This window comes from Paramacrobiotus metropolitanus, unplaced genomic scaffold (genome assembly GCF_019649055.1).
Source record: "Paramacrobiotus metropolitanus isolate TYO unplaced genomic scaffold, Prichtersi_v1.0 Parri_scaffold0000167, whole genome shotgun sequence".
In the NCBI taxonomy this organism is placed as follows: domain Eukaryota; kingdom Metazoa; phylum Tardigrada; class Eutardigrada; order Parachela; family Macrobiotidae; genus Paramacrobiotus; species Paramacrobiotus metropolitanus.
Genome location: NW_026570387.1, coordinates 55,881 through 193,940, shown reverse-complemented (window position 1 = coordinate 193,940; position 138,060 = coordinate 55,881). Strand labels below are relative to the sequence as shown.

The window sequence follows — 138,060 nt, the reverse complement described above, 5'->3', positions numbered from 1 at the left end:
CACATTTTTTCTGAATATACCGTTAGAACCGCCGTAAAATTCTGAACAAAATGGTTGAGGCCGATTTTCAAAATTCGTTAGCCCCCAAGATTCGACATTCACGGGCGGTCGCTAGTGCGACATCTTCCTTTTGGGCAGTTTTCCCTTACAAAATTCAAAAATCTACTCCATCCACAGTTTTCATGCTAGATTTTTTCTGAATACACCAATAAACTCACCGCAAAATTCTGAACAAAATGGTTGTAACCGATTTTCGAAATTCGTTTCTCCCCAGAATCAAGTTACAGGGCGGTCGACCGTACGACAGTCTAATTTTTGTGGTTTTCCCCTAATCTGGGGTGGTCAAGGGGGAAACCCCAAATTGTACGGTGTCGCATTGGCGACCGCCCTATGATGTCGACTTTGAGAAAAAGCGAATTTCGAAAATCGGCCTCAACCATTTTGTTCAGAATTTCACGGCGGTTCTAACGGTACGGTATATTCAGAAAAAATGTGCGATGAAAACCCCGGGAGGAGAAGCTTTTTGAAAAACTAACGGGGGTCTCGCGACGGGCCCGAGCGAGATGACTATCAACGATTTGCCATTTCAACAAATCGTCGGGTCATCGTTTTGTCGGTCAGCAAAAAGTCGCCAGCAAGTTTTCGGTCAGCAGGACAGTGTGCCCTGGAAATAATGATGGCAAGGCAAAACACACCGCACGCCATACCGATTTATGCTGCCAAATATACATCTCTTAAGCACTCTTTTCAGTTTCGGGATAGCGGGCATATAAATACTGCATAATAATTGAGGTTTGCGACTCCTAACTTGCCAGTTCACATCAATGCTTTGACTGATCGTAGAACCAGCTGAACCTCTTCCACGTTTGTCCGCATTGGTAAGTACGTTTAAAGACATGGCGAAAAAAGTTCTGGAACCTGAGACTGGGCCAACAAATGTGTTTGTAAGGGAGTGGGTGTACTGAGTTGTGGTGCTTAAATACGCTACTGTATTCTTGTTTAAAGCTGATCTGAAATACTGTGTATTCTGGAGAGTTGTTGTTGTTGTGAGTGTCTGCTGCCTCGAATTGGGTTCTTGCCCTGAATGTGTGCGGACGTTAAACCATGAAACTTCGTTACACTCCGTATCATCCAGTACTCACTCGTTCAACGTGCGACTGTCCATGTTGCGCAGCCGGAATACTGGCTGCGATGACTCCTTCCACTCCTGTGTGAAGACGGCCCGAAAATACGCGCTGTGCACGCTGAGGACATTGCGATGGCAGGAATGCCCACGGAAGATTCTTCGCCACCCTGCAGCATAACATCGCACAGGGCTCCCGTCGACTGCAGATCGCGCATCCCACGAAGAAACTCATCCACAGCGAGACAGTCATGGCGAGGAGAAGTATTGCTGGACTTTGACATTTTTCCCGATGGGACAGCGGGCACTCAGGGGAAGAAAGGACAGTACAATCGTACAGTTTTTGAGGGACGCTGACCTAAATACGTATCACAGTAAAATTCTCTCAGTCAAAACTAAATATGAACTGCAAAAGTGTAAACCAGTACAGCAAAAATATTCGAAGTGCCAGCATTTGCAGCTTGATGTGGCAAAAACTTTAACAAAAAACCGTAGCTGCCGGGCTAAGAGGGTCGCCGCCACGGAACAGGCAGCGGGCAGTCGCATAGCGTTCAGGGTACTGTACTGAAACATGCTAAAGCCGGTGCGTTTATGAAGCACTCAATTTTAGATAAATTGCTGTATTTAGGTACTTGTACATAGCTCCTAAATGTATTGTGCGAAACGCTGAGCTTGATTCAATGGTGAATGTCACGACCGACATTGCAAACTAGAATGAAAACTGAGCATGAAAATATAAATCTGAGTGATATAAACAAAACAGGAAGTTTGTAAGAGACTTATGAGGAAAGGAAAATAAGTTTATTATGAAGCTGAAGCATGTGTGGCCGTTGGCTATAAAGAGTAAATGTGACCAGTTGACCACAGTGCGAGACATCGCTGATTTCCACGATTTAGTATTCTTTTCCTTGCAGTTTAGCCTCCTGGCTACAAGGACATTGCGCGGCTGGCATGTTTCCAGTTGCAGGACACTGAAGACAGCTTAGCTGTCGTGAGCAACTAAGTTGAACTAACTCACTAACTAACTCGTCGCATAAAATCTCGTCGTGGTACATTTGGTCGGCCATGCTTCACACAACACAGTGAGCTTTCTCAGCTGACCAAACACCGACAGCTAGGGTTGTCATCCCACCCTGATTTTTGAAGTGGGATGTGATGGGAATGGGAACGTGAAGTGATGGGATTGGTGGGATCGGTGGGACGAAAACAAAATGAATTTTAATGAATCTTTTTTAAAGAACATGCTTTTACAAAACTATTTTTAATGTTTTCATAAAATATAAGTGTTATGAAAACAGTTATCACAAGTGAAAAATGCATTATCAACCAACCGATTGTACTGTGGTGGGAGCGGCGAAGCGTACCGTAATGGCCAAAAGTCGAGTTGCTGTCAGTGACAGCAACTCTGTTGCTGCCCTACGCCACAATAACTTCATGGAGCAATTTTAAAAACGTTTGAACGAAATAGTCTTGTTTTCTCTACTGCATCGTACTGCCAAGTGTGTGTTTGCAACATAATATGACAGCTGGGATTTGGATCTTCTAGGGTTAACTCTTTTTAAAACGCTTGCTTCGAATTTTCTTTGGTATGTTAAATACCACATTGTAGAGAAATAAATTTCCTACATTTTGCTATGAAGGTATATACGGAAATTTCTCAATTTGTAAGTACTTAATGTATTCAAACGCATAACCAACGAATGCTCTGCGACGGGGATGTATAAGCCGGTCCGGATATTCGACACGTAAAGGTACAACTAGCCTACTAGGGCATAGCGCATTCTAGAGATGGGCGCAAGCCCGCGCTGTTTACAGGACTTTGAAACGGGTCTCTATGAGCATGATCTTCGAGAGCCGGTGCCGGCGAGAGATGAGTAGGAGGATGGGCTGATGAGCACGTGGACCGGAATGGGGCAGCAAGAGCAAAACATACGAGTATTTTTAGAAGCCTACTTGGTACATGTAACGGCGTAGCAAACTGTATTATCTCGCGTTAACGTTGGACCACGATTTCACATTAAACTGAATATGCGGTTAATTAATCAGTTACATAAGTGTGCAAGTGAAAAATAACAACCGCATTCCTGTGGTTTACTAGCATCACCTGCTAGTCGCTGCTGCGTGTGTCATGCACCTCCGTATTGCAGAGTTCTATATTTTATTCGATAGCCCTAAGTTGGTAGGTTTTTACAAAATTTAGCAATACAGATTGAAAGGAATACCTGTCTATACCAGCATAACACAATATGAACAGAACAAAAACAATAATGCAGTTTTAAGAGGTTATAACAAGAATATTTCCTCTAGTTTCTCGTGATCCGGTATTGTCCCCATCACGCACATGGCATTTCCTCTTTGAATCTGTATAGAGATCCGCTGCCGGAAAAATTCTTTCGCGCGTGGTTGTCCGGTAGCGGCCACTAAGAGGTGTCCGATTTTATCGACCAGCTTCATCGCTCCGCCGCCCAAAGGTCCATATACTTCGAAGGCTGCTGGGGTGAAGTTATACCTTGGTTGCAGCCACGCATGTTTTGCGAGTTTCTTTGTTTCGGCCATTTCTGCTGCGGCACCGACGTTGACGGATGTGCGGTCAATATATGAAGTTGTCAGAGTGTCCACACACGTCACGTCTATTGCTAGTGGCTTACCACGCTCCCATGGGATAAGCGTAACAACGTCTGGTCTTTTACTGCCTACTATGGCCAGTCCCTTCGGTTCCATTCTGGCAGGGAAACCGCTCGTCGTTAGCGCGCGAGCGAACTCTCTGCTGATGCCATCGTGTCTAGGTAGACGTCCAGCAGATCGTTTGCACCTCAATCCATGTCTCCCGAATTCGTCCACCCACTCGCCGCATTTACATTCATGAGGAGTGACGATTGGAGCGCCTAATCGTAGGGCAACGCTGGTCTGGAATTGCAGAGTGTTTAAAGAAGTGGAATCCATGATTTTCGTAGATACGGTTGTGTGAGTTAACCGGCTTAGGCGTTCAATAAAGACTTACCATGGCCGTAAACATGTTTGCATCCCCGCTGTACTTTCGCCAGTTCCACACGGGCGTCCGGGAGGTAAACTTCGGTAACACGGTACTAGTGCGGCGCGACAACGGCCAGTGTTGGCTGGGCTACGTACAGGATGTTGACGGCGATCACTTCTTCGTTGACTTCGACGCCAGCACCATTAACGCCCAATGGATCCACACGCAACATCTCTGGCCACACCAAGTCCTCCGTATCTCGGGGACGCAGAATCGCGGCCGGTCGGTGCAGGTGGCGCTGCGGGACGCCCCCGGTGGGCCGATGATGTTCCGACCGGGAAAATCACCCACGAAGTGACCGGTGTGTTTTATGGCGTCCGCCTCAAGACCCTGACAACGGTTGGGGACTGTTGTGTCGTGGATATATGCCAGTTTATCCGAAAACTCCCGCCGTCCAACAGCCGGCGCAGCTTCTTCATGACAAATACCAAATTTGTCTACCGGAAACACGTCATCGCCTTCGAGTCGGCGAATCTATTGCGGGATGTGGCGTTGTTGCCAAAATTTTTGAGCGGACATGTTAGATGACGTTGGGTCCGGGTGACATGGTGTGTGACGCCAGCTGCCAGTTGGCCCGAGGGTTTCCTCTAGGCCAGGAGACACTGACGTTTTACTGTACCAGATTGCGCAGGCCCTTCAAGCCTACAGATGCCCGGGCGTTCTATACTTTGGATGTGGGATGTCGGGTGTTTGAGAGGGTGGGCATGGGAACGGTGACGTTCGTCTAGCTGCGCCGAAGTGCCCGGTGATGCATTTGGACGTAGTATGTTTTGGACTGGCGATGACCTGAAGATAGCCTGCCAGCTATGCCTCACTGAGCAGCAACCAAGTACTGCGTCTGGTATCATCAGGAAGGACTGCGGTATGGGTATGGAAGCCCTCCAGCCCGGTGAGTTGAGCGCAAAATTTTAGGACATACCAAGCCAACAATTTGATGACAAGGAAACTGGTTTTCGGTTGGAAGGAAATACAGTTAGCCAAATCTCGTAAGATTACTGTACCAGTGCACTTTCTGTGACCGTATAAGAACTTTATTAAGGCTTTGAAAGGCTTTACCGCCCTACGAACGTTAAGCCCAGAAAACAGTTGGATTGAAATTTTGCAGATGTTGAAGAAATGCATATCAAGGAGGTTCCGTATCAAGGAGCATATCAAGGAGGTTCAAATGCATATCAAGGAGGTTCTGGCATATATTCTCCTGAACTGCGATATGATTACTCAGCTGCGTCTAGGCGCGTAAGTCGGCGTTTCCGTAAAATTAAGTGAACTCGTAACGTCTTTACAGTACATTCCGATCTGTCATCTAAAACTGCGGTGATGGTGCGCTCCTAAAAGCATTTTCAAGTCCGTTCTCAGTATCTTTTAGCCAGATAATTCGTTCAGGTCGGTATAATGCCGAAAATGTGAGCAGCATCCGGTTGGAGAGAAATGCGAGCCTACTGCAACATGTTGCAACGCAAGCCTTTGCTTCAGTAGTTTTGAAGATACACGCATGGTTAAAACAAAACATGCCAACCATCGATGCGGGGTTTAAAAGTTGACCTTGCTTTATTAGAGTGTGCGCGCTATGGAAGCTTCTTCTGGAAAATTATGCCACCGACAGCAAACGGCACTTGGTTCTCGACGTCCCGTTGTTGCTAGCCGAAAAGCCGGAAGTCGAGGAATTCGACATTGAGTGCCACTATCATACGTACCAGCTTGTGACGCTGCTGGAACGCACCATATCTCTGCACGCTGTAGCAATGGTGGATGCAGCGGGATATGCGGATTTTCTTCAAAGAATGAAGACGCGAGACAGAATGAAAGTTGTGCGGCACACACTCCGAGCTAAGGCCTGCCCCTCATCGTTACCCAAGACAGCGGTGACCTTCCGGAAGTGGTGACGGAAAGACGAGTACAGTAAAATAGTACCGTAATATCAATCCTACCGACCTGACTCAACGACAGAGAATGAGCTGATAATTTCAATGAGGCATATCTAAATAATATGCGCAAGCTACGAACTACGCGAAGCGAGAATACGAATGCATTGTTTTAATAGAAAAACTCCGACGCTGCCAAACTCAGAATGAGAACGAACTGATGCCAAAAATACTGCAACTCTCGGACTTATTTAGGCGCGAAGCGCATGCGGTTAGAAAAACCAAAAGTATAAACCAAAACAAAAGAGAAAACGCGTGAAAGTACAAAATATAGCCGTAAAGTACGAGTTCAGATATCATAGAAGTCAACTATAACTATACCGCCTATATTGTCAACTATACCGGCTCAATTCTGTCCGCTCGGCATTCGTTACTGAAGCGGCTGTTCTGCTATAACCAGAATCTAGCATGGCTGGAGGACGGGCATAGGGTGGCTTGGACAGCCGCACGCGAGGCATATCTGAAGATCCCATTCCGTTCTTACGTTCCCATGCCACGGAAACGGCTGCTGAACAGCGCTGGCGCTTCCTGGCGGCGGCCAACGAGCACTGTCCAGCCGTTAGTCGGGAGATGGTGGAAAAGGTCGCGGGGTGTTGGCTCGATGGGTGCAGACGCTCGCCTATCCCGACCCATGGATCGGCATTCGGAAGTTTCTTAACTTGTAAGTGATGATTAATGTGTTACAGTGTACACCCATGATCGACGGATTTTCACTCTACGGCGGTGACGTACAAACAGCGAAAGTGCAGCGCCAGATACGCTAGACATATCTGCTACGTTAAAGTCTTGCGATCTCAATACCTTTGAATCACCTTTGTTTACAGCAAGCGTATTGAAATCAAAATTGACAACAGGAGTAGTTTTTGCTCTGCAGGGTAAGTGCTTAGTATCAAGCGCAGAAGAATCGTGGTTCTGTGTTTTTCTCGAAATATAGGGTGATACCAGTGCAAGCCTGTAGATGAAACTTATCCCTGCAGATTCCCTTACAGCTGATACAGTCGGGTCACATGCCGGCATAGCACATAATAATTTCGCAGTATAATGGTGCATTGTTTTCAAGGTTTAGCGGCGTGGGCCGCGAGGGTCTTCCACAACGGTGGGATGATGCCGATTTACGGCAGCTGGACGTGGCTGTGCACACCCGCCTCGCCATGCACATACTGGACGCCTTCTTCCAAGACTGAACAGGCCGAGAAGGCGTACACTTTTAAATTATATGCGACATCTGATACCTTATGTTCCTATATGGTTGCAATGTACCTGTAATCTGTGCCAGTAAAGGAGAATTTAATGTCGCATTATACAGCGTCCCTGTGCTGCTTAAGCCTGTCAAAGGTACACCGCTTACTGTCTGAATTTGACGTGCCGCTAATCAGAGTAAATAAAGACACCTGATCGTTCCTACCGCTCGCAAAATTATTGCAAAAGGACAAGGTAATCTGTTTTGTTTTTCATCGTGTTTTCCTCAACCGACACAGAAACCAAAGGAACAATACCTCCATAAGGCTTCGTTTACGAAGGCAAGGTGCGTACAATACGGCAAAAAATTTTACATTCCAGGCATTTTGGAACTTGTTTCGTTAGTCACAGGACGGAAATCTAGACAGAAAGAAGAAAGAGTGGAACAAAACAGTAAGCCCATAGTCAACTAAGTCGTCCGTGAGGCCGCTCAGACGTATTCATCATTCAGTCTTTTTAAGGCTGCATGAATGATGCCCAGTTGTCACTCCTTGCGCAGAGATGGCATCAGCAATCTACGTCTTTCACTTTAACAGCTTGTAATTTCAGGAAACAGAAGGGCCAAAATGGCCCTTGAAACATTTGGATCAGTTGCTACTACCGGGAACAGCGTCACTAATCAAACGAATCGTCTTAGCGGTTAAGTCCCCAAAAAGAGAGGAGCATTCCTCAGCCAAGTCCGACAAGAACCGCGTGTCCTTTTGGTGCAAATTCACAATGGACCATCCTGCGCCTTGTTTGGTATCGTAAACCTCTATTGAAAGCGCGCACTTATTAAGATCATCTCTCCCGCCGCACACATATATTCGATCATGGATTACGCAAGCAGCATGACGGTATCTTGGGTGTCCAAGAGGTTCTATTGCTTCCCATTTACCAGTATCCACGTTCTGCCGAATACAGTCAGCTGACTTAATAATACGCTCGTCTGAGTCGTCCGGCAAATATCCGCCGATAACATATACGTAGCCGTTTACCACAGCCACTGCAAATGCCTTTCGTCGCTGTGGAAACTTTGGTAAGGTTTCCCATTTGTCGGCAACTGTATCGTACTGGTGCACTCTGTCCGTTGCGGCGTAATATATTAGCTCGCCCCACGTTGCCGGAGATGTTGATGACTTCAAAAATTCCGAATGAATGCTGAAAAGATACTTTAGCAATTAGAATCGTCTAACTCAAGGAAAACATACAATATGTGATCGTACTTGATTTCCACAGGAGGATTGGTTAAAGACTTAGTACTGCCAGAGTAAATATCCATTTCGGTGAACTGTTTACTGTAATTATCCCAGAAATAACATATGCGACCGAGAACCACCAGCCCTAAGGGCAAATGAAGAAGCAGTGGCAAAATACACTTTTGTTCACGCCAGGTTTCTTCGCCGACATTCCATAAATGCAATCGTAAAAAATTGTCTGTAGGATCAAATACTGCATCCGCGAATAAGATATCTGTTTCCGTTAACTGCCGGCTGGGAGCCCTCAGTTGGCCAAAGGTGGTTGGTTTTCTGACTACTTTTTTTGGGGTTTAAAGAGCCAGTTGCCGGGTCAAATAGTATTATAAAAAACGCGTAGTCAATTTCACAGTCGCATGGGAAAAGCACTATAACTTGCTTGTTTCGGAGCTCGTGCAGCAGCTCTTTTGATGATATTCTATTCGCCGCCACTGGATCCAAACATTTTCGAATAAGATCAGCCGAATTTGGCGCATTGCCTCCGCCCACAACTGGCATGTAACCGTCCATGATCTTGATGGCATACTGGTCATTCGAAAGATTATCCCCGGCATTTACAACGTTACCGTCTTTCACGAGTTGTATTTCCAATACACCACTGGATATTTGATCCATCTCCAAGATAATGCAACCCAGACTCCAGATATCCGTTTTTCTCCCGGGCGAATCTGTTTCTGCTTGAGAAAATTTCTTCAGCATTTCTGGTGACATGTAGCGTTTTGTGCCCCGCATCTGCGAAATGTCTGCAGAGCATGTTACGTTTCCCTGCATTTGAACGAAATCATCGAGGTCACTAATCAGCAGTTTCCTGCGACCACCTTCCGCGACCGCTACAAGAATGTTTCCCGGCTTCAGGTCTCCGTGTATAATGTTGTTCTCATGGAGGAACTCAAGACCTCTTGCAATGCATGCCACGAGCTGGGCGACTTTGTTATAACTGTTCAGGAGGTTTTGGTTTTGTTTGGCTTCCATCAAGAAAGAAGCCAGATCTCCTAAAGGTTTGCTGTAATTAATATTATAATATTGCTCAAGGGGAAGCTAATGCTCTATAAAGCAAAAAAGGTGTTTTACCTTCGTGGTAGTCCATCGCTAATTCTACGGTGGCTCCGCCTGTGGCTTTGATGATCGAAACTTTATGATAAGTTACGAGATTTTCGTGAGAAAGCTTAAGCAGTTTTTTCAGTTTTTCCTCGGCTTCCATAAATCCGCCCTGGCCAGGAACGGTTTTGTAAGCAGCAAAAATTTGCATTACCTTGACAGCAACAACATCCCTCCCTTCGTAATCGCCACGCTTTGTTACTTTGGCCTTGTAAACTGCACCGAACATCCCTCTTCCAATTAAATCTGCGTGAGAATAGTAATATTGCATAGTACTACCCATATATTGGGCCTTATCGGCCGTGTTGGAAGCATTAGCACCCATTTCTCGGGATAGTGATCAAACTGAAGACAGGAACTAAATTTTATTTTGTAAAATCGCAAATGCTTCATAAGATACTCAGAGTGCCACTTTCTTCCTATATTCTTCTTGCATTCTCTGATCTGTGATAGTGCAACTGTGCAACACAAAACTGACTGAGTTATCACCAATTAAACAAAGCTATCGCTACGACACACATTACAATTTCTGATAATGCTCCACCGGTAAAGTATACAATGTAATGTACATCGTGAGTGTTGATATCCTTAATCTTTACCAATGTTTACGATGTGCGAACGTTGATACAGTAGATACGAATACAGTAGCATTGACGGGAGAACATCTATATCGCAAAAATCGCGTCGACGTGAGAATTGCGCGTAAGCCAGACGGCGGCGCCTTCTGGTCCATTCATTTCCGTCACCACAGGCTTGATTATCCGCCGCGCAATATTCGGTGGACCGTGGAAGACATCCAGAAGGACATGGATTGCGAAATTAGAAGTACGGGTGGCAGATGTCTGGTCGAGATTGCAATAAACTACTGAGTAGCCGGTTATGCTTACGATTAGCGTATCTGGCGGCACATTTTTGCTTTTTCTACGTCACCGTCGCTGAGCGAGCTTCCATCGGGTATGCGTGTGAATACATCACTCACAAATTAAGAAATATGCGGATCCTGGTCCATTGGTCAGGATAGGCCAGCGTCTGACATAGACCGGAATGTAAAGGGACTTGCCTGTTCACTTCCCAACAATGCTGAAATATACATCGAATAACATCCATCCATTCCATTCCAATCCATGTCCTTCTGGATGTCTTCCACGGTCCACCGAATATTGCGCGGCGGATAATCAAGCCTGTGGTGACGGAAATGAATGGATGTATATTTCGATGGATGGATGGATGTGCCATCAGAGACCGTTATGTGCCTGGACAAGTATTTTTGCAATTAGAATGTGCGCGCTATAGAGACTTCTACTGGAGTACGTCGCCACCAGACGTATCTGGTGCTCGATATCCCGCGGCTGGTCGCCGGTGTTAGGATGTCGGCGGATAAGAAATTCAACACTGAATACCACTCTCATACATACCAGCTTGTGACGATGCTGGACAACTGCCTGACCTCGGCGACGCAGACCGTGGCCCTGGTGGACGGCGCGCGGCCTTCTGATTCGATGAGAATGCTGAATATGCTCGAGCGAACGTGGGTTAGCGTTCACCTACGGAACAGAATTCGGGTTATCGTCACATCCTTAGAGCGACAGACAGGCGCGTGCCGCTAATCATTCTGAAGAACAGTGGTGACCTTCCGGAATTGCGCCCGGTGCTGATGGATGTTGGAGACGACATAGGAAAGAAGCCTAGCTACGAGTGCCGTCCACTCCGTCAGTGGTGGACGGTGTGCCAGCAGTTGCAACTCATTAACTACAACGTGTCTATTCCAACAGTCAATAATGTATCGTACAAGCTGCACTTGTACGATGTCGACGACAGCGCCTGGCTGGACGATGGACACCAGAGGTTGCGCGAGCCGGAGGAACGCGTTGGGGGCGCGTATATGCAGATCAGTTCCGATCCTGTGTCTGCGCTGCTCGGAAACGGCGGAGGAACAGCGCCGGCGTCTGTCAGCGGCGGTCAGCGAGCATTCTCCGCCTCTCATTCAGCAGTTGGTTGATAAGGTCACGGGAATACTGGCAATTCAATAAAACCCCTGCGATTATACGCTGCTTGCTCCTTATTTAAGATACGGCCATCAGTACCAATATATCAGATTTTTACGAAGTGCATGGACAAAGTGTACTATTACTAGTTGAAATGATTAACTGCGTAATCTTACGTTTATCCGATGACATTGTTAACGTGAATAACCCCATCAAAGGTCCTACTACGATTTTTACCGTCTTTTTTAAAACTTCAATTTTTATTTGAAGGTTTTCAAAAGTGTAGGTATCTTAATTTGACCTGGTGATCGTAACGTAAAGGCTTTGCCACTTTCAAAAGGCTGCAAACCGGCCTATCCGCATTTGAGTAACCATATCGGAATGGAGCAGAATATACGCCAGAATCGGATGCGAAAGCTCGTTGATATTCATGTCCTCCAGTTCTGTAAAAACAAACTTAAATAGGGTTTTTGGTGTAGCAGAATTCTCGTTGTTATCCAATCTTTTTGAAAACTTGTTCAGTACTTGACTTCTTGTAAACACTAATCAGACTGGACGGTGTCCATTGCGTCGGCCTCACGGCTAACACTGGACGCTAACTGCGGGTGCTGGTCTCCAGGCGGACACCGTTAAATAAGTGGCTCAGTTCGCGAGTGATGGTCCCGGGTCGGAAGACCATCGGTCCGCCGGGGATGTCCCGCTACGCCACCTGCACGGACCGACCACGATACGAATACGCCGACTGGCAGAGAAAATTGTGCGCCCAGAGGTAACGGGAGTGGATCCACTCGGGGCGGGTGGTGGTCGAGTCGAAGTCAATAAAGAAGCGATCGCCGTCAATGTCCTGCACATAGCCTAGTCACCACTACCCGATATCGCGCCGCACTAGCACCGTGTTGCCGAAGTTCACCTCGCTGGCGCCCGAGAGAAATTTGCGGAAGTACAACAATGCGTACATGGTGCTTGACTGATGAATTGCTTTATGGAGTAATCAAGCCCGTTAACCGACACTCAGTGTTCTTGTCCAGGATGATACCAGATGTATTAAGCTATCGTTAAACATCAGCAGTACCTGTGCTCCTAATGACACGTAAGCAACCAATTAGCCTGTCAACTAAAACGGAAAACCGATCATGATTCGTTTCAAGAGAGCGCTAGGAAAATACCGAATGTGATACACGACCACAACATAATCCACGGAATTAAATGTGCTGTATAACCGTAAATGCAATCCAACTCGAGCAGACAAACTTGCTTGACTACTCCGCTAAATACAGTGAAATCTGAATCGCTCTTGCTGGTCCATTCCGCTTCATGTATGATGTATTCGTACAGGCATGCCTCCATCTGCACTCTAGCTACAGCAGCATCTTCGGCGCCGGTGGACGCTGCTCACGCCGAAACAGATGCTGCGGCGCCGACAAACGTAGTACGAGTATTTCCGGTTTAAGTAAACACTTCTATTTGACCGCTCAAGTGCAGCAGATTTACAAAGCGATTCTACACAATGCTCGTACAATTAGTTTCAACACGCAAGCAGCTTCTACGAGTGCAAAACATTTCCTTCTCTTAGGTATGCGCAGCGGTTGCGCGCGTTAACGTAATGATCCGCTGTTGCTAACACAGAATCGATTTCAGAAACCGGTTGGGTAAGCTGTGCCACTGCAGAGATGTGTGAGAGAGATCGCTCTCCACCGGTCATTGCGTGTTCCTGCCGCCACGGTAACGGGCTGTGCTGTGCTTGCATTAATTGTCAGAATAAAACTATCGGTACTGAAGTATGCTGCTGATCGTTGTCCGTCCAGGAAAGCCGAAACGCTACCTAGTACGTAGTTTCCGTAGGGTATGTGTCAAGTTGGTGCACTCCAGCCGATTCGAACTGCCAACGAAAATTCACAGAAAGTCGGAGCCGTTGCTGAAATGGCAGGAAACTGCTTATGTAGAAATGGCGAAAATTTTACGTATTTGAAAACTTTAACGTATCTGTAATGGAGTCATACTATGTCTTAGCACGTGTAGGCTGAGATATTTACTGAGATATTAACTGACGTGTAGGCTGAGATATTTCGAACTTTGCTTTGATAATCCACTTGCGTACGGATGGCGCCTCCGAGCGGAACGACAAGCGCTACGGAGAGTAAGGGGAAGGAGGACAGCGTGGGCTTGCTGAAGTTCGACCCGCTGGTGATGACCTGGAGATCCTGGCAGTTCCGTTACAGGAACTAAGTAAAGCTCCGAAAGGTCACCGATAGCGATGAACAGAAGGCCTTGCTCCTAGATTCCCTGGACATCGACGCATTGGAGATGCTACACGCAATGTGCTTGCCGAAAGATCCTGATGACTATACGACGGCCCAGATAGTCGACAAACTGGAGCACGCGTACGTGAAAAAGACACTCAAGGACACTGAGTGGGCGAATTACTTCTCACTAAAGCAGGAGTCTGGAGAATCACTGCTAGAATTCTCCAACAGACTCCGGAAGAAGGCCTTCAATTGCGCATTCCCCGCGGATGTTCTCGAAGGGAACATGAAGGCGACCTTCCTGAATGGCTTGGAGAACGATGCCACTCGGATGCACCTGTCGTCGAAGGAGTACTCGACGCTGGAGAAGGCGTTGGAATTTGCGGAGCAGTACGAGATTTCCCGCAGCAGCCGCCGGAACCAGAACGCCGCAGATGTAGTCGCCAAGGTCAATGGGGGAGAAGGGCGTGGCCGTCCCACCACACAGAACCACAGGCGCGGTGAAGCATCATGGCGCAGCGGCCGGAGTAGGGAAAGAGGCGGACAGGAGGGCGTTTCAGACGCGCGCGATAGTGGTGGCACACGGAGGAAGTCTGCCGATGGTGGGCGTGGCTGTTACGGCTGCGGTGACCAGGACCATATGCGTGCGGACTGTTGGGCTAAAGATGTCAAGTGTCGCAACTGCGGTAAGCGCGGACACATCGCGAAAGTGTGTCGCGCTGAACCCAGGGAACGGCAGGAGGCAGGAAGAAAAACTCTGTTGGTTGAAGACGAATTCGACGTCATGGGCATACAGGTGGCCGAAGAATATGACGTGCTGCCGACGTTCTCACCCAGGCGTACAGCAAAGCACTGGAGGCAGGAGCGACAGAGAAGCCAGTTAGCCAGAAATGACCTGGCCTGCCTTCGCGATATGTACCGGACACTGCAAGATGTCCAGTGCCAGTTACTTGAGCTGGCCGACGTGGTTACGGACCTGAAATGTCCTAAAGAGAATCCCGATTCGGTTACGCCCGCGGCCGCGCCGGATGAACGGGGAGAATCCGATAAGCTGACATCGCATGAGAAATCAGCGAACTCGCATGGAGCTGGATCACAAGACAGCGAGGCAGACGACACAACGACAGTGTGTTTGGCCGAAGACAGCAAAGTAGTGGACGGTGCTGAGGAAGCGACCGAGCGTTTGTGTACGACCGAAAATGCGGAACCGGAAACGTGTTTTACCAGTGATGGCGTATCACGAGTAAGTGTTCGGAAGAAGAAGAAGAAGAAGCGCAAGCGCAGCAAGCTGAATGGAAATGCTGAGGATACCGGAAGCATTATGCTGAATTGATATTACGTACTATAATGGAATTGGAATTCTTACTTAAATAATTGGCTTGATAATTTCTTTAGTGAGTGATGAATGGTTTCACCACTGGGGAAGGTGTAATGGAGTCATACAATGTCTTGGCAACGGCAACGGTATCTGCGAATACCAGCTGCAGAATGTCAGTCGAGTTGTGTACGAGCAGCAATAAACAACAGCGTATTTGGCAATACGTGACAGTATCCAGTATCCAGTAGAGTAGTGGTAGCCATGCTGGGTGCATTTGGACCGTATTGAACAAAGTTTTAAGTACATTAGATAAGGCGGAACACCTTCTGCGCGGAAGACAGGAGATCGAGCGCGTTCAACTTTTCTGAAGCAGCATTCCAGAAGAGAAAAACGATCCGATTTTTCAGGTCTAGTGATACGAAACGTTTCATGTATAGATACAGCCGAATTGCATCAACTCGTTTACCTTCGTGTCGGCTACACTCACCAACGCGCATGACGTTGACCAATGACGCTTCGTTTTGTTTTCCGTCTGCAGTTCAGACCGAAAGTTATTAACTAATTGAAGACGCGGGTGCAACAAATTCTGTTTACTGGAATGATCGAAAATAGCTTGCTCCGTCATAGCTTGCAATCAAATACATCTGCCCGCAAAACATGAGCAGTATAACTTAATTAAATTTGCTGCATACATTTTGTTTAATCTGCATTATTACCTACTGTATGTATAGTGATGCACCCAAAGAAATGTCTTGTTTCATGGTCGTGTATAGATATAAGACGAGAAACGCTCACTAACCGATACTGAATCATTCCTTATGATCGACGTTGCGCATGAGTGCTTTTGTTGGTAAATTGGTGGTTCTGCTTGTACACATGCGACCGACAATTGTTTTTAAACGCCACAGAGAAATCTGACAGAATCAGTTTTTCGCAGTTCAGTAAACCGCTGTTGCATGTAGTTAACAGGTATACAGTGCGTATAATCATGGTGACCTTTGCAAACCTCTCAAATTTATTATCCCCCGTGTACATGCCTAACTTGTCTGTCAATCTCCTTGGCAATCGCACTTCCGAGCCCTTCGTTCTCACCTCCGGCATTAAAATCTGGCTCGTCGTTTACGCTGTTTTGTGCTTTATCGGTACGGTATCCAACCTGATTATTCTCTTGGCCATCATGACGTACCGGCGCCTGCGCACCGGATCCGGGTGGCTGATCGCACACAAACAACTGACCGACACACTACTGTGCTCCATCCTGTTTCCTCTGAGTACCGTTCCCGTCTTCGACTTATGGATCGGCCAGACAATGCTCCCTCTCGACTGCAACGCCACTTACACGCTACGAGGACATTTGGGTGCTGTGAACATACCCTGCACGATTAGGCTGCGATGAACAGCCGGCTAAATTTATAGCCGTTTGCGTTCAGACTGTGATATCAGTAGCGTTGCGAGCTACGGCTAACCAGCTGTTCATCGCAGCCTAATCGTGCAGGGTATGTTCACAGCACCCAAATGTCCTCGTACAAATCCTTTTATGCAGGTACGAGCACATAGTGTTAGACTAGCATATACGAGCACATATTGTTAGAATTTCCGTATATCGTAGTGTCAGTATAAATCACGGGAACAGAAACCGGGAGCATCACATATATAAGGAGATTGCTTTTACTACATACCTTTAATAGGCGACAGCCATCAAAAGAACATAAGCTGTAAGCAGGTTGCTTGAACATGCACGGGATACATTCACAATCACGACATCTAAAAGACTGCACTTTAACGTGAGATTAGTAAGGAAGCTGGATGGTACATATTACATACAGTGGTCACTGGGATGATAATAAGTCATATTTCAGAAGTTGATGATAATTTGGCAATTACTACCTATATTATAATACTGACAATTTATACAAATCATTTGGCTTTAGGATGACATAAAGTATTACAAAAAAGTGATTCGGAGGGCGCGAAAGCGAAAGTTGTAGTGTATAAAATGTGTGTACATATGTTGTGCTGTATATCTCATTTTTGACACCACGTACCGGACCATTTCCCTTAACAGGTAGGATATTGGATTGCCTGCTTTCTGGGGGTCAATCGCTGTGTGGCTTTACTTATGCCGCACAGCTACAAGAAAATTAGTTCCCGTGGCGCCATCTTCTCCTTCATCGCAGCCGCCTGGATTATCTGTACAGCGGCCGGCATGCCAGCTTTTTTCAACGTTAATGTCATTAACGGAATGCTGTCGTCACGGTCGTGCGGAACAATTAAGACAACTAACCGCGCCGGGATGCTACTGATGGTCAGCATCGCCCAGTACCTTCCCATTCTTGTTCTGGGGATCCTGTACATTACGGTCTTCAGTGTCGTGGCCGTCAGGCGGCGACGCCATCGCGTCAACGGCCATAGCACGAACCGGACCGGGCAGGAATGCTGCGCGATGTGTACCAGCGCAAGGTCACCACCGCTAAACTCTTGTGTGCGTCATTCGTGTGGAACACGATCTGTAATCAGCTGCCGCTGATGGTGCTGCTGGCCGTTCCCCAGGAAAGACGATCCGGTCCGCTGCTGTCGTTCTGGATGCGCACGCTACTGGTGGGCGAGTATGCTGTCAATCCGGTACGCGACAAACAGCCGATAGTCATGTTGTTAACGTAGAATATTCATGACTCAGTGACGTGGTAGCTAAAAGTCAATGTGGTATTTTTAAAGGTCTTTTTCCTGCTGATGAGTGAGGATTATCCGCGCGGTTCGTGGCGGCTGATAATTGCAGCGGCACACGCTGTGCGTAACGGATTGGGAAGCTGCTGTTTGTACTTGGGTACACATCTGACGGTGTCCGTGAAAGTCAACGCTCAGATTAGAGATCAAACGTCGGCAAGCAAAACCGGAAAAGAAACTGTCTGACACTTGGGCAACACTACCTATAAGTACCGCAAAAATAACTTCTATATAACTGTCCATGCTTGTAGTGTCGTGCACGTGGTAGGCACTACGACAATTTTGTGGCGTGCTGCATCTGTCGACTGTAGTGTTCGTGTTACTGGTGTTTAACGGAGTGTGGTGACTTAACTAGCCGTAGGGTATTTGATGTTCTTCGAGAATAAAGGTATGGGATAGTGCCGAAAGGTACCCGGCTTGGCTGCTCAATCAACAGTCAATCACTGTAACGATAATTACGACCTTAATGTTATGCAACATATGTATTGTATATCTAACTGTCACATACAGTAATCAGTCGATGAAGATGCGAGCGAGAGAACACGACAATGCTCACATGCCTGTCCACGACCCAAGGTCCCAGACCTAATAAGTTCGGAAAAACAGTTCCGAGATCTGACCAACCCGCACATAACGGAAAATTCTAAAAAAGCCGACGTCTCTCAAGTACATCATTCGCTTGCGGAGTTTGGTATTTTGACTAGCGGCATGACCTTAAAGATTGATTTTAAGCTGAAAGCCTTCTCGAAGACTCCAAAAGCCGGAACGTTTTTACACGGTAGGGCGGGGAAGAATTTACGGAAAGAAAACGTATACAAATTCAAGAAGGTCACGTGAAGTCTGAAGATCGCACTTTTAAGTTAAAGGTCACGTAATTAAAAATTCTGCGCATTATGCTCTGGCTGAATAAAATCTTCAATGTCCTTCGAGGATAAAAATACACGCGTACAGTATCTCTGGCATAATTATGATAATCTTGATTATGACAATCTTGTGCCGCATAGTCACACTTAATACAGAGTCAGTTATTTTTTCCCTGATAGACCTATTCCAATGCAATATACTTTCATAGGAAACTTGTGACTGCATTGTATTAATACAGTGCAGCAGTCACCAGTTTCCTATGAAAGTGAAAGATTTGTACTAATTACGCAGCCTCAGCCGACTGCGGAAATAGGCGAGCTAATCGCACTTAATTGCCTTAATGCATGATTTGTTAATCACCTTGGATCAAGTGTACAGTAAATTGCACCGAAAAAACATACCAGACAGACACGAAAAAGCGACGTAAGTTCTGTTTGCGGCATTTCATTTAAGAAAAGTTAATGGCGAAATGCCTGTTGTTACTTGTTTATGCCGCAGACAAGCGAATAATAGTATTGACCAAGTAAGATTACGTATTAAATGGGCCATTAGGTCGTTGTCCCGCCCCGCTAGTCGTCTGTCGCCGTGCCAGCCACCCCCGCGCCACAGCGCCGTGGCCCGTCAGCGGCTGTCTGCTCAGTGTGTGCCTGGCGCCAAATTGGGCAGTGTGCAACCGCACTGCATTTGCTATCACAACAACACAACTGAAATTTCAAATCTGGGACGACGTTTTAAAAATTTACTGATTCTTTTTCAAGTGGCTCTTGTTGCTTTATTCCGCCAGTTGATTCCTTCATTTTTTTATTGCGGATTATTCCGGGATGGTCTGTTGAGGGAGCGCTGAGTGTCATCTGCGCAGGAGCTGCTTATTGCGTCTTTGCACTGTGTGGTAAGTGAAAACAGGCTGAATTTGCCTTGCGCTGGGTTCTCCGCGGGTTTTTCGTGTCTTTGTTCGCGTGGTCGTGTGTTTTACGATGGCGATGCATTTGTATATGTTATCTTACGTTTTTCTTCCCGTTCTACCGACCGTTTGCAGGCGAATTGGCTTTGAAGTTCTGGTATAACCTTGAACCGCGGTTTCAACCGTTGTTCTGCGAAATTTATTTTCTGATTTTAATTTTTTGTATTTGTGACTTTGTCCGGTTCACTGTGCATCGGTTGTTGCAGTTGCAGTTTGTTCCGTGTTCCGAAGAAAATTTTTTTGCTCGTTGATTTTTTCTCGATCCCTGCATTAATTCGTGAACTGCATTCCACTTTGAATGTTTTCTCGCAAAATATTATTTTAAAATTTAATCTCCTTAAAAATTAAGAAAATGCTTAAAAAATCATTATCGCCTGATGATATTTCAGCTACAGCATAAAAAACCAATTATTAAATTTTCTTTGAATATTTCTTAAAATTTAAAAAAAGGGATACGAAACAACAATAACAGTATATTTATTTTTAACAAAACAGCCACAAAAAAACGAAATAAATTACTGGAGAATATTTATTTAAATGTCGAATAAATACGTAAATTAATTGATAAAAAATAATTAGCGGTGAGAATTGGTTATAAAAAAAACTAGAATAAAATAAGAATATAAAACGATATATCTACACCAGAAATTCTGTCAATATTATTAAAAAAAATTTTTTTTAAATATTTTTGGACTGGTTTTTTTTAAAATCCTTCATTGTCGATTGTTGCAGTGTTTTGTTGACTGTCGACCCCCGTCATCACCATGTCGGACCGGCCGCGTCGCACCCGCTCCACCTCGCCCTCATCGGCCTCCTCCTCGCCGGCCTCCTCGGTGACGCGGACCCCCTCCGTCTCTCCCGCCCCCGACACCCCGCCGCGTCACCGCCGCCGCTCCACCTCCCCAGCAGCAGCCCGCAGCGCCGCCGTTCCGCCCGCCACTCCTCCCCCGAAGTGACCCCCACCGGGCCCCAGCGTCCCCGCGGCCAACAGCCCCGCAAACAGGTGGCCGTCAAGTCTAGCGCCGGCCGACACTTGCCCCGTGGCAGCGGCCCCGGGATGAACCCCAACCGCATGGCTCGGAAGCGCGCCATGCCGCACCCGCCGCCCGCGTCGGGCCGGCGCCGTCCCGCTCCCGGAGGGCCGCCGGGGGGACCGCCGGGCGGGCCGGGAGATGGCGGACATGGTGGACGGGGTCCCGGACGCGGACGTGGACGCGGGCGTGGCCGCGGACACGGACCGGGTCAGTACTGATTTTTCCGGCTATTTTTGTCGACCTTAAATATTTTCCAGTAATTATTTGCCATTTAAAAAATCCATTGAATAATTTAATTTGATTTCTGAAAAATTCTTATTGATTTCTGAAAAATTCAGGTTAATAAATCTGATGTGTTTATTTTCTTTTTTACTAATTTGTCCTAATTTTTGCAGCATTTTTTTTAATTTTAGAAAAAATTCCAGTAATTATTGTCCATGAAAAATGCATTAAATAATTTAATTTTTTTAAAATTTTTATTAATTTTTGGAAAATGCAGGGAAACAAATCTGAATTGATTTAATTTCTTTATCGTTAATTTGTCTGTATTTTCAATAACTTCTTCGCAGTTAGCGTGTTAATTTTTATGTATTTTAATTAACTAAACGTTTATATTTCGGCTAGTTTTGCGTGGCATGCTTTTTTGCGAAGAAATTGTATTTGATTTTGTTTTCTAATAGTTGTGTTAGATTTTCTGCAACCAGTTAATTTAGACATTTTTCTAGTTTTTTCTTTACTACTTTTTTCATATTTCGATCAGGTATTTTGAAATATTGCCATTTATTCGATTATTTTCGATTTATTCCTTCATTTTATATGTGCCATTTTGTCGAATATTCATTTGATTATTTTTTGGTTGAATTGTCGTGCAGGTGGGCGTCGTCTGCGGGCGGGCGAGGGCGCCCTGCGCGAGATCCAGCGTCTGCAGCGCACGACGGGCCTGCTGATCCGGCGGCTGCCCTTCCAGCGGCTGGTGCGGGAGATCGTGCAGGACATCTGTCGGTCGGCCAGCGCCGGGCCCGGCCGCGGGCTCAACTACTTCCACCGCGTCAATCTCGGCGACTCCGAGACCTACCGCTTCCAGGCTTCGGCTCTCGATGTCCTGCAGGTCCGTGCTTTTTTTCGTTATTATTTTTCCGGGTATTTTAATCAATTTTTATTCGGATTTAATGTCCTTTAATTATCAGATTTATTTCCTCAATGAAATTTGTTTCCGGTTTAATTTTCTTTAATTACTCAAATAAATAATCCAATTAATATCGTCTTAGTGGATTTTTCTCCTGATTTAATGTTCTTGAAGTACTTCGTACTGATTTAATTGCTTATGTGTTTTATTCAGACTCGAGTTTTCTTCTGTTACCCAACTTAATCCTTTATTAAATTTTGATTCAAATTCAATTTTCTGAATTCATCCGAATTAATCGTTTAATTAAAACTTTTTAATTTGGAATAAATTTCCCTTTATATACCCAGTTTTATCCTTATAGTTCAAATTTTATTCCGATTTGCTTCCTTTTAAATTAGCAGATTTTGTCGTTTAATAAATCTTTATTCAGAAAAAAATTTCTAAATTTAAAAAAAATTTATGAATTTATAAAGTTCTTTTAACTACCCAATTTTATCCTTTAATGGAGTTTTTATTCCGAATTAAATTCAGTTTTAATTAGCAAATCCTGTTCTGAACTGATTTTAATTCAGACGAAATTGTCGTTTATTTATGCAATTTTCACTGTTAATTAAATGTTTATTTCAGTATAAATTTGCTTTTACTCGTAATTACCTGGTCCAATCGTCTAATCAGAATTTTATTCACAATAAAATCCCCGTTAATTGCCAGTTAATTCGCCAGTTAATTTGCCTTCTATACGTATAATTAGATTTTTAATCCGAATAATTTTGCCTGGTTGTAAAATGTTATTTTCCGTGATTAGGAAGCGACGGAGGCGTATTTCGTGCGGCTATTCGAGGACGCCAACCTGTGCGCCATCCACGCCAAACGCGTGACCATCATGCCGAAAGACATGCAGCTGGCCAAGCGGATCCGCGGCGAATCCCGCTAAATACATTGCCATTTGTTTCCTACTGCAGTATTTGTTTTATGGGGAAGTTTTGATGGAAATTCTGTGGTGTTAATTTGTTGATTGTTTGGGGTGTGGTCAGATTGTGTACATTCCGTGTAGCGCGTCTTCGCCATATTTTTCTGCGGTTTCTTACTTTTCGCATCTGCCGTGCTTGCCGAGAATTTCATGTTTTTACAATCTCAATTTTTTATAGATAAACGAGGAGGCTGATAGATAATCTTTTTATAGAATGACGAGGGAAATTTGTAATTTTTTTTAGCAATCATGTTAGGCAGTGTTTTTCGTTGATTAAATTCGGTAGGAACGTGCCGGAAACAAGCGCAGTTAAATTAGTTTTCAGCTTGCGAAAACATCCAAAGAAAACTACTCAACCATCATTAAATAATTCACCATAAGAATAAATTAACCTGAAAAACTTCTAATTAATTCTGGGATTGCATTCCCTGGATAGTTTTAATTCTGTGAAAATAAACTGGGGTACAATAAAGCCCAAACTGATGTTGTTATGTGAACGTGCCAGATAATTGTATTAAACTGCAGCGGACCAAGAGCAACTGCGATACCGACCTGTTGCACTAAATTTTAAATTGTTAATATTTCTTCTAACAACAAACTGACCACTGACAACTGCATCCACTTTTTGAATGTATTTTTTGCCGGAATATGTGCATGTGTAGCTGACACTTCAACGTGAAATGACCTTAAACAGTTGTTAAAAGTTTTTGTGTTTGATATTATCAACTTTGTTGTTTCTTTTGTCTCGAGTGTCAAATGTTTTGAGAGGATCGTGGCCCGATGCATAAGACAATAAATTCAATGCAGTTAAAATATTGCCAGATAAAACATACTGTACAGTGTCGTGTAAGTAGTGCAGTCATGTGGGATAGTATTGTAGTGCGATGGCTCAAGCCCCTCTCCAACATTGGCGTCAAGTTGTTCGATATCAGCTTTCATAACCTTCACAGTATGGTTTAAACACTATAAAACAATAATATTTTTATACAAGATTTTTATTCTTATTTTGCCAACGCCATAATGGTACCGTAAATTTGATAAAAATTAATGGTGATGTGCAATAATAAAATGGAAAGGATAATAATAAAACGATTTATACAAAGAGAAAGAGTTCTACAATACAAAACGAAAACATGAGAAATAATAATAAAAAAACTAAGAGATATTGTCATAAGAATACAACAAAAATTAGAACAACATTTAGAAATATGCCCTAATATAAAGGAAGACATATACCGCGTACTGGACGAAACATCGGAAAAAAATTTTATTAGTGAAAAAGATGCTTTACTGTACATTCATTCAGCAAAGCTGAAGTATATAACTAAGGTTAACCAAGCACGTGTTTACTGAAATTTTTCTTGATTTGCCACTGAACTACAATATCATGTGTATTATTTATGTACACTTAGCTGGTGATGTTTTCGCACTCCATTGCAGTATATTTAATTTTACAATTTCGACATAAATCAAAAGAAAAATTAATGGAAACAACACTTTGCAACCGTAAATATCGAGTAATTAGAAAAGTAAATAAACCGCATAGAAGAATTAAATATATCAGAAATAATCTTTGATAGTTCGGCGAAAATATGCTTTCATAATGTTGACGGCTTACACGAGAGAATTCCCACAAGATCATTCCGCGCCGGCCACAACAAACGGTCCACAGGCAATCGATGCAAAAAAAAACCAGCGAATATATTTTCCGATTCCCCCAAACCACGAATAACCGGCACAGAAAGAAAATTAGATCAATAATAAATCGCCGCCAAATAAACTAAATCTGTAAAATTCCGTTTTAAATAAAAAAAAATATTTGGAGCAATCCATTCCGTTCAGACGACGCGAAAGAACACCGGCACCGTGTCCAACCCGGCGGTGACCTCGACGACCCCCGCCCGCTCCCGGCCGCCCTGTGCGTTGACCCACTGCCCCTCCGGCAGATAAACCCGCCGGGACGTCGCCCCTTTTTCAATAATAGGGGCCACCAACATCCCCGCCCCCACCAGATACTGATCCTCGACCCGCCACGCCCGCGGATCCCCCGGCCACTCCCACCACACCGGCCGCACCACCGGCACCCGCGGATCAATCCAACTCTCGCGGGCGGCGCTCAAAATCACCTCCAAATATTTCTCCCGAAGAGATAATAAAGTTAACGTGTTTTCCAGAACGGAAAGGTCATCGGAGTAGTACGCGGGGTTCACCCCGAACTCCAGCACCGGAAGAAGAGGACGACCCCCAGAAAACGGAGGAACCGCTCCCCGGGGGGATAGCGGGCCTCGGCGTCGGGCCCGAAGTCCAGGAGGTGGTCCGGCGTGAGGAAGGGGTTCCCGCCGACCATCGGGGCGATGAAGAGGGGGTGCCCGGTGAGGGAGGTGCGCAGGGCGGTGGGGATGAGGCCGGTGATGATGGAGTGGAGGGTGTCCGCGGCGGACATGCTTGGGGAGTTGGTTAGCGGGGTGTCCGGGAGGCGGAGGAGCCCGAAGGACCCGGAGAGGGGTGGGATGGAGAGCTGGACGTTGTCGCCGCAGATGTGGCGGACGGCGGCGGGGAAGGCGGCCAGGAGGCGGCGCGAGGGGGCGGCGGTGGGCGGGGAGGGGCGCAGCCAGCCCGTCCAGCCGCCCAGGAAGCGGCAGGACCCGGAGCGGCTGTCCGGCAGTTCGCGGCCCTACAAATTCCCAGAACCATTCGTAAGTTGTGTTTTTCTGCGTTCGAGAAGGAATATTTCCTTTATTGTCTAAAATTCCGCAAAAATCACTATGAAAAGGATACAAAATCAAATTTACTTTTGCCTTTTTATAATACGCAATTTTCCAAACATTCAAGGTACGAATTTTCGAATGGTTTGTGAATTAAATTGTAAAATATTTTTTTTTAAATAAATAAATAAATTGCAAAACAGATTTTTAAAAAATTAATTTTTCAAAAAATTAATAAATTAAATTTTTAAATAAAAGCAAATAAATAAATTGTAAAATAATTTTTATTATTACCTATTTCTAAAATAAATTTTTATTTTTAAGCTTCAAAAATGTGTCTCAACTACGCAGCGCACTGTAATTCAAGTCATTTGTCTAAGGCAAAGCTAATTTATTTCATTTTTAGTTAACGCATGCGGATTTAACTACAGAATAATCATTTTGACCTACGGTGACCTTTACCGACCCACCTGCAGTGTTTTCATGAGACTGCGCACCCGCGCCTTCTTCCAGTCGACGGCGGCCTGCAGCGTGAGATCCAGCATGGCCGTCTGCACGAGATTGACCTCCCCGGGCAGCGTCATCCAGTACCAGGCGTCCGTGACCTTATACTGCCGCCGGTCCCCCACCAGCAGGCCGCTGTTGGACAGGTTGGCGAACAGCGCCGAGTTGGAGGTAATAAAGGGATGGAGTGATAATTGTAGACTGATATTCAGCGCCTGGAGCTCCAAGTACAGCGCCGGCGGGACGGGAAAGGTCACCGGGTCCAGGGTGTCCTCCCCGAGGGCCAGGACGCCCTCCCAGCGGGGGTCGACGAGCAGTTGCGACACCGGGAGTTGCAGGTCGACGGTGAGGAGGCGCGCCAGGTCGGCGATGAGGCCGGCGTCCAGCTGGGCGCTGGCGTCGCCGCCCTGCAATAATGTAACGAAAAAATTTAAAATAAATCCATTTTTTTAATAAATCAAAACTAAATTGCTGAATTAAACCAGAATGAAATAAAAATTGTCGAAATACATTCCCGGGTCTGAGATATTCGCAGCAGTAACAAACCACGAGAACGAAGAAAATTAAATCAACATCTGTCAAAATAAAGAGGAATATTCCTGGATAAAAAAAAAAAAATCCGAATTTTTGGTGCATAATTAAATCCGAATAAATTATTTCAGAAAATGTTTCTTAATTTAATTTCTGATGTGAAGTAGAACATTTTAGAAATTTGAAGCACAATACTGTCCTTTAAGTACTACTTTACATTTGTTAATTAAATATCAATAAATTACTCAAAACGTTTTCTAAGTAAGAAAAAAAAGAACCGAATAAGGTATCAAAAATAAATGAATTTTCTTAGGTAAACCATTCTTGAATAAAATGCGCCTTTCGTAATTATATAATTCCGAATAAATTAATAAAATAAAAGTAAAATGTTCAGATAAATCTCAACGAATCATCTATGTCAAAACGAATTTTTCTGTAAATAAATCCGAACAAATTGCGTAAAATAAACAAAATTTGCGCAATCGACTCTGAAATAAATTGTCTAAATTTTTGTTTTAGAGTTGGAATAAACTTTAAAAAAATATATACTATGTTGGGCGTACCACGGACATGGTGTTCCAGATAGGTCGCCGAATAACACTCTCATCCAACTGACCTTTCACTCCACTATCAAAATCATGCTCATACAGCGCCTAAACACAAAAAATCACCACCTCTAACACCGCGCCGACCACCTCCAAAGGTCACCGCCACCCACCTGCACCCGCGGCAGCACCACCCGATGTAGCGCCACCACATCCTCCTCCGGGCGTCCCACACACAACGTATACCACCGCCGCGGTCCCGCCCCGCCCACACACACCCCCGAGGCGTTGACGGCGGCCTCCAGGGATCCCGGGACCCCGTCGTCCTCGTCCCGCCCCACCAGGATGACCCCGGTCGCCAGGATCCAGTACGGGAGGGTCAGGGTGTCCCCCTCCGGGAGGCGGGCGGGGCCCAGGATCCCCGGGGTGGCGGGAGAGGGGAAGAGGCAGTCCTGGAGGGTCTCCGAGGTCGTGGAGGGGGTCAGGGCGTCCCAGTGGATGTCGTAGCAGGCGGCGTCGGCCGAGAGATTGGATTTTTGGATGAGGAGGCGGTGGGAAGGGGCAGCGAGGGTGGAACGGGAGCGGGAGTATTCCAGGCAGATGTACCGGAAGCGCTCGTCGTTCAGGAGGCCAGGTCGGCTGTAATAAGCAACAGTTTTCTATTCAAGCTGAAGGGTTGTTAGAGAAAATATTCAGTTTTATTAAATATATATTTTCATAATTAATAAAATTTTATTAAATATTCAGTTTTATTAAATATTATTTCTCACATCATTTTATTTTGCTATAATTTGGCTTTTTTTGTTCTGGAATCGGCGGTGGATAAATCAGTAGTACCTTTATCGTTATCGAATATGCCAAATGTTATTTCATTTTAATCTGGTCTGTTTTTAGTCCATTTAGCGACTGATGTATTTTATTAATTGTGGCGTATTTTACCTCACATTTTATTGTTAAGCTATTTCATTTAATTATTTTCTGCGGTAGTATTTCATCTGACGGATACGTTTTCATTTTAAGTACTTTGTTTTCTTGGTTGCATTTTATTAGGACATTCTAGTATGCTAACTTTGCTAGATACTGTACTTTATTCAGAACTATGGCACTTGCAATTGGAACAAAAAGAACAACCACAAAGTCCAACTACAAAATCACGCCGGGCATGACTTGGCATGGTGTGCAAAACATTATTACTCCTGCATGGACAGCCGGCACTAAGCCACAGAACTACGATATCAGGTAATTTAACATGTACTGTACCACATGACAGAACAGCAGCGATTAATACACAGCATTGCGAATTACTCGTACAGTCGTACTGCAAGTCTGTAAGAAACGGTTTTCAACAACAGGAGAAGAACAAGATTACTGTAAATAAATTGATAAGCGGAGGGTGTGCGAAAAATGCCTACTAATGATGAATGCAGTCAATAGAAAACTGAATGATAAATGCAGCCAATAAGTACTGTCCAGAAAGATACTTGAAAAATTATTCCCAAATAAAAGTAAAAAAACAATATAAAAACGGTACAAAAAATAACCCATAATTAACCAACCCAAAAATAACCATACAGAAACCGTAAAATCACCACAAAATAATACAAATACAACGAAGAAACCACCAATTAAAATAAATACTGATTAAAATACAATAATTAAAAAAAACAACAAAACAAATACAATATAAATACAAAAATATAAAATAAATTACAACGCCAGCGATACGTATTATATTACTATTACATGCAAAATAATGATCAATAAAATGCGTAAAAAATTAAATCAGCCGTATAGACTTACGTCGCATTCCCCTGCTCCTTGCCCAGACTGCACTCGCGACTGAACACCATCCCTGACGCTCCGCCGCGGCCCAGCGTCCACTCCGCCAGCACCCGCGAGCCATTCCCGGCGCTAAACACGCTCCCGGTCAGCTCCGTCGGGTAGACGACCAGGTGCCCGAGGAACTCCGGCTGCCGACTGACCGGGGCGCCCTCGCGGAAACACACCCACCAGACGACGGCGGCGATGCCCCCCAACACCAGGAGACTGACCAGGACGCCGGATAAGACGGTGCAGACACGCTGCCCGGTCTTCTTAGGACGTCGGCGAATGGAATGGGCCACCTGCACTTCCATACCGTCGGCGTGGGCGAATGCCGTCGGCACTTCCGCGTATAAGATCTGACTGTCATTTCTCGCATCGCGACGCATTTTCGCAGGTTTATGTCGCGGATTTATGGCGCATAAAAACACCGGAATGTCGCCGGCATGACCGGGTTTATTGGGCGCATCAGTCACCGGTTCATGTGATTAATCCATGATTTTTGAAAAAATGATTAATTTGGAAGGGAAAAAATGCAGTGTTTTTGCGCAATATTCCGCGAACCAGAAAATTCAGATTAAATCCAGGTGAGTGGTTTTGATTTGAGCCAGTGAGTAAATTGTGTTAAATCTCGTTCAGCGTGTTGACTGTGGCACGGGGAAAAGTCAACAGGGTTCACGGCGATAATCAAACCCATAAAGATAATGGTCAACACTGCACTGCCGTTAAAAATGCCGGCTGAAAATGTGTAACCCATATCGATGCTACCGCGGCGTACGGCGATAACACTGCCACCATTCGCTGTTGGTTAACACTTAACAGCATGAAAAATCGCAGTTTTACATGCGATACGTCAAGCTCTTATCCACAATCGAAAGTCAGATGATTCCGCAATTAAATTTAAAAAAAAACACATTTAAACTAGATTTTAATAGGATCATTTTGAATTTAAAAATTAAATTATATCGGAATTTAAATTTAAAAACAAATAGAATAAAACGAGTTTTAAACCGGATTATTTTGGAAAAATTTGATTATACGGGAATTAATTTAAAAAAAAAACTTAAATTTAAACCGGGCAATTCTGGATTCAAAAATTAAATTATAATGGAATTAACTTTGTTAAAAATAAATCGAATTATTTTTATTATTAATTTTTTTGTATTAAATTTCAACGAGAATTTTTACAATTAAATTTAACTAGAATTATGCAACTGATGCAAAAAAGAATACCGCAAAATTCAACTAAATTCTCATGCCTGGCATGATTTGATATTATGGTGTACAAGACAAGACAAGACAACTTTATTCCCCCAGATTTCTTCTGGCAGGGGCACACCATGCGTTGTGCCGTATGATTAGGTGTAAAATTATAGCTTTTGCAGAACAAACATCGATGATGTCAAGAAAATAGTATCAAACATAACAAGTTAACAATGTAAAACGTAAAACAAAAGGCGATGTAAAACATGATGTACGTAAAACAAAAGGAAGGTGAGTTTATGGATTCAACTGCATTTTAGTTGCAGAAAGCTTTACACAGGCAGCAGTAACAATTCGCCGCAAAATACTTTGCGGCTATCTTTCAAGATCTGGTTAAAAAAATTGCTTAAACAAAAGAACAGCGTTTTATCGTGCTCCGTCGGCGTGTCCTTTTTTCGTAGTAAGTTCTGCATTGTTTCCACTAGCTCGCCATCCGGTATTGAAAGGTCATGGAAAGCTAGTCGCTCTTTTAGTTTCTCCCTGTGTGGAAAGTATCCCGGACATTCATTCAGTGCATGATACTCGTCTTCCACGACCTCACAGAAGTTACATATCCGCTCCTCTCGTGACAAACCGTTCCATCTTCCTGTTTCCACAGCCAGATAGTGACCGGAAGTCAACATTTTTACCCAGTTTCCGCTTATTATCACAGGCATCGTTTTCAACAAGTCCACTTCTCCGCTTACCGGTAGACACTGAAATAAAAAATGCAACCTGCTGCTCCTGGCAGCATTATCCTGTACCGACTTAAATAGATTCGCCCGGAATGTTTTCTCGAGTCTCGTCATTATGTCAACTGAATTCAGCTGTGCCAGCTGATTACGAATATCTTGGACCGTGTTTGTTAGGTTAATTTCGATTTCTTCCGGTAATTCCCTAAGCGCATTTTTTATCCAGCATCTCTTTCTGCTTTTGCCAACCAAAATGCTTTCCTCAAAAGCCGCTCGTAGAAACGTCCCTGAGTTTGCGCGACTGAGCTTTTCGAAAACCGCATCTGCTGACGTACTTGTCTGAGACTGAGTGGTAGCAGATTCAAAAGGTACAAAATTGCATCGGTGTTCGTAGTGCTTCTGAGACTGAAAATTCGCTTGGCAAAGTTGATCTGCACTTTGTCAATTTCGCTGTTTTTTCCGCATAATTCCGAGCCATAGGTTAGCACGCTTCCCACGACTGCTTCGAAAATTATTTGTGCAGTCTTCCATGTGAACCCGGTTTTTATCCCTGATACTTTCTGTATTGCCATGTTGTATCCCATTTTTACCCGCTCTGTTAAATGCTTAGCAGACTTCTTAAGATCGCATTGTTCGTTTAACACGAAACCTAGATACCGAAATTCTGGAACCTGTTCTAATTTTCGACCATCGATTTCAATGTGGCAGGAAATTTGTCTTCGAATAGCACCTTTCGCCACCATACAAAACGATTTGGCGTAGTTAATTATCAGCTCGTGTTCTTGTGCAAACTGACTTAATCGATCTACCGAAATCAACAGTTCCTCTTCGTTTTCGCTTATCAATACGATATCATCGGCAAACTTCAGGAGGTACACAGGGAGATCTCCCAGTGCAATATCTGTTACACGCCCTTCTCTTACATATTTTGTTAAAGGGTCAACGTATAGATCGAACAACATTCCTGATGACGGATCGCCCTGCCTAACACCCTTTTCTAACGGGAAAGATCCTGACGATTCTTTGTTCCATTTTACGCAGTTTTTTGCCGCTCCATACATGTTTTTCAAAATCTTAACATTTTTAACGAAATTCCTAACTCAGTCAAACGTTCCCATAACTTCTGGTGACAAACTGTGTCAAACGCACTAGAAAAATCGATAAAAGCAAGAAAAATCGGCTTTTTACGAAAAGCGTATTTTTCGCAGATGATGTGCAGTATGTATATTTGGTCAAAAGTGTTCCTGCCTTCTCGAAACCCACCCTGGTCATCTTCGATGTGCGCCCACAGTTCGATTCGCTTCGCCAAGATTGATGACAGCAAACGCATGGGCAGTGGTTCGACAACTACCGGACGACAATTTTCTGGACTGTGGGCTTTTCCTGGTTTCGGTACCGGTGTAAGTGTGCCGTTCAACCATTCTTGTGGAATAATGCCAGATTCAAATACGTGATTAAACGTATTTGCTAGGATTTGCAAAAACTGCTGATTTTTACACATTTTTTGAAAATTTCAGTGCACAACGGAAATGAGCCGCTGCTGCTTGTAGCGGCTACTTTTGCGACTACTCGTTGGATTTCGTTCACAGTTATTTCAGAATCGAGGACTGGTATCGAAGGTGAAAGGTTAATATGTGGTGTTTTACTTACCGCAGAATCATAGGAAGCCTTTTGTTTAAAATACTCGTATAGGTCATTCAAGCTGATAGGAACAACGGAAGTACAACTGTCTTCATTTTTCCTGAAGCTTAACATTTTCCAAAACATTTTTGGGTTCTCGCGCTGTAAATGTTTCACTTTTTCCCAATATATCCGCTCGTAAATGCTGTTGTATTGCAAAACTTTTTTTCGGAACTTCTTCCTGGCCGACCAAAAAACCTCACGTGTTTCTTCAGTGTTATTTGCAGTCATAATTTTCCAGCACTGTATTTTGACGTTCTTAAGCTCAAGAATTTCGTTCTGTAATACCTGGAGTTCTGGTGTAAAGGGATCGAAAGGTATTTTCTGTTTCCGAATGTTCGCCCGCACATATTCGACAACGCTGTTAAACAAGGATATATCGCCATAATTGTTGTGCTGGAAGTTATTACCACTGAATAAAAAAGCATAATACACTTTCAATGTTCATCGTTAAAAACGGGTGCATATCACTTTCCTTCTTCTTGGTGTTTTTGATTGACCTCGCGATGTCCATGTTTAACAATATTCTGAGCGGTAAATGATCTGAAAAATCAAGATTTTCTAAGATGTCGAACTCCAAAATCTTTTCCACGCTCTGTTGATAAACTATCAAATAGTCGACGACTGAGTGACCGTTATAATGTATGCAAGTAAATTTTGATGGAAATGATTTTTCAAAGTACTGCAACCCATTAAGCGGTGTCATACCGTTTACACTGCAAAATTCAACAAGTTTTCTACCTCGAGCTGTCGGTCGAGTAGCCTGTGTATCCACGTTCTGTAAATTGACGTATTCGATACTTCCTGATTCATTTTCCCGGTTTACATCCGCTTTCCAAAGCTTTGGCTTTAGATTTGCTATACGTGCATTAAAGTCACCGCATAACAGTACGTAACTTTCAGCCCTTGCGCGCTGAACTATTTCCGTAAGTTTTTCAAAACTTTCATTGTCATCAACGTTGACAACCGAATTGAGCGGCGGCAAGTAAACACAGACCACGACAACGTTTGCGTTTGCAGAAACATTTATTTTTACCGCTAAAATATCACCATAAGATTCTTGCTCGTAGACAGTACAGGACTTGAATTCACTTTTAACATACACTGCGATTCCTCCCCCGGCAAAATTCGTTCGCACTTTGGACACCGTCTGATAGCCGGATACTTGCTTTATTTCGTGTTTGTTTTTTAGATGTGTTTCAACAAGTACAACCACATCGTGTTTTTTGATGAATTCACTGAAGTCGTTTTCGAACAAAGCGAACGTTCTTTTTAATCCGTTAACGTTCAGATAGACTATCGATAACCGCGTGTGCAAGTTCCTGGTTGCACGTGTACCACTGATATTACCGCTCTCTTCCGTTGACCAATTGAGTAGCCCGACAGATCGTTCGGTACTACGATTACGTTCCGTTGAACATTATAAACGCAACTTTGTGTTGCGGTATACTAAGCCACAGCACTACGATAGCAGACGACTATACAGGTCCTGCACCAGGCTTGCACAACAGCAGCGAGAAATACACAGGAAACGGTTTTCAAAGCAGGAGACAAACCAGCACACGGAATGTTAAAATTATTGTCGGCTGCTTTGCAGATGACACAATCGCTCATGCAACTGGACGAACGAAAAACAGTGCGGCGGCGAAACTGAACAGTGGACTAGTGCGCGTCGGCCAAGCACTGGAAGAAAATTTGTTGCAGATTAACCCAAAGAAATGCCAAGCGATGTACATGTTGTTATGTTCTGACCGAAATACAGAACCGGATCCGGAAGTTGTCAAAAACGGGTCGGTTACTGGCATAGCGAAATGTGTACGGTATCTTATAATATCACCTGAAGTGGAATGAGCAGTTCAGAAAGGTACAGCGGAAAGGGAATTTTGGCACTGCCATGATTGAACGGGCACAACAAGGGCTCAGCATGTCACAGCGCAAAGGTCTTTATCACGCCTGCTTCGGTTGCCATATCGCACACCAGCGGCCAGCCTACCTCACATGGCTCAAATTAAATCAAACAGTCTGGTCTTTTAATTCCGTTCAGAACTGTCTCGCACAAAAATCACTGCGAACTGTATGACGATAGCTGATAAAAATATCCAAACAAATTAAAAAAGACAGTTTTCTTTCAATCTTTCAGTTTACTTTTTTTCCTGGGTTTTTGTCGCGTAATCTTGGTGGTGACGGGGCGCTTCTGGTCGTCCACGGTCTGCATCGTGTTCCACACACCATCATCTTCGTCGGGCTCGCTGATTTTCCGCTTCGTATCGGCCACTTGTTCATCCACGGAATCCGTCGGTTCGTCATCACTGTTCCAGCTTTTCACCACTTCATCCGTCCACAATAAGCACAGCGGCTGAGATTTCAAATACACCTACTCAATATTCGTACATCAAAGATCAATACTGCCGCAATTTCGTACCGGAAGAAAACGGCAAAAAAATTCTAATGAGAGAACTAAATCGAATAGATATGGATGTGTTTCTGGCCGTCAGAAATTTCTACCAACATATCGGCCACTACACCACGTCTCACGCAGTAACATCCAGCACTGTAACGTCAAACATCGGTGCGAAAAACAATTTACAAATTAAAACAACAGAATAATTTAACAAATTAAAGTGGATACTAAATCAATTTGATTTTAAAACTGAATAAAATTGTTAATACTCCGAAAAATCCATCAAAAAATACAAGCTAGCTTAACAGTACAGTAATAATAAGAATAACGTGATAATCAAACTGAATATTATTGTATTCTGAAATTCAGTCGAAGCAATAATCCGAAAATATCAGTCGAAAAATGCAAAACGCAGTTTAATGATAATAATAAAAATAAGTCGACAAATTAAACCTGAATATTAATTTAATTTTAAAATCTAGCAAAAACAGTAATCCGACAAAAAAAATTGCACATAACGTTCAAAATATCCCCAACCCAGCGTACCGCTGCGCTCTTCGCATGTTTGTTCGTTGCTACTTCGCACCCTTAAATGTAGCCACAACACTACATTGCATACACTTTCCACATTTTGCATTGCAGCGGGAAATGCACATGCAAAGCCGAGTCTAACATGTAATCATTACTAATGATTAAGAATAAATTAAAAAACCGAAGACTAATTTCAAAACTGAGCAATATTAATTAACAGTAATCCGAAAAATAACTCAAAAATCCACAATAACATAAAAAGCACAATTTATTAGAAATAATTAAAATCACTTAACAATTTCAAACTGAATATTAATTTGATTTTAAAACTCAACGAAAGGAGTAATCCAAGAAATCCATAATAAAACGCAAAGTGCAATTCAATACTGAAAATAATAAAAATAATTTTTAAATTAAACAGATTATTATTTCAATTTAATCTGAAAATACAGCAATAATAATAATCCGAAAAATCCAATAAAAAACAAGCTGTACAAAAATCTTCAAGAATCGTCCACGACGAAAACACCAAATACACCACACAAAAAATCCCCAACTTCCTCCGCCACTGACCTCTTTCACGGGCGCCTTCTGTTCCTGGCGATACACCCGCAGATACCGATCCATCCCGATGACCCCGAAGACCCCCGCCTCCCGGGGATGGAAGAGCGCCTGCTTGACGCTGCCCTGGCTGCCGGTGAAGGCGCGCACCGGCAGCGCTTTCGTCCCGCGCCAGTCGAAGAGCGCCACCTTGCCCAGCCGGTTGGCCAGCAGGATGGCGTCGGGATTGTGGGGACTGACGTCCAGACTGGTCAGGGGGTCCTCGCCGTACGTGAAGGAACGCAGGGGGCGGCGTTGGACGCGGGTGTCGTACAGCTGCACCTGGTGGTAGCCGGTGGCGGTTAGAATGATGCGGTCGTCGGAGGAGGGGCGGAAGGACAGCGCGCGGATAAAGGTGGGAACGGTCAGGCGGAGTTTATCGTCCGGCAGCTACACGGACAATTCAAGGAGTAATTAATTCAATCTCTTATTTATTTTCATAAAGTTTAAAAAATTACAAAAATTTTACATGGATGATTGAGGAAGTAATTAATTAAATTATCTGTTATTTCCGGATATTTTAAAACACATTTCCAAAAAATTTAATTACAGGCTTACAGCCACATGGTCTGGTAGACTGGTATTACAGCCTGGTATTTATTTCCATAAATGTTAAAACAAGGTACAAAAAAATAATTACTGTCAACCTGGGAAGATTGTAGCACATGGGCCGTTGTCTAAGGCAATAACAATGCAATCGAGAATACATAAATCAGCCACATAAAAAAAAACAGCGCAGTTTAAGTAGTGGTAATTTATTTTTAATTGTATAATACAGTATAAAATGGATTCAAACGTTCCCTAAATGTAAGTAATAAAACACAGCGGAACAAATCGGTCTACCATAACAGAAGAACAATAACAGAAAAAAAACAGAAACAGCGAAATAACGAAAAAGAAGTTTTATAATACTCATTTTTCTGTCTGTATGGGCAACCTAAGAAAAAGCTGATTCCAATAAAAAAATTAAGACCAGGAAACGCCTGCCGTTGAAACTTAGAGTACAGAAAATAAATAAAGGGCAAAATTAAAAATTTGTCTAATAAAAATGGCAATTTTTTTAAAATTAATACGAGTATGTTAATTTACATTTTTGGCAGTGAATACTGGAGAGGCAGGTGCGGATAAATCCCACAATTTGAGGTGGTTCTCCCGGCCGCCACTGGCGAAATACTTTGGATTATTCCGGCCTTGGATGAAACGAGCCAGGCCAACGCCGGCCGATGCTACATTCTGCAAGCAACATTTATTTGGAAATCAAACAACATTTATTCGGAAAATAAATTAAAATAAAATCAGGTGAAACAACGAATAACAATTATTACGTACTTTGCTCCTCTGCATGCCTTCGTTGACGAAAATATGCCCGGATTCCACGGCGGTAACAGTGTTCCTAAAAACGATAAAAAACTTACAAAAGACTGTCGCTTGCATTTTCGATTTAAATACAACAAAATTAATGGCGATTATTCTACGATTGCAAATTAAAATTAATCACGGAAAAATGTACACTGTAGACGCCAGTATCTAGAGGAAATGTCCTCGACTAAATTTCCGCAAAAACAGCCCAATGAAATTACAAGAACTTCCAAGCAGCACGTCACAGCTTAAAAAAAACTCAGTCAAAAATCACAATTAGTACACTCTTTAAAAAATTCTAAAAGTATGCATCAAATTTGATCTAGCAACAAATAAACGTCAAAGTATGGAAAAATTAAAACATTTAATAAAACTTGAAAATACCAGTTGATAAAGAAAACGGAAATAGTACCGCCATAATTCTAGAAAAATTCCACAATGCCCCAAAAAAATTCGCAAAAAATCCAGTAAATTATAGGAAAAATTAAAAACAGCTTTTCTCACCGTTCGACCATCCCGCCGCCCACGAAGCGTCCCTCGCCGCCGTCGACACTGAGTCGCGCGAAGGGCTCCTCCGCGTCCGCCACGTTCAGACAGACAATATCGCGATTCTTCAGGCATAACCGCAACTACACAATCCCACACACCGTCATCATTATCCGCTGCTAAACCACGCAAATAAATGATTACTTTATGGCTGTGGAGGGAATGCGGCGCGTCGGAAGCGTTCTCCGCGAACAGCACGTCCACGGCACGGTCCTTATTCACCAAACTTTCGGAAGCACTGTCCGTGGCGGTGTTGGCGATGGAACCCGCTGGAAGCCGGATTCCTGAAGAAAAAATAATTTCCCATCATTTCCTATGCAAGAGATGCGAATTCCGTGGTTTATTGCGGAAGAATCGCGATAAACTGTGACGGACTCAAAACGTGTTTAAACGCGTTTCGCCATTGCACGCGCATATTGCAAAGCGCACCTTTGAGTAGTCCGGTGTCGCAGCCGATGTACAGATGCGCGGATAAGTTTCCCAGATTGTCCATCTTCCCATAAATCACAAATATATCATGATAAAATAATTCTGGATGAAACTTTGTTAAAGAATTCGGAAAATGCAGAAAACGAACTTCTGAAAAAGTGAAATCCGGACTGGAAAGTTGAGTGGAAACGGCAATTGCGAAAGCGGTGGTGTGGCGTCTCGAGCTATCTGTCAGGGGCGTTAACCGCTCAACGAAAATTCTGTAATGACAGAACTGCGTCAGTGATGATTGCAGACTATTTGTTGACCATCGTCAGACTTTTTGACGGACGCAATAACACCTAGAAAATTTATCTGCGAAAATTACGTCGGAGAAATTCGGAAAATTCGAAATTCGGACATCGAAAAGCGAAAGTTCTGAGTGGAAACGGCAACTGCGGAAGCGGTGGTGTGGCGTGGCGAGCTACTTTCAGGGGTCGTGTTCCGCGCAACCTGTTTGTCAAGAATTTTCCTGATTCGACGTGAACGCAGCCAGTGGGTGTGGTTTGCACGTGCTGCGTCAGTGATGCGGGCAAACACCTGCAGGTGACAGGTGCAATAATTTATCAGCGCTGGCCATTTGTGCAGTTGACGGTTTTTCCTATCGTTTCGCTGTGCATTTTTCAGCGGGGATAAAAAATCGATCGCTTGATAGTTTTTACCTGCGTCAATCCCTTCTGGCATCGCTTTCGTTTGATGGGACACTTGATTGTGTAATTTGTGAGGTGGATTATGGTGGCGATACATCGCTGCTGTGAGATTAAACGAGTTTATCTGTGATCAGGAAGATTTCCTTGCAGTCTGCTGCGCGCACTGTGTTGCGTGGTTCTTTCGTGGTCTTTCGACTCTTTCCATCAGGAAAGCATAGTTCGTTATCCGTGTTATGTCCTATCTGTCAGACACGACGGACGGGACCCTGCTGCACTCTTATCAACGCCTGATACCACCAACAATGCACAAGGTAAACAATCCGCTTATCGCGCAGCCGAATGTGGCATCGTGCCATTTTTTTCCTGATTAACAATATTCAACATTTTCCAGTTCAAGTCTTGATTGGCAGATCAAGGCCAAACTTGTGGTTTTCTTTCTTGTGTTGATTCACTGATTGTAAGCAGTCGTGGTGCACTGTACTTAATTTCAAAATATTTCTCTATCTGTTTAGCAACATATTCCCGTTGTTACCGTTGCATTTTAAACGGAAATAAATTCTAATAATTTTTATTTGATTTTTTAATTGGGATATCCGATATTCTGATATTTTTGTTACTTTTGTGGCTTGTGTTTGCATTTTGGTCCTGTAAGCGCTTCGGCATGGATAATTAATAATTTTCCATGAATTTAAAATTATTATTCTCGTCATTAAATTTTGTTATCGTCGCTGTTGTCTCTTGCAAACTTATTCCATTATAAAATATTTTGGATGAATTATCGTTTATTTATTTTATATTTATTTTTTTTTTAATTTAACGCAGCGTAAATCTTCGGTTTATTCCTCTTCGATCATTTGCTATCTTTTGTAACCCATTGGATACGTAATTTAGTATAAAAGTACCTGTGTTAAAAATAACTATAAATTCTTTAACTGAATTAATAATGATAAAATACTAAATGCTATTAATAATATTAAGTCTTTATAAATTGCGAGGACAATTTTTCTCATTAATTAACAGTGTTTGCCGTTTGTGAATAATATTTATCCTGCGATAAAAATATTCGTACCCCCTGATGCGTTGATTTTTCCCCGACAGACGCCGTATTGATCTGAAATAATTCCTCCTTTTCCCCGCGGAAATTCTCTTCCGCTCCACGGATCCCGGGATTAACCCGCTGCATTCCCCGCGCGCACCATGAGCGCGCGTCCCGCCCCGGCCGCCGCCGTCGCGGCGCCCCCAGCCCCCGACAGCGAGGGGGGCGTGTGCGGACAGGCCATGCGGCTGGTCTTCTCGGCGCGCTTCGAGCCGGCCCTCAAACTCCTCACCGCCGCGGCCGGCAGGTGAGTAGATCTCGCGTTGTGTCAACACTGTCGTTTTGGGCATTCCCATCACGCTCACCGGAAGTGGCTTGTTTACACAGGCCGTTTTATATCTCTCATGCGCGCCCATCGTTTATGCACTCCCGTTAAATATACTCACGGCTTTGCTACTTCAGCACGGCTCGTAAATCCCGAATTACGGAAACGAAAAAATACGCAGTCAATAAATAAATCGAATTTGTTAAATAACTTGGTTCGGTAGCTATGTTCATCGTGAAAAATGCCGCTTAGATTTGTAAAGCATGGAAGAATTAATGAATACATTGATGTTTTTGCAATGCGGATTTTTTTTAGGATATTTCGAGCCGGGGGTTTTATTTCGCTTTTGAAAAATGCCGTATAAATTTATAAAGAAATCAAAAATCAGTAAATAATATCAGATTTTTTTGTACTTATTTTTTGGGGTTATTCGGTAGTGTATTCGCTCTGAAAAATGCCGCTTGTAGTTCGTTCCAGATATAAGAATTAATGAATAATTGCATCCTTTCAACATGAGAATTTTTTAGAATACTTCGGTGGTTTTGTCACTGGGAAAAATACCTTGTGTGACAGAACTGAGAAGGAATAAAAATGGAATATTTTTGTCAGTGCATTTTTTAATAAGCCGGGAAGTTTTAACTCGGTATGATGAATTAATTACGGCTGTTTGTAGTGCGGCGCACGCGGACAGTGCGTCGGAGCTGAGCATCTCGGCCACCCGCAGCTTCGTGATTTTCACACAAGCCCTCATCAGTTACGAAGCCAGCAAGATCACCGAGGCCATCAACGCCTGGAAGGAGACGGAACGGCTCTGCACCGTTTCCAAGGTACGTCCCGGCTGCGCGGGTGTTTTGCTGTCGTTTATCGTTACCACGGGGAAAACGTCACCGAAAACTTGTTATTTATTTCATTAATTATCTTTATTATTAAATACTGTCAATATTAACAATAATATGGACATTATTAATGTTAATATTAATGGCAAATAAATACTAAAATGAATATTTTAATATTTATTTTCGTTTGTTCATTAATTTATTAATTAAGACTTACACCGGTAGTTGTTTGCTGCCGTTGCGAACTTGCGATGTTTTGTAATATGTTCATCATGGTAGTGCAAATGTAGTGCAGTGGCGATTCGAAATCGCAATGAAGGTCTCGGTGCAAATTTCAGTTCTAACTGTTAAGCTATTAGAACCAGAAGCGTTGATTTTTTTTTAAAGAAATCCCTGATGTGTTTGGTGTGATAAGCTGCCAAAAAATTCTGGAAGTGATTGTGATTTTTTCGAAATAAAAGCACTAACAAAAAGTGAAAAATAACCAATTGTGTATTGTTGATACTCATTTGATTTTTGTGGATATCCTGATTATTTTATTCTGGCCGTCCGCAGGAGTCCACCGGCGGCGATTCGGCGCAGTTCAAAAACAGAAATCAAATATTGCAATATTCATTCGATTTTATTTTTTAAAAATTAGAAATAAAGATGTGGAAAAATATTATTGATAGTATTTGATTTGTGTGGAAATTGATGATTTCCTCCCGCCGCCCGCAGGATCGGTCGGTGGAGGACAAGCTGGAGAAACGCATCATCCTGGCCGACGCCAAAATCTGCGCCACCTTCCTGGGCCTCTTACAGAGCGCCGATTTCGGCGGCCTCTTCAAGGGCGGCTGGCAGATCCGTCAAGCGTGGAAACTCTACCAGTCCACCTATAACGACATGCTCAAACTCATCGACGCCGAGAGCAAATCCGGCACGTTGACCCCCTCGCAGGTATTTACTTTTGGAAAAATTACAAAATAAATATGAAACCTTTTTAAAAATTCTTTAGAAATGTTTTTCAAATTTCTTATATGATTTTGAAATTTCCTGATTTATTCTGCAATTTTTCAGACAAAATTCAGACATAATTTTTAAAATTTCTGCATTTATTCCGTAATTTTTATTTTTCAAACAGATTTCTGATATATTTTCTAACGTTTCCTGATTTATTCTGTATTTTAAAAATATTCTTCATTATTTCATGATTCACTGTATTTTTAAATTTTTTCAAACCAATTTCTTTTCTACTCTTTAAAAAATTTTATATTATTTTTTTAATTTTTTAAAAAAATCCCTCATTCAGGTGGCCGCCCTCCTCCACCACCTCCCCACCAACCACCCCCACCCCAGCGGCGCCCCGCCCCCCACGGAGGGCCCCCACAAAAGCCACAAGCGCACGCTGTCCGAGCAGTCGGCCTCCGTGGAAAAAGACGACGATTCCGATGAGGACGAGTTTGTGGACGCGTTGTGCGAGGTGGGGCAGTTGACGGAGGGCGAGGTGAAGTTCGGCCGGCTGGGGCAGATCCTGGGGGCGGTGTGCTACGGGTTCGGCTGCTTCCATCTCATGCTGTCGCTGCTGCCGCCGAGTTTATTGAAATGGCTGCGATTTCTTGGGTTTGAAGGGGATCTGCGCACCGGCATCCAGGCGCTGACCTACTGCATGTACAGCAGCGACTGGAAAGCGCTGCTGGCCAGGTACTGACACCCCGCACGGATTGTTGCGATTTTCGACATTGTCAGGTGTAATTCAAAATTTTAAAATTAAGAATAAAATTTGTATATTTTTTAAAATTTTTTAGGACTAAAATTCTTTCTGTATTTTTGATTTAAAATTTTCTACTTTATTTTTATTAGGCCCCAATATCATATTTGATATATTGAATTTCTGGAAATCGCAGTAGGAGTTTTCATTTGGTGTAAGTTAAAAACACTGATTAAGCTTTTTGTGCGCTATTTTATTATTGTTTTATTTGGTCTCGTTACTTTGTTTAATGTCTGTTGGACTGGATGTGCACTTCCGAAAACTGCCGAATTGTTATAGCAATTTAAAAAATTTGAAATTGAATATTTTTGCATGTTTTTTGCATTTTCGATTGATTTGTCCTAGTTTTTAGGTTTTTTTAGTTTTTAGCATTTTCATTTTATTTACCTGAATAATTTCTTGTATGTGTTTTACTATCACGCAGTTGATTTACTGCATTTTTAAAAGTATTCTGCTGATTTTATTCTATTATCAGTATATTGTCTTTATCTTCTGAAAAACTATGTGGAGTGTTATTCTTGTTATTCTTCGTTTTCGGAGCAGTTTATTTGGGCGTTGCATCAATTTTTTTCCACCACAGAAATAGGAAACAGAAAAAAAACGATTTTCGAAAAAAATGACTATCGAGAGGTTTGCAAAAAGGCTGCCATCATCGTCTTACAGTGGCATTGTACTACGATCGGGAAAGCCAGCATGGATGGTATTGCTGTCCACAAGTTTGTTTCCAGTTTATTTGAAGAACGGTTATGCAGTATTTCAGTAATACATATTTCAATAATATACGAGTGTAATCAAATACATTCGAGCGTAATTTATTCAGGTATTTAATAGGATGCAAAAAGATTATTATTGAATAAATAATAAAACATTTTTAATTAATATATATTGTAGGATTTATTTAAGTATTTAATAGGATGCAAATTATTATTTAATAAATATGTTTAATGAATATTTATGGTAGGATGACCCTGGTGTGGTTCCACACGATCATCCAGACATACTATTCCGTTCAGGAGCACGAGATGGAAGAAGGTAAATTACGTACTAAATTATCAGCAAAACGCTGCCAAAAATCACGGCTGATTTTCTGATACTGTTGTTAGTGCTAAATTTATATGGATAAAATGTTGTGAATTTTTCTGGATAAATCCTGGGTAATTATTACTTATGGATAAAGCCAGTGACATTAAGTTAATAAAAAACAGCAATTTAATGACGATTTCTTTTTTAATATTTTTTTTTTTTTTTTTTTACTACTTCCGCGCTTTATTGAATTACATAGCGTATTACACAAGTAACAAAAACAACAATCCTTGACATTCATTGCCGTCTAGCTAATTTGAAGGCAAAATACACATCCTCCTTCTCCACCATGTCACTAAAAGTACCGAGAACAGATACTGCATTTCCTCGCTGAATCTCGATACCTATTTTCTGACGCAAAACTCCCTGAGCGAGGGTTGCCTGTACAGTCACAGATCTTTCTCGACAAATCCTTAAAGAACTTCTTCGTCAGCGGTCCGAATGTTCCCGTAGTTTCGAACGCCAGCGGTTGAACAACGTAGCGATCTGCCAGCCCGCTGTACTTTCCTAACTTTCGGTTTTCCCGTATTTCCGCTGCACTCCCCGGCGCTCTGGACGTCTGGCCGATGTAAGTTTGGGCAAAAGTGTCTGCCACGGTAACATCCCACACTAGTGGCTTTCCATTCTTCCACGGGAAAGGTTCGTCGGCCGCTTTCCGTCGCCTCTGTCTAAGCCCACCGGCTCGAGTGAGGAAGGCACTTTTGCCGAAGTCAAAGCCCGCTTGGTTGCTTCATTCAGAACGGCGTGGACACCGAGCCTTCCTTTCGCCAGCTTGCAAACCAGGCCATGGTGTCCGAGACTGTCCACGGTGCTGCCGCATCGACACACATGCATCTGACATACTGGAGCTCCCAGCCGGCGCGCCACGGCTATTCGTAAGTAGGCATCCTCCAGTAAATTTCCAAATATTGTTACCGGCAAAGCAGACAACCAGGCACGCGATTCCGGTGAGGATGCAGCCAACAGGCGAGCAGAGGTAAATACGTCGGCATTCTCCATCATGCGGGATGCTGTCTGGGTATGTTGCAGTGCTGTCCAGGCCGACTGAAGATGTCGGCTTTCCATCCGCGGGGGTTCCAGGGAATAACGCCCACTCCACACTTCGGTTAGCTGGTTGGTCCTTTCTTTCATAGAGGCGTTGCCCGTAATGCAGCACACCATGTCGGCCGCTCCGTGAACCGATGCGGCATAGGCAGCTAACGCGACGTCCGCTGCACAGACCAGTCCCAGGCCTCCAAATTTTGTAGGTAGCGAGGCTTGTGTCCAGACTGAGCTGATCATTGCCACATTGGTCAGCTGTTCTGTTTTCGCACGGATGACTTCATCAAATTTCTTCAATTCTTCCGGGAACTGCCAGCAGGGTGAGGTTCTAAGGAGATACAATAATTTCGGCAGCGACAAACAGTTTTTAAGTAGAAACAGCGCTTGATGTGAAGGCAATATACCGAGCTGGTCGGCAAGCACTTGTGCTTGACCGACCTTCCTCATCAACGCGCCCGAAACAGCTTCGTTCAGCAGAGGAGAACCCAGCAGTTCCAGTTCTTCGGGTTTCGAAAGTCGGATATCCGGTGCAGCGTTCAAAAAGGACTGAATCACGGTCTGCCGTTCATCGACGGTTCCGCCGTCCACGTACAACTTTAATATTTGATGCGCACTGTCAGTTTATTGTTATTGACAGTATTTTTCTGATTATTTACTGAATTATATGTTTAATACTGTATTTCGAATAATTTTGCTTTTATTTTATTGAGTTTCTCTTATTTACTAGGTATTGCGCGGGCGTGTGCCGTGCTGGACGGATTGGACGCGCAGCTGCGCACCTCGCCGCTGATCCGTTTCTTCGACTGCCGATTGAAGCGATTCGGGGTATTTATTTATTTAATAATTCAGTTTTTTATTTTTTAATTTTTTTTTATTTTTGAACCCACTCGGGCGAATGTGACCGTTATGTTAATACAGAAAGATATCGACGGCGCCATTAACGGCTACGAGAACGCCCTGGCCCAGTCCGAGCATGTGCGCGATTTCAACGTGCTCCTGCATCATGAATTCGGTGAGCCGTTTTTTTACAGCGTAATTGATTAAATTTTCCCTGTAATTAAAAGCATTTAAATTAATTAGCGCAAATTAGAAATTATTAAAAATGCTTGTCGTCTGCAGGAATTCTGCGCTTCCAGCTGCATCAGTGGGATTATGCCGTGGAACATTTAAATAAGTGCGTATTTTTCCGACATTTTTTTATCCGTTTATTTCTAGTTATTTTTCATTTTATTTCCGATTTATCTCAATTTATTTGGGTATTTTTTTGCTGCGTTTTTAGATGCTTCGAGGAAGGCCGCTGGGGCAAGAGTCTGTATGGATACATGCTGGGCAGTGCGTTGGTCGCATCTTACAATTTTTTATCAGAATCTATTAGGAAAATAAACATTAATTATGAGCTAATACAAAATTAATTTCTTGGAAAATTAATACAAAAATTGCTTTGGAATTTATTTTATGGAAAATAATATTGAGCTTGTTTTTCTCATAAAAAATTGATCAATAATAAAAAATACAACGCGGAAAAATGGCGTGATTATTTGGCAGTTAGGGCAGAACTAATTAAAAAAAATATTGATAATTAATTTAAGATAATTTAGCGGAAAATGTTTAAGGGAAATTAGAGAAAACGATTTGGGGAAAATAAGACGTATCTGTTATTACAATTTGCAAAATTATATTCGTTTTTGATAAAAAATTAAGGACTATGCAATAACTATTTTTACAGAATTGATAATTTAATAAAAAGGACATGGAAAATGGCATAATTTTCGGCAGTTAAGAGTGCACGAATTTTTAAGAAAATATTGATAATTAATTTAATAAAAATTCCACAGGGGAAATGTTAAAGGGAAATGAAAGACAGCATTGCATTTGTAGTTGTGTATGTGATGATGGGGGAGGAGAAGAAAGCCCGCGATCTCATTGCCCGCGTTCCCTCGCTGAACGTGCTGAAGAACGCCCCGCTGGAAATGTTCCTAGCGGAGCGCGCCGTGCAATTGGCTAAAGAACCCTCGGCGCAGCTGCCGGCCGTCGCCTCCCTGCTGGCCATGGAGATCTGCTATTTTATCAATTGTCCGCAGTATGTCCCGCCCGCGGTCGTCCATTCCTTATTGGCCGGTAACAGTTAATTCGCCCACTTTTATTGCTTTTTTTAATAAAGAAGATTTAGACGCACAACGGTGCCGTATGTCTTGCTGGTAGTTAGTAGAGGATTTCGTAGTGCGATGGCGTTAATGCTGTTCTATCGGAGTGGCTACGGCGTCCTAAAAAAATTCTAAATTTTGTGTAACCGATGGGATAATTCGCCCACTTTTGATGCTTTTTTAATAAAAAAAAATGATTTGATGATGACGCGATGATTTTATGATTTAAAAAATGACGCTGAGCGGCCGTGTGTATTGCTGGTATTTAGTATGATTTCGTAGTGTGATGGCGTTAATGCTGTGTTTGCAGCTGCTGTCGGTGTGACGACGGCCTCATAAAATATTTCTAAGTTTTGTTCAGCCGAAGGGAATATTTTTTATTTGTTGGTTTTCTTATAGGTGTGTCATTTAGTTTAAATTTTACTCGTGTAATCTAAATTATTCTACGTTTATTCAAAATTATTTAATACATTTGAATTTGTTTATGTTATATTTTTTGACTCCTTGTATTTATTTTGCTTCCGTATTCTTCTTTTATGAATTATGGTCACATGTCTTTCTACTGGGATTTTGTGTATCTTGTGGTAAGTCGTTGCATTTTTTATTCTGTTATTAAGGAATTATGGAAAAATCAAGCTAGTTCACAGTACATCACGGCTTTTTGCGAATTTTATAAATTTCTAGAGACTTTCTTCTGTGGTTAGATTTGAGTCGGGTTGACAAGCCGGCCTACCTGGGTCTGCGGTATTTAATGGAGGGACGTTTGATGGAAATGCAGAATGTTGCGGATTTATCGCGTGCCGCACAGGTGCGTCTGCCGCAGTCGCTGCGGGAATAATTGGTTGATTATGCAGTTAGTTGTGGAATTAAATTGCTTGGCAGTGTTATCGGGAAGCGATCAAGCAGGGCGACAGCGTCAAGGGCGCCGAGCATGTGCCGGCCTTCGCCTCCTACGAGCTCGGCGTGCTTCTCTCCAAATCGCCCGCAGTAAGCATTTGGAGAATTAATTATAGTAAATTAATTATAGTAAATTCCTTGCTGATTTTTTATTTTATCATTTTTATTTCATTATTTATTTTTGTAGTGTATATTGTATTTGCTATTAATGTGCAGTACTTAATGGCTTTGCCGACTTGATAATTTAAGACAGTGATTCAAGAAGTCAGAAGTTAATAGGATCTTTTTCCACAATTTAATAAATGAAAAATTATTCATAAAAAAATGTAAAAACTGCGGAATAAAAATGGAAAATTTGTTCTGGTTTGAGATTTATTATAAATGAAAAATTATTCATTTAAAAAATTTAAAAAAACTGCAGGATAAAAACAGAAAATTTTTCTAGTTTTGAGAATTTGCAGTAATCGTTGAAAAATGACAAAAATGAAAATTAATAGAGTTATTTTAGATATTTAGCAGGATCAATCGGCGTTTATTTATTTGCGAGAATTACAAAAAATGCAGCGAGTGAAATGTGTGTTTTTCATTTTTGGTGCAGACGGAGAAGGAAGGACGGACGCTGCTGAATAAAGCCGGTGATTCCTACAAGAACTGCCATTTCCGCAACCGGCTGCACATGCGCGTCCATCTGGCCAAGAAGGCCTTCGGACAGTAACGCAGGCAGCGGTTAAAATGGCAGCGGTGAAGAAGATAGTATTGTCGCGCACAGGACACTGTGCTGCTGGATTAAATTGCGGTTTTTTGTGACTGTGATGGACGAAAATCAGTCAATAATTGCGCTGTTACTCGCAGATTCGGATAATAACAATATTATTAATAATTTCTGATTAATGAATGGGTTTTTTCTTTATTTAATGCATGCTTGCTTTATCAGGATGATTTTTCTGCTGATGGGTGACAAAAAAATCAGTTGTCTTCTTTTTCTTTGAGACTGCAAAAAAAACGGAAAGGTTGTAATAAAACTGAAAGCACTGCGACAAAATCACCGAGAAGGTGGGAAAATTATGCAACAGTTTTTTTTACGATTTTTCAAGGAGAAATGTACATAAAATTTACCAAAAAATAAAATTGTAAAAAATAATGAAAACAAATGGGCAAAAATAGTAAATTGTGAATAATGCGTACATGTAAAATAAAAATAAAGAATAACTAAATGATTCACCTAAAACCATAATTTTCCAATGAAAGTAATGAATTAAGCGAATTCACACTGGAAAAAATATTTTTAATTACTCGCATCCATTCTGATGCATCACGCATCGTTCATTTGCTAGGTACAGCTGTCAGACGGGGACGAGCGACGATCAGACTGCGCCATCTCACTACAATAATCACTGCATTTTGCACATCCCTATCAGATGTCGCCGACTTTGGCTTGAGCAATTTGCCAATTGCATTGACACAATTCTCCGTGGCAAGTCTGAGGACACCGCCGAAGGAAATAAATTTCTAACAAAAATGCAGAAAGTTTTGGACTTCAGAGCAATAAATCGAAAGCAAGTGTGCAAAAAATTCGCCGCTTCTTTCCACAAAAGTGACGCTGCCAAAAGCGTGAAATCGTCGTTGCCTCACTTGTTAGTACTTACTGTAAAAATGTGGTGGCGTACCGCGCGGAAGATGTCCGTGTGGACGGTCCACGCCTCTGCTATCCGCGGGCGGTCGGTATGTTGTCAAGCGCACATGGTTAGCGTGCGCCAGTCGGCAGCGCCCTCTTTTCTCAGGTAATGCTGTACGGTAATGCGGCGCACGTGATCTGGTCTCGGTTCGTCAGTGGCGGACGGATTTGCAAAGGCCAAACAGACAAATCCAACAGCGTGAAAAGTGAAAGTTTGATTATTGATAACGTTGATTAATTTGCAAACGATTGGAAAGCCTTCTCCTTTTTGAAAACATTCATGCAAAAACCTTTGCCTCGTTGAATTTCGCTAAAGTTTAGTGGAAAACTTCCGAACAAGATCATTTCGCAGTGGTGGAATCAGCGTTGTCGATGGAGTGAATATTTCGTGTTCATTCACGTTTTGAAGCAGACTGAGAAAATCTGTTAAAATCTTCCCTCATCGCATTCTCATCCCAGGCATTGTGGATTGTTTAAATAAATTGGAAAACTATTTTGTCTCGTGATTGGGATTGGAAACAGCCCGTCTGGAAGATCGTGCTCGACGATCGCGAATAATCATCGGAAAAGTACGCTTTTCTGGGAAAATCCCAGCCTATCCCTGTTTTCCCGTGCTCCCTGATTCGGGATTATTTTTTGCATAAATCAGCCGTTTGTTGAGGATGTTTTGTGCGTGTAGATGAGCGATTCGACGGAGACGGTGGTGCAGGAGATGGAGAAAGCGGAGACGGACCAGCGGAGTTCGCCGCGGCCTGCTGCAACGGCGCAGACGGTCCCCGACGCAGCTGACACGGAACATCGGGCAGAAACCACGACGCAGGTTCGGGAGGATGTCGTCGTGCCTGCTGACAGTCAGACCGAGGGAAAAACGGAAGAAGACAGACGGAAATCCCCGGAACAAGCGCTGACGCAAGGTGAGAAAATGATGGATTTTCTGTTCTTTTTGAATTTTGTAATTTTATTTTTTGAATTTTTATTCAGCAGTTTCTCTTCAGACTATCAAAATTTATTTCAGTTTCTCTTCAGTATCAGCAGTTCACATCAGCAAAGTTAATTTTGGGATTTTTTTTTATTTTTCCCCGATTTCTAAAAAGGGCTAAAATGATTAGCAAGTGAATTTGAACGGAAAATACAAATTCAGCCTGCCAAAAAATGCCTTGCTTTTCTGAAGAAACGATTATTTTTCTTAGCTTTTATTTGGTAGAATTATTTAAAATCACATTACTTAAAAATCGGAACAAAGTTTTGGAATAACGTTTGATTTTGTTCGGTTTCAAAAATATTCGACAGTTAGGGAAGATTTATTGTACGTTAATTTGGGTGCGAAAAAACCTAAAAAAAACCTTTTGAAATTTGTTTTGTAATTATTTTACTATTTTTATGTTGTTGAACTATTTTTTTCCTGATTTGTACTTGAGGGAATAATTATCCTGCGTTGGAGACGCAGATAATAGAAATATCCTGAATTTTTTCGTTTGGAAATTGATTATTCGCGCTGTCGCTGGTGTGTGAGTGGAATGAATATTTTGAATAATTGGTAGAAGACACAGGCACAGTGGAGAAGGAGGAGAAGAGTGAGGAGCGCGCGGCCAGCCCGGTGGCGACGCACGTGCCGGACGGCGCCGTCCTGGCCAAGCCGGACGTCATCGTGGACGTGCCGCCGACCGTGGTGCGCGCCGACAGTCCCTCCACGCCGCGCAAGGAAGATAAACACGCGGCGGCGGAGGATAACGCGCCGGGGCAGCAGCAGCTCTCCCCGCCACAACATCTCGAAGGTGCGGCAAAAACTTTGCGCGTTATTGTGTTTTAAGAGAATTATGATAGATTTATCGCAGTTTATTTGCGGATTTTTTGTTTGTTTTATTTGTTGATTTTACGGATTAATTCCGGTTTTATTGCTATATTTTTTAATCGATTTTTTGTGATGCTCTCTAATCTGTTTTCATTTATTTGGTTAGTTTATTCTATCTGTTTATTTGTTTTCCATATTTGTGAGTTAAGTTATTGATTAGTTTTCTCATGATTTCGTCCATGAGTTGATATTTTCGTTATTTTTGTGATTTAATTGAGTTTATTTACAGTATATTTTTTATTTATTGATTTTTTTTATTATTTCGTATTGTATTTTGGATTTTATTTTTCGTTTTTCTTTCCATTTGGTGATTTAATATGATTTAGAATCGCTAAATTACTCCCAGCTTTTTGCTGATGCGTACTGATTAATTTCTCCAGTAGATTTTTTTTCGCTTTTTTCATAACAGTTAATTATTGAGTGGATTCGGTGAATAATTTCGTGTTGTTCGTTGATAGAGCCGAAGAGCAGCGCCACGGAGCGTTCCCTGGCCGAAGAAGAGATCCTCTCGCGTATCGAGGACGTGGAAGACTGGGCGGAGGAGGAGAAATCCGAACCAGAAGAAGGCCCCTTCACCGAGGAAGAACCGGAAGAAAAAGAGTCCCTGGATGATGATCGCGACCGGCGTAAACCGCAGTACATTCCGCGCGGCACCGCCTACTTCCTCCACGACGACCGCGACGCCGTCTCGGAGGCCGCCGCGTCGGAGGAGGAGGGCTCCCCCGACGAGGAGGAGGCGGAGAAGACGGAGGGCGAGCCGGCCGCGGAGGGGAAGAAGAAGGAGCGGAAGAAGGAGGACGACCGCTGGGCGCATGATCTCTACAGCGCCGACGCGGCGGCGGAGGAGCCGGCCGCCCGCGGGGGCGGGTATGGCGGGCGCCGCGGGATGCGGGGAGCCCGCCGCGGTGGACGGTATGGACGCGGGATCGGGATGCGACGCGGCGGGCCGGTGCGGAGGGTCCGCGGCGGACGGATGGCCGCGCCGGGCGGAAGGCGGGTTGAGGCGGAAGAAGATGCGGGTGAGTGCGGGAAATTATTGTTTTGAAAATGTATTGAATTTCAGAATTTTCTCTATTTAATTTAGCTGGGTGGATGCGGGAATATTCCATTTTATTTTTTATAATTTGGATTTTTTCTTAATTAATTTATTTTAAGTTGATCGGACTTTTAAATTAAAGTTATTCAGTATAAATTTTAACCTAGATTAATTCGGTTTAATTTAGCAGGACTAAATTCAGTTAAATCGGCAGTTCAATACAATTAATTAGGAAATTATTTTTTAAAAATTACAAATGAATTTAATGCAAGTGCAATAAATTTAAAATTGATTCACAAGTTAAAGCCACGGCAACGAAAAATTAAATTCAAAAATTTCAAAAGTTAATTCAGGGAAAATTAAAATCGTATTGTGGAATTAAGTTCGCATAAATTTATTATAAAACTGAATCCAGAAGTTGGCTGCATTAAATTATTAGAATTAATTTGAATTGTGAACGATTAATTTTAAATTGCTAACGGTGTTCTTTCCCACAGGTCCCGTCCCCGCCGAATCCCAAGACGAACCGGAAAAAGAGAACCAGCGCGTGGAGGAGAAGAAAAAAGAGCGCTCCGCCGAGATGCCGGCGCACGAGCGCAAACCCCCCGCGACGGCCGCCACGGGGCGCCAACCCACCCAGGCCCCCTACCGCCCGCCGCGCCGCGGGCGCCCCGCCCACCCTCCGTACGAGAAATCGGCGCCGGTGACCCCGCGCTACCAGGACGTGGAGGACTGGGACTACGACGAGGACCATTTCGCCGCGCGCGAGTCCTACGGCCGGCCCCCGCCCCCGCCGCAGCGGATGCGCGGGGGCGGCCGCGGCGGGCGGTACGCGGCGCCCCCTCCCCCGCCGCCGCGCCGCGGACGCTACGAAGAGGAGTACGAGGATGAGTACGAGGAGTATGAGCGCGGCGGGGACGTCGGGAGTCTGTTCCAGAGTCGGGTGTTTTTGGACGGGGACGGGGACCACGGGGTGGGCGGTATGGTGGAGGGCCGCCGCCGAGGAGGGGACCCCCCGGGCCGCCGGCCGGACCATCCGCGCGACGCGCACCGGTAAACAGTTGATTTTCCGATTTTTAGTTTATTTTATTTCGATTTATTTTTGACCTTTTCGTCGATTATTGTAGAGATTATGTTTTTAATACATTTTTCTCGAGGATGTTTTTATTAAAATAATTATGATGGTATTTTTCTGAAATTTATTTTCTGAAATTTCTGTTGCTTGCAATTAATAATTTAAAAATGACGTTTTTATTAAAAGAAACTAATTATGACGTTTCAGTAAATCATCTGTGCCGCTGTTTTTATTCGTTATGTTTAATAATTTTGTATTGCGATTATTTTTATTAGAATAATTTTTCGTGTTAATATTATTGATTGTTTATTCGCGGTTTCTTACGTTTAGGTTTCGTTGCTGCATTTCGTTTATTGTTTTTATTTTAGAAGGTGTGTAGAATTTTTGGGATGATTATTTCGTTATTTTCGTTGAGCAGCGATGCTGACGAATTAATTGTTGGTTTATTTTAATTTGTTAATATTAATAACGATGTTTTCTGGATGACAGCCTGCAGCTGCGCGCATGGAAGCGGAACCCAGCGCAGCGCCGCCGCCGGTGGCGCGTCAATCCAGCTACCGCAACGACCGCAACGCTCCCGCGGGATACCCGCCGGCGCGGGCGGCTGCCCGTGAGCCCTACAGCGGACGGGTTAACGCGGCGCGGGCCTATCATTCCGAAAGGTAAGACGGCGGTTACGCAGCGTCGGTGACTTATTTTTCCAATTTTTTTAAATTTATATCTTCTATTCTGTTTACTTTTTTTCTGCGTCAATCGTTGCCGTATTTACAGATATGTTAATTACCATCAATTAATTACTGAAAGCTGTATTTACGGATATTTTCAGTAATTAATTAATGGCAATTAAAGCTAATTAAAATTAATTAATTAATGCCATTTAAAATTAATGGCAATAATAATTCGGCCCACTTGTTCAGAGTTTATAATGGGCTGTTGTAGTGAAGTGGCATTTAACCGGGGCGCAAGGAAGCTAAAAAAGCAGTCGTAACGTAATCTTGAGCTAAGTGTAGGTACTCACGTGTTGCTTTAAAAACATTCTTTTTCCATTTCTTGTTTAAAAATCTTTATCCTTTCGACATGTTATTCATCGGTATTGAAATCTTCCGAAAATTAATATCTTCGAAAATCTACTGAAGTTTTGATAAAGCTGGTAGAATTCAGTAAATTAATGAAAAATTATTTTGGGATTTATGACAGTTAATAATAAAAAAATGCTGATTTTTTACTGCGGCATGATCTTGATAAAACTTCGAAGATTAGAGACAGATTAAATTCAGTTAATTAAAAAAATTATTCATAAATATTAATTTGAACGAACTCGGAGAAAAATTCAAAGCCGCGCATTTATTTGTACAGCGGCAATTGATTTGAGCACAGTTTAATGCTGAGTACTTTTTTACGGCGACCGAAGCCTCTTGAGAAATTAATTCAAAACTTTTAATTTTAAAATATTTATTTATCGAAAATTTATTTTAATGTACTCAAAATAACACTTCTTCTTTACCGCGTATTTCTCTCCACAGCGGCAACGGACGCCAGTACAACCAGCCGGAGGCCCCGCCCCCGCGGTCCGCCGCGCCCCCCGCCGCCGCCGCCCCACCCCCGACGAAACGCTATTCGCGGCGCCAAACCAGCCACCCGGGCCCCGCCGCCCCCGCCCCGGCCGCGGCGCCCCCCGCCGCCGCCTCGGACGACGTGCGCAACGCCTACCCCGACTACTATTCGCCCGGGGGCGGTCGCCCCAACAACGGCCCGATGGTGGCCCAGGGCTACGGCTACGCGCCGCCCCCGCCGCATCATTACCAGAATTACGGGCCGCCCGCGAATTATTATCAGGTCCCGTACGAGTACGCCTACGGGCCCCCGCCGCCCCAGCAGGGCATGTACGGGGCGCATTATGGGACGCATTATTGAATAATGACGGCGGATTAAATTGGACAACGCGGAGTCGGCGGAATTTTCGGATTTGGAATTTTATCTTGATTTTTCCCTGTTTTTTGCTTTATTTTTCATTGATTAATGGACAGCTGGCGGTGGCAGTGTTTGCAGGTGAGAATATCATCAGCTGTAGGTTTTTTCATGATTTATTTTCTGTTAGAAGCTTTATTTAAAAATTAAATCGGAGATAGAAAAAAAAGAAATATGTAAATTGTATTTATTTCCATTTTTTATACGTGTTTTATTCTTATTGTTTAAAGCACAGTATTTTCTGTGAAATATTTTTATTTTATGCTTTTCGATGGTTTTACAATAACGAAGAAAGCTGTCAATTTGTAGATAAAATAAATACATCGGTTTCTTAATAGAAAACATACCGGCTTATTTTTTTATTTGGTATTATTTTCTTGCAGAATTTTTTATTGACAGCATTAGTTAGAAATAACAATTTTTAATTTATTTTTTAAATTAGCTGAACAATTTTTTATTAAGGTAATATATTTGCTTTTTTATTCATTTATTTTAGAAAAAATTCGACAACGGTGTTTATTTTTTTATTTAAAAAATTTTATGAATATTTCTGAATTAATTGGAATTTAAATATGATTATTTCTTGTAGGTTTCTACAGCTAGTGTACAGTAGTGATCCTCCCTGTTAATCAAGAAATAACCCCGCACCTTTTCCTCGCGGACCATCCCAGATTGTGCCGCAGCATCCGGCTTTCATCGGCTTCAGTTTTAACGCGGAATAGGTGCTTTTTATTTCGGAAATATCCCGCATTTTTCTCCGTAGGATTCCGGTAGCGACTGGTTACGGTTTTGTTGGTTGGTTGTATTTTGCAGCACAGACATTTAGCAATTTTTAGGAGACAATGCACTTGTTTTTCTTCGTTGGTGACTGGATGTATTTTGTGGCAATTTAGTATAATTTTCACATGTTTTACGCGTCATGTTTTTCCACAACTGGTTCCTCGTAATAATTAATTCTCTCTTGTTATTTTTTCCTTGTAGCATGGGACTGTCGCAGTATTACTGAACTTCGATTAATGCACATTAAATTCAGGCAATGCATTCACAGTCGATGGATTCATTTATTAATTTGTACATTCATTTATTTATTTACTATCCGTTTATTAGCACATTAATTTACTCTTTATCTAAATATTATTTTCTGTATTAAAGTGTATTTATTCTCGCGAAGCAATAACAAAGTATGCAGAAACATCGTTCTATACAAAGGAGAAATAAAAACAATCACACTGAGTCCGATTAACGTCCGGTGGTGGCGTCGGGCAGGCTCGCGGTCATCTCCGTTTCCAGGGCGTGGAGGCGGTGCGCGGGTGGGAATTCCGCCGGGTATTTGCGACGTAAATTCCGCACACTACCGGTCAAAAACAGATAAACAGTCATGAGAAAAAATTAAGAGTAATTAATCAATACAGCGGTTTCGTGGATGTCAGCATTCGACAGTTATCAAAAATTATATTTCACAAAAAATTTATAGGGTATACACATTTTTGTTTCTATTTTTTGTGTAAATTTATAAGGGAAGGTGATGCAAAAAGACATACGTTGTTTCCTACGTTAACACAAAGCGGCATTTATTACAATTATTATGATTATCATCGAACTACAGTAGCCAAACTCGGTTTGGGTGACCTTTAAGGCTATTGGAAAATCTTTTTGGTATTTGGAAAACTTTCATCTCTTAAAATCAAACAAAAAAAATGTATAAAGTTACTCTTCTGGGAATCGAACTCAAGCTATACGCGTACAGGTCAAAAGCCGAACGTATTAATATTAATATCATTACAGTGGACTTCAAAATTTTGTTACACTTATGTAATCACGTAATCACAAAACGCGCGCAAGCAGGCACTTTTCTGTACTTGAACAGCCACATTTTGAACTGGCCATCGGCCTGCTGACATTAACGCTGACATCTTGCGCATTTCCCAACGGAAACCATCGAACGATATCTCAAACGAATAAGAAAAAAATTTCAAGAATTTTGATACCAAACAAGCTGTGTTTTATGAGATCTAAGAGAAAATCGACACGTCATCTAAAGTTTCTCGTAGACATAGCATAGGATTTGAATCCACGGTTTGATTTCAGTTTTCACACGGAAATCGTACGCTTTGTCTATGACAAAATAAAAATGGCTCGATTTTCTCTTAGATCTCATAAAGGATGACCTGTCTGGTATCGAAATTCTCAAAAATTCTTTTCCCTTTCGTTGGGTATATCGGTTGATGGTTTTGGAATGCGCAAGGTGCAGGTGTTCAAAGCCTTGCACGTTCCCTTTTTATTGGTCATTTGGTCGCGGCCAGTTATTTTTATTGGTCATTCGGTCCCGGATCGAATGTAACAAAATTTTGAAGTCCACTGTATTGCAACTACGGTAGCCAAATTCCGTTAACGGAGACTCCAGATACAGTAAGTACGATGTCACACGCACCTCTGGAACAACTTTCGCATCGTCTCCGGACGGACGGAACGGGCGTGGCTGTTGCCGAGGAGCTGGAGGACCATGTCGACGACGGGATGGCTGAGATAGGCGGCGCGTTCCATGCGGATCAACAGCTCGGCGGCCGCGTGGGGCGGCAGCACTGTCGGCAGCGCGGGATCAGTCTCGTGGTGGTGCACCCAGCGGTTAAGGGCGTCGTACAGCGGCTGACACGCCGGCTGGCGGATGTGGTCACGGTAGTTGGCCACGACGCTCAGGGCGCGCGACATGTCCTGAATGCTGTCGGTGTCCAGCTCGCCGGCTAACCGCCCCTCGAACGCCCCCTACAGCGTGCATCTGCTGATTAATGCCATTAAATCTGACTGATCACAGATAGTATTATTCAATATTTCTTTCTTATCTCTTTCTTATTCAATATTCAGTATTTTTATTTTATGTTATTTTTCACTACAAACCCTTTCTTTTTTTATTGTTTGTATTGATTTGTTATCACAGGAATCATACCACTTTCATTTAATGGTTGATCTATTTTTCTTTAATGCTACGGAAGCGGAAGTAGATGAGTACATTTAAAGTAAATACACCCTGGTCATGCCAAGATGGCGGCCCGGCATTTTAGTTTTCTGCCGAATTGTGTTTCGCAAGGACGGTCGATATTTTTTAAATTTCAAATGCAACGTTTTTTTGCGCATTTTCTGGGTACAATTTTACTCGATTTTCTGTTGCGATGCCGCGAAAACCCTTTCTAAAGCGAAGGCATCGACTGAACGAGTCATGGCAGTGTTTGAGACCGAACTTAGCTCACCCAGAAATTCAGGAACAACTTTAGGCGCACGAAATTGAGGCCAGTTTGAGGATAATCGAGCGGAAGCTTCGGGAACAGCAACTGCAAATTCAAGGGCTGGACGGTCTGGACCAAACCCGCAAAACGCCACGGGGAGCAAAATCGTTGTTTCTCCAATACAAAGCGTTGTCAGAGCGGCGCTGCGGCAGTCGCTCTTTATAGGATCGTTTGATAAAACATTTCGATACAATTTGTATGCTCTGCCCAGAGGCCATAGCCTAGTGATGCCTCTCTGGGCCTTAGAGTATGGAGGTTGTGGGTTCGATTCCCATCAATCGGCAGATTTTTTCCGAACTTCTATACGATCCTAGCACATCCCTTGCAGCGCTGCCCGAAAAAAGTTAAGGTGGCCATTGGGATTTCTCAGTTTGCAATGTCGCGCGCTTATTTTGCCAACGGTGATGCAAAAGTTGACGTGCAGTTCCTTCTAGACTGTATTCTGCACAGCATGGTTACAAAAGTACTTCCCACGCTTGCACGGTGACCTCGCGAAGGAGACCGTCCTACAGTCTGACCACGCCCACAGCTATTCCGCTGCCCTGACCCAGGAGCGACTGGAAGTCAATGGTGTGAAGTGCAGTCCGAAGGAAAACTGGATGGGCAACTCACCCTAATTGAACCCGGTGGACTAAGGCATACATGAGAATTTACAATGAGTTCTGAATAAGGGGAAGGCAGCCACGGTAGCTACACTGCAGCGCACTGTCAACGTGGGCTGCTCTAGTTCTGTTATTCCTGCGGTTCATCACCCGCACAAATCTTGGGTACCCTGAGTCTAAACGATATGGAATACATTGGGTGATACCGTACAAGTTAAAAAAAAAGTTAAAGTTTCTACTCAGTCGTGCATGGGAATTTTTTGAAGGGAAGCTGCCAACTTGGCGTGACCACCGTGTGTGTTAACGCGCTATGCATAGACTGCGCGTATTACGTACGTACGTGCTATGACGTACGTGTTGTCTGTTCCGTTACGTACGATTTGCTGTTCTTATCTAACGCATTTGATCGCTAATTGCATCCATGATTCTGGTTGAATGAATCAGTCTGAAGTTTCTAACTTCAACTAAATCTGTGAGCTTGTTTCTAGCTGAAAGGTCGTGTGACTCTAGGTTAGAAGGAAGTTCATTTCTTTCGTTCTGTTCTGTTCTGTTTGCTTGTTCGTTCGGTTTGGTGATTAAACAGTTGGGAAGTTTCCGAGTGTTTCGGTTTCGGTTACTTTCGTTAGGCACAGCAATCCGCTCGTACCTAGCGGAAGTAGGCCGTAGTACCACTTACGGAGTCCAGAGCACTCTACCCACCCACTCTACCGATTCCCACTCTACCGATTGAGTAGGTTTGGTCATCTAGTGCGGTTGTCGTGGTGCGACTTCCGCATAGCATGTCAATATCAGCCAATAAATATTTTTCTGGGAAATGTTTACGTTGTCTTTCACTGACCGGGATGGCGGCGCGCAGACCGTTGACGAGTGTGTTGCCGGTAGCGGGATAGCGCAGCAGCATCTGGCCAGCGAAGAGCAGCGTGCCGAAACTGACCTCGTCCAGGCCGTCGTGCAGGCGCTGCAGGAAGAAGAGATGGACGCGACTGGTGTCCGGCACCCGCGCATACTGCAGCATCTGCACTACCGTCACCACATCCTTCGCGCTCAGCTGGCGGTGACGGCGGACCAGCTGCGTCAGCAGCAACCGGAAGCGCCCATCGGCGTGCATCGCGTCCCTGCAATTCCGCCACACACCATCCAGATGACGTTAAATTTTAAAAGATAAAATTTTTTTTATTAAAAATAAAATTATTATCCATAGAATGAGTCGAATTTAGATGTTACGAAATATACATTCTGACAAATAATACTCAGCAAGGCGTTAACAACACAGTAAATAAAAACACAGAAGTTATTAATATTATTCAAAAAGATTCAAATTTAAAGGGTGAAAAAATAAAGAAATAAATTGAACAATTTTGACATATTCCTCTAAATTTCGTTATAAAAAAATATCCAGTAGTTTTGCTAATGTTTGGTTTATTTATTATTTAAATTTCTCAGATTTATCATTTTACTTTATGTCATAAGTTTCGTAGTATATTAGTTTTTATTTTATTTATATTTATTATTTTATTGTCTAATAATTTACATTACCTTTTATTTTATTTATCTAATTATTTAATTAACATCTAATAATTCATTATTAAATGTTGCTATTTTATTTATCTAATGACTTACTATTTTTCTTTATTTTGCTGATATCTACATATTTATATTATTACTAAGAATGTATTATTTTACCGTAGCTGCTCATCCAGCGCCCCGTTGGCTTGCAGTTGATCCACGATACAATTAACCACCGCCATCAGATGATGGGCCGCCATAGCGCCAGCGTCCCGCTCCACCACGCGCATCATCCCCTCGAAATCACGCGCCTCGTGAATGCGCTGCAGCAGGCGGTCCCTGGCCCGCGGCACGCTGGCCGGCGCCTCCTCTCCCAGCACCCCCGGGTCCAGGGGCGCCGCCGCTGCCTCCTCCTCCATCTGCTGCAGCAGCCCCCGGTCGCCTTCGGCCGCGGGGCCAGCGTCCCCCGCCGGGGGCAGCGGTGCGCCGGGGGACAGCGGGGGAGGGCGTTCTGGGGGGTACTGGTCGGGGGGTTGGGTTTGGCGGGGAGGGCGCACTTGGGGCTGGCGGGCTGCCACTGCCACACATCGTCCAGGTCGTAGTCGGCCAGGTGGGGGCCCTCCATGGCGCGGGCGTGCGTCCCTTTAGGACTGACGGCATCGTGACGGGGTACCGTTTTCAGGGGCTCGGGCCGGCCCACCGCGGTGCTCGCTGCGCGCTGCGGGATGGCTCCCCGGGGCGGCAGGTACCGACAGGAGCGCAGGACGACCAGGCAGCGGGGGAACAGCGTCGACAGCATCGCGCAGCCGATCAGTTCCACTTAAGTACAGATTCACAAGCGCTCAGTCCGCCAACACATCGAGATACTCTAATAAACACTCAGCGCTGATGTGGTCAAGTCCTGGTTGCGCCAAAAACAACCACCTGAAAAAAAGCAAACCGTCTGCAGAAGCTGCGAACGGTTTGCTTTCTTTCAGATGCTTGGTTTGCTGCAAACCTTCCTTTCCAGTTTCTACAGCCAAGTTTAAAATCCCATGCTAGACTGTCACCCTGCGCTGTGGCGAATCAAATTCAATCACAACACAAGTCGAAACAACTCCTCTGACAGAGAACCACAATCAGAAAATGCAGCCAAATTGAAAAGCACACAAGAAAATTGAGTACTTTACTTAGTACTGAGACTACTGACTGCTTCAGTCAGCTTCACGTGAATCACTGCTTCAGTCAGCTTCACGTGAATCACGTCCGTGTTGATTATTTGGGCACACTGCCGTCCGCCGGCGGTTGCTCTGTCGCCAATATTACTGTAAATCTCTTATGCGATGAAGTGGCGTAGCGTGGTAGTGTTACTGCTGCGAATTCAATTTTTGCTTTGTCAGGCTCTTCCACGAAAATAATCCATGTCAGGAATAAGATTTTTTTTGCCAATAGCCACCCAAATAACAATAATCGCAAGCGCTTGCATACTACTTCATGGTTAATTTAAACACTAAAAAATCTCATTTATTTTGTTCCTATCGCATACGTACGAAACGTTTACATTGTCACGAGTACGACTGGTACAAGTACATTATGTATGGACAATCATACTGTGATGTGGTTTGCAACGGAAGGAAGTGGCCAGAAAGTATCAGTCAATTAGTATTGTGATAAGTGTACTTTGGTCTTTCATAAAACAATCAATAAATTGTTGACTTATGGTTTGTCTATGAGTGCTTTTGAGTAGAAGGCGTGTTCTCTCATCTTTCATATTTTGGATCAGAAATCAGTGTTGAAGTGCGTGAGGGAGAAGAACTTCTTGTTAATGAATTAATGTCATCTTGCATGGCTAGCAGCTCTGGAATATCCGGTCTTAGAAAGTGTTCTTTGGAATGTCTTCTTGTCCTTGATCTTGTTGCACTGTTAGTCTGAATGAGTTTATATAAAGGTCAACGATAGCAGAACGATTGGGTTAGCGTCGTGTCTGTAGTTGTTAGTCAGTAAAGGTCACTCACCACCATAAACCATCAGTAGCCTTACGCTATCTGACAACATACTGTACACCAAGTAGTACTTGGTGCAATGCGGCTGTTGTTTTATTGGAGGAGATCGGTAAGAAATTCTTTGTTAGAAAGGAGCGAGAGTCGGTCCACGGGTTTCTTTGCGTCAGCATTCAAATGTGAAAAATATGTGCGGGAATGCGGCGAGTGTGTTGTGTGCATTCTCTTCTCGTGCTAACTGGGAACAAATTTTTCATTAGAAAGTATATACTGTCGTGAGCGATGCTCGTCTCAACAAGTATTGCTAATAAATTCCACTGGCATTTTTTGTCCCAATTTTATTCATTCTTTATTCCAACTTTTCATGCCATAAATGAAGTACATACAACTGCAGAAAAGGTCAACAACAAATCAAAACTATCACGCCGGCTGGGTGTCCGTCGCAGCGGCGTCGGTGAGGGGCGGCCGCGGTTTAAACAGGTCGGAATCGACCCGGTCCAGGCCGACGCTAACGTCCGGCAGCATCCCGCTCAGCTCCTCCTCCAGGGCGTGGATGCGGTGCTCGGGATGGAATTCCGCCGGGTATTTGCCGCGTAAATACCGCACACTATCCAGAATTAGATCAGTCATTCATTGAGAAGAACAACAGTTAAAAAATCACTGCAAAAATGATTTTTTTGCCAATTTTTTTCACAATCAGAAATCTGCACGGCGCTGTAAGCTGTCAGAATAAATTTACACACATTTGACATTACTGACATTAGCATCGTCAAATAAATACAAAAAAAGGAAGAAAAAGAGATAAAAACTGAAATAAATACAATTTGTCGAAATAAAATTTAAAGTAAATGCAATATGAAAATAACACCAGAAATGGAATGGATAATGTTCTTAAATATTTCACGGTCTATCACTTCTTCTTAGAAAAAGCAACCAAGTTCTCCGCAAAACAACTTTCAAGTTTCCGGTTTAGTAATATTATATTTCAGAATTAATTGAAAATACTTTTCAGTGTTCGGTATTTATTAAATAAGAAGTTATTAATGTTGCGCTTAACCAATGTCCACTTGAATAATCCAATAAAATCTACCTGCAAGAAACTATTATATCTACATTTAAATGTCATTAATTATTATAAAACTTCGTTTAACACTGAATAAATAATTTGTATGCAGTTATTTATTCATATCAAAATCGATAATAATATTACTATTATCGATTTCAGCATTATTCAGACAGTACTAGAAGTTAATTTCAGAAGACTTTTACGAAAAACGGGACAACGGGCCAAAAAAAAGGAAATTAAAACCAAATAAACCAGAATTAATTATTCACGCCAATTGTAAACATGTCACATGCCAACGACACGACACAACCCCAACTAGCAAAACGCCACTGCACTACGAAGAGACGCACCTTTTAAACAGCTGTCGCGTCGTCTCTGAACTGAGCGCATCAACATTTTTAAAGGTTTATTAATAGGAAAATGTTATGACATTATATCTAATTCTGAAAAATCATATTTAACTTTTTAAAAAATCAGATTTATATTAATTTTAAAAAAAAATATATCTCATTTATTTTGCCGTGAACGTACAACGCCACTGCATTAAGCAGACACGCACCTCCTGAGCAGATAACGCGCCGTGTCGGAAGTGAGCGTATGGGCGTGGCTCCTGCCGAGGAGTTTGAGGACCATGTCGACGACGGGATGGCTGAGGTAGGCGGCGCGTTCCATGCGGATCAACAGCTCGGCGGCCGCGCGGGGCGGCAGCACTGTCGACAGCGCGGGATCGGTCTCGTGGTGGCGCACCCAACGGTCCAGGGCGTCGTACAGCGGCAGGCACTGCCGGTGCCGGATGTGGCCGCGATAGTTGGCCACGAAGGCCAGCGCCCGCGAGATCTCCGCGATACTGTCGGCGTCCAGCTCGCGCGCCAACCGCAGCTCAAACGCCACCTGTTAGGGTAATTTATCGGTTAATTATCGAAAATATTTGATAAATTATTTAGTATTTTTATTATTCAATTTTTATCTATTGAAGTACTGTCAAAAATTGTAATATGAACATAAACATAATATGTACATAAACATAATTATTTTGATGTTGTTTAAACTTGTTTTGTATCGCAACGTCCGCGAAGCTCACCGAGGGAACCGAATTATTTCGTGATGTCGGAAAAATATAACTTTAATTCAATAAAATTAAATGACTTCACATACAAAATAATAAGAAAAACAAAAATACCCATAAAAAAGAAGATACGCCAAATTACTGAAAATAATAACATTTATTTCCATTCATTGAATTCCAGGCAAATCGATAAATTTTCGTTGCTCTTCCTGATTCTTCAATTTTCCAATGTCCTTCTTAAAAATTAAAATTCTGCTTGAATTAGGTCTGAAATCCAACCATGAGAGGACTCCAAAAAAAATCAGCGGAATTAAGAAATAATTTCAGTAAGACTAAAAAAAAACGGTAAATATTCGGAAGTCTTGAATTATTATCATTTATATGTTTACAATTACACCGGAAAATAATTGAATAAATCTTGAGCGTTGCCTTATCAAGGCTTTATGATTTTTTCACTGACCGGCATGGCAGCGCGCAAGGCTTCGACGAGTTTATTATTATCATCGGGATAGCGTTGCAGCAGCTGGCCGGTGTAGAGCAGCGCCCCGAAGCTCAGTTCGTTGATGTAGCCGCGCAGTAAATTCAAGTAGAACTGCTGGACCCGACTGTTGGCCGGCACCTGCGCGTACGAGAGCATCTTCAGCACCTCCAGCACGTCGTGACAGTTGAAGAAACGGTGACTGCGCAGCAGTCGCGTCAGTAGCATCTGGAAACGCGGGTCGGCGTGCATCGTCTGTCTGTCGTGCGCAACCAAAAAATACTGGACTGTTTTCATTGACTATTGATTGTTACGTAAATAAAATTAAATTATTCTTATATATATTTCAAAATAAAATATTTTAACTGGCATCATTGTAAGTGCTAATAAAATATATATCCTAGAAAGCTGACTGCTGCAAAGGTGGTGCGTTTCGTAGTGGAGTGGCGTTCGAAAGCGTAGGCTGCGGTAGCAGCCTCGGAATCTGTCGTTTTCGCATGTGTTCAAAAAATCATTAAATCTACAGTTATCTACTCAAATATTTGAGACTAAGCTTATAATCTCCATGCTTTTTATTGGCATTAAATTATTTTTTTTATTGCTGGCATTTTTTAGAAATAATTTTCTATAGCATCTGGAAACGCGGGTCGGTGTGCATCGTCTGCCTGCTCAACGCAACCAAAAAACACTGGACTGTTTTCATTGACTATTGATTGTTACGTAACTAAAATTAAATTATTCTTATATATTTTTGAAATCAAAATTTTTTCTTAGTGTCCACCAGCGCGCGCACTGTATGATTGCATTGGCTAGTGCTGAATAAGTAAGACATTACACAGCTGGCTGCAGGAAGTGGCGTAGCTTTCGTAGTATAGTGGCGTTCGAAGGCGCGGCCTTTTACGAGAATTCTTAAATCTGTCGCTCCCAGTGTTCAAAAATTCTTTCAGTGTAATTACAGTATTTAAACTTTTTGGCATTAAACTATTTGTTTTACTAGCCATTAATAAATTCTAGCCTTTGTTTACTACTGAAAGTTTTGGAAATAATTTCAACACTCATCGCCGCAGTCAGCAAGAGCTTTGACAATTTTTTTTATACTCACCGGTATTTTAAGAAACATTTCCCAGTTATTAACGAAACAGACAAATCATATTCATATATAAATTTATTTTTCGTGGAAACAAAATGAAAAAGAATTATTCTGATTTGATCGTCTTCAGATGGCACAATACGATTTAAAAGGATGCAGTATTAAAAATGCGAAGAAATAGTCCTATAAATCTAATCAATTATTCCTCAAATTAATTTTAAAAAAAGCCGGAAAAATCGGCAGTGTACACTGTGTACTGATTAAAATACTAACCGGCGTTCCTCATCCAGCCCGTTGACATGCAGCTCGGCGACAATAAAACTGACCACCGCCCGCAGATGATTCTGGTTCATAATGCGGTAGTGCCGCTCCACCACGCGCAGCATCCCCTCCAGATCGCGCTCCTTCTGGATGCGCTCCAGCAACAAATCCGTCGCCTCCAGCGCCGTCTCCCGCGCCCGGTACCCCACCATCCCCGGCTCCAGGGGGGCACCCCCGACCTCCTCCTTTTCCTCCTCCTCCATCTGCTCCAACACCGACACGCCCCGCTCCCCTCCCCGGACCAGGGCGGCCGACCCCCCTTGCTTCCGGGGCGGCCACCCCGCGGCCTCCGTCTCCACGTCGATCCCCGCCCGCGCCCAAGGATGGGGTTCCCCGGGGTCCCGACGGCGCGGTGGAGGGGCAGGGGCGTGGCGTTCCAGGTCCCGGCGGTGGCGCAGGCTGTCAGCGGAGAGGCGGGGGAACTCGGGGAAGGCGTACTTGTCCACCCGGCCCTTGAGGGTGCGGGGTTTGGGTTTGGCCGGGGGCTCGGCGGGGAATTTGTCGGGTGGACGCTGCCACACGTCGTCGATGGTGTAGTCGGAGAGGCGCGGACCCTCCATGGCGCGGGGGGCCTCCTTGGCGTCCGGTTTCAGGGGGTCCGGGCGACCCGCGGCGCCGCGGAGGGGGCGCGAAGGAGGGACGCCCACGGGCGGCAGGCAGCGACAGTGCCGGAGGCAGCGGGGGAAGAGGGCCGGCAGCATCGCGGATCACAGGAAAATTGATTGAGAAAAATAAAATTAAATGGTCCGCTGATGCATGGAGAACCCTTCGACTGGCGCTCAAATCCAGATCAGCGCAAACAGCAAACCAACTGTTATCGATAACAACCGAAAAAAGCCTTTGAAACTGGACTTGCAATCCGAAACAGCAAACCCAGCATTTCAACGAAATAATTTTTTATGATTCCATGATTTCGATAGGCGCCATTAAAAAATCAGCGAATTTCCAGTTTTCAACAAGTTCTAACATGAAATTTTGGCAGTGGTGGCGTAGCGTGGCGATGGTTACCTCGTGCGTAGGCGTGGCGTATTAAGCGTACCGAGTTGGGGTTTCCGCCTCCCTGAATGGGTAGGCACAGCACACAGTCTACGGGGGAAAGTTTCAGTGGGGCCCTAAACTACATGCTCGGTACGCCACGAGTCACCCGCAATAAGAATTCAGAAGATTTGTTTGATTTTCAGTTTTCCGTTCTACTTTATTTTGCTTTCTTTTGAGTTAGGATTTTTATGATACTTAGCTGCTAAGAATAATTATTTTTATGGATATGATTTTTTCGTGGGTTGAATTTACGATCCCACTCTGCTGTTGTACAGTTTACGGTGCCATTACGGAGTGAGGCAGCGAGAATGTTGAAAGCGTTTTCGCGATTTTCTCTGTTCTCTGCTTCACGGATTGCCAGCGTGACTGACGGATTTTTAGCTCCTCATCCCGTCCAGCGATGGAGGACCGGACGTGGTCTGTGCACGCAATCCGGTAGTGATAATGCCGCGACGGAGGAGGACGGTTGCGATGGCGACACGGCAGCGCCGCTGCACGGGATTCGCGTCTTGGATCTGACACGGTGCGTGTGCTCGGTCAGCTGTTCGTGTTTTTGCTGCAGTTGGGATGTTCTTCAGGATTCTTGCCGGACCGCTCTGCACCATGCTCCTGGCCGATATGGGCGCCGAAGTGATCAAAATTGAAAAGCCAGGTCAGTCTAAAAAATCCGCAAAAAATAAAATCAATAAAAACATAAAAAACCGAAAGTATACAAACGTATAAAAATACACCGAATAAAATCATAAGAAAATACTTCCTGAAATTTGAAAAAATGCTTGAAAGTATTTCCTGTAGCTTTCTTCTATAGATTGCATGCCATCCGTTTGCGTCCTTATTTTTTTTTAAATAACGAAACATGTAAGAAAGCATTTAATACGTAAAATAAAAATAATTCGAATCAAAAATAATTAAAATTTTAATTATTATCATTTTGGAATTCAGTAGTGTTTTGTTTTTAACAGGTGAAGGCGACGAGACGCGGCGTTGGGGACCGCCGTTCGTGCAGGGCGTCAGCTGCTATTTCCTGGCCGTCAATCGCAACAAGCAGGTATGTTCTGTTTTCATTTTTTTTTATTATAATTTACTGGAATATTCGGTTTTTTTGCCTGACTGGCGGTGTGTTCGGTAAGTGACTGTAGAGTGTGGCCGTGGATATTTCCCGACCGGAAGGATCCCATTTAATTCGCCAGGTAAGCCTTCGGAATTTTTCCTGACGTTTCCTAAACTTAATTATCCACTGGATTTTTCTCGATAAATTTTCCTGTATTTTTTCTTGAAAACATTAAGCATTTCTTTTTAATGCTGTTACACCGGGTAAAAAGGAAAAAAATAATTAAAGCGAAACTTGAATTAATTTCTAACCACGGGGTGCTGACACAATACAGATATAATTTTAAAAAAATTAAAAACATAAATAAAATTAAAAATATTGCAAAAAAATCCCTGCTTTGATTGATGCGCAAATCGCGTTGTGTAGTTGGCCGGCCAGTGCGACGTGCTGATGCACAACTTCCTCCCGGGAAAGTTGGAAAAGTACGGACTGGGATATTCCGATCTGAAGCAGGCCAATCGCCAGATAATATATTGCTCCATTACCGGTCAGCACATTTTCCCCCCGTTTTTTTGCCGACAAGAATTATGAACTGATCTGTATGAGTATTGAATAACAGGCTACGGCGAGGACGGACCGTACCGGCATCGCGGCGGCTACGATGTCATCGCGTCGGCCATCGGCGGCATGATGCACATCACCGGTCCGCAGGTAGTCATTTTATTCGCCTCTTCGCTTATTCAATACATTTCTGGATTAAACTATTATCTTCGTATCAATTAACTTTTGTTGATTTATATTTTATCATAATTTTAACTGAATTTGAATGAGATTAATTAACTGAAATTATTTTAAAATTTAATCGTAATTACTTGGGATTTTTTCTAACTTCTTCTCTGTGCGCTGGTTGGATGGTATGTTTTTGTATAATATCGTAGTACAGTGGCGCAGCTTGCACGAATAACTCTGGCGAAGTTACTGCATTGGCTAATGCAACGAAGAGTTTAGCATGTAATGAATGAAATGACTAGCTATGTTTTTTACATGTTTAATGGTGCAACAAATTTACTCTTTAAGTTATACATTTATAACTGGAAAATTTAGTATAATTATTCCAAAAATAATTTACATTACGGATAATTGTCGACCCTTATTTGTTCGGTAGGAGGGTGAGCCGTGCAAAATCGGTACGGCCATGACGGATATTTCCACCGGTCTCTACGCTCACGGGTACGCCAGTTTTAACCGAAGAAATAAAATATTAAAAAAATTAAAATAACCGTGTTATCTGAATTCTGAATCCGAATTATCATTACAAAATAATAATATTTTTTATTATTTTTTTTTTTGACGGCAGTATGAACGATGTTCCGGCGGTTAATTGCCGTGTTTTCTAGCGCCATTCTGGCGGCATTATTGCGGCGGAATCGCAGCGGGGAAGGCGCGTACATCCAGTGTAATTTGCTGGCCACCCAGGTAGCTTTCGCCATTTTTCCGGGAATTAAAAGGAATTTTAGTAATGGGGCGGTTTTTTTACAGGTGGCTAATCTGGTCAACCTGGCCAGTAATTACCTCAACACCGGCGTGGAGCCGCGGCGCTGGGGCACCGCCCACGAGAGCATCGTGCCCTACCAGTCCTTCCGCACCAAAGATGACGAGTATCTCGTCGTCGGTGCCGGCTCGGATGCGCAGTTCACCGCGCTCTGCCAGCTGCTACAGGTGCTTATAGAGAAATGCAAAAATAAAATGTGAAATTAATTAAAACTGTATTGAAAATCGAATAAAAAATAAAAATAAGTGGTAGTAAAATTGCAGATCGAATCGAAAACAAGTTTGACGGAAAATCAAATTTAAAAAAAATAGTTCGCGCCGTTGTACCAATAAATGCACGGCACGGCATTTTTATTCCGAGTTCGTTAAAATTTAATTTTCAAGAATAATTTTTTTAATTAACTGAATTTACTATAACTTTTCTCTAATCTTCGCAGTTTTATCAAGATTTTGCGGCAGTTGAAAATCATCATTACATTTTATTCAGATTAGCTATCATAAATCCGAGATTTATTTTTTAATTAATTTATTGTATTCTTCAGTTTAGGCTTTATCAAAATTTCAGTAGATTTTTAAAGATTTTAATTTTTAGAAGATTTTAATGAAGATCAATAATATTCCTTAAAGGATTGTGATTTTAAACAAGAAATGGAAAAAGAAGACTTTTTAGTTGAACTGAATACAACATTCGTCCATTCTAGCAGGATTTTTCCCCTGAATTATTGTATTCAAATGCCACTTCACTATAATAACCAGTTATAAGCACTTAACATGTGGACGCAATTTTTTGTCATTCATTATTGGAAATGTGATTAAATATCCGTAAATACTGTACAAAAAAGCAGAGTACAACGGATTAAAAAAATGAAAATAAATTGTACCAAGAACTGAATAAAAATGAACCTTGGCGAAAATCAATAACATGACATCAAGAACTTTCAAAAGGAAAGTCGAAATAAAATTGGAAAATTAACACATCAATCGAAACGACACTGAAATCAAATCATTATAAAATAAAAAATTATTTAAAAATAATTATTAGGGAATTTAACTAAAAATAAATTTTGCTGAAAGGCAAAGCTAAATGGAAAAGAAAAGAAAATCGTACTAAAAATTAATACCAAAATAAAAAACTAACACCTGTTATTCCAAATAAAAAATTAATATGCCGTACTGCCAATGGAAATCTGCTTAAATAAAATGCACGGACTGAAAGTCAAAATCAAGCACGCTGTTATTCACATCAGTTGCTCTAGTACTGTACAGAGTACAGTGACCTTTATTAACAGGTGGACTACGCCAACCAACCGGCTTTCCGCACCAACGCGGACCGCGTGGCCCACCGCGACCACCTGATCAGCCTGCTGACCGGTGTTTTCCAGCAGAAGACCCTGGCGGAGTGGTTGACCGTCCTCCGTCCGGCCACCTTCCCCTACGGCCCGGTCAACAGCTTCCAGCGGGTCTTTGCGGATCCGCAGGTGCAGTGGCTGCGCTTGGTCGAGGAGGTCGAGCACCCCGTCGCCGGACGGGTAAGGATGGTCGGAGCACCGGTCAGGTGGGCGGAGGAAAAGAACGGGTTCCGGCCGCGGGTGCGCCGCTGCCCCCCGGGACTGGGGGAGCACACCGACGCGGTGTTGACGCGGATTGCGGGGGTGGGGAAGGAGGAGCTGCGGGAACTGCGAGAACGCGGTGTCGTGGCGTAAATGTAGCTGATGGTGGGGTCGTGGCGTCTTCCAATTATTGGGTCGTTGCACACGGTGAACGTTATTATCGTCGATTGTGATAAATATTGGGAAATTGGATTAAATGCCGTTGTTGGTTGTAGTTGATTTTTGCATGATTTTTAGCAGTCACTGTTGGTTTTTATGTTTCATTTTTTATTGTTATTATTATTACGGCACGAGAGCAGACAACCCCGAAGGACTGGTCGAAAAAGAAAACAGTCTTACGCTATTATAGCACTTAAGACGGATCAACAGATTTGAGTAGAAACTCAAAAGCAGGTACAGGACCGGCATGCGGAGTTGGCGGATTTTATCAAGAGAACGCATTTTGACTGCACGCCCCAAGATCACTAATGGGACTAACGATTTTGGATGTTTTTTCAATGTTTAAATTCTGATCATTTTAAGTAGTGTAAACCTGTGCTAGCCCATCTGATCTGTAAGCTGACTGGTGTCGAATAAAAATTGTAATTATTAGAGAACGCATTAATCGCATTCCCAGGTCGTACGGCTAAGACATAATATATATTATGGCAACGTCTTAGTAAGAGTTTTGCCTCTTAAGATTATAACGTAGGAGAGCAGCTATCAAAGCAATGTTACATAAGCACAGAAACTATTTAGTTTAGTTTAGTTTATTCATTGAGCAGACAAACCCTCGAGGCACTTTCTGGTCTGGTCACTACAATGGACAAAACAAAAAATTAAGAGCTACAAGAAATTTTTCGATTTCAACAAGAACAGAAAAGTCTTAACAGATCCACAACCAAACAACTCATTTCCGCTTCCCACTACTTTGTCAAACAAATCTTTCAGCCTCATCGCAAGGGTTGTCTTTCCAATTCGTAGCTTTGCCGCAGGTATATCCAGACGTTCTTTCCGGCGGAAGTCATACCTCAGGCTAATGTCCTTGAATGGAACAAGGTCACACATGTATGCTGGCACGTCAAAACTGTCGCGGTTTCGGATCTTATACAGCCACACTGCTTCCTTCTGGCGCCATCGCTCGACTGCTGGAACTATGCCCAGCTGCTCGTACAGTTGCGGTGTTACCCGAACCGTGTGAACCCGAAACGTATCACATAGGAAGCACAACCTTTAATAAGTATCGTAGAATAAGTACAAACTTACTAACAGAAAAACTTCCTCTATGCTATCCTGATAGGGGAGCGTACATAGGTATTTCTGACAGCATTCCCATGATGTCGTAACACATGTGCGGGGGATCCAAACTTCGACAGTACAGTTCGTCATCAGTTCGTACTGCCTATCCATCAGCCGGCGAGGGAACATGCAGGGAACCCTGGACTTTATTAGCGCAGTCGAACACCGGATTTAGCGCGATCGCAGCATCCACGGTATTCCCACAGATATTGACGGGAACATGCACCGGGACTTGCATCAAATTTCCTGCAAGACACTCCGTAGAATAATTATGTGTTACTTGTGGCGCCAAATCAGCGCAACTGCTGCGTGTCTTTGCGAAGGACTTGAGCTGCAGACACTAGTTATTATGAGACGGCGCCATCTTACCGGAAAGTACCCCGGGACTAACAACTGCCCCTCCCTGCGCCGTGCCGACATCCCGACGCCGCAGTCGCTCCAGAAGCCCGGCATGGACGGCGCTCGCCAGTAGCAGAGTAACAAATAGCACCGATTTCCACATTTTGTGCATGGATTCGCCGCAGTGGATTGGCTTGAACGATTTCTAAATAATGTTTAACCGAGACTGGCGTGAGCTTATATTCTGGAACTATACTGCGGAAAAAACCGTCGGATAAATTAATAATCTACTTGGAATTCTGCTTTGTTCGGCTTGTTGTTTCGAGAACTGTCTCAGCAAAACACTGGTTGAGACTTAAGACTGTCGGTCGGCGGTAGCTGCAGGCGCATCAATTATTGCCGATTGTAAACAGAGACAAAACTGTTTATTGACATAATTATAAATCAGTACTGTCTCTGTTTACGATCGGCAACAGGTGCGTACATACGAACATGAAAACAATGTTTCGTGGTGGCTCTGTGAGTGGGAATTATCCATCTTTAACGGGAATTAACGAAAACGGTATTCTAATTTCATGAATCGTCGCTGAACAGTTTTAAATCCTATCGAAGAAAACCTTGTGTTATCATGAACCTAATGGTAATCAGTGATAAATTCTTCAGTCGTTGTTAGCCGTTTTTAACTTTTTAGCTTTAATGTAACTGAGGTGAGCTCGAGACTGTCTCGGTGACAGGAATCCTTCGGCGCTGCATAGTATGACAGAAGCCGTTTCCATCGGCTATTGCCGCGACCAAAGACTTAGGGAAACCTCTTCGGGATCATTCGGGAGAGACACCGCTAAGAATTCCTTCGACAGCGCTTATGTTTTATGAGCGTTCGAGTACAGTTCACCTTTGCATTGGCACCTGACGGGTGAATAAAAATTTGTGAATGGGAATTTGCCCACAGTCTGACTACACATTTCACCTTAACTAAAACAACCTTTTATTTTATTTTCCTGTCATTTCAAGTGAGGTAGGTGGTGTTCGGTTGAATGTGGTTGAGAAACGCCCGGTAGTGTCGTTGGCAGGGATCGTTCGGCGCTGCGTAGTACGTCAAATGCCGCTTCGGACTGGCTCCCGACAGGATAATACGACCACGCTGGCAAACAGCCACAACCGCGTCTTGTGAAGCGCTGTCCGCAGCGTAATCCTGCACCGTGACTCCTTCTGCTTCCAGCAAATATTTATGACAACCTTTAACAAAATCCTGGCACACAAGCGACAGGTCGCTACGAATATGGAGGATAGTGGACTTTGTCAGGTTTAACGGAGCCGGGTAGGAAACAACTGTTCCGTTGGTGCAGTTGACAAATAGCGGGGCACCGAGCGGACACACCAAATGGTCCTTGATCCAGGTTTGAATTGAGATGATAGACGGTGCGATACGGTCGATGGCCTCCTTCGAAATGTGAAGCCGGGTCGCGTTCAAAAATCGCACACGAACATCATGGCAGTGCGGACTGAGATCCGTGTCAACGATGACCTTTAACGGGTTCTTAATGCTTATGTCCGCACCCCAGACAGAAGTCCGATTAGCGCGACAGAAGAGGGTTACGGCGGCTGAAGATCCGGGTTCGGGGTGTGTCGCGTTGCCCAGATCCAGGATGGTTTGATAAAGGTCATGGAAGGTGCTGGTGCACTGCGGTGCGCCGTCCCCTGTGAAGCGGATCAGGAGAGCATCGGTGTCTTCCAGATTTGGGTCTGATGACGAGAAGGAGCCGTTTCGGCACAGGATATCGACCGGATCCGGCTGCACACACCGGGGACCTGAAATACTACGTTCTAACTGTGTTAACTTCCAGCTTCGGGTAAATCTTAGAACACTCAAACAAAACCTTACAAGGAGAGGATTTGAGGAGGGGCGAATAATCGGCGCGATAGGTTCCGGGATCGTAATGCTGCATCCCACCACACTGCAGTTCAGAGCGGAGGCCGGAGCCGGTTAAATTGGACAGACGCTGAAGGAACGGCTGCGCTTCGCAGCATGAACAGTCACAAACGTCGCAAATGTCGTTGCCATACAGCTCCAGGTTGTGGATTTGTGGCATGGAGTTAAATGTTTCAGGAGACAATGTAACGGCGTTAGCTGTAAGCGAAAAGGCTGATAAAACGGGAAACTCGAAGCGCGGCCCGCTTATATGGAGCTTCCGCATTTGCGGACGTTGTTTGTTCAGCTGCAAGACGCTCTGAAATGAGAGGAATGTTATCAGACGAGGGTGCGTGAAAGCGTAGTTCTCGTGCTTGTACAAGTATTTGGCACCATGAAGCGGTCACATTTTCTCGGAGTTCATACCAAGTGTACGCTTATGGCGCACAAGCCTGACTTTCTGATTGAACGACCGAACTACCGGTTTCATCGGATGCCCAGTATTTCCTCATACAACTGTGGTCACTTGAAACTTTGGATTACTTGTGCAGCGATCCTACGAAAACGGGACCAAAGCCTGAGAGACTGCTCTCTTACCAGCCAGGACGCCAGCGGTCTGAACACAGCCAAATCCAGCTCTTGTAAAGCATTTCCTTGCAGGTCCAAAGTCCCGTCGGCAGCTGCCGGTTGCAGCGGCTGGAACGAGTCAATCGCGATATCGTAGATATCGTTCATGAATAAATCGAGACTGCGCAATTTCTGGAAAGGATGGAAGAAATCCGCATCCAGATAGCCGATCTTGCTGCCCTGGATGGTCACCTCCTCAGTGGTATTTTGCATGTGCTGTAAGAAATGTTTAAACGGAGGTCGTTGGTCGTTCTCTCCGAAAAACCCGTGCAGAGATATTCGGGTTATGTGTCTCCTGGCTGGAAGACTGCGGTGCTCGTTCCGCAGCAGCGTGCAGTAGTGCTGACGGGGTTCCCGCTCGAAAGCTTTGTCGCAGTAAAATACCAGTTTCGTCACGTTGTCCGTGTCAGGAATGGTGTCCACGTCAAACGTCAGGGGAATGTCCAGATTATCATCGATGTATGGTTCGCAGCGAAACATTCCGCTTTTCGTTCTGCAGAACCGATGACAATGCACGGCAGCCACAATGCATCCAATCATGGTCCCGAGTATCAGCCAGAGGGACATTGCGTTCGATTGGGTCGATGATGGGAAAACCCATCAGTTTAATGACAGCACGTAGTTGGTTAGTTAACTTAGTATTTTAGATGTTTTTTAGACGTTGTCCACTACACTCAAAGTCAGGGACTTAGTTTTGACAGGCAGATAGTACCTCGGCACCGAATTGCTTTCGAGAAGAACCTATGCGCGACCGACAAGTCTGCTAAAGTTATGGCATGCGCCGTGCACCGTTCTGTTTTATGGTTTTCCGGTGTACTGTGTTCAGATTTATCGCGCGTGCAACCGCATTAACTAATGCGTTAACCACAAATCAGACAGCTGGATCTTATCGTGCAATCACGCGCAAGCGACCTTTGGTCAAGCTGGAGTTGTCGAAGAGGAAAAATAATCAAATGTCGATGTCGACTAGCAGTTTCAGACATGAAAGTACACTGTGACTAAACTTTTTGCGACCGCACAAAGTATCACCAACCAGACAGTGGGAGTTTACCGTAAAATCAAACACTAGCGATCTTAATCAAGCTTGAGTTGCCGGTATATGTGCAGATGACAGCATGTTGCTCGACTTCGATATCATCATACACACATAATTAGAGCCGCGGTCGTGATGACCTTTCGTGTTGTGCCAGTGGCCACTGTGCAAATGCGCACTCTCATCGGTTTTTCTGGTTGTGCGGCTACAGAAGGTAAAGATCGCTTCGATGCTCTTTGCCCAGTAATGCTTGTTGGTGCAAAAAGGAACGTCGCTTCCCAGTTTCCACGACGGTAGTCGTCTGTTGCTGTCGGCTTTATCAAAATTTCTGTAGATTTTTAAAGATTTTAATTTACAGAAGATTTCAGTAAAGATCCATAAATTTCCAAAAGGACTGTGGTTCTTAAATTAAAAATGGGAAAAGATTTTTAAACTAACATAACGGTACACTAAACCGAATACAACATTCGTCCATTCGGCGTTGTCACTGGTGAAGGGAATCGTCGTTAACCGAAAATGGTGTAAAACTTCAAAATAAGTGGTACTGAAAATCAGTACCAGCTGAACAGTGATTCGTAACGAGACAAAAAACAAAATAAATCGTACTGAAAATCACAATGAAGTGAAAGATAAAATTAAATGCTGATCAAAGTAGAAAGTAGAAACCAGAATAATAACAATTTATCACGAAGAAAACTCGTACTGTGTCAGAGGCTGCCATAAAGACGGCTGTCCGTGGGTATCTCAGCGAAGGGAGGGCGGTCAGATGAAGTCCGAAAGAATTTCCTGTTGAGGAATTCTGAAAAATGGCGACGGAGCGGAATCGAACCGCTGGCTACCGAGTGTGATCCACGTAGCACAGCCACTGTGCCATCGCCGTTGTTGGCTGAGATCAAGAGATTTGTGCTTGAGCTTGAGACAACCAGGTAGACGGCGGATGGGGCGGCTGCCCTGAGGGCAGAGCCTTCTGCTCTGACAACTGAAAATCCAAATGAAATTTAAAGTTAAGAAACTTGTACTGGAAACTTAAATTAAATCGTATTGAAAACCCAATTGAAGCACGCCTTTCCCTTTTGGTCGGTTAAAGTGACCATTTTCCCGATGAACCACGCCAGCCAATCGGGCTTCCGCACCAACGCCAACAGCGGGGCCCACCGCGACCAGCTGATCAGCCTCCTGACCGGCGTCTTCCAGGAGAAGACCCTCTCGGAGTGGCTGGCCGTCCTCCGCCCGGCCACCTTCCCTACGGCCCGGTCAACAGCTTCCAGCGGGTCTTTGCGGATCCGCAGGTGCAGTGGCTGCGCTTGGTCGAGGAGTTGCCGGGCGGGTGCGGATGGTCCAACCGCCGGTTAAATGGTTGGAAGAAGGGAAGGGCTTCCGGCCGCGGGTGCGCCGGAGCCCCCCGGGACTGGGGGATAAGGAGCTGGGGAAACTGCGGGAGCGCGGGATTGCGGCGTAGATGTCGCCCCGGTAATGGTGGGGTTACGGCGTTTTTCGGTAAACGGGTCGTTGCACGAGACAGTTTACTATTGTCGATTGTGATAAATATTGGGAAACTGGTTTTTATGCTGTTTTTGGTTGTAAATGATTGTTGAATGATTTTTAGCAATTGCTGACTGTTTTTGTTTCTCTACAGTGCGGGGCTGACAAATGGAAGTCGACCAGTTGGTTTGCGGTTCAATAACTTAAAGGCACAAAGAGCAATAAATTTGCGAACATACATACAGAGCCTATTTCTTCCAACCGAAAGTCGATGGTTGGCGCAGTAAGCGTTGAAACGAGGCAGACAAGTTGTTTAGCCCAACATCATACACAACGCCGATAACTTGTCGGCTCGTAGGACTGAACTTACTCAACAGTAATGAATTCAATTAACATTATGTACATTATGAGTGCAACATTATGCATTTGTTGCCTAACAACAAAGTGTTTCTAATTTCTTAACAGCAACGTTTTTTTCTCAGTGAGGCGTAGCACTGATGCAGTGCAGGTGTGGCATGCCCAGTTCCAGTCGTTGACAGTGCGGATACCATCGCATATCCGTCATCCAGGGGACTGATTAGGCGGGAAACCCTTATTGATGCAAGTATTGGCAGCAGCCGGATTCAGTAGAGCCACAAGATCCACGCTGTCTCCGCATAGATTAACGGGAATATGCGGGAGTGTGTTTCCTGCACGACAGTGTCCGTACAGTATGTGTTGTGGCGCCACAGTCAACGCAGTATTTTCATGATCGCCGCCAACGACGTGAGCTGACAATACTGTTATGAGGGCGACGCTAACTTACCGTTAACTACCCCGGGACTACCAACCGCCGGTCCCTGCGGCGGCGCGCCGACATCCCGACGGCTCAGTCGCTCCAGGAGACCCGCATGAGTGACGCTGGCCAGTAACCATGTAACAAAAAGGACCGTTTTCCACATTTTTACAGATGATTATAGATGGCTAGTGTGACGCGGTTGTAAGGAGAACGTGCATTCCATACAAATCAAAGACCGTGTGGCAAGCGCTTTTATGGGTCCGTTGTTTGTTTCGGGGAAAAACCGCCGTGCCACGTAGTACTTCCCTCAGGCGTAACTATATGATCGCTTTGCCTTTATTCGAATTGTTGTTTCGAAAACGATTCGGTTTGCATGCTCAGTGTCAGCAAATGATTGGCTGTTTCGGTTATACAAAACTACACGTATTCACATGTATAACCGGTTACCGATATATACAAGAAAAGTAGAAAACTAAGAAACCAGAGCGTCAGCTGCAGGCGTATTAGCCGGCGAAATAATTACGGATCACTGTTATGGTCTTGCGGATCGCTTTATGTTGTGTATGTACAAATCCTACGCTACGAGTACAATTAACAGACTGCTGTATAAGATGTACGGAGAACGGGGAATATCCATTTCTAAAAGAAGTTCTTTTTATGTCTGCTGATGCTATGTCGATTGATGTCGTGTCGGTTGATGTCTGTTGATGTTATGTGATGCTTGTTTTTTCAATGTACAATCGATATCAACACAATCGATACCAATAGAAATATACCAAGAGGTTCTATAAATACTTCGCGAAAACAGCGTTTTATCTATTGCGTTTTTACTGAACGCTTTACCGCCTCCAAGGGCCAGCATATCATTAATATTAACCTAATGGAAAACTCCAGTCGGGTTGGTTCGCATAACTCAGTGTTCGGTTGAATGTAGTTGAGGAAGGTTCGGTAGAGGGGTTGACAGGGATCGTTCAGTGGGCGTAGGACGTCAGATGCCGCTTCGGGCTGGCTCCCGACAGGACGATGCGACCGGGTTGACAAACAGCCACAGCCGCCTCCTGTGAAGCGCTGAACGCTGCACCGTCCTGCACCGTGGTCTCTTGCGTCTCCAGCAGATATTTAGGGCAATCCTTAACGAATTCTTGGCACGCAAGCGACAAGTCGCCACGAATGCGCAGAATGGTAGCTTTCGTTAGGTTGAACGGATTGGTGTAGGATCATTCCGTTGGTGCAGTTGATAAACAACGGGAGCGGCGAGCCGACACGTCAAGTGTTCGCAGTCTACTTCGGAACGAGAATTACCGGTGGTGACAAAGGCCACGCATTTGTATCTTAATTTCAGATCTATATAGCCACGAATGGGATACACCAGAGCCGGCAAACCAAAAAAGACTGACCCAAACCAGTACTATATTCTGAAAGCCCGAAGTCGAAAACCCGGCCAGATAGTATTCATTTCTTTCAAAACCTCTCCCGCTTCGAACGCCAAAGCGGAAGAATTTTGACTACCTCCACCAAATGAAACTAAATTATTGTAATACTAAGTATTATCGGGGTATTTTTAACCAGGCAATGTTGCCACGTAAACCAACCAAAATATAGCTAAAAAATGAAAGTCATTTCTACTATTTAAACTATCAGAATGAATTTAATTAGCAGACCGTTATTACGACAAGAACAACTGTATATGTAACGTTGTCATCGAAAACAATTTCTGCACGAGTGCCGGCCAACAAAACTACCGGTAGGGTCCAGTGTACGGGGCCCGTTAGGCGAACGAATGACCAAGCACCTGGCACTGTCCAGGGTACGGGCCCGTAAGGTAAGCATGTGACCGACCTACCGGTACTGTTCAGTGCACAGAGCTCATTAGGGGAACGAAACCGAGCAACCGGTACAGTCCAGGGAACGGGACCCGTTAGGTAAGCGGGTGACCAAGCAGCCGGTACTGTCCAGCGCACATGTCCCGTTAGGTAAACGAGCTAGCCGGTGACCGAGCTAGCGGGTGCACAGAGCCCGTTAGGCGAACGAATGACCGAACTACCGGCACTGTCCACGGTTCGGGACCCGTTAGGTGAGCGGGTGACCGAGCAACCGGTACTTTCCAGTGCACAGAGTCCATTAGACGAACGAATGACGAAGCTACCGGTACTGTCCAGTGCACAGATCCCGTCAGGTGAAGGAGTGACCGAACTGCCGGTACTGTTCAGTTTACGGAGGCCGTTAGGTAAACGGGGGACCAAGCAGGCAGTTCTGTCCAGTGCACAGATTCGTCACATGAATTAGTGACCGAGCTTCCACTACCCAGATTGAATCAATCTGGGTAGTGGAAGCTCGGTCGCTGGTTCAGGCTAAGGTTCACAGAATCATGAATTCAGTTGTGAGAATTTATGGTGATTTGAGAGAATAATGAACTGATTAAAAAAATCCTACTCCTATAAAAATCAAATCCGTGTTTTTATATAAAATCCGTTTTTTTTGCGCTAATACGATGTACCGATTATGCTTCGACCAAATATGTTATTTTAATAAATATTAATTGCAAACTAAATAAAGTAGCCGTTGACCACAAGAAACGCGGAGGCGAAGCCGAGGCTGTTTCTTGTACAATATATTGTCGGGTCGCGTTTAAAAGCCGCATATTAGGTGAGCCGGTGACCGAGCTACCGGTACTGTGACTACTGTCCAGTGTACGGAGCCCGTTAGGTTTCTGGGTGACCGAGCCCGTTAAGAAAACAAGTGAACGAGTTACCGGTACTGTCCAGTGTACGGAGCCTGTTAGGTGAGCGGGCAACCGAGCTACCGGTACAGTTCTATAACTAGCAACAATCACATAGTCGACATAAAGTCGTCTAACCAAACGCAACGGATTTAATCAATCTGTTTTGTGAGTGTACGATTACTGTTACCTTTGTATTATGTACTACCCTGTTGCATCTGACCGGTTAATGAGAACAGCCTACCGTAGGATTAAACATTGCACCTTAACGAAAACAAACTTTTGTGCAACGAAATCTTGTCAATCGCTTCAAGCGAGGTAGGTCGTGTTCGGTTGAATGTAGTTGAGCAACGCCCGGTAGTGTCATTGACAGGGATCGTCGGCGCTGCGTAGTACGTCAAATGCCGCTTCGGACTGCCTCCCGACAGGATAATGCGACCACGTTAACAAGCAGCCACAACCAGGTCTTGTGCAGCGTTTTCCGCAGAGTCATCCTGCACCGCTGCCCCTCCTGCTTCCCGCAAATTTTTAAGACAACCCTTAGCAAACTCTTGGCACACCAGCGACAGGTCGCTACGAATGTGGAGGATAGTGGACTTTGTCTGGTTCAACGGACCCGGGTAGGAAACAACGGTTCCGTTGGTGCAGTTGTCAAATAGCGGAGCACCGAGCGGACACTCCAAGTGTACCTTATTCCACCTTTGAACGGGAATCATCGGCCGAAGCGCTGGGTCGCGCGAAATGTGAATGCGGCTGGCGTGAATATGTGAATACGGGTGGCGTTTAAAAACCGCATGCGAAGATTGTGGCAGTGCGGACGGAGATCCGTGGCTGAAACGAGTCAATCGCAATATCGTAGATATCGTTGTTGGTTAGAACGAGACTGCGCAATCTCCTGAAAGGAGAAAAGAAATGCGCATCCAAATAGCAGATCTTGCTGTCCTGAATGGATAACTCCTCGCTGGTGCTCTGTACATGCTGCAAAAAATGTTTAAACGGAGGTCGTTCGTCGTTCCCTCCGAAAAACTCGTGCAGAGATATTTTGGTTATGTGTCTTCTGGCTGCAAGGCTGCAGTGCTCGTTCCGCAGCAGCGGTACGGTACAGTAATCGGATTTGTCGCCATAAAACTACTGAACCCAAAATCCGGCAGTAGGATCTTATCGTGTTATCCCACGCAAGTGTTCTAGGGTCAAGCTGCAGTTCTAGGGTCAAGCTGCAGCTGGGACGCATACTTTATTTGGATTTCTCTCGCAGCGCAGGGCTTTGAATATCTCGCTCATTTCCATAAACCGGTAAGCGAATACATAAGAAACCTCCTCAGTTTGCATGCATTGTGCAAACGTAAAAGCAGTCTTCATACTAATATATGCAATTACGTGCAAACTGTAAAAAAGATCGGTACATAGTGAAACTTGGTTTTGGCTTTTTTGGTAATCCTGAATGGGCGTTTAAACTTGTTAGCATTTCTTACAGCGATAACTCTGCAACCGGATGTGATTCGAACAAATGTATACAGGCGTATGGTAGAATGTCATAAAACATTGTAGAAACATATACGGGAGTGCACGAAAGTGAATGTTTCCGCTTGCTACTGGTACAACTCTGCTGGTACACTATACACGAATCTGGTGCCCTGTCCAAGTCACTTGGTTATGTCACAGCGCGTAGTACAGGCCGACTTTGTTAGAACGTCTCGCACGAATAAAAGAAGAACGACAATTAAAATCGATTAAAAACAGCTGTGCCAGCTTCCGATGATGTCCGGTAAGTTGGTCAGAACACTTAAACACAACATGGTGAACCGCTTCGATAATCATTCGTCTTAACGGTCATCAGCCGGTGGGTGGATTAGGCAGGGAACCCTCGACCTTCTTGATGCAGCCGCCGAAAGCCGGATTAAGCAGCTGCACAGCATTTACGGTATTTCCACAGAAATCGATGGGGACGTTCACTGGGATTTGCGGGAGTGTGTTTCCTGCAGTTCAGCGCAAAATGAACAAGTGTTGTAGTGCGCCAAAATCCACGCAGTATGTTATGTCACGGCAAACGGCGTGAAGCTGACCAAACTATTATGAACTCGGCTATCTTACCGGCAAGTACCCCGGGACTACCAACTGCCGCTCCCTGCGGCGCGCCGACATCCCGGCGCCGAAGTCGCTCCAGAAGCCCGGCATGGACGGCGCTCGCCAGTAGCAGGGTAACAAGTAGGATCGATCTCCACATTTTGTGCATGGATTCGCCGCAATGGATTGGCTTGAACGATTTCTAAATAATGTTTAATCGAGACTAACGTGAGCTTATATTCTGGAACTTTACTGCGGAAAAAACCGTCGGATAAATTAATAGTTTACTTGGAATTTTGCTTTGTTCGGCTTGTTGTTTCGAGAACTGTCTCAGCAAAACACTGGTTGAGACTTAAGACTGTCGGTCGGCGGTAGCTGCAGGCGTAGTAATTACTGCCGATCGCAGACAGACACAGTATTATTTATATGACATATAAAGCAGTACTCAACAATTACATACATTCAAACATGAAAGCATTGTTTCGCGTTCGTTCACAGAGGGCTCGGTGAGTGGGAAGTTATCCATCTTTAACGGGAATTAACGAAAACGGTGTTCTAATTTCATGAATCGTTGCTGGACAATTGTAAATCGTACCGAAGAAGCCCGTGCGATATCATGAACCTAATGGCAATCAGAGATAAACTCTTCAGTCGTTGCTAGCCGTTTTTAACTTTTTAGCTTGAATGTAACTGAGGTGAGCTCGAGACTGTTTCTGTGAAAGGGATCCTTCGGCGCTGCATAGTATGCCGAGAGCCGTTTCCATCGGCTATTGCCGATACCAAAGACTTAGCGAAACCTCTGCGGGATCATTCGGGAAGGACACCGCTACATAAATTCCTTCGACAGCGCTTAAAGTTTTACGAACGCTCGAGTACAGTTCACCTTTTATTAACGTATTTCTCTGGGGCATCTGACGAATGAATGAGAATTTTCCCGCCGTATGATTAAACATTTCACCTTAACAAAAACAAACTTTTATTTTACTGAACTTTTTTCCTGTCATTTCAAGTGAGGTAGGTGTTGTTCGGTTGAATATGGTTGAGAAACGCCCGGTTACGTCGTTGACAGGGATCGTTCGGCGCTGCGTAGTATGTCAAATGCCGCTTCGGACTGGCGCCCGACAGGATAATACGACCACGCTGGCAAACAGCCGCAACCACGTCTTGTGAAGCGCTGTCCGCAGCGTAATCCTGCACCGTTACTCCTTCTGCTTCCAGCAAATATTTATGACAACCTTTAACAAATTCCTGACACACAAGCGACAGGTCGCTACGAATGTGGAGAATGGTAGATTTGGTTTGGTTCAACGGAGCCGGATACGAAACGACCGTTCCGTTGGTGCAGTTGACAAATAACGGGGCACCAAGCGGACACACCAAATGGTCCTTGATCCAAGTTTGAATGGGGATGATAGACGGTGCGATACGGTCGATCGCCTCGTTCGAAATATGATGGCGGGTCGCTTTCAAAAATCGCACACGAACGTGGTGGCAGTGCGGACTGAGATCCGTGTCGACGATGACCTTTAACGGGTTCTTAATGCTTACGTCCGGACCCCAGACAAAAGTCCGGTTAGCGCGACAGAAGAGTGTCACGGCGGCTGAAGATCCGGGTTCGGGGTGCGTCACGTTGCCCAGATCCAGGATGGTTTGGTAAAGGTCATGGAAGGTGCTGGTGCATTGTGGTGCGGCGTCACTGGTGAAGCGGATCAGGAGGGAGTCAGTTTCTTCTGGGTTCGGATCTGATGACGAGATGCTACCGTTTTGGCAAAGGATATCGACCGGATCTGGCTCCACACACCGGGGACCTGAAATACCCAATTACGGCCTGATTGTGCGCACTTCCAGCGTTGCATCGGCGATCATACATCTTAAAATGTTCAAACTGAACCGCTTACAAGGAGAGGATTTGAGAAGTCCGGAATAATCGACGGCAAATTCGCCAGGATCGTAATGTTTAAACCAACTACACTGGAATTCAAAGGTCCGACCAGAGCCGGTGAAATTGGACAGGCGCTGAAGGAACGGCTGCGCTTCGCAGCAGGAACAGTCACAGACGTCACAGATTTCACTGCCATACAGACCGAGATGACGGATGTTCGGCATGGAGTCAAAAATCTCGGGCTGCAATGTAGCGGCGTTATCGCCTAAGTGGAAGCTAGACAAAACGGGAAACTCGAAGCGAGGCCCGCTCATGTGCAGTTTCCGCATTGGAGGATGTTGTTTGTACAGCCCTAGAACGCTCTGCAGACAGATTAATGACTGTTGTTAGCTAACCGGCGGTGCTACTGCATTTATTGCGGTGCTACTAAAAACGAGACAAATGCCTGAGATTCCACGCTCTTACCAGCCAAGACGCGAGCGGCTTGAATACAGCCAAACCCATCTCCTGTAAAGCATTTCCGGCCAGGTTCAGGGAACCGTCGACTGCTACCGGTTGCAGCGGCTGAAACGAGTCAAGCGCGATATCGTAGATGTCGTTGCTGGATAAATCGAGGCTGCGCAGTCTCCTGAAAGGAGCAAAGAAATGCGCATCCAGATAGCTAATTTTGCTGTCCTGGATGGCCAGCTCCTCGGTGGTGTTGCGCACATGCTGCAAAAAATGTCTGAACGGAGGTCGTTGGCCGTTCTCTTCGAAAAACCCGTACAGAGATATTCTCGTTAGATATCTTCGGGCTGGAATACTGCGGTGCTCGTTCCGCAGCAGCGTACAGTAGCGCTGACCGGGTTGCCGCTCGAAAACTGTATCGCAGTAAAGGACAAGGCTCGTCACATTGTCCGTGTCGGGAATGATGTCCACGTCAAACGTGCGGGGAATGTCCATGTTATCATTGACGTATGGTTGGCAGCGAAACATTCCGCTGTTGGACGTTTTGCAGAACCGATGAGACTGAACGGCCACCACAACGCATCCAATGCTGATCCCTAAGGTCATCCAGCGGGACATTGTATTCGCTTGAGCCGCTGATGGGAAACCAATCAGTCTATTGACAGCACGTGATTGGTTAGTTAATTTAGTTATGATAGGCAGATGGCACTTCGTTGTCGAATGTTTCGAGAACCAAACTTTGGCTGACAAGGCTGTTACGAAGTTAGCGCCGTGCACCGTTCTGCTTTATGGCTTTTCGGCGTACTGTATTTAGAATTTCCGAGCATGCCGCTGTCTGCAGTCGCACAAGTTAAGTAATGTTTTAGCCCAAAATCAGACAGTAGGATCTTATCGTGAAATCCAGCGAAAGCGATCTTTGGTCAAGCTGGAGCTGTCGAAGGGAAAAAAATTCGAGTGCCGATGTCGACTGATAACTTCAGACATGGAAGGACTGTATAGTAACTACTGATGTCTGAGTGCCTGGGTGAGTCAAATGAACTTTTTGCGGCCGCACAAAGCACCATCAATCAGTTAGCGGGATTTTATCGTAGAAGCAAGCACCAGCGATCTTAATCAAGCTTGAAGTTGCCGGTATATGTGCAGCTGACGACATGTTGTTCGACTTCGATATCATCATAAATAGAGCCAAAATGGTCGTGAGGACCTTTCGTGCGTGATTTCAACGGCCACTGTGCAAATGCGCACTCACATCTGTTTTTCTGATTACCCGGCATACACAAGGTAGAGTCGCTTCGAAGCCCGTTGCTTTTTGCCGGTGGAAAAAGGAAAGTCGTTTCTCACTACAGATAGTTGTCTGCTGCTGAACGACTGCAGGTGGCTTCGCGTCTGACGGTTCAATGATACGGCTGTTTTGAGTACTGTACCTTTTAACACGAGAGAAGATTGGTGTTCTCGAAATCTCAAATTTAGCTGAATCCACTGGGCATTGCAGTTACTGCATCTGGGTGGCGATTAAAATTGTCTACTAGTTAAACTTGGCTGGGTGCTGTGTATGCGCTTTGCAACCTCCACTGGAGCTCGGCAGCCTACACTAGCAGTGACCCCATTTAATATACCACGTTAGAAAGTTTTTATTATCGCTAGCTTACTTACGCTCCGAGTCGCCATTTGATCTGCCTGGTTTAGTGTTGAAAGGAACAGGGAGAAGATCAGACCGAAGGGCATGTAGCCCGTAACCAGGTCAAAATAACAACATGCATGCGCCACTAACATTGAAAACTGGGGAAATACGGTTGATAAAAAGCTCGAAATAATCAATTCGGCTGTTGTCAGTTTTCGAAATTCAGCGCCACTAACATTGAAAACCGTTAAAACCAAATACGGTCGCTAAAAAGTTCGAAATAATCAATTCGGCTGTTGTCAGTTTTTGAAATTCATTTATATTTTTCGGAGCTTCTACCTGTAAAGGAAGTGCGCCAGGGATTATGCGTTATATTTGGACGGTGTTAGCAGTAAACCTTAGTGTGTGCCCGAGCCGAAGGAAAATCGTAGCGCCAACTGCCTGCTCAGCACCATGACCGCAAATGCTCTATACTTTTATCAGTTGTACTGGGAATCGGATCCTCGTAAAGTGCGCTACGGGAGCGCGGTGTTAGTGCAACGCGACACCGGGCAGTGGTGGTTGGGATATGTCCAGGATATCAACGACGACAGTTTCTTCATTGACTTCAACGCCAGTACGGTCGACTCCGCGTGGATTCACTGTAGCCAACTCTGGCCGCACCAGATCGTCCGCGGTTACACGCTGGACGATGGGGCATCCGTGCAGGTGGCGCTGCGCGACAACAACTGCGGAGGACCCATGGTGTACCGACCGGCCACCGCTGGCAAGTGTGTTTTCTACATGTTCTACGCTGTCCGTCTAGAGAACGAGGAATCCAACGACTCAGCGTGCGTCCACATCGTGCACGAGTCTCAACTGCTCCATAAACTGCCGGTGCCTGGCGAGGATCCAAGCTTTTTCGAAGAGGCCGACGGACAGACGTGCCGAAAGCTGTATCAGGATACTGACGATGATGCCGAGGAGGACAATGACGCAGAAGAGAATAAATAACATGTTGCGGAACGAAGATTCCTTAAAAGAACCATGTCTCATCGAGACCCAGACCCAAGAACCCACCATTTATCGCGCTGAAAGCGGTTTGTCCACGTTTCAGCACAATGAGTAGCCTTGGTACGTATCTCAAATGCCTTGTCGATAAAGTGAAATTTTCTGCAGGCGATGGAGAAGTGCCCATCAGAGAGCTTCTCCACCCGATCATGGCGTCGATACTTTTGGATCTGGATGTCTTTACCCAGTTACAGATGAGACGGTAATACTGTTATAACATGCCTCAAAGGTCACTACCACTAAGATCACCACGTGTGAAAAACTGGTCGTTGGTGCCTTTTAAAAAACATCAACTTGTCAGGGCGGGCTTATGATTCAGCTCTTCTGTCATTGGTCGGTTTTGGGTTTTTTCCTGTCTGGGCATTTTCATGAATTTTGACGGCTCTGTACGCAGCTGCGCTGCCTACAGAGGCCAGTTGGTTTTGGGCTGGCGCGCAAGGCGCGGTGTGTGTCAGATTTCGGCATTAAAGCCTTCATCCGGGTTTGCTTTTGTTCCGCTGTCGATGGAGGATGCGCGCTTAGCCAGCGCCATCTGATAAACTATGCTACGTCACCTCTTTACGTGAAGATATCTCACGATTGTTTTGGAAAATATTTTTCTTTACACCGGTTTGACCTTTGTTGTCTAGGGTCTGCGCGCTGTGGAACACCCTGTCCCGCGACCCTGCGACATGCCGGCACCTTCTATTTACTCGACGCCGAATGGGATCCTGTAATCCGTATTCCAAATCTGTGGACTCTGATTACGCCATCTACCATTTCGTTAGCATGCTGAACCGCTGCCTGTCCCGCACACACGCACCGTGGCCTTCGTGGTCGAGGAACGGCACAATGATGACGGAGAGGATCTGGGCTTGAAACTGGCGATCCTGCACAACATACTGCCGGTGAAGGGCTGGCGGCTGGACATGATCATCGCTATAAATTACAGTGACTCGCCAAACTCCTCTTTGTTAAGACTTCACCCCAACGCCGCTAACACGACCTACGAGTGCCGAGACGTGAGAGTGGTGCTGGCGGTGTGCCAGCAGCTGGTGCTGCTCCACTACAACGCCCGGGATATCACCACCGGGGCACCGTTGTTCATGCTGGGATACTATAGCCAGGATGAGGAGCGCAATTTTCTACGCAGACGCCGTGAACCCGAGACCCAACGCGACGTGATGCTGAAGTTCGTGCGCTTTCGCTGCACGGAGACGGCGTCTGAGCAGTGCCGGCGCGTTTTAGCCGCTGCCGATGATAGTCTGCCGTCTGTCGGTGCTGACGTTTACGCCAAGGTAACCGCTATCCACGCTCGGTGGAAACGCATGCGGGCCTATCCCGACCAATGGACCGGCATTCGTCAACTGCTACAGCTGTGAGTACAACCTTGGTAATCATGCTATGGGCGCCATAATTCATTGAACATCAGTTTTACGTACGCTACTATAGAGAAGCAATAAGCCACAGAATTGCTGTAGGCTAATACGAGCATGAAGCTACGCATCGTAACTGATGGAAGACAGAGTTTTTTTCTTCACATTGTCACTGATTGCATTGTCACAGTGCGCCTCTCGTTGAGACAGGCGTGTTCCAGTTGACATACAGGCGAGATTTTGTAGCAACGTGCTCACTTCTCAAAACGCAACACATTCAAAAAATTTCCTCGAATTTAGGTGGGACAGTTTCCGTCCCGACGGCACTCCACAGCCATGGGATGCGATGGATCTCCGCCAGCTGAATATTGCGGCGCTGAACACACTGACCCTGGCCACACTGGATGACTGCTACGTAGACTGAAGCAGGCGAAACGACGCGTAATGCTGCAGAGGTGCGGCCAGCGAGCTGCGTTTGAGAGTAGTCATTAAAATTTTGCTATCATCGTACCGCTTCTTTTTATCGATGCGGCATCGTTGCTGTATCAGGAAAAGCTCACTTCTGTTACTTACCTATCTGTATTACAAAGCATACAGTAGTCGTTGAATATAGGACTGCAAAACACAAATTTATCGTCATTAATATGCCTGGAGAACGTTTCCGAGTGGTCTCTGATACTTATTACGGAGATAAGTATTAGGAATGTTGATTTTTTAAGTTTTGCTCTGAAAACGACTGATCTGTTTGTTTGTTCACATTTTTACCGACCAGATATCGGGGTCTTCGTTAACCGGGTTGCCTGAATCATGAATGTGTCAATGTGGTTTGGCTTCCGTTGCCTCAAACCGCGCACCGATGGCAGGTTGCCACGGCCTTCATCGCTTCCAGCCAGCAAAAATCATTAAAGTTCGCTTTTACAGTTTTACTTCAGTTATTTTGCTATGCGCGAAAGCAAATCGGAATTCCGCTTAGAACAATAAAGTTTAAGCGGGTTGTGTTAAATATTGGCTTATCATTGTTGCAACTCCCGATTTTGTCCGTACATACTGCGTGTCTAAGGCCTTTCATTAGCTCACCGTGCTGCTGGCTGCCTGTGGGTCCTCAGCCTTATTTGTGTTATGGGCTGCCAACTATCTGTATTGTTCAACGCTCTGTTCCCATTCCGGAGGGTTTAGCTCACATAGCACCTATTCAGTCAAGTGTCAGGTCCGTTACTTATCGGTAGCCCAGCGGAACTTTGAGGGGTAGTCTGACCATCAAGAAAACGGAATCAGGAGCCAATCTCTGATCAACATGAATGCAACAGCGAGATATTTTCGCCAGATGCACACGGCTGCGAGGGAAGTGAACTACGGAAACACGGTGCTGGTGTGGCGCGACAACGACCAGTGGTGGCTGGGATACGTTCAGGATATTGACGACGACCGATTCTTCGTGGACTTCGACGCGACCACCGTGCGCCCCGAGTGGATTCACTGTAGCCGATTGTGGCCGCACCATTTCCTTCGCGGGGTGTCCAGTCACATCGCTCAACGCTGCAGGTGGCGCTGCGTGCTGGCGATAATGGGCCCATGGTTTTCCAGCGAACCACCGATATTACCTACTTGCGCCGCAAGCTTTACCTCGTCAGTCCCTATAACCGAAACCCAGCCAACCCAGCTGGTCGTTGTGTTGTGCACCATTACAGTTTGTCGCCAAACTGCCGGCACCGGACGAAGAACCAAGTTTCTTGGCCAGAAACAGCGGACTGGTGTACCGCAAACACGTCCTTCCGTTCCAGGACGCCCACCGATTGCGCGGACTAAATTTTATGCCTAAGTTCCTGGCGAGCTCCTGTCGGTTGACGTTGCACAGCGGCGACCCGTGTAACGCTAATTGTCAGTTTAGACGGTGGGCCGGTGATGACGAGTTTCATTTTTGGTGTACCAGTACCACGGTGCACCAGCCGGTGTTGCCGGACTATGAGTTCCGTGTCGGTTGCCGTGTGTTTGTGCATGCCGAAGTCGACGCAGTGGTCTTCATCTGTGCCGAAGTGCATAATGACGCAGCCGGACGCAGTATGTTCTGGGACGACGAAGCACTGAAGGAGGCGTGCCAAAACTACTTGCAAGAGCAGCAGTCGAAAGAAGTCCATACCGCTGTTCTGGAACACTGTCTCACGAACGCCATCAGCGACCTGTTTCAGCCTGGTAAGGCATTACGTAATCATCGTGATGGTTACAGTAACAGTAATATGTTTTGTCTTTATTACAGCTTCTTAACCGCCTTAAACGGGCGGTGATCTTTTTAACGAGGTATTTTGCAGTTGACCCTGAAATTCGTATCACTGACCTTCCCCATCCTATCATGGCTTGTATTCTGCTCAGTCTGGATGCCGTCACTCAGTTACGAACGAGCCGGTAAGTCAGCCACGTGATTTTTGCACTATTTGGTCACACGGAGATCAGGAAAAACACAACTCCTTAAACGGGCTTTTGCGCACATTACTGCACTGACTTTCGCTGGCGTATGCTTTATACGATCACATTGCCATTATTTGGCGCTTTAAGTGATAATCTGTGCCGCAAATAATAATAATCATGCATTTAATGTGTTATGTGCCCATAGACTGGTGGTAATTCGTCTGACTTTAAGATTGTATGTCCTGGGCTCGATTCAATAAATCAAACCAAAAAAAGTATAAAACTTTTCTAAACTAAGATTTTTTAATAGCCTGGTCACTATTGAAGAGAGCTGGCGACTGTAGAGTGATAATAATAATAATAGCTGTTGTCCTAGCTATCTGTACTTAAAAGCTCTTCACAAGCACATTATGAGAGAGCGTGTTGACATGTTTTTCGATCAGGGTGTGCATGTTGTGGGCGCTTCTTCTGCCGGAATACTCCAGTAATCGGCACGTCGTCCTGGATTTCCGCCCGCTGCACGTTTGGGCTGTCCGGAACCGGGAATTTGACACTGAAAGCTACAAATACGAGTACACCTTCGTGACGATGCTGGATCGCACTATTGGTCAAGAGACACGAACGGTGATATTGATCGATAAAGGACGGAATTTTATCAAGCAACCACGCTCGTTATCGTCACAGCTATCGGTGATGAGTGACATACTGGAACGAAAGGGCATTCGTCTGCACTTTGTCGCCGTCAAGGACAGCATTGACCGTTATGGCTCGGGGAACCGTGGATTTATGGATCTAAGCCAGAATAATCAGGATAACAGCTATCAGTGCGGTACACTGCAGAAACTATGGCCTGTGTGTGACGAACTATTGTTGGTTAACTACAACGCAGCGCACCTGAACTCCAACACCCCGTTTGTACTGGCGGAGTTGTTGCGCGATACTTCTGCTGTATGGCTGCGTACGATGGCCGTTTACGGGAGATCCGACGAGCCTACATTGGTCGTCAGCATTCCTCATCTGCACTTTCGCGCGACGGACATTGCTGCGGAACAGGGTCGACACTTATTGGCCGCCCTCAGTAACCACTGTCCGGTAGTGCCGCAGAGTGTCTATACAAAAATTACGGCCGTGCATGCGCGCTGGTTGGAGACCTTGGCGTATCCGGAGGAGTGGACCTATATTCGCCGCTTTGTTAAACTGTGAGTTACAACTTACGAGGAATTACTGATGTGCGTCTTGGTTACAGTGTGCTTAAATTTAACGTCCGCACACAATCTGGGGAGGCACCGATTCCAGGCAGCAGACTCGTCAAAGTGAAAAATAAAACACAAAAACATTAAACATTTACAGGCAAACAATTAACAATTTTTCACATTTCCAACAACAGTACGTACATGATTAGCATGATATAATTTCAGTACGTGTGTGCTCAGTACAGTACTCGTTATTAGGTTCAGCGCTTTCGATCCCGAGCACACCGCAGCGTGGTGGGATGGAGTGGACTTGCGAGAACTCGACGTGACGATACTGAGCCGGTTGGCATTGCATCTCCTGGACGGATGCTACAAAGACTAAATGGACCATTATTAACGCCAGCGATTAACCCTGTTGTCAGTTGCTTGATTAGTTTATTTCGTCTTCCTGTATTTTGTATCACGCTTTCATTTTTTATTGTCACGCTTTCATTTGTTACAGCGTTTTGTACCACACGTGCGCTTTCTTTCGTTTATTGCGATGCTTTATTGAAAAATTTGAAAACTAAAAGTCTCAGTGTTTACAACGATCAGGAAAATCCTGCAGGAAGTGGTAGGCTACCCTAAAAAACAATGTCATCGGATTTGTTTCCTTACTAATATTTAACGGTACTACCATATTATTATGATACATCGCGTATTACATAAGTAACAAGAACAAAATCCTTGACATCATTGCCGTTTAGCTAATTTAAAGGCAAAATACACATCTTCCTTCTCAACCACGTCACAAAATACATCTTCCTTCTCAACCATGTCATCGGAAATACGACAGCTCACAAAGAGAAACAAAAGTAGCCGCAGAGTATTCTGTGTATAGTGTGAGGATTCGTAAGGCTCTTTGGAAGAACAAACATGTTATGTATCCACAAGCAACCGTAAAGATTAATAAAGGATAACAGTAACAAAATTTTCATCCATTGAAAACGGCCACACGCGCATTTACATAGACAGTGCTGGCTACTATCCTTCTTGCCATCCGGGGAGAGCGTGCTTGGTCAAACGATTCAGCGTCGATCAGCACATCCAATTCCCGCAAATCCACGCCATCCCAGCACCCGGCACGGTTATCCGCGCCAAACGGGCAAAACCTGTGAAAGACACGGTATAATTTCGGGCATTTACTCCGCTTCCGTAAGCGCGGCTCACCGATACACCCGCTACGCCGTTCCCAGTATCTCAATTACAAAACGAGTGTCGAACAAGGAATTCCTCAAAGAACTGTCAGGCTGTCGCTTTCTGGCTCGTTTGGTTTCGAGTTTACAACCACCAGACATCATTTTGCTTCTAATATAAAACCCTTAATGCACTACGTCTACCACCACAACGTTCACTAAGGGAAAAAGCTTAACTTTTATTTCCACCACATGACAGCTGCACTCCCGACAACTGTGCCGTCTCCGCACAATTGCATCAACTTATGTACACATCAATATGCATACTCGCATAACACGCTCATATTCGCATACAGCCACAAAGCTATATACACACACGCACCAATCCCATCACTACATTTCACATTAGCCATATCTGCAGGCCACATTCTTCCTGCCTTCTCATTATTCCCACTTGACCAGCAGTCAGCGATCCTACACAGATAAGGAACAATACGATAAGACATAAATATCTTCACACACATATGGTCATAATTAATACTCGTACTAACGAGGATGCAGACCATGCACATTGATAATCACGACAGCCGCTGTCCACGGCCATAAATCTCCGTGGTCGTAACACTTCAAAACAGCAGTAACGAGGCAATAAGTTCAACTGTAAAACAATTCAGTCAATATATTTTCCGGCCTAAATAAGCAGACTTTGATGATGGTCATACAGATGTGTAATACTGGGGCCGGCTTTTGATTATCCCATGAATACTGTGTCCTTCTACTCTTTCCACATTTTCATCGTTCCCTTTGACTCACTAGTACTGCTAATTTGCTCGCTCACATCGTGCTGCTAGCTGCTAAGCCGCCTGGGTTGCCGCCTGGTTTGCGCTCCAGCGTTGACATTTGTAGGCTCTGGCTCTGCCTTCATTAGAAAACGGTTCACATTAGATCTTTTCCCTCCTGCGATCCGTTTCGTACCCGAAAAAACTGATAGATGTGCGCTTAACCCGATAATCGAAACCAGCAATGACCATGAATTCCAGTTCCACAGCCCGCTACTTTCGGGAGTTGTACACTGGTGCGCGTGAGTTGAACTACGGGAACACGGTGCTGGTGCAGTGCGACAACGGGAAGTGGTGGCTGGGTTAAGTTCAGGATATCGACGACGATCTGTTCTACGTCGACTTCGACTCGATCACCGCCCGACCCGTATGGATTCACTCGAGCCGCCTCTGGCCGCACCATTTGCTCGGCGGGAAAATTGCGAAACATAGTGACTCAGCTCTGCAGGTGGCGGTGCGGGTTCCGGTTGGAGGACCACTGGTTTTCCGACCGGCCACCGATATCAGCCATTTGACCGGTTCATTCTACATGGTCAGTCCGTACTATCAGGATCTAGCCAATACGACGGGACGTTGTGTCGTGCATGCGTCGCAGTTCGTCGAAAAATTACCCGCATCCGACGACGAACCAAGTTTTTTCGCGAGCACCAACGGTCTAACTTACAGGAAACACATTCTCCGTTTTGCGGCAGCGCACCGGTTGCGGGAGTGAATTTGATGAGCAAGTTTCTGGCTCGCGCGTGCCGGTTGGCGTTGGGTACACGGACACCTTTGTATTCTACTGTGCCGGGAAGCATAGCGAGCAGGCTGCGCATTACCGCTTTAATATCGGTTGTCGTGCGTTTGTACGAGCGCGAGACGACACGGTCACCTTCGTCTGTGCCGAAGTGCACGGTAACGCCGGCGGGCACAGCATGTTCTGGAACGAAGAGGCTCTCAAACAAGCCTGCCAAAATTATCTCTATGAACACCAAGCGAAAGAAGTCAGTGCCCTTACTATGGAAGGCTGTGCCGGTGGGTCGTTGGAGGGTAAGCATGCTAACAGACATATGACGGTTTCTATTGGTGAAATTTTGAATAGTTTTATAGTTAGTTTCTATCAGCACAGACTCATGGTTTTGGGCATCGGCAGTTGTCAAACTTAATTATGTAATGTCCCTGCACTTGTATTTCGTTGAAATAATGCGTGATATAGCAATGAGTGTGTTGTGTACGGTCTTATCCCATGCTAAGTAAGATACTTTCTTCATTTGGTTGATTTTCAATGAGCGGTCCCCGTATGTTATCCTGTAGGCCCGTCTTTAGCTTTTCGAAGGGGGGTGCGCACGACCTCGCGCCATTTGCAAGATGGCCGAAAATTTAGGAAAGACGTAGGAAAGTGGCTCTGAAATGCATTTTTTCGACACTTCTCTCTTAGAGTTTTCGGTGCGCCAATATGCCCGCGTTAGTTCCATTTTCTCGCGACAGCGCCAGCTTCCGGCGCACCATTTTCCCGTTTTCTTCCTCCGGCAGGGGAAGGCGCGTAATTGTGTTTCATCTCCTTAAAGACGGCATGGCGGTATATTAAAACGATGCTCTTAAAGCATCTCAACTGGAACTGCTTATTCAGCGCTTCCAGGAAGCAAACGACTGTTCAGGTTGGAAAAGGATGCAAGGTTACGAAGTAGCTATGAATTCGAATCATAAATTCGAATCATTCATTATTCGATTAGCATAAACAAGAAACACCAGTTCATGTTGCAGCCAGATCGCAGGCCGAATTTATTAGAACGTCCCGTATGAACGGAAGTACGATAACTAAAATGAGATTAGAAATAAAATGGGGAGCTTCCGATGTGCTTAGTCATGCGACGTTCATGGTAAGCTGGTCAGAAGACATAGCCATTGCAGGGCGAACCGCTTGGACAACATTCATCCGCTTTAATATGTGCATATTGTGAAATATAACACAGCATGACATTGAAAAATATTTCTGCAGAGGACATGGAAATGCGCATGAGAGACCCTTCCGCATCCGATCGTAGCGGACATTTTGCTTAATTTGGATGTCGTCACTCAGCTACGAACGAGCCGGTAAAGTAGTCGCAAGATTTTCTTAACTAATTACGAATAGTTATTACGAAACAAGCTACAGCACTCCAAATGGTTCTGTCAAAACTGATAAAAGACCAGAATTTCAGTGATTAAGCCGTCGCACACTTTGTTGACCTTTTTCTTGCTGCAACTTAGGGTGTGCACGCTATGGGCTCGTCTTGTGGGTGAGTACGTCAACAAACAGCACATTGGCCTTGATCTGCGCCCGTTGCGTCCTGTCGAGCCGTGGAGCCGCGAAGTTGATATGAAATACTGGAAATGTGAGTACACGTTGCTAACGATGCTGGACCGCACAATCAGCCGGGAGACGCGGACGGTGGTGTTGTTGGAGGCGGGACGGAGTTCTGACTGGTCAGCACGATGCATGTCGTCGACATTGCTGTTTATGGTTAAGATACTGGAATGCAAGGGCATTCATCTCCACAAGATAATCGTCAAAGCCGGCGGCGATCACTATAGTACGTCGGACCGGGCGTTTTTCGGTCTAAGGCAGCATAATCAGGATGGCAGCTACCATTGCACCACACTGAGCAAATTGTGGACCGTGTGTGACGAGCTGGTGCTGTTTAACTATAACGCGTCGCATCCCAGCATCAACTACCTCACGCCACTCGTGGTGGCGTTGTTCTACGGTGCCGAAGCGCTATGGTGCCACGCGATGACGTATCACCGGAATGTGGACGCGGTGCAGTTACCCGTGTGCATTCCGTATCTGCAGTTCTGCTCGACAGACAACGCCGTGGAACAGTGCCGGCGCTTTCTGACCGCCGTTAACGAGTACTGTCCAGCAGTTCCGCAGCCTGTCTACGACAAGGTCACGGCTATTCATGCGGGCTGGGTGGAGAGCTTCACGTATCCAAATGAATGGATTAACATGCGCCGCTTTTTTAAACTGTGGGTAACGGGGCATTTCAGTTATGGATCACAGGATACACGTTGATTTTGCTTAGTACCCAACCTTTTTGATTAACCTGACAGCGCACCGCGACCCCATGTAGCGCGCTACACGACGACTGCGCAGCGTGTGTCTGCATATTCCGATTTTAGTCGTATTTCGGCCACTTATGCGTAGAAGGAGGGAAGAAGTCGCTTGGGTATCGCATTCATATACTGTAATTTAAATACTCCCATGGTTCCCCGGCATGCTTTTTTACATCCGCTTTGCATGTTCGGATTTGCACAACAGTCGTACCGTCCAAAGTAGCTCAACAGCGTAAATGCGCTATCGAAGCGACTACCTTTGTCATGTATTTTTCCGAAAATTTTTAGACTAAAGAGAGTTTTAGAACTTTGGGTAAGAATCGTTTTTATTATGTAATAAATGCTTAATTCATGAAATTTCGAATCGGAAAATTAATCATAGAGGTCACCATCAGATTTTCTTGAAAAACCAAACTGAAAACTCGAGAGCAGATGAAAAAGTGTACACAATCGGTAGTGTGCTACATCACTGGTTTTCGGTGGCCACTTTAGTAAGGTATAGAAGTACCCAAAGTGACCGAAATCGCAGTGTACATATAGATAGCGAATCGGTTAATCGAACGAAACTGTACAGTTAAAAAGCCTCGGTTATTGAACATGTTGAAGCAGGCCTCGATTACAGTGCATGTTTACTCGGTTTGGTAGGTTCAGCGCGTTCCGTCCGGAGCACACTGCAGCGTGGTGGGATGGGGTGGACTTGCGAGAACTCGACGTATCTACGCTGAGTTGGTTTGTGCTTCACTTGTTGGACGGATGTTACAAGCACTAAAGCGAATCGTCATAGGTAGCGATAAAAAAGATGCGCGCGAGGGCGGCGCGCCGTAAGGGGAGGTTGTTACTCACGAATGAGTCACGATATTGTCTTGACCAGTGATTACTGTATAAGACTACAATAATGATGAATACAGAATATTGTACACTGTTCTTGAACCAGAATTTTTTGTTAAACATTACTACTGTCCGGCGCGCGTGATGCAGTTAGCTTACGTAATGTTCAATATGTTAGAATTCGGGTTCGCAGGACATTGACATTCACTTTACTGCAACCCGGAAGGTTGTCTTTTAACGATGTTGACCTTAAACCCAGCAAAAACCGTTGCGCCTATCCTCCATGGCCACCAGATGGCGCGGTGGGCTGACGTTTTCATATTTCGATCACCCGCCTATCATAATATTCAAACCAAGCAAAAGTTTCCAGAAACGAGCGTTTTTATGGATGAACATCTTTCTCTTGAATTTGGACTCTTAGACAGTAATTTCGCTTGAACCGTTGTAGGTCTAATGGTCGACCGGACTATTGTAGCTGAACAGTGGCTGGAAAGCGTCGGCACTGTCGATTTTTGCCGTGTTCTTTTAACCAAACACTGTAACTAACACCGTTCGGAGAACAGCTCATACCGTACAAAAATGCTCTCAAATGCTCGACTGGTATTCGCATCTACGCCTTATAACATAACTTTTTTGAATCACAATCGCAATCACAATTGCAAAAAAATCGCAAGTGTGGTTCTCCTTACACCAAATTAATAGTACTTACTTCGAAGTAGCATTCGAGACTTCGAGTATTAGGCGATTTCGAATAACAGTAGCATCCGTTAGCATTCTAAAGCGTTTATGGAAAATTCACTTTGATTAGCAATAAATTCCGCTCCTAATGGAATCGGTTTCGCGCAGTCGATAGAGATGTGATCTCGTGCGTACTTGGTGAAGCTAAAAATACCACCGAAAATGTGGTACACTCCGCCGTCGTCTGCTATTGGTGTAGTGAGTCGCGCTGTATTGTTACTCCACCACCGTCGAAACCAAGCGAACTCACAGCCGCAGTGCAGGCGAAAAAGATAGTCGAGGATGCGTTGCGTAAACATAACCGGTGCACGAGGATCGGCCATTTCCTCGTCGTACGATCGCAAATTTTTCAGCCTATGCTGCAGTGATAGCGCTACCAGTGATGGTAAATTCGCGAAGGTGTTCTCCTCCAACGTCCGGATAGTCGTGTTCACAAACATAATCTGCCGCAATTTCAAAGAATTTGCGAAATCGTTTTTCATAATAACCAGATCGGAGCAGTTAAAGGTCACAAACTCCATGAGGTTGGTCCAGTATAGGTCGTGCAGTTTGCGCGTGACCCTTTCGTTAACGCATTCGCTTAACCAGAAGACGACAATCCGCTTGCGAATCGGTGCCATATCGGTGAAGGCAAGCGGAGCGCGGTCCTGCAGATCGACGATAACTGGTCGAATCGGTAATCGGGTCATCGCGTTCACCGCACGGTGGATGCGGTTTACAACCGCGCTGCTGTTGTTGTCATCGCCCTGCTCCAAAACTTCGTACGCTAAACGCGAATCAGCTGTACAGTTATGCCGTTCGCTGGAGGACAACTCCTGCGTGGCACACTCTTCCGCGGACAACGGTTCGGCGGAGAACTCGGGATAACGGTCGTCCGTATCACTGTTGTCGGGATTGCCTGGCTGCCTGGTTTCTTTATCTAAAAAAACACATCGTAGCACGCTGGCACGTGGATTTTTTAATTTCACGTTTACAAAATAAATGAATGTTTGCTCATTAGCTGGAATAATACGACACACCGACGATTAAACCTAAGAAAACTTAAGAACCTTAGAAAACGCATTGAGAAACCCCGAAGACACCCTGATCAACTGTAAAGAGTTGAGGAACCAAAAACCTCAGAAATTCAAGATAATCTGGGAAACCTAAGGATCTTAGAAGCTCTTAAAAATCTCAAGAAAAAACACTACTGCCGATCAGCAAAAGTTTCTGCAACAAGTCGGGCAGCAAAATTATGGAAAACAGAAAAACCAAATTGTCGCTTAGTAATGCGTCGGTCCGCAAGTAGTACTAATCAGCTGTTTGCCGGTAAGCTGACTGGACCTACACAAAGGTCAGAGATTTAACATGCTAGCGTATGATGCTGCCCTTTCGTTTTTCTAGACAGTCCCCACTCCGTACAACTGGTTGTTCGGCGCTTATTAGTAGTTTACTTACAAAGGTCATCGTTGACAGAGAACCGTTCTTGTTTGAAATCGATGGACGACGTTCCGGTAGGAAACGGTTTTGCTGCGCAATCGACAGGCAAATAAATGTCGCTCTTATTCTTGGCATCGTTGCCGTCGGGAAACGGGTGGATCTGATACAGCTCTGTAGCACGCAAGCTTTTCATCAGGTGCTTGTTTTCCCACCATTCCCGAAACCATTCAAAGACCGCGCCACAATGCAGCTCTTTTAAATAAGCGCGAATTTCCGTACTAAACACCGGCATCTGGGCGAACCCGTTTTCCAGTGACAATAACCGTAAAGCGGGAAGATCGGTGAAGGTCAGCTTTTCCAGGGACTGAATGGTCGATTTGGCGAAAGTAATTTGCCGCACTTTCAGCGAATGCCAAAAGTCCCCCCGCCGGATTTTGAGATTGTAGCAACTCTCGACGTACAGATCCAGGACGTTGGATAAGCGGAATGAGGATATTTTGCCGGTCGCGCGAATTGACGTACAGTTGTACAGCGAGAACCCGACAATTTGCTGTCGCACCGGAGCGAAAGTGTCAAACGCCACGTGATCACTGTCATTGATCGTTACCCACACGGCGCGCAGTGGAGGCTTGGCAAAACCGATCGCCATTTGCTGGATTTCGTGAGAGGTGGCGCTGCTGTTGCAGTTGATTTGCAGTATCGGACTTGTTGGACAGTTTTCGACCGTGGTTGCCCATGATTGGCAGTTATCGGTGAACTGCAAGCGGCACTGTTCTTGTGCCATGGGTTCGGCGGAGAAAATCGGGAAGGGCACCGGCACCAAATCCAAATTATTGTAGTCACCGCCATCTAAATTATCTTATACAGCAATTAAACGTAATGTACGTGTTTGCTTGAAGGCGAGTTATAATAACTAACGAGGCGAGTTAACTGAATTTGAGACTTACCGTCTGCCGCTACACGATAGCAATGATGAATCAAAATGATAATCAACCACCATGGACGGTTCATCATGGAGAATACAAAACGCACAAGTAGAAAACTGCAGATTTCATGCACCCCAATGATATTTAACAAGCAGCTACAGAAAATTAACAGCAGCATTTAGGGTTCGGCTACCTGTTGCAAGCGAATGCTTCTTATATGAGTCAGTTCCTCTAGGTCATTTCCTGGCATTTTTAAGCACTTATAGTACTGCTAGACGTTATTAATTACTTTTCGTGTCGCACTTCATGATACCGCAGAGTAATGCAACTTTACTCTTCATTTAACATGAAAATGATTCTTGGAGAAAGGCTAACGCCGGTAAAAAAAGAACAGAAAACACCGTACAGAAAACCGTTCTTTACGCCAGTCACGTTTCTAGCCGAAGGCTTTGATGATAATTTAAGGCCAGTTAATTCAGCCAAACCGGAATCTACGCATCTCCAGCACTGCAAGGAAACACCAGTAAACACGAGAAGGATTCCGTTTAGTCTGTTTCCATTCAGTGCTTCCGATCACACCGGTGTTTCCTCCCCGCAAATCGCTAGTTCGATACATTTTTGCTTTTGCATTTTCCATACATATTAATTTTATTGTTGATCCGAACTAATCGATACCGGCCAATAAATACCCGATCGATAGCTTTTTTTGCTCTTGCAATTTAATGATATCGCAAAACCCTGGTTCAGTCGATCATCCTGACGGGCATACAATAAAATCTTAGATAGAAGTGTTGTCAGAATACCTTTCCCGCCCAGTCTCCACACAGAGAAATTCTTTGTCTGGGTATCAGACATCTTGTGGAGGCAGTCCACAGCAGGTGCCAAGCGTAGATCGCGTGCGTTTCAATCTTATGGCTGATTGGATTCCAGATTTATTGGTACTTATATGTACAGCGCGAGAAAATTTTGAGCCATGCAATTTGTAAGAGCAGAGAGCACACGTCATAGTATGAATCTATCCACAAGTACCGTACTGTCGAAGCAGTCAAGACGACGTATATAACGTCAAAACCTTTTATACTCACTATTTCACGATTAATAAAGATTTAAACGTTGAACAAATTCTATGCTTCCGTGGGCTAACGTTGTAGAGTCGGCATTGGGTGATGGCTCTAACTTTCATGCCATCCGGTGAGGATGTGCAGGGTCAAGCGATTTAGGGATGACACGTCGAGTTCTCGTAAGTCCGCGGTATCCCAGTGCTGGACGCTGTCATCCACGCCAAAAGAACAAAACCTGCGAAAGCCAGTGCCAGAGTAAAACTATTTAGTTATATTTAGTTTCCGGTCGCACTGAGACTCTGACAAAGCGTACAGAGGGTTATTCAGCCAAGTGTGTTCACTTTCAGATCAATTTTTTGTGTTCACCTTCATCCTGAACCAGGATGGTGCTCCCGGGACGCAGTGCCCACCCAGCCGGGGCTGCTTCCCAATCGTGAAAAAAACTAGTCGATCCATAAGAAAAATGATTGTTGAATACTCCTGACACGTTTTCGATGGAATAGTTTGTGAACCCAAATTTTAAAAAAATTTTTATTCAAAGACAGGGCAGTTGCTGTACCTGAACTGGTCGACTGTTGGCAACAAGTCTGTCAGGCATTTAATTTTTTCTTGTGTCAAAGGATAATTAAATCTAAACTTAATCATATTTTTACTATGACTGAATGTTGTGGCTATCTGATAAAACATTTGGAAAAGCAATGTGATTTTGTGGTGGCTAAATATAAATTTTTCAAAAAGTGAACACACTTGGCTGAATAACCTTCTGTACAGCTACATTTGTGAAGGCATAATTGCATGGTTCCGCTTTTTAATTGAATCTGTTCGTATTGCGGAATATGGTCCTAATTCTTATTTCGCATACGCTGTACCCTAAAATTTCCTAGACACTAGCCGGCCGGGCACTTACAGTTTAAGGAAACTGCGGATGCCGATCCATTGATCCGGATAGGCCAACGTCCGCCCCCAGCGCTCATGCAGCGCCGCGACCTTTGCATAGACCTCTTGGTCAACGGGCAGACAGTGGTCATTGACGGCGGCCAGAAAGCGTCGGCACTGTACAGCAGCGGCCTCCGTGCACTGAAAGCGTAGAAACGGAATGGTCACGTTCGGCTGAGCATCCACCGAATCCCTGCGCGTCGTTTTATTTCCAGGCCACGCTGAAGCGCTCCAACTAAACATATTGGTCACCAGTGGTCGGATAAGAGCCGGATCGGAGGTGGTGTAATTGATCAACAAAAGTTCGTCACACACCGTCATCAACTGTGACAACGCATAACAGTCTAGTGTGGTAAACTGAAAATGTCCGCCGAGACGCAATAGGGTGAATGCCGCAGTCTGCCCTATATCGCTACCGTTCTTGGAGATGACTCTGCGCAAGCGTAGGCCTTTAGTCGGGAATATCTTTGAAAGTATGCTCACTTTCCAGGGAAGTAAGATACGACGCTCATCAGTGGATATCGGACCGTTGTCCATAAAGCCCAGGGTTCGGGTCGTCGCGGAGACCGTTCGGTCCAGAATCTTGACGAATCTGTATTCCAGTTCGCAGTCTTCTACTTCTACATTTCGGGATTTCCTGGTGCTGCTGGCAATCAGTGCAGGGATTGTACGATAATATGCTGGTGGGCTGTGTAGTCCCGCAGCAAGAGGCTCCAGAGCGGAGTTACGCTGAGAAAGGTCAACAAATAGTGAATATTATACAGCTTTTGTCTTCTGTTATGGATAATCTGCCAGACACCCGGAATATGCTGTAGAATGTATGTAATATCAGTAGACGGTAATACAGTACATACGCTTCTGGTATATAAGTACTTCATCGTTGCGAAATTTAGAGGCGTTTTTTTTGGGTAGCGCGAAAGTTCCCTGATCTTCGTTTTGCTTTGCTGACCGACATGTTGCTCGCATCCGGACAATGGACGAGTTAACACAATAAAAAAATGAAAAAATAATGTCGGAGGAAGTGATTTCGTCCGTGCAGTCTCTAGACTACAATGCTAAGGGGCCTATGTTAGTACCAAAATGTGGGTGCAGACTGCAGAGCAAACTACTCGCACAACGACTTTTGCTTGCCGACACAACGGTCGGGTAAACATTATGTCGGCCAGCAAAAGTCGTCAGCAAGTTGGCCATTTCGTCCGCGAAATTCGTCGATCATCACTTCATCGAACAGACACAATGTTGCCCCATCACGACGTCGAACTAACGTTTGGCTAAACCATCTCAGTTTTCTTAGGTTTCTTAGTTTTGTAGATTCAGGTTTCTCAGTTTTTTAAGTCACCTAAGTTTCTTAACCGTCGCCCTCTTGACGGTCGACATTATGTCGCGAATTGCCGGTGCATAAAAGGTGCCATTTCATATCGCGTTTAATACAGCACTTAAAGCTGAACAGCACACATATGCACTGGAATAAGTGCCGTCTGACGTACCGCTTAATTCGTAGCTGAGTAATAATGTCTAAACTAAGAAGAACACCCGCCAGGACCGGATACGAAAGGTCGTTGATGCACCAGTCATCGAAATGGACGCCTGCAATAATAGCCACGCCGTCCGCTCTCAGTATAAGGTTACAGACTGCAGTAGTCACCCTCAGAAGTGAGGCGGCAGAGTGTGAACAAGGGGAAAGCAACACACGGGCAGCGGGAGCAGCATTTGTGAAGACACATGAATTCACACTGCCCGGTGTGGTGTATTCCAGCCGTTTAATGTCCAGAGCGCCGCAACGGATAAGCAGCAAACTAATCTGGAGCCTTCTGTGACTTACCAGCGCTACCCGGTGGATCCAAATGGCGCGTGCGATTCGTGCAGTTAATAATGCTCATGCTGTACACTTCCAGCGATTGTTGCTCGCGGAGATAAGCCTGGCAGGCTTCTTTCAGGGCCTCCTCGTTCCAGAACATGCTGCGCCCCTCTGCGTCACCGTGCATTTCGGCGCAAACCAACGTGACCCTGTTGATGCCCACTCGCACAAAGACACGACAAGCAAGAGGTATTTCATACTCAGGTGTCCATTGGCCGGTGCCTCCCGGCGCAAGTGAAAATAAAGTGGTTCCATCCAGCAATTCGCTTAAATTCACCGCTGGCATCACACACACGATCACGAGGACCCAGCGTTAACCGGCATGTCCGTACCACGAACCTGGGCAGACTCACCACATCGCGCAGCAGATGGGCCTGGTGGAAATCAATGACGTGCTTCCGAAATACAAGGCCGTCCATTCGGCCGAACATACTGGGCTCTCCGTCCGGCAACGGCTGCGCTCCTTGACGGATATGCACAATCCGGGTTGGCCCACGGTCATCCAGGCGAACTATGCAGAACATGCCCAAAGTATCAATGATGGTGGCCGGCCGAAGTACCATTGGTCCGCCGTCCGCGAGCCGCACGGCCATCCGCAGCGAGGAGTCATGACCTGACGGGTTGCAGCTTAAGAAAGAATGCGGCCAGATCTGGCTGGAATGGATCCACTCGGCAAGGGCAGTGGTTGAGTCGAAATCTACAAAGAACTTGTCGCCGTCACTATCCTGAACGTATCCCAGCCACCACTGGTCGTTGTCGCGCTGCACCAGCACCGTGTTCCCGTAGTTGACCTCCCGCGCGCCCGAGTACAGCTGGCGATAATAACGTGATGTTCCAATCATGGTATTTGGAAATTGACTGACAATTTTATTGAAGCAGTTTACTCGGCCCGCTAAAAACTAATTAAATCATGCTTCAGATGTTGAAGTAGCAGTGCGAGCTGTTAGTTTCACTATGCTTCTTCACACAGAATATGTGCAAATAACGAGGCGCGTGGTCGATTTCCAGAGCAAGCAGATCCTGTTGGCACAGTCATTGTGATGTGAGACGAGGCTCACTAGCGTTCACGCCCGTGGCGCTAGGCGCTACGCCTTCGGATTACGGTCTGTGACGTGTCTCGCTCTGATTGGCTAGCTTGAGTTGTGTTAGTGGGCGCGGCTTAGCACGTGCTGCACAGTGTTACACACTGTTGAATTGGTTCTACGATTTACGATCGAGCTGTGCCGATCACTTGTTGATTTCTGGTCTCCAGACTTTCAATATTATTAAAAGTCAGCTATTAGCGGTGCGACGTTTCGCGATTCCGCGTAGTTCGCTATACATATCGCATAGCTCACTCCACGGGATAGATTCCGTTTCTGTCTCCGTATCTGGATCACAGTTGGATCTAGCATTAGATGGTAGCAGAGCCGACAGCGGTTCTCTGATTGATTTGATTTGATTTGTCAGGCATATTTGGCCTGTTATTCAACGTGTTACCCGCGACCAGCAAGGCGCAGGTCTGTTCTACAGCAAAGTGCACACCACAAGCGGTGCAAGTTCCTCATCTGACGCGGATTACCAGCTTTGGCTTTCGGTACAGTGTCTTCAGCGAAGACCTGTGCTATTTCCTCAGCTGTGAAAGAGTTCAAGAGTTCAGTCGTCAGTGTTCCTCGGTGTAGAGTCTTCAGCGAAGACCTACACTGGTGTCACTGATACTCGGCAAGGCTTCAGCGAAGCCTAAGCCGTGGGCCACAAGAGGCGAAGCGCCGAAAGGGGCGCACGGGGAAAAGACAGATCAGACTCCTCCAAACTGGTTGTAGAGCACTACTGTTGCTACGGCACAGCCGGCACAGTATTAGATTAATAGCGCGAGGCACGCTACGGAACAGCGGCGACGCGGGAACGGAGTTGGAGAAGAACTGGATCATCTGGATCATCTTTCCCGTGGAACGGACGGTCAACAGGTAGAAAACCGTTATTAATTACGGCATTGGTTAGACGGTAAAATTGGTAATTTTCATTGGTCCGTACTGAGCTGAGCATAAAAATAGGCGGAGTTTTGCACGCGGCGCGCATGTCTGGCCGTCGACCGTGACGTCAGGCTAATATAAATTTTAAACGGAGAAGCGCGATTGGTCGGTTATTTGAACTATGATTGGCCGAAAATTGAATCGAATAATTTGAGCTAGCTGACCAATAGGAACGAAGTAAACAACCCGAATGGGGATTTTCCTCTGAACTCGGGTCGTAACGGGAAAATTGATTTGAGATGAGATAATTGGGCGGGAAAGTGACCTTTAAACTTGAATTGAGTTGAGAAGTGACCTTTTGAGTTGAAACAGAGGAAAAGTGACCTTTGATTGAATTGAGCTGGAAAGTGACCTTTTAACTTAAAACGAGTTGAGAAGTGACCTTTTGAGTTAAGACGAGTATGAAAGTGACCTTTATGACCAGAAGTTGACCTTTGAGTTTGGAAAGTGACCTTTAATAAAAAGTTGGAATTGACCAAATTGACCTATTTAAGTGACCTTTAGGATCTGAAAGCGACAAACGGTGACCTTTATTGAAGTGAAATTGAAGTGAATAGTAGTACAGCGATATCAGCAGCTGTAGGATTTCATTCGTAAACGTGTTTTGAATTGTAAAACGGTTTCGAAGTTTTGTCTAAAGAGTGACCTTTAGGGCAAACCTCTCGAAGTTTTTATCGAAAAAGTGACCTTTAGCAAGGACTTAGAAAAATTTCGAAAAGTACAAAGTCACCTTTAGGACAATTGAATAAACCATACAATAACGCGTGTGTGAGAACAATTGACAGGAGCGTCCAAGTTATCCGATCAACATGGACAAAGACAAAGAGGAACCGACATCGAACAGCAGTCAGGGAAGCAAAAGCTCCCGCAGCTCACAGCAAGGTGCACCAAACCCGTACAAGAAAGATTTGCACACGTACTCACGTCCAGTCGGACATGAGCGGAATACTCGAGCGCCCAAGGCATTCGAGAGGAAGGATTCACGAGGCTCTGATAGTACTTATCAGAAGGCGCTCGAGTCGGTCACTAATCAGGAGAGCTCCAGCGATGACCAGAAGCACACTCCCGCGTCTGCGGCGGGAGGACAACCGATGAACCAGAAAAAGGTCACTGGTGAGGATGGAACCACAGGAAAGGAAGCGGAAGCAGTGGGGGCATCACAGCTGGATGCTACCACTGTCGGAACTGACGAGCAGGATAAGAACGTGAACCTGGCTCAAAGGGATGTTGGACAGACAAAGGTCACCGAAGAGGAATTGGCTGAACTAGGATTGGATGACCTTTCACTGAACGATAAGACTGCAAACGATGACCTTTGGGCAACTCCAATGGTCTCAGATGAATCGAACGAATCATATTTCACGGATGATGAGACGACGATGAATATGTCGTTCCAAACTGCAATGCGACAAGCCGACCGGGCTGAAGAGATGACACCGTTCAAAGAGATACCGGGGCATCTTATCGAACGGGCGCAAACAGGAAAGGTCATCAACGTACGTCCACCGTCACCGAACAGTCCCACGACAACTTTGAGGAGACGCGTTAGTGAATTGGAAAACGAACTCGAAGTAAACGAACGTCAGGCGGACAAGCGGAAACAGGAATATCGAGAAAGGCTGACGACACTTGAGAACCGCCTCTTCGACCTGGAGCAGCAACAGGGCGACCTTCAAAGTGCCGCAGACGGCTGGAAAGTCAAATACGAAAGACAGAAGGAATTGGCAGATGAATATTTGAAAATGGCAGATGACAGAGAAATGGAAGGTCATCTTGCAGTCAATGACCTTAACGAGAGTATGTCGGAGGAATCAGCGGAAAGGTCACGGCACTTAGCCGAATTGAAAGACGAGTGCGACTTACTGAAACAAGAGGTCACTGAAGCTGAAGCAAAAAGAGACGAGTACGCGACCAAACTCGCCGAAGCCACTCAACGATTGTTGACAAATACTACTGAAGTATTCAAGCTCAGAAACGATCTGAAGCAACGGGACGAGAATATTGGAATACTCCAACGAGAATCGAAAGGTCATCAGAGAAGAGCTGATGAAGCCGTCCAAGCGGCTAAAGACCTGAGGGACCTTACAGCCACCGAAGGCGTGAGGCTGAAAAATGAGATAAAGCAGGTGACGGAAGAGAACAAAGAGTTGAAGGAAGATAACGGAAAGGTCACTGAAGAGAATAAAGAACTGAAAGCAACCGCCAAGACACTTGCCGAACAAGGCTTGAGGTGGGAGCACGAGGCACATCTCTTAGACACAAAGGTCACCGCGCTCGAATTGAAAGATAAGGAATGGCAACAAACCGTCCATCAGAAGACACAGGAGATCAGCAAACTCAACACGGAGTTGATTGACATGACCCAAACGGTAATGACAGGGGAGGATGAGCTCACCCAGACGAAGAATCAGTTGAAGGCAGCAGCCGAAGAATATACGAAACTGGAAAGAGATGTGACCCAGTTGGTGGAACACATAAAAAAAGTGGAGAATGACACTGAAAAGGTCATTCAGGAGAAAACGTTCCAACTCCACCAGCACATGTTGAAGGTCAAGGAGGAGAATCAGGATTTGAAAACTGAGAAGGAAGAATTCCAGCTGAAAGTCAAACGCCTTGAAGAAGAGAATAAGGCCCTTAACATGTCGAACAAACACAAGGACGAACAGCTGTTGCAATATGGAGTCAGAACAGTAACAGTGGAGTCGCCCCCGCCCAGTTACAGCAAGGCGCACGAAACGGGCACGGGCAAAAGCTTCCATTTTGAAATGCCATTACGAACTGGCACCGGCAGAGGAAATGTTAAAGCAGAACAAGATGGTGAAAAGGTCAAAGATGACAAAGAGCCACCATCAGGAGGCTATCCACACACGAGTCACGTCGACCCCTCGCATATCGAAACGAACGTGTATATCGACAAAGGCCGACGGGACAGACCCTCCAGCCGTCAAGAGCGCCAACGGAAGTCCCGTTACGGAAAGGCGAAACCAAAACAAAATGACGATGAAAATAGCGAAGAGGAGGATGACCCGACAGCGGAATCGACAGCGGCGCAATTGACAAAGGCGCTAAATTCGATGGCTAGGAAAACGACATTAGTGACCTTTGACGGAAGTCGCGATGCGGTAAATGGCTGGACACAATTGGTCCGAGATACACAGCGAACCTACCGACTTACGGATGATCAAATTTTAATCGAAATAGCTAGTGCGGTGAAGGGACCGGCAAAAACCTGGTTCGAAGGAGAGAGAGAAATCGCACTCCAGGAAGAGATCGAATATACGGTTACAGAATGGATGACCAAATTCAAGGATGAATATGGTGACCGCGACGAAGAAGTTCTTGGCTTACGGGAAGCCATGGCAAGGAAATTCGACCTAGGAAAAGAAACACTTGACCAGTTTTACCAGGCGATAATGAAATATAAAGCGAAGCGGATTATCACTGAGAAACAAGCAGTCGGTTTCCTGATTGAAGGATGCAGAATAGACAGTGACCTTTATAAGGCACTGCGAACGCAACAGTGCAGAACACCAACCGAAATCAAGGATTTTTTCCGACATTGGTCGGCGGGAGAGGAAAAATATAAAGCGCCTAAAGGTCAACGTAATCAGGAATACGTGACCATCCGCCAAGGCCAAGTGGAAAATGTACCGCAACAGCGAATGGCAGCTGCACCAGTCCAGCAGCAAATGGAATATCGTGCGGAAAACCCTGTCAGAGATCACCGAAAGAGTGACCTTTATTGACGGTCAGACGGGACAACCGATAACGTACGCAATGGTAGCAGCAATACAAGCGGCGGCTCAAGTGAGACCGGCACCCCAGAATGTGGCTCCGCCAGTACCACAGAACGCGGCCCCTTGAACGTGGGGTTACCACAACAAGGAGTGGGCAATGGAAACTTTGGCGGAAATGGTTATGGAAACGGAAATTGGAATGGAGGTCAAGGAACTTCCAAACCAGAATCAAGGTCAAGGTTACTTCCGGAATCAACAAGGTCAACAAGGGTCACGGACAGAGTTTAAGTTCCAGCTGATTGATGGATGGGTGGCGAATGGAGTGCAGATGTGTCAGTACTGCATGTACGGAAACCACCAGACGCAGGGATGCAAATTCGCCAACACACCACCGGAACAGAACCCGAACCTGTTTGCCTTTAACGAGTGGCAACGACTGCGCGGGCTCGGTGGTTGGCGCCAAGCAGTCGCAAACGGATATGACCTAATTGGCCAATGGTATCAGCACAAAGCAAACTTCCCAAATCAACAAGGAAACGGGAATAATGGAAATGGCGGCGGCCAAAATGGCGGCTATGGCCGTGGTGGCTACGGCCGCGGAGGCTTTAGAGGGAGAAACAGAGGCTTTGGCCGCGGAAATTGGAATGGCGGCAACCGAAACGGCGGAAATGGAGGCGGCCAAGGAAACTACCAACAGGGTGGTGGCCAAAATAATGGTGGTGGCCAGAATAATGGAGGCGGACAAAATTATGTCCCGGTAAATAACGGCGGACAAGGAAATGTGCAAGGCAACGTCAGGAAATGCGCAAGGCGCTCAACAGGAGGTGCGCCGGTTCAGGGAAACGGGCAAGATCAGTAGGCGTCGGTGAGCCTACTGATCGACCCGACCCGAAACCACCGGATAAAAAGGGAATGGAAAGGTCACCACTGCAGAATGGTACTGCAGTGAATGTGACCACTGCGACGGCTATAAGGATGCCGTCAGCGCAAAAAGAAAGTGGACCGGCTATATGGATGCGCCAACCACAGCAAACGGCTATATGGATGCCGCTACAGCAAACTGAAACGGCTAGATGGTTGTCGTCATTGCAAAAGGAAATTGAAACGGCTATAAGGATGCCGTCACAGCAGCAAAACGAACTGGTTATCGGGAAACCAGTACAAGTGGATAAAAGGTCACCGCAGAATGGTACTGCGAGTGGAAACGCGCAACGGGACCAAAGGTCACCGCAGAATGGTACTGCGAGTGGAAATTGTCGTGACGGTAGCGCGACACTGCGAACAGCGCAGCAAAATGAAAGGTCACCGCACTGCAGCGAAGAAGTGCTGGCGCAACGACGCGCACAACGGAATGTAAAGATTAAACAGGCGTTGCTGAATCAGAAGAAACCGCAGAACGACACTGCGCAAGAGGAAAATGAACAACATGCGAAATTCCGAAAACACTTGGCAGAAAATGACAAAGCGAATGAGTCACGCTGCGATTGTTATGGAGAACCAAAGCCAAAGCTCTGGAATTGTTGCGAGAACGAGGAAGATAAACTGATAAGGCAAAAATGGATGGAACAGAATATCACTGTTACCAGTAAAGATGAAAGGTCACCTTCCGTAGGAAAAGTCCAAGTGAAAAGTAAAGGAGCAAGTGCGAACGCTAAAGGTCACGGTGAAAGCGCCGTGTTAAAAGGTCAAGAAACAGACTTGACACTGCGAACAGCGCAGCAGAAGAATAGCGAACCGGCACAGCAGAACTCCGACGACTCACTTGTGGATGCAGTAACGCTGCAACGGAAGGAAATATGGCAAAAAGTAGCCTACAGACCGAATGGAAATCACGGGATATGGATACCTGTGACGCAAAAAGCGAAACAGAAAGCGGGAATGTCTCAAGAAGATTACTGGGACATGCGAGAATTGCGAACGCAACATGAGAGAAAACGACTGGAAGAATTGGTTACCGGGAAAGAAGTTAAAAGGTCACCGAACCTTGCTCCAGTATTCAACGCAACTGAATACAAGAACGCACAAGCTGACCTGAATAACCCGCGAAACGCACCACCGGAAGATAAGCCGTCGAATTATGGAGAAAAAGTTCCCATACAAAAGTTGACGGGTGGCGGATTCGTCATAAAGCGCAATGAAAGGTCACAAGACTTAGCGCAAAATGAACAAAAAGAACGGTCAAATGAGATGGTGCAAATGCAACAGAGTAGTGCAGTCGAAAGGTCACGGGACTTCTCACAAGCACTACAAAAGGATGCCAATGACAAGTCACCAGCCCGAACGGACGGAATGTCTTCGCAGACTGACCCGACGAAAACGAACAATGAAGTATCTGCAAAAGTGATTGAATGGATGACCGAAAAGGGATATGATATGGTTACATACGAAAGGTCACCAGATGAGATGAAAGATAGCGAAGAAGATGAATTGAAGCAAGCTGATCAGATAACAAGTGAAGTCATTGAAAATTGCGAGATAAACGAAACGAAAACCGCAAGAGGAACTGATTCATGAGACGATAAATGAAGTGACTAAAGGTCACGTGGATAGCACAAAAGCAAACTCGCAAGTGCAGAATGGTGAAAAGGTCACCAGTGGTAAAGTGGCTGCAGAGAAGCCAGCAGACAAGAAAAAGCCGCAAAAATTCTACGACGTTCGAACTAACGTCCCACACAGGATTGATAAGCTGAGCGAAATACTGAAACGTCACAGTACTTCAGCGAAAGGACCAGCGCTTCCCGACATGGATCCGGGACCAGTATCTCTAATTCCTGTGAAATGCAAGATACACACATTGAAGATTCAAAACGGAAAATTGCCCAAAAGAATTGAAGCGTATACACATGAAGTGAAAGTGGGAGACATAAAGGTCAGCGCAATGTTGGACACCGGCGCTGAGACGTCGCTGATCAGCAAACCGTTTTGCGAGAAGAATGGACTTCATATGCTCCCATTACCACCAGACAGGCTGGTGAGAATAAATGGAATTAGTGGGACGTCAGGATTCATGGTGACACATTACTGTGTAGCACCGGTGACCTTAAGGAAGAAGACTAGCGAACATTCCTTCTACGTCCGACCGAAGTGCGATGACGTACAAGTGTTACTAGGATTTGACTTCTTAGAGAAAAAATTCGTACTGATGGATAATGAAGGGGAAGAAGAAGAAGAAGATGACCCCAAACCAGTCGCCAAAGTTCAAGTCGGAAAGGTCACCGAACTTGTAAAACAGACGGGAAATGCTCAAACGGTTAATAAAACGCTAATCCCAGTACCAGAGGCACCGGGAAAGGCAAATGAAATGGGGGTGAAAAAAGAATTGTCACCATTTGAGCAGCTGCAAATGATTCAACAGGAGATTGAAAATACACTCAACCGGACAATGCTGACACAAAAGGGAAGAGAAAAGGTCATCCCAGTACCAGAGGCACCGGGAATGACGAGAGTGCAGCAGAACGAGATTAGCCAACGGACAATCCCGGTACCAGAGGCACCGGAGAAGAAAAGTGAAAGTGGAAATGTCAAAAAAGTGAACGAGAGAAAAAAAGAACCGCTTGCGCCAGACACGGATGAGGCGATCATATTTCTCCCGGACGGGAGAAGTATGATCATGAATAACTTCGTGAGCAAGAGCCACAGAAAAAGAATATGTCGAAAAAGTTATCCCAGTACCAGAGGCACTGGGAAAGGAAAACGAAAGATCACCAGCGACAAGAGTTGTGAACTTGAAACCAGAGCGCACTTCGAACCTTTTCGAACCACGACCTGCTACCGAAAATGAAACAGAAGAAAAAGATTTGCAAAGAGTACCAGAGCGTACCCCGAATTTTTTCGAACCTCGATCTGCTACTGAAAATGACGAAAGGTCACCAACACTCGAAGAGATAGCTGCTACACAGAAAGAAGCGGCGGTCGCAGCAAAACAATCGCTCGTGCCTGGTATGGAGTGGGCAAAGCCTATCCCAGTACCAGAGGCACTGGGAATAAAGACGGCCAAAGTGGATAAAAAGAGTGAAAGGTTACGGATATTGAAACGAATAGCTGAAGAAGAACAGATGTTCGCGAGCGAAATCCGCGACAAAGCGCTTGAACGATTGAAAGGTCACCAACTGAACAAAGAACCAGAGATTATTGAAATATCCTCCGACGAAACGAGTGTAACGGAAATTGAATGTGAGCAGAGAGCCACGACACAGGAGAAGGAGGTCACCAAGCCGCAAACGAACCGGAGGATATTAACTCCAGAAGAACGAATGGGGAGTTGCGGACACGGTTACTACGAGGATCCGTGTAGAGTGCAACCACAATGGGAATGCACTGAATGTCTCCAAGACGCCTCCCAAGATGACCTTTCAGAATGGCCGAGATGTAACGCTGCATTAGCAGATCTTAAAGGTCACGTCCAAAAGAAAACGAAGAGCATCATGCGGACAAACGAAATGTGGAAACCACACATCGAACGGTATCATTGGAATAGATATCGGACTTGGTTGTCATGCGTGAAAAACTTTATTATGGGGAGAGGAAAATGGCTGAATCATTGGCAGCAACGTGTGGAGAATGGAATCCAAGACCCCTTTGACCCAGTAAAAACGGAACGGAAACTCGAAAGAGAGATAGACGTAATGAATGAAGAAGTACAGCTATGGGAAGAAGCGAGAATAGAACTGTTCTGGGACTTTCGCATAAACCATATGTACAAAGGTCAAGGGAGAACAGTCATATTCCCAACAGGACTTGGTACACCGGTATATGAATCGGTAGTGGTATCCTGTAAAGCACTCAAAGATGATAACTGGCAGATATTCGACAAATACTGGAGGAAATTCGAAATGGAGATTCCAATATTCGACGCAAAGGAGATGCGCGAATTGCAAGTAACCCGGAAAAGAAGGTTACCGGGATTGATGGAGAAGAAAAAGGTGACCTTTGCACCAGATCCAGATGGAGTCGACTATCCAGAACGAGGTGGTGATACGTGGTACATGTACGAAACGATTCCGAGTGATGACTGGGTCACCGAAGAACTCATGGCAAATTGCGTCTTTGTTGGTCCCAAACGGCCTAAAGGTTATGAGAAGGTCCAACAGGACGAAGTTGATAAAGAGACTGTAAGAGAAGCGAAGAAGGAAGAAACAGCTAAAGAGACAGCTGAAGGAGGATCGAACGAGACGGAAGAAAGTCCGAAATCAGCCTTCGACATTGCACAGATGTTACCGACCAGAAAAGAAATGTGGAAGAAGTTTAAAGAGGAAGTTGAAAGGATATCAAACGAACAGCAAAACCCAGCAACAGAAGCAAAAAACGGGGAAAGGTCACTCGATAACGGTGAGGAATGTCCGCCGGTCGAGTTGACCGAAAAACCATTAACGAACCTCGAGAGAATAGAAAAGTCAAAATCAGACGAAGAAAGGCCAAACTCCGATCAATCAGAAAGGTCACCAATGAGAATCCGGGTAGCGAGGAGTCACCCGAGAATCGCTGCACGAAATGGAAGAAAAGCAAAGGAAGCGGACAAACCTCTGCTCAAAAATTTAAAAACGAAAAAACTTAGCGATTCACGGAAAATGAAAGTGACCTTTCATCAGAAGATGAAGAGTTGATGAACGTCCACTTGAAAAGCTGACAAAGGTCAAGCTACTGCACAAGAATACGAGAGCAGTGATTCGGACTCAGAATGGACGAGTTCAAGCGATAACTCAACGACTTCAGAAGATTCAGGCGTAAGTGACCTTTCAGAACAAGAGGACTTACTGGATTTGGATGAAGACGACGAGGTGGATGAAGAAAAAGAAAAGGATATTAAAGTCAGAAGATTGAAAGTGGAAAAGGCTAGAATGTCGAAAGATGTGATCAAAGTCTACAGTGATCAAAGAATCAAATTGAAACCGTCAAACTGCACACGGGTAGAGGTCAAGATGGGAAAATATGCACCGGCTCAGAACAAGTTGATGTTTACACCGGTCCCACAAGTGGAAACTGAAGTGCAACCGTTGGCAGGAGTGACGGATCACAGGGGAAAATACTTTGAAATCGTCATTGCGAATCACAGTAGCAAATACCGAGTCGTGAAGAAAAATCAGCTTCTCGGATATGTTGAGCCGTATGAACACATGGAAAATGTAAAGGTCAATGCTGGGACAGTAAAGAACGTACTCGAAGACCCAGAAGTGGATGATACAACCAAAGCTGAATTGACAAAAATAATTGGAAATTTGAAGCTAGGACCTGATCTAACTGAAGAACAAAAGAACGACGTGTATAACGCGTTCTGGGAATTCTGGAAAGTCTTACCGACGTCAAAGAAACCGTACGAAGATGTGAAAGGGGTCACTCACGTTATCGATACGGGAGACGCGAAACCAGTCAAATGTAATCCGGCCAGAACGAGTTGGACAGGCCGTGAATTCATTACAAAGCATATAGAAGAGATGTTGGCACAGGACGTGATCGAACCGTCAGACGCCGAGTGGAGCTTTCCAGTCGTGCTGGCTGTGAAAAAGAACGGCGACGGAACGATGGGAACAAGATTTTGCGTCAACTACATTATGCTGAATAAGTTGACGAGGAAGAATAACTACCCGTTACCGAATCCGGACGAGTTGCTTGATGCGTGTGCAGGCAACAAATACTATGGAAAAATGGACATACAAAGTGGATTCTGGCAGATCCCAATGGATCCAGCGTCAATCAACAAGACGACCTTTGTAACGCAAGATGGAATGTATCGATTTAAAAGAATGCCATTTGGAGTTTGTAATGGACCAGCAACATTCCAATTGTGCATGGATAAAGTACTGTCGAAAGCGAAAAGAAAGGGTTGCGTTTTCGGGTACATTGACGACGTGATTTTCGCCGGAAAAACTTGGGCGATCTTCATGCAGAATTTGAGAAACGTCTTAATGAGTCTAGTCGAAGCGGGATTCACGATCAAACCGACCAAATGCGAATTCGGAATGAGACAAATGGGATTCCTGGGACATATCCTTAGTGAAGATGGAATTCGAATGGATCCTGAAAAGGTCACCGCAGTCTCAGAATTTAAACGACCTCAAACAGAACGACAGTTAAGGTCATTCCTTGGACTGGCGAATTACTACCGCAAGTTCATAATGGGATATGCACAGAAGACTTGCCATTTGTATGAGCTGTTGAGACAAGACAAACAAGTAAAGAAAGACTGGACAAAGGTACACGAAGATGAATTCAACAGTTTGAAACAACTCTTGTGTGAAGGCCCAGTATTGGCAAAGTTTGACCCCGCGAAACCGACCGTTATTGAATGTGACGCAAGCAAAGAAGGAATTGGAGCAGTGTTGTCACAGGACGGACATCCGATTGCATACGCGAGTCGCGTGTTACATGGAGCTGAAAGAAATTACGGCGCAACGGAATGGGAATGTCTGGCGGTAGTGTTTGCCGTCAGAAAATTCAAGCCGTTTATTGATTATGCGGAATTCACCGTAAGAACGGATCACCAGGCGCTGACCAACCTATTGAGGTCGGAAACGAATAAAGTTGGAATGAACCCGCGTTTGACCAGATGGGCAATGGCGCTGCAAGGTCACCAGTTCAAAATCGAGTATAAGCCGGGAAAGTATTGTGACAATGCGGACGCGTTATCAAGAGCGCCGATCGAAGGGCCAACGTGTCACGAGGAAGAATTTGATGAAATCCCAAACTTCGAGGACTACAAGAAGGAGTTTGACACGAAAGAACCAGCAATTGAAATTGGACAGTTGTTCCTGCAGATGGTGGAACAGAGGGAAAAACGATTAAAGGTCACCTCAGCTACGGCGAGTGAGTCGGCTGAAACGGAAGCAAAAGTGAACCGAGTTAAAAGCTGGTTGCCTACCGTTAGTGACTTAAAGGTCACTGGACTTGATGCGAAATCTAAAACGCAGAATGAAAAGGTCACGGGACTTGATGAAGTAAAAGAGAATAAAGATGACCATTGGGAAACGGACAAAGTTACACAAGCGCTAAACGAATGTCCGATTAAGTTGTTGAGATTCCCAAAACAGATGAAAAAGAGATACAAACCGCTACCACGCTGCAAGGTCATCAAGGACTGGAATGAACTCAGCACAGCGACAGTCCGCATTGTCAACCTGCAAGGTGACGAGGAAGAGGAAGACGACTCGAACTTACAATTGCGCAATAAACAGTTGAAAGACCCCCATCTGGCAATGATAATAGATGAATTGGAACACCTACCAGATGCCGAAACGAGATCGAAATTTGAAGTTCATTACCAGTTATGGAACGGTATACTATACCGAGTAAAGGATAAAAATGGCAAACTTGAAAGGTCATATGTGGTGCCGTTGTCGATGCGAAGAGCAATAATCCACGCATTACACGACGAGAAAGCGGCAGGACACTTGGGATTTGAAAAGACATTGACAGCAATCCGACTGAGATATTATTGGGATAGGATGAGTACAGATGTAAAGAATTATATAACTGCCTGTCAGGGATGTCAGTTTCGTAAGACACCGAGGAAATGCCCACCCGGGAAATTGCAAGAGATAAAGGTCGGACATCCGTTCTTCCGGGTCTACGCGGATTTGAAAGGACCATTGCTACCGACGAAGAAACGTGGATACAAGTACATAGCGGTATTCATCGATCAGTTGACGAAATACGTGATTGCCGTACCAATGAAGACGGCTACAGCCAAAGAATTTGCCAAAGTATTCGTCAAACATGTGATATTGGTACATGGAGCGCCACACATCTTACACACGGATCGTGGACGGCACTTCACAGCTGAAGTTTTGGCAAAGGTCACCAATGTGTTTAAGATTAAACACACATTTGGAACAGCATATCACCCAGAAGGTCAAGGCCAAGTCGAAAGACAGATGCAGACGATTGCGGATGGCTTGGCGCAATACTTGAAAGCGGGAAACGAAAGGAAGTTCAACAAGTACCTCCCATATGTCATTTCGGCGATGAACAGAGTCGTACACGCCACGACCGGATATTCAGCATATTATATGCTGCACGGCAGAGAAATGACAATGCCGGAGGATGTCGTCACAAAAACGAACATCCCAGACGATTATGGGACCCCAGATGAATGGGTTGAGACTATGAAGAAGAACTTGACCTTTGCTGAGGAAGTGGCGAGATGCAACATTAAAGATGCTTACGAAAAGAATGCGGAAATTTACAACAAGAAGAAATCGGAGCCAAACTTCAAAGTCGGCGACCTGGTATTGATACGACTCCCAAAGGATACGAAACAAGGGAAGAAGGAAAACCAATCGGACTTTAAGTCAAAATACGATAAAGTATGGAAAATTCTTAGCTTCCCGCGAGCAAACGAAGCAGAGGTTATTGAACAGAACCCAAAGAAGGAAGCGGACTTAAAGGTCGTCTCAATCGACCGCCTGAAACCATGGCATCCACCATTGCCAGATGAAAAGTTGGAAGGCGATCTTCAAAAAGAGATGGAATCAGAGCGAAGTCCACAAAATGATTTGGATCCCCAACGTAAATCATTTTTCGAACCACCTCTGCTACCCGAAGAGGAAAAGCCGGAAGGAGACAAACCCAGTGAAGCCGAGCATGCTCCGAAAGATGGTATCAGTCAATTTTTCGATCCATGCTCTCTGCTACCTGACACAGGTGGAGATAAACCAAAAAAGAAGAGGGAAGACCGAGGAAAGAGGATAAAGATTTCGAGACAGCAGTTACAATAAAGTTGAACGCAGAAGCTGGGAATTTGGCAGAAAGGTCACCAGGAACTGAAGATGAAGTAGCCAAACGCGCTTCGCAAAAAGAACTCGAACCGAACCAAGATCCTTTTTTCGAACCACGCACTGCTACCGGAGACAAAGATGACCTTTCGAAACAGCGAACTGGCGCCGAGATATCAGAGCGCGATTCGAATTTTTTCGAACCACGCACTGCTACTGGCAATGAGAATGACCTCATAAAAAAGAGAAAGGAGGAGATAGAAGCGGTCAAATCGAAAGCTGAACAATTGGGCCGCGATATAGCGAAAGTCATTGAGGAGAGAAAGGTTAAACAGAAGAGAAAGAAATTGACCCCTACAGAATTGTTGACCCAGAAAGGCGAAGTGGAAGATGCGGCTGACAAAGAACTCCTTGATCGGATAACTAAAGGACGCAGAGAAAATTAACCCACATAAATACGAATAAGGGGTTTACCTCACTTAAAATAGGAGTTGGGAAGGTGTTAAAAGGTCACCACCGTTAAAAAGCTAACCAGTGTTGTTTCATTGTTACAGAAGGTAAGCTCAGTTAATGGATAGATTGGAACGACAGAATTCAGAGATTTCGGATTCGGAAAGTATCGGAAACCCATTAAAGACATCGACCCCAAAGAGAATGGAAGGCGAATATGAGTATGACACCTCATATGGTGAAGGGTCGACGTCGTCAGTCGGAACGGCACAGAACGAACCAGGCCAAGGAGGTTATTACGGCGGCCCGGGGTATTATGTGTATCACGATCCGGGACAGCCAACGAATTATCAAGACACGGTTAACTGGGTGCACCACGGCTTATCTGCCGGAACCCAGTATTCGGGACAAATAACGAGCGCCCCTTATCAATCGCATCCGGGATCGTATACCCCACTGATGGGACCACCGCAAGTGATGGGATCGGCAAGAATGTTGATGCCGCCACCGCAACAGACTACACCGAGCCGATTTATGGGACACGGAGGATTTGGCGGAATGTTAGCGACTCCAGTGCAGTCACAAAGGGCGTCGCCGATCTTGCCACCCTTCCCGGAAACAGGAGGTTTGTCACTATCGGACATTGGAGCACCGCGTTTGAGGACGCCACAGCAATTGGGAGCGCAAAGACCTCATCGGAACTCGCCACAAAAAGGAGGGAGGCGAGGAGGAAACCGGTTCGATTCACCACGACCGCGAGGCGTACTGCCGTCGCTGGGCCCAAATTTGGAGCAGGTCGGACCAGATGGTCTACGGGTAACGCCCCCGGGTGAACCAACGGTGCATGATTATTCACCGAAACTCCCGCTAGATATGAAAGACGATGATGCGCGATTAAACGTGATAGTGAGTACCGAAGAAGGATTGACAGCGGCTGATACAGCGGCCATCCAGGATTTCAACCGTATGTGCCGGGATCTTTATAGAATCCATATGCGAGTCGAGGACGAACATGCATTCTATGGAAGATTAATGAGCCTGGATGCGATCATTGAAGCAGTCCATATCGCCATGAAGGAAAAAACTAAAGTCATCGAGGTCAAACGTAAAGAGTTGGCGATCAGAATCGCCTCGATGAAACAGTACCATCCGGCCTTAACCAATAGAAATTGGCCACCGATGATCGAGAAGATACAGATATTCCTTAAGACGATTCCTAAAGAAAGGGGACACCTGACAAGCAGCGTGGCGGGCCCATCACAGGCATTAGTTCAAGCACCCGTAGAGGAGATGTCGGATAGCGTCCTCCTAGACGCGAAGCGAAAAATCGAGGCGGAACTCACCGAACGAGCAGAAAGGTCACGAGCCAGCTCTACTGCAGGGTCGATACGCGGACGTACTAGTTCGGTCACGGAGCCATCTAGCGGGACCGTGAAAAGCGGAAAAAGAGTAAGGTCACCGACGACAAGTCCAAAGGAAAGTGATAAGAAAGAGCAGCGGACGAAAAAGGTCACGACGAGTAAAGCACCGATCCCGGTGGGTAGAAAGAGTGCACCACCCACGCCGTCGGATCCAGAAGCTGTTTCAGTTCGATTCCCAAAATGTCGGACTTTTACAGTTAAGTACACCGGAACTGACCATAACGAACGAAAAGTCACCGCTCGGATAGTCGATAAAAGGACGAATAAGGAGATCGACTCGTACAATCCTCTAGCGGATAAATCAGTTAAAACCGAGATTGGGGAAAGGTCAAAGACAGAAGTCAATGAGGCCTTACAGTTCATTCCCCCGGAAGAGCGTCATAATCCGAGAGTTCTGATTCAGATGATGAAACACGTGGTGTCCAAAGTCGCGATTGAAGAAAATGCGTGGATCCGTATTAAAGTGGGCACAAATGACGACCACCTGGCATACACATACACAGTGGATGGGAAATTGCTGACGAAAGAGAGAGTTCGGCCAAAATCGACAGCAGATCCAGACCCGAATAAGCGAACATTGGACGATTACGAGTCGACCATGAAGTATACCGATGGAACGTGCAGAAAAGTGACATTGACAATCCACTTCGGCGATGGGACAACGGAGTGTATAACCGCGGTAATCGTTGACCCGATCACAGGAGATCCGATCCCATACGCTCCATGGGACGTGTCAGAAGAAAGCGCCGAGCACGCCAATCGGGCAGCACTTGAACAACTGTGGAATTTGATACCAGTAAGCGAACGTCAGGATCCTTTAGTTCAGGCGAATACGCTGATCAGTATGATGCGACATCGAGCGGAGATAGACGAAGCTCATTTCCGACTCACAAGAAAAATGGAAAACGGAGCGTACAAGACGGTGTTTTATGACGCAAAGAAAAACCCCTTATGGGAGATCGTCACACAGGGACAAACGAAAGAAACACCGCACTTGGAAGGTCAGGCCCTAGACCCGGCACAAGAAGGTGGAGCCGGAGAGATGGCAGAGGCCTCCGTAGCCGAAAAGGCAGGAACGGAGAGTACCCGGAGACCATCGGAACTGGACGAATCAGAAGAGGAGGAAGCTAACGATGATTCGGCAGAGGAACAGACCGACGAAGACGACGACAGGGCCGAGGAGCCCGAGGAAGATAAACAGCCTCCAAAAGTGGTCGTTAAACCGAGGAAAGCGGCTAAACTAGAAGAGGCCATGAACCGTGAGAAGGTCAAGAAAGGTGAATTCCTAAAGAAACGGAAGGAAGAAGAAGATAAGAAGAAAAAGAGTGGTGATGAAAGCGAGAGTACGAGCGCCCGGAAGAAAAAGGGAGACAGAAAGAAGAAAGACGAACCGTCGTCCCATGATGTCGAGATATTGAATGAATCAGTCGGTGAAGCGGAAGAAAGGTCATCCGTACCTATCATTCCTAAGAAATTTGTTATCGAATCGGCGACATCAAAATCAAAGGTCACCGAGCCTGAGCCGTCAACATCCAAAGGAAAGGTCATAGCTGTGAAACAAATTGTTCCAGTCGTCATCTCGGCATCTACTCCGAAAGAGCGTAGGGAAAAAGGAATGCGAGAAAAGGCAAAACGAGAGACGTCTCGTGAATCGGAAGCATCGGAAGTGAGCCTTCCAAGTACTTCGACGGTTAGTACGAGGTCACACATGGACCCGAAAACGATTAGACCCAGAACCGCGGAGCCAGGAAGCCTAGCGGAGGCTCTTGAGAGAGGGAAAAAAGCAAAGAGCGAACCGGCAAAGTTGAAAAAGAAAGGAAAAGAGGCCATGAAAATCGACGCATTGGCAATGGCCAATTACATCGAACCGGATGGAGAAAGTGAACTCGATTACTCGGGAGATGAAGCAGAATTCGAAGATCCAGACAGTGATAATATGACCACGATTGACGAAATTATTGATGCGTTCAATGGAGCGGAGAAGCACTTTACACGAGTAAGAACTACATCAGTAACGTCCAAATTCAGAACGGGTTTAAAGAAATACCTGAGGAAGGATAAACACCGTAGTTTTACCAAACAGAAATTCGATGTGGTATTGGAATACGCTCGGAATGCGGGGAAACTTCTCCAGAAACATCCGAATTTCGCGTATAAGGCTAAACTATTCAGACCGTCAAGCTCGGACAAGTCGCTGACGACTCCAAATGAAGACACCTCAATGCGAGTAGAAAGGGCAGTCGCGGGAATGACAAGCCCGTTGGGGTCAACGAGTCACCGGATCAGCCAATACATTAACGCCGTGTGGAATGACGGAAAGGGACTGATAAAGGAAATCGACACGGCCACTGAACGCGTGTTGCCCAGGATGATAAAACAGAACATCCTCTCTACAACAAACGCACATAAAGGTTACCCGATTCGATATACGAGAGTAGGCCTGATACCGCCGGAAAAACAAGTCCACTGTCATATGTCCGAGAGTCAGGAGATGGATAAGGTGCCATCGAGTGGAGATCTAACAACTCCCATACTGAATCGGATCGCGCAGTTAACAGCGGAGGAAGAAACAGTTCGGATTAAAGCACAAGCACCGAAAGTGTCGAAAAAGAAGGGACCCATGGATACTGAATCGGAAGAAAGTGACGATGACAAATCAGCCCAAACGCCTTTGGAACCGGCGACAGAAAAGCCTAAAGGTCAAGAGACATCTGGAACTGAGACGGAAGAAACTCAACCGAAAGGTCATGGGACTTCAGAAAAACGGGAGAAAGAAAAGGTCATGCTCCCAATGGACAAGGCAGCGGCAGAAGCAGAAGCTGCATCTGCGCGACAGGTGTACCAGAAATCATTGTTCACACCATTGAAGGAGGCTTTTGAGAAAGAGCGGCCGAAGTCAGCAGATGAAGTGGGAGGTCACGAGACTTTACCACAGAAGGAGAAAGCTGATGAACCGAAATCGGCACAGTCATCATCTGGTTCAATGGCGAGATTGAGGATTGACGAAATGGAGAGAACAGAAGCAACGGACTCGGCAATATCCCCCCAGAAAACGGAGAATAGCGGTACAAAAACGAAAGAGCCGACGGATTACACGTTAGGAGCACCGTTGGATGTTAATAACCGGACATGGAACGAAGTCCAGGCGGCGATTCAGATTACCAGAGAACACGAGATGCTTGGGACGGAACTGAAAAGACAAGTCGCCGAAAATTCTAAAGGAAGATCGTCACTCAGCATGAGTGAGCGAGTCCTGAAACGAGCGTATAAGGAAGGAAAGTTGGGATGCAAATATAACAAGGACAACAAAGTCATTTACTACCTACCGAAACAGGGCACGGACCGCACACCCAGACTTAAAATGGAGCTGGAGGCCTGGAAGATAGCCATCACAGATGTGGCTTTGGACGCCATTGGCGGTACCAATGGAGCTTCTTGGAATGACCTTTCGAACTTCATGGCCGTCCATTACGAACTGGGAGATTTGAACATTGAAAACGATAAAGAGTGGATCAAAAACGCCGTTGAAGCTCTGATCGCGGAGAATGCACTGCATATTAATAAGGACGGCCGAGTGGACTTCAAACCGTATAACCCGCCGGCGAAAGAGTCTGAGTGAATGGGACGAGTGTAATATGCAGCGAGTAATGAACCCTGCATATTACATAAAAAGCATAAAACAGTTAAAAACGAATGAGAAAAGTTTTACGGAAAAATGAAAGTGAAAAGTCAATTCGATTGATAAGACTAATAGAAAAGGTCACAGTAGTCAGAAAGTACTGATAACGTGAGAAAGGTCACCACGTTACAGTGATAGAGAGGGCAGCAGGAGCTAGGAAAGTCTCAGCTCAGTAACGGAATAGGCGTAAAAATGATAGAGAAGCCTTGATAATGGATAAGATGGAAAGATTAACGTGGAAAGGTTATTATGATGGATTGTTTTATGATTGCAGATTTAACAGAGGAAATGGCACAGAAAGGTCAAGCCAATCGGCGGAACCAGGGGACACTTCAAATGGATGTCGATCAGTCTACGGGCTATAACCCAAAGTGTCCGGACTGTTTAAGGAATAACAGAAAAGTTTGACAAGAAGTTCCCGTGCTACACATGTGTTCACAAGTTGGGGGACCCACACATCGTCTCACTCGTGGGACTTATGGAAGCTAAACGCGGGAACATGGATGTCTTTCGGAACCTCATCAGCGCGAGGAATTACGGCAGCATCCCAGTTGAAGAACGAATGCTACTGGAGGATCGTTACCGTGAAGCGATCCAGAATAACGAAAGCGGCTGGGACGAGACTTTGGAGCCGTTGAAATGCCCACAAACGGACGCATACCGGAAGAAATTTGAAGAGGATCAGGAAAAGATGCGTCGGCAACAGCTGGAGGACGAACTCCGGGCAAAGATTAATGCGGCGAATCAAAAGGCGAGCGAACAGGCCGCAAGAGAGGTGAGGCCAAAACCCTCGAGTTCAACTGTACCGACAGCCAGCCTCAACGAAGAAGAAGCGCAACTTACACGTCAGTCTCTTATCATCCAGATTGACACGCTGACGAGTGATCCGGCCGCTATGCAACAGGAACTATTTGATGCGCTGTTACGGGAGAAATGGAGACTACAGAAGGGTTTCGCCCCAGCACCGTACATAAAGAAGGCAATTGAAGAGCGTATGGAAGACCTGCGCAAATCCCGCCAGAACGAGAGTAATGTTCTACAGGCGCTCAGAGGATTCAGACGAGATGACGTGTTCACACGGCCCCGTTCCCCTCCGCATAGAGAAAGGTCACGCGGACATTCAAGGGAACACGAGCGCATCTCTGAAAGACGGAGTGAAAGGTCACGCGAACGTGAAAGGACACGGGATTACCGCAGCGAAAGGTCACGCGAACGTTCCCGTGATCGCGATTACCGTGGCGGAAGAGGATGGGTGCGCCATGGAAACGAGATAACCGAGACAAGTATTCAGCGGAAAATCGATACGGCAAAGATCTTGGCCGCGACAAGAGGACGTGAAGAGCAACGGCGTGCGGAGACTTACCGTACAGAGCCTGAAAAGAAAGGTCATCAGGTGCCGTTGGAAGTTGGCTTCCGTAACCGTAATGTTAGGATGTCAACACCTGAGAGGTCGTGGGATAAAAGGCGCGAACACACGCGAAATCGAACGCCAGACCCACAGGATAAACGATGGCAGGAAAGAGCCAGGTATTATGCGGGTTTCGAATCTGGCGCGAGCAAAAGGTCATCGAGCGCAGAACGGGAAGATTCACCCCCGAAGTATCAGCGGATGGAATCGACAGTCCATGTAGTGAATCCCATCGTGAGTGCGGTACAGGAAGATGACACGATGGAAGGGCCCGGCTCAGTCGCAGAGGCGCCTGCGGCGCAAGAAGATGATATGATGGAAGGGCTCGGTTCAGCCGCAGAAGCGTCCCAAGATAACGTGGTACACCGAAGAAATGTGGTCCTGGACAGTGACCCCCAACCATCCACATCGACGGGTATTGAACCGCCGCAGAGCAGACGACGCGAACAAGAAAGTCTGCGCGAACCGGATGAACGTCGCGAAGTCGGACGGCGAACGACTTCCAGATTCAATAATCGACACCCCGACACAATCGACATGATATACGAAATGCGCGACACCGACGAACAAAAGACGGAAATTTGCCGATACATGGGAATTGACGATGATTCGGCCGATGCGAATAAGATCCACACAATTTTGAATCAGCTGCGTCATTTTTTACTCGATTCGGGCTATGCGAAAGAAATTAAAGAGGGAGTGGAACAAGGGATTTTCCGTCAATTATACATTCCCCGCGACTCAGCAAGGGATTGTTACCTCATTATCCGACGAAACGGACTACATAGCCTATTGGATTTGAATTTGTTGGACGTGCCACTGGACACGACTGACCCAATCGGGATGACACAATTCTGTTACAGAGATTATCCCGAACGACAAGAATATGTCGCTCAGTTTGTATTACGATACGTGAATCCAGCCTTCAAGTTGCTTGCAGCAAGAGCATCGATCGGGTTACAAGTGGATCCTAAAGATCATGCCGCAAGAAGGATGGGGCAAAAGGTTTTCGCTGCAAGATTGGCACATTATAAGACCCATAACCAATTGGTGTCCAATACCATGAAGGACGACATCCCACTACTCTTCCGACCTCACGTGGCGAAATTGGGCGAACCCATGGAACATGTTGGAATAGCCCATACGGCAAGAAAGGCGTTGAAAAAAGTGCAAGATACGAATGGAAAAAGGCAATCTTACACAACGCCATGCCTCCCAGGTAGAAGAGAGGGTAAATAAGATCAAAGACACCATGGGAAGTGACTACGTCGACCCCTTCGACGGAGTTGAAATGTATATCGACGAATTCCTTGTGAAGAAAAGCGATCGGCGCCCAGAACGCGCCCCTAACCAGCTTGGACGACGTGGTCTACGGAACCAGCAGCTCCGGGAAAATCTCGCCGATGTACAGCGTCGACTAGCGGATGACCCCGACAATCGAAGACTGCGATTGGAAGAAAATGACGCACGCCATCGGGTAGAGGCGGTTAAACGCAGTCGCCAAGGGAAAGGTCGCGGTCAGCGAGAAGTTGACCCGGAAAAGGTCATGGCAGTTGATTCCACAGAACCAGTTGACCGAACGTCTGACCGTAACCAACCAGAAAGTTCTAAGAAGCGCCCGCCAAGAGATGGCGAGGAGGACGATTCAAATGAAATGGAATAGTGTTGATCGTTAGGATCACACTATTAAAAGGGCGTCTACGGCAATTGTCGGTACGTCACAAGAATGAGAAATGGTGTTGTATAAAGGCGACGTGACATATTAACATTAACTGCATTTGTGTATTTGTTGTTTTCAGCGTTTATAGCACAGAACCGCAAAAGGATAAAGAAATCATGTGGAGCAGCGATTGGGGTTTAAATTGATTCGGTCTATAAAGCCGGCCCCAAGGGAGTTGCTACGGCAATCAGCCGGCTCTCCTCCTGAAGCGATTCAGTGTTATAAATTTGCAAGAGAAACTACGGTAATCAAGCCGGATCTCTTGAATACGAAAGTGGGCCACAAGCGGCGAAAAAGAGAAAGACAACAGGTGGAAATATTAATGAGGTAAATTTGATGCGGCAGTCAGCCGGCCTCATTAGAGTTGCTACGGTAAATTTTGCCGGCAATCTCTCCGAGCGACTCAGTGTTGAAAATCAACGAGAGAGATAGCGGTAACCAAGCCGGATCTCTCGTACCGAAGCTGGGCCACAAGCGGCGAACAAGAGTAAAAGAATTAATGTGGAAGCGTCATGGGGTAAATTTAATGCGGTAGTTAGCCGGCCCCATCGGAGATGTTACGGTAAACTCTGCCGGCACTCTGGCCGCTCGAGGCATATTGGAGTTGGATGTGCGACGGAAAGGTCAACTTAAAAGTTTTACCAGGGAGGCAAGCGAAGAAATGCTTGAAAGTCGGCAAAAATCGGCTAAGTTCCTCCATGACCTTTAATGGAAGTTTGAAGAAAAGTTGGATGACCCTCGGGATCATTACCGCCCAAGAGAGTCACCGTACCGGAATTCCAGTCGCATGACCTTTTGGGACCATTAACCCATAACGAGTCGCACATCTCAACGGATCATCTCAATAAAGGATGACCTTTATCAGGGAGGAAGCGAATTACGCTTGTCTACATGACGTCCCTCCATGACCTTTAACGGATCTCATTTGATACGCACCATATTCCAAAGATGAAGCAGTATTTCTAAGTCGTACTTGATACGCACCTGATTCTCAAAGCGGATTGTGATGTAAGTCGCACTACGGATGCGCAAAATTGCTCAAGCGAGCGGAATGGACCAAAGTGCGGGAAACGGTGGACAGGACCTGTGACCTTTACGAGTCAGAAATGGAGGATCCTAGTCTACATTTGATTAATACTTTTGTTGATCTTATAACTGTTGATCTGTTTTTGTATTAGAGTTGATATGGAATAGTATTTTGATACAGATCTCTTTATTTTCACATAGTGCATTTGGAATTGATGTGATAAATGGAATAAGAGAATTTGATGTTTTTGAGCACGCACAGACACCGGCAACCGTCTTTTCGTGGATTCGGGAGTGTGTCCAGCCTCAACGGAGCTCGGCATCCCCCCAGAGGCATGTGAGACGAGGCTCACTAGCGTTCACGCCCGTGGCGCTAGGCGCTACGCCTTCGGATTACGGTCTGTGACGTGTCTCGCTCTGATTGGCTAGCTTGAGTTGTGTTAGTGGGCGCGGCTTAGCACGTGCTGCACAGTGTTACACACTGTTGAATTGGTTCTACGATTTACGATCGAGCTGTGCCGATCACTTGTTGATTTCTGGTCTCCAGACTTTCAATATTATTAAAAGTCAGCTATTAGCGGTGCGACGTTTCGCGATTCCGCGTAGTTCGCTATACATATCGCATAGCTCACTCCACGGGATAGATTCCGTTTCTGTCTCCGTATCTGGATCACAGTTGGATCTAGCATTAGAGTGAATTAGTTCTGTGTATCCGGTTAAACGGCCTGTGAGGGGGAGTGGCCTCCCCGTACACCCGCAGTCGGGTAGCTGTTAGGTTGTTTTGCTTTCTTTTGCTGGTGTTTTCTCCATCTACCAGATCTTCAATCTGGTAGATTCTTTAGTTGCTTGATTTCGTCGTCTGAGCTGTATGCTTTTTCCTTTGGCCCCGCAGCAAGGTGCTGCGGTGGCCTTTGATGTGTAGTATGTGAGAGAGCTAAAGGTGCGAAGTGTGTTGGAGTTCAGTTTCCGTTTCTGTTCGCGCACAGGGGTGAACTAGCCGTTCATCCCCTGTCAGAGGCCTAAATGGCACCCTACAACTCGTTTATGACCGCCGTGGGAGTTGGCCGATGACTTATTGCCGATGACTTATCATTTATAACAATAATAAGGTTCGATTATCGACTGTCTCAACGCAGCACACGCCAACAATTCATGAATTTCTAATTACAATGTACAGTGCTACAAAAAGGTTACCAACCACTGCATTTGCCGGAGGGAAAACTTTAAGCCATGTATCAGTCATTACAAACATACCTAAGAAATAGTCTAAAAAGTGTTACAGAAGCTGTGAAATCCAAAGACAGCAGCTAATCCTGAAATCCGGAATACCATCAGAACGTCCGCAACAGGAAATTTATTACAAGTCAAACTATGAACCTGTTTCAGACGCGGCATTTGCCAGCTAAAGCTTGCTTTAGCCTTCGTGCCATCCGATAAGGGTGTGTATAGTCAAGCGATTCAACGTGGACACATCGAGTTCCCTCAAATCCACTGCATCCCAGCAATTTTCCGTGATACCAGCGCCGAAAGGGCAAAACCTGCAAACGACAGTGAACAAGTTAAGGCACTCTGTTTCCGTTGCATTTCATCGCTTACAGCCCAACCACGGGGTTCTGTGTTTGCACACATCATAAATTCATGTACTTACAGGTTGACAAATTTTCGGATGCCGATCCACTGATCAGGATACTCCAGCGTCCGCACCCAGCGTCCATGCAGCGCCCTGACCTTATCCGGTGTGCTCTCACTAACGGCCGGACAGTTGTCGTTAACGGCAGCTAGAAAGCGTCGACACTGCACCGTGGTGGTCTCGGTGCCGTGGAAACGCAAGAACGGAATGACCACATTCTAGCGGGCGTTCCCTGTATCATTCGAGTGCGACGGCTGGTTCCCCGGCCATGGAGAATTACTGCTGTAGAAGAGATACCTTACCACAGGCTGGATGGAAGTCGGATGGGAGACGGTATAGTTGAGTAGCACCAGCTCTTCACAGACGGTCATCAACACAGATAGCGCGCGGCTCCACACTGCCCGTAGAGATTTAGCAGCGGACCTCCTTCTTTCAGCGCGTCGTCGCATCCGTTTCTGGAGATTACTCTGGGCAGGCGAATGCGTTTGTGCGACAGCACACAGTTTATGGTCCAGATTATCCAAAGAAGCGATCGTTGATGCTGACCAACACAAATTGAACCGTGTTCAATAATGGCCAGTTTTCGCGTAGCCGCGGATACATGACGGTCCAGTATTGTGACGAGTCGGTATTCCAGTTCGCCGAGTTTAATTATGAAATCGCTATCGGCGGCAGTTCGCGCCGGAACATGAAGAACAACGTGCTGGTGAGCGGAGTAGTCCCGCAGAAGGAAACTCCATAGCGCGGTGACACTGAAGGCCAGTAAGACAAGGATCAGCAAGAAATAGAAATTTACTGTAAGCAAGGCTGAAAGCATCCATAGCTCTTGGAAACTTAGAGAGGAGACGGATGTACTAATGCAGCACTTAAATATGATGGTAAATATGCTCCGAAGTCGGTAGGAATACACGCCGATAGGGCCGCACTTCCAATCCGCGATTATCGTCTATGTTTAAGGTTTAAGGGAAAAGATAAAATATGAATAAAGTCGGTTACTGCAACTGACGTACCGGTTCAGTCGTAGCTGAGTAACAACATCTAAACAGAGCAGAATGCCCGCCAGGACCGGATGCGAAAGGTCACTGATGCACCAGTCTTCAGCATGGCTGCCTGCAATAACAGTCATACGGTTCGCTTGCAACTACGGGTGTTGAACGCTAAACATCGATTACGAGCCGAGTGCTTACCAAACTGAAAGATGGAATTATTAACGATCATACTATCGAACTGCACAGACTGTTGCTCGTCGAGATAAGCCTGGCAGGCTTCTCTCAGGGCACCTTCGTTCCAAAACATGCAGCGCCCGGCTGCGGCACCGTGCACCTCGGCGCAAATCAGCGGGACGCTGTTGAGGCCAACTCGCACGAAAACACGACAAACCGAGACAGACTGATCCCATCCAGCAATCCTCTTCGATTGGCAGCCGGCAGTGCACACATCACAACCACACGAAACTAACCGACGGGTACGCACCAGAAACCGAGGCAGGAACCACATCCCGCAGCAAATGTGCCTGCTCGAAATCAATGACATACTTCCGGTACACGAGTCCGCTAACACGGCCGCACAGGCTGGATTCTTCCTCCGGCAGAAATTCCGTCGCTTGTCTGATATGCACGAACCTGCTTGGTTCACGGTCTTCTAGACGGACCACGTAGAACGCTCTATGTACATGGTCAATGATGGTGGCTGGCCGGAATACCATTGGTTCGCCGTCAGCGGCTCGCACGGCCATCCAGAGGGAGACGCCATCATCTGGAGCATAGTCGAGGAAGGAATGCGGCCAGATGCGGCTGGAATAGATCCATTCGGCGTGGACGGTGCTGGCATCGAAATCAATGAAGAACCGATCGCCGTCAATATCCTGAACGTATCCCAGCCACCACTGGTCGTTGTCGCGCTGCACCAGCACCGTGTTCCCGTAGTTCACCTCCCGCGCACCCGAGTACAGCTGGCGATAGTACCGTGATGTTGGGATCATGGTCACTAGAAACCGACAGAGGCCTGGTTGACGCAATGTACTTGCTCCGCAAATAGGCTGATGAATGATATTCAAGCTTCAGACATTGAAGCTTGATACAGGCACCGCATATTGAATCTAATTGTTATTGGGATTACAATCTAATTGTTATTGGGCTCATTTGATATTATTGCCCCTGAATGGCAAATTTCCCGCCGTTCAATATGGAGGGTGGCTGCGGGACCTGAGTCTGGTAGACTGAAGTTCTCCAGAGGCTGTGTGGTGGCAGCTGTCCCGCAGACATCGAGCGACACACCAGTGGATTTCTCGTAAGTCCTCCGTGCTTTCGTAATTATTTGTCGAGCGATTACTGCCGCTATTCGTTTTTCGGGATCGAGCATGGCCACGGATACACAGCCGCAGTTAAGGCGCAAGAAAGATGGATCTCTGGATATGCGTTTCAAAACCTCCAGGGACCACGCGGCGACCCAGAATACCCAGAGCGCTCCCGCATTAACCCCCATTAGTTGCTTGAAAGAACTGCTGAACGGGCCACGTCCGAAGATATCTTCCAGAATCCCCAAAGCAGCGAAGCAACTATGTACGCAGGAGTTTTTAAAGCGCGTTCGACGCTGCATTCAGAAGAACGACACCGCCTCGTGGTGCGCCGTGCTCACTTTCTGCAGAAGTGCATTGTCATTGCCCGAATCAAAGGCTCTCCGCACTGATTCCCTGAGCAGTACCATAAAGCGCAACCTTCGGCTAATAGAGGAAAGTGAAGCTAGTGGCGTACTCGAACCGAATAACCCAGCTAAAACGGCAAAACCTCGACCATCAAAGCGTTCGGGTAAGAGCGACGATAAACAGCGTTTGCGTACACGGGTAGCGCAAATGTTCCAGAATGGCAGGACAAAAGATATCATAAAGTTCCTAGCTTCCGAGGAATCATTGGCAGAGATCAACGAGGAAACTATAGCTGCACTCAAGGAGAAACACCCACCGAGACCAGCCGATACTACGTTGCCAAATCCCAACCCCTCGGCAGCTGTACCACGGGTAACTCCAACCGAACTACTAGAGGCAGTATTCAGCATGCCAGCTGGTTCGGCAGGTGGTTTCATGGGAATGAAACCTCAGCATTTGAAAGATATGCTGAATCATCGCGATGCCGTTGAAAGTGAGCTGTGTCTGGCCTTAACGAACCTCATGGATATAGTAATTGGTGGAAAAGTACCAGAGGAAGTGCGCCCCTTCCTGTTCGGTGCCAATTTAGTGGCTTTGAAGAAGCCTTCTGGAGAAATCCGGCCCATAGCGGTGGGTGAAGTGTTGAGACGAGTGGCGTCAAAAATCATTAGTGCGCGATGCCAGGAAGAGATGGGTATGAAATTTCGACCTGTCCAGATGGGGTACGGGACGAAAGGCGGAGCTGAAGCAATAGTGCACGCAGCAAGAAGTTATCTGGAGGCAGACCACAAAGAATCGCGGGTGATGGTAAAGCTGGATTTTAAAAACGCGTTTAACATGATCAGCCGGAAAGCCGTGCTAGAGGCGGTGCAAGCGAAAATCCCAACGTATTTACCGTATTTTTATCAGGCTTATTCGCCTGTCTCCCATCTGGTGTGTCAGGATACAGTAATTTGATCCGAATAGGGCGTCCAACAAGGAGATCCGGCCGGACCATTGCTGTTTTGTCTCGCGATTCTTCCTCTTTTAAAAAGCCTTAAAAGTGAATTCAAAGGAGGATTTCTAGATGACATAACACTTGCCGGA

At 45.3% G+C, this 138,060-nt stretch overlaps 17 protein-coding genes across 24 annotated transcripts in view; 8 read left to right on the top strand and 9 right to left on the bottom strand.

The window, feature by feature from the left end:
* LOC129600218 (kelch-like protein 3) overlaps positions 1–1,532 on the bottom strand; it is a 5,359-nt gene extending 3,827 nt beyond the window's left edge. Inside the window, exon 1 of the mRNA XM_055498670.1 lies at positions 1,143–1,532. Within this exon, the coding sequence (XP_055354645.1) occupies positions 1,143–1,165 (23 nt within the window). The 5' untranslated portion in view covers positions 1,166–1,532. The remainder of the gene's footprint in view (positions 1–1,142) is intronic.
* Positions 1,533–8,585: 7,053 nt separating this feature from the next.
* Positions 8,586–10,379, bottom strand: LOC129600206 (uncharacterized). Of its 2 annotated transcripts, XM_055498651.1 has the most exons (3): positions 9,806–10,379; positions 9,625–9,669; positions 8,586–9,545 (listed from the first exon to the last, which is right to left on the bottom strand). In XM_055498651.1, the coding sequence occupies exons 2-3, from the start codon at positions 9,638–9,640 to the stop codon at positions 8,743–8,745; spliced, it is 819 nt and encodes a 272-aa protein (XP_055354626.1). In that variant the 5' UTR covers positions 9,641–9,669; positions 9,806–10,379; the 3' UTR covers positions 8,586–8,742. The 2 variants fall into 2 exon arrangements, with proteins under 2 accessions (XP_055354626.1, XP_055354625.1); XM_055498650.1 differs by having other exon boundaries at positions 9,625–10,379.
* A 3,394-nt stretch (positions 10,380–13,773) lies between these two features.
* LOC129600226 (uncharacterized) lies at positions 13,774–15,402 on the top strand. The gene has a single exon (XM_055498682.1). It carries the CDS (start codon positions 13,941–13,943, stop codon positions 15,210–15,212), a length of 1,272 nt encoding a protein of 423 aa, XP_055354657.1. The 5' UTR covers positions 13,774–13,940; the 3' UTR covers positions 15,213–15,402.
* Positions 15,403–19,484: 4,082 nt separating this feature from the next.
* On the top strand, positions 19,485–23,158 carry LOC129600222 (putative histone H3.3-like type 3). Its single transcript, XM_055498675.1, has 4 exons — positions 19,485–19,674; positions 20,479–20,987; positions 21,653–21,888; positions 22,712–23,158. Exons 2-4 carry the CDS (start codon positions 20,804–20,806, stop codon positions 22,838–22,840), a joined length of 549 nt encoding a protein of 182 aa, XP_055354650.1. The 5' UTR covers positions 19,485–19,674; positions 20,479–20,803; the 3' UTR covers positions 22,841–23,158.
* Positions 23,159–24,306: 1,148 nt separating this feature from the next.
* Positions 24,307–29,622, bottom strand: LOC129600207 (myogenesis-regulating glycosidase-like). The gene is given in 6 exon segments (XM_055498652.1): positions 24,307–25,106; positions 25,109–25,550; positions 26,052–26,492; positions 27,180–27,269; positions 27,335–27,800; positions 28,962–29,622. Coding segments are annotated over 6 exon segments (2,241 nt in total). The 5' UTR covers positions 29,372–29,622; the 3' UTR covers positions 24,307–24,714.
* Positions 29,623–34,521: 4,899 nt separating this feature from the next.
* LOC129600224 (WD repeat-containing protein 74-like) lies at positions 34,522–38,639 on the bottom strand. The gene is made up of 7 exons (XM_055498680.1): positions 38,463–38,639; positions 38,178–38,317; positions 37,992–38,116; positions 37,458–37,521; positions 37,218–37,361; positions 36,102–36,518; positions 34,522–34,970 (listed from the first exon to the last, which is right to left on the bottom strand). The coding sequence occupies exons 1-7, from the start codon at positions 38,524–38,526 to the stop codon at positions 34,725–34,727; spliced, it is 1,200 nt and encodes a 399-aa protein (XP_055354655.1). The 5' UTR covers positions 38,527–38,639; the 3' UTR covers positions 34,522–34,724.
* Positions 38,640–39,099: 460 nt separating this feature from the next.
* On the top strand, positions 39,100–49,282 carry LOC129600223 (tetratricopeptide repeat protein 39C-like). 3 transcript variants are annotated; one of them, XM_055498676.1, is made up of 14 exons: positions 39,100–39,462; positions 40,250–40,494; positions 41,186–41,339; positions 42,066–42,284; positions 42,637–43,028; positions 44,057–44,127; positions 45,947–46,044; positions 46,138–46,231; positions 46,339–46,393; positions 46,499–46,551; positions 47,098–47,337; positions 48,068–48,171; positions 48,246–48,350; positions 48,859–49,282. In XM_055498676.1, the coding sequence occupies exons 2-14, from the start codon at positions 40,349–40,351 to the stop codon at positions 48,973–48,975; spliced, it is 1,848 nt and encodes a 615-aa protein (XP_055354651.1). In that variant the 5' UTR covers positions 39,100–39,462; positions 40,250–40,348; the 3' UTR covers positions 48,976–49,282. The 3 variants fall into 3 exon arrangements, with proteins under 3 accessions (XP_055354651.1, XP_055354654.1, XP_055354652.1); XM_055498679.1 differs by lacking the exon at positions 39,100–39,462 and adding an exon at positions 39,468–39,608; XM_055498677.1 differs by lacking the exon at positions 39,100–39,462 and adding an exon at positions 39,615–39,798.
* An 856-nt stretch (positions 49,283–50,138) lies between these two features.
* On the top strand, positions 50,139–56,901 carry LOC129600210 (serine/arginine repetitive matrix protein 1-like). 2 transcript variants are annotated; one of them, XM_055498655.1, is made up of 8 exons: positions 50,139–50,504; positions 50,615–50,849; positions 51,486–51,710; positions 52,246–52,806; positions 53,321–53,876; positions 54,388–54,560; positions 55,422–55,947; positions 56,456–56,901. In XM_055498655.1, exons 2-7 carry the CDS (start codon positions 50,615–50,617, stop codon positions 55,814–55,816), a joined length of 2,145 nt encoding a protein of 714 aa, XP_055354630.1. In that variant the 5' UTR covers positions 50,139–50,504; the 3' UTR covers positions 55,817–55,947; positions 56,456–56,901. The 2 variants fall into 2 exon arrangements, with proteins under 2 accessions (XP_055354630.1, XP_055354629.1); XM_055498654.1 differs by having other exon boundaries at positions 51,477–51,710.
* A 15-nt stretch (positions 56,902–56,916) lies between these two features.
* On the bottom strand, positions 56,917–62,416 carry LOC129600216 (uncharacterized). Of its 2 annotated transcripts, none has more exons than XM_055498663.1 (5): positions 62,253–62,416; positions 61,433–62,179; positions 60,588–60,864; positions 58,298–58,629; positions 56,917–57,217 (listed from the first exon to the last, which is right to left on the bottom strand). In XM_055498663.1, exons 2-5 carry the CDS (start codon positions 61,672–61,674, stop codon positions 57,106–57,108), a joined length of 963 nt encoding a protein of 320 aa, XP_055354638.1. In that variant the 5' UTR covers positions 61,675–62,179; positions 62,253–62,416; the 3' UTR covers positions 56,917–57,105. The 2 variants fall into 2 exon arrangements, with proteins under 2 accessions (XP_055354638.1, XP_055354639.1); XM_055498664.1 differs by having other exon boundaries at positions 61,433–62,123.
* Positions 62,417–63,566: 1,150 nt separating this feature from the next.
* LOC129600214 (uncharacterized) lies at positions 63,567–68,203 on the bottom strand. Its single transcript, XM_055498661.1, has 4 exons — positions 67,208–68,203; positions 65,827–66,103; positions 64,860–65,191; positions 63,567–63,841 (listed from the first exon to the last, which is right to left on the bottom strand). Exons 1-4 carry the CDS (start codon positions 67,954–67,956, stop codon positions 63,655–63,657), a joined length of 1,545 nt encoding a protein of 514 aa, XP_055354636.1. The 5' UTR covers positions 67,957–68,203; the 3' UTR covers positions 63,567–63,654.
* Positions 68,204–68,443: 240 nt separating this feature from the next.
* Positions 68,444–73,090, top strand: LOC129600215 (succinate--hydroxymethylglutarate CoA-transferase-like). Its single transcript, XM_055498662.1, has 10 exons — positions 68,444–68,816; positions 68,872–68,945; positions 69,256–69,341; positions 69,433–69,483; positions 69,771–69,891; positions 69,964–70,055; positions 70,510–70,574; positions 70,742–70,820; positions 70,884–71,063; positions 72,185–73,090. The coding sequence occupies exons 1-10, from the start codon at positions 68,602–68,604 to the stop codon at positions 72,596–72,598; spliced, it is 1,377 nt and encodes a 458-aa protein (XP_055354637.1). The 5' UTR covers positions 68,444–68,601; the 3' UTR covers positions 72,599–73,090.
* Positions 72,757–77,462, bottom strand: LOC129600212 (uncharacterized). Of its 2 annotated transcripts, XR_008692031.1 has the most exons (6): positions 76,629–77,462; positions 76,005–76,350; positions 75,105–75,931; positions 74,153–74,327; positions 73,695–74,029; positions 72,757–73,235 (listed from the first exon to the last, which is right to left on the bottom strand). XR_008692031.1 is itself a non-coding variant. In XM_055498659.1 (3 exons), exons 1-3 carry the CDS (start codon positions 77,223–77,225, stop codon positions 75,129–75,131), a joined length of 1,746 nt encoding a protein of 581 aa, XP_055354634.1. In that variant the 5' UTR covers positions 77,226–77,462; the 3' UTR covers positions 74,695–75,128. The 2 variants fall into 2 exon arrangements, 1 of the variants encoding a protein (XP_055354634.1); XM_055498659.1 differs by lacking the exons at positions 72,757–73,235; positions 73,695–74,029; positions 74,153–74,327 and having other exon boundaries at positions 74,695–75,931.
* Positions 77,463–85,739: 8,277 nt separating this feature from the next.
* On the bottom strand, positions 85,740–87,867 carry LOC129600213 (uncharacterized). Its single transcript, XM_055498660.1, has 3 exons — positions 87,082–87,867; positions 86,633–86,978; positions 85,740–86,542 (listed from the first exon to the last, which is right to left on the bottom strand). The coding sequence occupies exons 1-3, from the start codon at positions 87,679–87,681 to the stop codon at positions 85,740–85,742; spliced, it is 1,749 nt and encodes a 582-aa protein (XP_055354635.1). The 5' UTR covers positions 87,682–87,867.
* Positions 87,868–101,192: 13,325 nt separating this feature from the next.
* LOC129600211 (uncharacterized) lies at positions 101,193–103,822 on the bottom strand. Of its 2 annotated transcripts, none has more exons than XM_055498658.1 (3): positions 103,707–103,822; positions 102,778–103,608; positions 101,193–102,259 (listed from the first exon to the last, which is right to left on the bottom strand). In XM_055498658.1, exons 1-3 carry the CDS (start codon positions 103,771–103,773, stop codon positions 101,370–101,372), a joined length of 1,788 nt encoding a protein of 595 aa, XP_055354633.1. In that variant the 5' UTR covers positions 103,774–103,822; the 3' UTR covers positions 101,193–101,369. The 2 variants fall into 2 exon arrangements, with proteins under 2 accessions (XP_055354633.1, XP_055354631.1); XM_055498656.1 differs by having other exon boundaries at positions 102,778–103,617; positions 103,707–103,799.
* A 4,774-nt stretch (positions 103,823–108,596) lies between these two features.
* LOC129600229 (uncharacterized) lies at positions 108,597–128,826 on the top strand. The gene is made up of 3 exons (XM_055498685.1): positions 108,597–109,486; positions 123,551–128,240; positions 128,821–128,826. The coding sequence occupies exons 2-3, from the start codon at positions 123,567–123,569 to the stop codon at positions 128,824–128,826; spliced, it is 4,680 nt and encodes a 1,559-aa protein (XP_055354660.1). The 5' UTR covers positions 108,597–109,486; positions 123,551–123,566.
* On the top strand, positions 110,644–112,023 carry LOC129600231 (centrosomal protein of 152 kDa-like; the record flags this gene model as incomplete). Its single annotated transcript, XM_055498686.1, has 1 exon — positions 110,644–112,023. A coding segment is annotated over exon 1 (1,380 nt), but the record flags the coding sequence as incomplete, so codon positions are not given.
* On the top strand, positions 128,140–133,260 carry LOC129600208 (RNA-binding protein 25-like). The gene is made up of 2 exons (XM_055498653.1): positions 128,140–131,667; positions 131,754–133,260. Exon 1 carries the CDS (start codon positions 129,025–129,027, stop codon positions 131,191–131,193), a length of 2,169 nt encoding a protein of 722 aa, XP_055354628.1. The 5' UTR covers positions 128,140–129,024; the 3' UTR covers positions 131,194–131,667; positions 131,754–133,260.
* Positions 133,261–138,060: the final 4,800 nt, after the last annotated feature.

Coding starts and splice junctions, on each gene's coding strand:
- LOC129600206 (XM_055498650.1), bottom strand. CDS start 9,976: ATGGGTGCTAATGCTTCCAACACGGCCGATAAGGCCCAATATATGGGT. Junction 9,546..9,624: donor AGCGATGGACTACCACGAAG/GTAAAACACCTT, acceptor GCAAACCTTTAG/GAGATCTGGCTTCTTTCTTG.
- LOC129600226 (XM_055498682.1), top strand. CDS start 13,941: ATGCTACACGCAATGTGCTTGCCGAAAGATCCTGATGACTATACGACG.
- LOC129600222 (XM_055498675.1), top strand. CDS start 20,804: ATGAACCCCAACCGCATGGCTCGGAAGCGCGCCATGCCGCACCCGCCG. Junction 20,988..21,652: donor TGGCCGCGGACACGGACCGG/GTCAGTACTGAT, acceptor ATTGTCGTGCAG/GTGGGCGTCGTCTGCGGGCG. Junction 21,889..22,711: donor CGGCTCTCGATGTCCTGCAG/GTCCGTGCTTTT, acceptor TTCCGTGATTAG/GAAGCGACGGAGGCGTATTT.
- LOC129600224 (XM_055498680.1), bottom strand. CDS start 38,526: ATGGACAATCTGGGAAACTTATCCGCGCATCTGTACATCGGCTGCGAC. Junction 38,318..38,462: donor CGACACCGGACTACTCAAAG/GTGCGCTTTGCA, acceptor TTTTTTCTTCAG/GAATCCGGCTTCCAGCGGGT. Junction 36,519..37,217: donor CAGTATTCACTGCCAAAAAT/GTAAATTAACAT, acceptor TTGTCCGTGTAG/CTGCCGGACGATAAACTCCG.
- LOC129600223 (XM_055498676.1), top strand. CDS start 40,349: ATGAGCGCGCGTCCCGCCCCGGCCGCCGCCGTCGCGGCGCCCCCAGCC. Junction 46,552..47,097: donor GTATGGATACATGCTGGGCA/GTGCGTTGGTCG, acceptor TTGCATTTGTAG/TTGTGTATGTGATGATGGGG. Junction 48,172..48,245: donor ATTTATCGCGTGCCGCACAG/GTGCGTCTGCCG, acceptor ATTGCTTGGCAG/TGTTATCGGGAAGCGATCAA.
- LOC129600210 (XM_055498654.1), top strand. CDS start 50,615: ATGAGCGATTCGACGGAGACGGTGGTGCAGGAGATGGAGAAAGCGGAG. Junction 51,711..52,245: donor CCCGCCACAACATCTCGAAG/GTGCGGCAAAAA, acceptor GTTCGTTGATAG/AGCCGAAGAGCAGCGCCACG. Junction 52,807..53,320: donor TGAGGCGGAAGAAGATGCGG/GTGAGTGCGGGA, acceptor TCTTTCCCACAG/GTCCCGTCCCCGCCGAATCC.
- LOC129600216 (XM_055498663.1), bottom strand. CDS start 61,674: ATGGAGGAGGAGGCAGCGGCGGCGCCCCTGGACCCGGGGGTGCTGGGA. Junction 60,865..61,432: donor GCGCTGGATGAGCAGCTACG/GTAAAATAATAC, acceptor GCGGAATTGCAG/GGACGCGATGCACGCCGATG. Junction 58,630..60,587: donor GTCTGCGCGCCGCCATCCCG/GTCAGTGAAAGA, acceptor TGCACGCTGTAG/GGGGCGTTCGAGGGGCGGTT.
- LOC129600214 (XM_055498661.1), bottom strand. CDS start 67,956: ATGCTGCCGGCCCTCTTCCCCCGCTGCCTCCGGCACTGTCGCTGCCTG. Junction 66,104..67,207: donor GGGCTGGATGAGGAACGCCG/GTTAGTATTTTA, acceptor TGCGCACGACAG/ACAGACGATGCACGCCGACC. Junction 65,192..65,826: donor CCTTGCGCGCTGCCATGCCG/GTCAGTGAAAAA, acceptor TTACCCTAACAG/GTGGCGTTTGAGCTGCGGTT.
- LOC129600215 (XM_055498662.1), top strand. CDS start 68,602: ATGTTGAAAGCGTTTTCGCGATTTTCTCTGTTCTCTGCTTCACGGATT. Junction 68,946..69,255: donor GATCAAAATTGAAAAGCCAG/GTCAGTCTAAAA, acceptor TGTTTTTAACAG/GTGAAGGCGACGAGACGCGG. Junction 70,056..70,509: donor TGCACATCACCGGTCCGCAG/GTAGTCATTTTA, acceptor TTTGTTCGGTAG/GAGGGTGAGCCGTGCAAAAT.
- LOC129600212 (XM_055498659.1), bottom strand. CDS start 77,225: ATGTCCCTCTGGCTGATACTCGGGACCATGATTGGATGCATTGTGGCT. Junction 76,351..76,628: donor GACCGCTGGCGTCCTGGCTG/GTAAGAGAGCAG, acceptor CTCTCATTTCAG/AGCGTCTTGCAGCTGAACAA. Junction 75,932..76,004: donor CCTCCTCAAATCCTCTCCTT/GTAAGGTTTTGT, acceptor GTAGTATTTCAG/GTCCCCGGTGTGTGCAGCCG.
- LOC129600213 (XM_055498660.1), bottom strand. CDS start 87,681: ATGTCCCGCTGGATGACCTTAGGGATCAGCATTGGATGCGTTGTGGTG. Junction 86,979..87,081: donor AGCCGCTCGCGTCTTGGCTG/GTAAGAGCGTGG, acceptor ATCTGTCTGCAG/AGCGTTCTAGGGCTGTACAA. Junction 86,543..86,632: donor ACTTCTCAAATCCTCTCCTT/GTAAGCGGTTCA, acceptor TGGGTATTTCAG/GTCCCCGGTGTGTGGAGCCA.
- LOC129600211 (XM_055498656.1), bottom strand. CDS start 103,773: ATGATGAACCGTCCATGGTGGTTGATTATCATTTTGATTCATCATTGC. Junction 103,618..103,706: donor CTATCGTGTAGCGGCAGACG/GTAAGTCTCAAA, acceptor TTGCTGTATAAG/ATAATTTAGATGGCGGTGAC. Junction 102,260..102,777: donor CTCTGTCAACGATGACCTTT/GTAAGTAAACTA, acceptor GTGTTTTTTTAG/ATAAAGAAACCAGGCAGCCA.
- LOC129600229 (XM_055498685.1), top strand. CDS start 123,567: ATGGATAGATTGGAACGACAGAATTCAGAGATTTCGGATTCGGAAAGT.
- LOC129600208 (XM_055498653.1), top strand. CDS start 129,025: ATGGAAGCTAAACGCGGGAACATGGATGTCTTTCGGAACCTCATCAGC.